The sequence below is a fragment of the Rosa chinensis genome, chromosome 2, assembly GCF_002994745.2.
Source record: "Rosa chinensis cultivar Old Blush chromosome 2, RchiOBHm-V2, whole genome shotgun sequence".
Taxonomy (NCBI): Eukaryota; Viridiplantae; Streptophyta; class Magnoliopsida; order Rosales; family Rosaceae; genus Rosa; species Rosa chinensis.
The window spans coordinates 86762888-86887737 of NC_037089.1; the positions used below are offsets into that span (position 1 = coordinate 86762888).

The following is a 124850-nucleotide window of genomic DNA, read 5'->3' on the forward strand; positions in this document are numbered from 1 at the left end:
GGTTACATAGTATAGTCCGAAACTGTTAAATTCTACTGCATCATCCAGGTGCTTTCAACTGTTTAATTCAAAGCAATCAAATATCCAAACTGGCGACAATTAAAACTACGAAGGATCATGGGATTCAAACTCATCAGTCCGAGACTACTATTGGGTCACATAATAGTCACACACATAACAATTAAAAATTTGAAGGATCAAGATATTCAAACTCATCAGTCCGAACATTGAAGGCTTGGGTGGTATGCTGCAGGTACCGGGAGGAGAGAGAGAACGCGCCTCACGCGCTTAGGTAAAAAGGAAAAAACCCGAGGAGTGTGTTCCTCTCCCGGCCGAACACGGCAGGCGATCCCGCCGCTGCGTTCCGGTCCGGGAGAGGATTGATGGTTCAGAGGTGGGGTGGGCTCTCGGGGCAGCGGTGTGGTCCAGGGAGGGTGGAGGCTTCTCCGACTTCGGGCAGCACAGATCTTTCTCAATCTGTCCTCCTCGGATCCGGGATGGAGGAAGTGTTGCAGCATCGATGTTCTTCGGTTTTCCGGTGGTGGTTTCAGGCGGCATCGATCCTACATGGGTTCGGGTTGTGGCGATTCAGATCGGATCTGTCTCCGATTTGGTCTGGGTTCGTCTGGTGGTTGGTTGTCTGGTGTAGGGGCTGGCTATGGAGTGACAGGGCGGTGCTGCGAAGGCTGACTTCGGCGCGGTGGCTTGTTGCTGTGTGGCGGCGGTTTGATGGCGATGGGACTCGTCGGCAACGGATGTGGCTGTTTGTAGCGCTTGGCCGTTGTGGGGGAGATTGGGTTTTGGACCGGGCCAATGTTCTTGGGCCTAGTTGGTGTATTTTGGTTTTTTTTTTCAAGTTGGTTTGCTGTTATGTGTTTTCTGTTGTTTCTCAGTTGAGAATAAGTCCCCCCTCTGTTGAGCGGGGGTTTGGGTGTTTTCAGGTTGCGTCGATGCCATTGTTTTGGTATCTTGGTTGTACTGTAGCGCCATCTCTATGGCTCGGTCTGATGGCCGTGCCGACTGTATTACCCTCGCACGTGGTCTGGTGGTTTTGGGACACGGTGCTTGAGAGGGTGGTGCGATTCATCATCATTTTGGTGGTTGGGTTGTATCTTTACACTAGAGTTTGGCTGCTACCCATGGTAGCCCGCGGGTATGGGCGAATTAGGTGGTTGGATGTTGGGCTTGTTTGGCTCACAGAGGCCGGTCTTTTTGGCAGTTCCGCCACTATGGTTCTCTAGGTTGGAAGGGGTGTTGTGGTTTTGATACCACATATGGTTCTCATGTTCAATGTAATATGTTTGATTATTAATGAATTTTCTTATTCTCAAAAAAAAAAAAAAAAAAACTCATCAGTCCGAGACCTACTATTGGGTCACATAATACTCACACACATAACAACTAAAAATTTGAAGGATCAAGAGATTCAAACTCATCAGTCCAACACCTACTATCGGGTTACATAACAGTCCAAAACTATTAATTCTAGCCCCGTCATTTAACTGTTAAAAGTCCACGCAAAATCAAAATTCAAAGCTGGCAACAATTAAAACTTCAAAGGATCAAGCCGACACCCATTCAAAGCTGATTCTCCCTGTATCCAAACCAAACTTCCAGCTCTTCATCAGTCATATCAATAACATCCGAAATCCAATCCGGCGTCGAATCCTCCAAATCTTCCCACTCTTCCTCTTCCCCAGAGGCCGACAATTCAAAGCCAGTGGCCAATTGATTCACCACCTCAGATGCTGCAAAATATTAAACAATACCACAAATTAAAGTCCAAAATTCCCACCAATTTTCCCTTACTCTATTGAATAAGCATAACCAAACCTGATACACAGTACCAACATGATAGGGTAGCTAAAAAGATAAGCAACCAAACTGACTAGACCCTACATTATCTCTTATACGGGATGGAGGGGGGGGGGGGGTACAAAAAGCTGACGACTCCAATCAACAGAAAATCATAGTTATACGACACCAAGCCGTACATTGGTATCACTCCTTTCTTTCTGTCTTCAAATGGGACCAATTTGAAAACAAACTTCTAAGTTGAAGACTCCAATTAACAGAAAATCATAGTTATACGACACCAAGCCGTACGTTGGTATCACTCTTTTCTTTCTGTCTAATAACCGTAACTTAGACTACACATAATTAATTCAAATTAATTCAAGGTTTAGAAAGGTAGGGGAGAGGTCAGAGCAAAGATTGTTTACAATAAAAAAGCAATAGCAAATAATCAATCAGGTCTTCCAAAGGCAGGTTGGGAGACTCATATGCCTCACAAAGATAAAAACAAAACATACTCAAATCCCCAGAAAAAAAGTACGAACGATAAGAGAAAAATTAACTGCAGATATAAAAAAAAAAACGAATAAAACACACATATACCATACCACGAGCAACAGCATCCCTCTCAAGACTGGAAGGAAGATCACTGGAAGAAATCTTACGCTTGTCCTATATTAAAAAAGATAACATGTCAGAACGCAATACAAACTAACCCAAAATTACCCCATATCAGATTAAAGAAATTCTGTTCACTAACCCAATACTCCTGCAAGTCAGTGCCAGTTAAGAGGCCATGAGAACCTTCCAAAACAGCAGCACGGGGAGCGAGATAAAACTCAGTACGCAGGATATCATCCATCATCTCCCAGTGTTCAGATGTGAAGAGCAAAGCAGTTTCACACTAGAATCAATTAAAAAAAAAAACCAAAATCAAATACTGATTTTACAATCATATTTTCTCCAGGAAGTATGGACAAGTGATAGATATGCTACAATATGTCAACAGGGAAGATGCTTGGTTGGTGATTTGCCAAATGAGAAACACAAACTGATAGTGATAAGCCATACATGCATTTTCTAATAACCAAAAAAAAAAAATTAACATAGGGATAGAAAGCTACTATTACTGTGTTGAAAAACCACTATAAAAACTATATAAAGCTACTGACTTGAAATCAATCAAAATGCAAAATAAAAAAAATACTAACATTAGTTTGAAAATATATTAATATAGGAATAGAAAGCTACTATCACTGTGTTGAAATGTCACTATAATAGTTAGAGAGAGTTACTCACTTAAAATCAATAAAATGAAAACATCAAAAACCAATTCATTGGTGACTGATAGGAGCATTTTAATGTGATATTTTAATAGTTAATTCCTCACATTTTGCTTAGTTAATTCCTTAACGAATCGATTTTTAACTCAATTTCTATTTTCTTAGGTACATTGGAGTAAATGATGGTGAAATGAGCATTAGGTCTACACTTACCTATAAATGGTGGAGAAAAATGGAAATGTACTAAAATGTCAATTTTACACATTTTTCTACTCCGGCTAGGAGAAACCAAGCCAAGCAAGGAAGAAGGAGCGGCCGCCTGACCAAATGAACTTCAAATGAGCTGAAACTTTCCAGATTCATTCTAGAAAGCCCAAGGATCATTTCTTATGAAGAGTGCCAGAGCAAACTATGAGTGGAAGGCCTTCAAACAATCAGCCCAATTTTCTACATAAGCAAAACTGGAAAACTGGACCTGTAAGAGGTCCAGCAGCATTTCCGGCCCAACCACATGGCAATACATTCTGAAATTTTACCACAGTAATCTACATTCATGGGGGAATATTTGTTATGAAGAAGTCTTGGGCAGAATCTAAACTTTCGGTGGAGATAAAATTGAAGTAAATGAGTAGGAAATCCACCATCATCATCACCCAAAAACATTCCATGTTTTAGGGTGTAATCATCATGTTTTCTCCATCATTTCTCACACTAATCCACCATCATCATCACCCAAAAACATTCCATGTTTTAGGGTGTAATCATCATTTCTCTTTCTTTTCCATATTCTACAAATCACTTTCATACTCCACTTTCATTATTTTTCTTCCACTCATCATTTCACTCTTCTTTTTCTTCCCTATATAAACACCTTCTCCTCTCATTCTAAAACATCTTCCTTCATCCATTCCATCTTCTTTGTCTCTCCATTTCCTTTCCATTTTCCTATACACATCTTCCTTCATCCATTCCATCTTCTTTGTCTCTCCATTTCCTTTCCATTTTCCCACAAATTCCTTCATCCATCTCATCTTCTTTGTCTCTCCATTTCCTTTCCATTTTTCCACCAATTCCTTCATCCATCTCATCTTCTTTGTCTCTCCATTTCCTTTCCATTTTTCCACCAATTCCTTCATCCATCTCATCTTCTTTGTCTCTCCATTTCCTTTCCATTTTTCCTTAGTCACCATTTCCCACCAATTCCTTCATCCATTTCATCTTCTTTGTCTCTCCATTTCCTTTCCATTTTCCTTTTCCATTCTCTAGTTGCAAAGTTCTGCGTTTTCAAGCAAGGAGAGGAAGAAGAAGAAGGAGCCGTGAAGATCATATCCTCCATCATCCACCTTGAAGGCTTGCTTCCAAGATTCAAGATCCAACCATCTAGCTCTCCATCTCCATCTCCCCTCACGGTGTAATTCATTCTTTTTCCTTGTAATTATCTTTTGTTTTCCTTGTTTGAATTCATATGAACTTGTTTCTAGTTAACAATAATGTTTAGGGCAAAGTTTAAGCCCAATTTCTATGTTTAAATAAAGTTTTCGAATTCTATAATTGTGATTCTAAGTTGCTTATGTGAGTTTGTTCGATTAAATTTGCTTTACAGAAAACTTTTATATGTTTATCTTATTTGGGTCGACACTTATAGGATTTGCATGTAATTGGTGCTAGGTTTAAGAACATGAAATCGACTTTTCGTTTTGTGTAACTTGAATCAAAAGTAGTAAAGGTTCTGGACAAGAATCGAATTTAATTGAAGAGGATTGCAATTAGGTGGACTTTTCCATAACTAAGTTGTACACTTGAGTTGATAGCCTTTCTCTATGTCTAATGCGTTGAACATGTCATGATTGACTAGCTTTCTAGGGCTTGATTGCATGTTTGATAGAATTAATCTAGGTGCTTTCGCTTAGGTTAATTAGCATTGAAAAGTAAAATATGGGAAATCATTTGTTTTCGAATGTTTCACATGATCAACTCCTCTCTCATGACATTTAAAATCAACTATATGAATTGTAATTGGATTTCTTGCATATGGATGTGGTTTTGATCCACCCTTGTATATATGTTTTTACATTTTCTTTATTTTATTTATCTTAATTTTCAATTCTATAATTCTTAAACCCCCCTCCCCTTATTTTTGTTCACTTGTATATATTTATTCTTTATTTTATTTTTGTAAATAATACTTTGTTATTTTAATTCTTTATTTGTTTATACAATTGTATATATTTTTATTCTTTATTTTATTTTTGTAAATAATACTTTTCTTTATTTGTTACACAATTACAGGTGTACCCTCAATCCCCGGAATAGAACGATCCCTATTTGCTTATACTACTAACGATATTTCAGGGTTAAATTATGCGCTTGCTAACAGCGCATCAGTGACACAGCAGAGAAAGAGTAATTAATTAACAACACATAAATTGAATTTGTATTTGACACTACAAACTCCAAGCTACTAAACTAAGGTAACCTTAAACATGCAAACTACATATAGAAAATCACTAGTAATCACGAATAAGTTCTCTGGTACTGATATCAAGAACTATTCTTCTCTTTTTGTTTTTGGTGTGGGTTGTGTTCTTAGCTCATTTTAAAAATAAATAGATAAAGCAGTGAAACTTGATATATTAATGAATCTAAAGCATTGCTTTGAAAGTATTTATAATCTCTAGGAGCTCAATGCATACGTTTTGGTTTGACTAACCTCTGCAATTAAAAAACAAAAAAAACATCTGCAAATAAATCATAGTGTCATTCAAACTCACAAATTGAAAACGAGGTCTGGGCATGCCTTTATAATTTCAATTTGCCTACAATTTCTTGCTAGAAACTTTAAATCAGAAGTTGGAAAAAAAATTATGCAATCTCAAATAAAACACCTAGTATTGATCAATCCACAAGTAATAAACAGGAAGAAATGAATTGAATCAACAAAACCCTTACATAGATATATGAAACCAGTGCAACTAATGTTGAGGTAGGATGTGCCTCTGTATGCTCGATCATTAATCTTTTCATGGTACTATTTTAGGGTTTAGGGTTTTTAGGGTTTAGGAGTGGGTGCTTCTTCATCGAAGGTTTCCATCATTCGGAGCTGGTGGGTGCTTCATCAGAAAAAATAGTACCATGAAAAGATTAATGATCGAGCATACGGAGACGCATCCTACCTCAGCATTGGTTGCACTGGTTCCATATATCTATGTAAGGGTTTTGTTGATTCACGCTGCCGTTCCAGATCCAAGACAAAAGGTTTTGTTGATTCACGCTGTCGGAGGACGAAGGAGTAAACGTTTCCATTCACGCTGCCGTTCCAGATCCAAGACGAAGACCGTTCGGTATCTAGAAATTAGCTTTCCAAGCAGCACCACCTTGTTCACCTTTTCCTTTCCCATGGTTAATGGTTAGGTTTGGGTTAGGTTTTGGAGAGCTGCGGAGAAGAACTCGCCTAGGGTTTGGGGGGGGGGGGACATTAAATAGGTGGTGGCTTTCTGTGTTCGGGGCGAACTTGGGCTTGGACTACCAATGACAGTAGCGAACACATGGGGCTTGGGCTTCATGGTCAGTTAGTTTCTGGGCTTGGATGGGATTTCGAGTCGAGTAGTTTCTGGGCTTGGATGGGATTTCTGGACAGGTAATTTTATTTTTGGGATTTCTGGACAGGTAGTTTCTGGGCTTGGTTGGGATTTTTGGACAGGCAGTTTGGGAGAAAATCAATGTATATTCTCATTGATAATAGGGGCCTCTTTATATAGAGGATTACATTGCATAGAATCCGAATCATATAAGGAAAGGTAATCATACATTGAATAGGAATATCTAGATCCTTTTAATTAACCATATTACCACTAGGTTCAGTAACCTAGCGTTTGGGCCAGACACATAAACAAGGAAATACTTAAACAGTATTGATGTATTTAAAAAAGAAAACTAAAAAGAATTGTACATTTTAGGAGGAGTCTTTAAATTTCTCATATTTTTGAACCCAAAAGTAATATGTACATATATACGATTTTTACTTTTTTTTTTCTTCCGTATTTTACACATATAATGTAACAAAAATGAATATAAATAGATATTTTTAAATTATTAATTAAAATTACTCTGTCGAATTTTTTGACGAACTATTACATGAAATGTTCGAATAACACGCAAACGTATTTTTCTCATTTTATACACCTGTCTTATATTTTACTAGCCAAGATAAGCACAAAAACTAAATAAGTCTCACTCATTGTCCAAATAACTTAGCATTTTATCCCAAAAATATTAATTCTCGTCACATGAACGATTAAGTATAATACGAATTTCTAAAGAAGAGCCCGTTCCTAGGGTTTCTGAGTAGGGCATGGTGGCGGAGTCTTCCCGAGCGTTGTAGTACCAACAAGGCACCTTGTCGAGGGTCGTGGGCGTCTGATTTTCAGTGTCGAGTGGTGGAGGTCTCAGGACCGAGTGTGAGTGTGGGTGCCAATTTAACTTGGATAATGATTCCGGTGAAATTGGTACTTATCTTGAATTATACTGGAGAAAACGGCTTATGGATGATGATTTGGCTCCTATTAGTTTGCTGAGAAGTAGCATTATGCTTCGTACCACAATCACGTGTCGGCAGATGGAATGCTAGCTAGTTGATGATTTTGCCCTAGAAGACAGGGAGTTAGTCTTTGTGTATAGGCTCACTTTAAAAAGTGAGCTCAATTTGTCTTGTAATGAGTTGCAGTGCTTAAATAGGAATTATAATTTTTCTTTTTTCAATCTCAAGTATTTGCCCATTTTATGGTTGGTCATCTAATGATATGATGAACATTCTATTCAAGAACTAAAAACAACAACAAAACCGAAAGCTAAAAAGACCCAAGCAGTCCAAAATACCTAAACCGTAATCAAAACCTCTCAAAGTCACACTAAGCCATCACTAGATCGAGCAAACCAGATTCCCATCGTGTTCTTCCAAAGTCCGACTGACCTCATCCAGTCCACCCCGTCTGCGGAGTCTCCCGACTACGACCTCATATCATATAGACTGAAATCTCATATTTGTACGAAAGGGTATAACATATTGATTTGATTTAAAAAAGAGTTATTTCTTACTAGATGGATGCATGTTTATGTTTGTAAATATTGTCTTGGAAATGCCACAATTTTGCTAGAAAGTTTATTTAGTTTATCCAGCTCTTAAGATATGCTCCTGGTACGTTAAGCCTTTCCGTGATGGTGAGACACTATTTCTGCATTAGATGGTTCTTAGAGCTGCAAAACCTGATTGGAAATGTACCAGTATAGCAACGCCATGTATATGATTCAGGTTCAATTATCAGTCGCTAGCACCTATATATTGAGATAACTAAACAACATCTCACAAATGAAGGTCAGGGTGGTGTATAGGAAAGTGCGGGATTACATTCGTTATGATCTGAAAGAGATCACATTTCCATCATCACTGCCGGACCCTCCTTATATCACCTGGCATGACCGCTTCTTGCTACGCCATTCTTTCATTATCATTATATAAATTGTTCATCTCCATACCCATTTGATTTAAATATCTATAAATTGGGCACTTCATATGTCCCTTTGATTTCATTTTATTTGATTTAATTTTGGAATGTACTGTTATTATAAGTTTGTATGTTCTAGGCTTTATGCTGCCATCTGAGTACGTGATATTGATCGTGAACTGCAACCTAATGATTATAAGAAGGATGAAGAGAGTGAGAATGAACCTAGTGGAGCAAGAAGCACAACTAAAGACATGGAACCCTTAACGTTAGAGGATCTTGGAAAGTGATATCACCATTATGGTGCCACATCAAACAATGTCATAAGATTGTCATTGTCACTCATTGACTTCAATTGATAAGGTATCATCTAATTTGTTAACACCTATGTTCTACTTGGTTTAGTTTTCTCTGATCTACTTGTTTTATATCATGCCTGCATAGATAGGACTATTGATGCCTAAGATATCTTATTGGCCTTCTCTGTTATTGATTTGAGTCAAATGATTGTCATGGCGCCATATAGTGACTCATGTTAACACAAAGGGAAATTTTTAAGAACAATACATGAACTGAATGCCACTCCGAATTAAGGTGGCCAACGTTTATATAACCCAAAATAAGTACATGAACTTTTAATCCCGACCCAGTTTTCATACATGCCGTCACTAACACCGTTAACACCTATGCCTTATTAATATGCCACGTGGCATAGATGTTAATGGTGTTAGTGACGGCATGTATGAAAATTGGGTCGGGATTAAAAATTCATGTACTTATTGTGGGTTATATAAACGTTGGCCACCTTAATTCGGAGTGGCTTTAAGTTCATGTACTGTTCTTAAAATTCTCTCTAACACAAATATAATCATTCAGCGCTTCTTCTTAATGAATCTAACCTGTCAAATATTAGTTGTGCCAATTCTGCTTCCAAGTACTTGAGCACTATAGATTAGAAAGGTACTATTGATGCTTAGAGCAGTCGGTGTGAATTGTATATCCAAACGACTTCAAATCATTTCTATTTATGTTGCCTTACCCTGATTGTATGAGAGTTAGGTTAGAGACTGGAGGATGAAGTAAACTAGTATGAGCAACAGATATGGCAAGAATGATCACATAAAGGAGGGTGCTTATGTTGCAATCCAGTTCTATCTGGCTGGAACTTTTTGTACATGGACTTGCTTTAATGTCTATTGCCTGTATCTGTAAAATTTTTATTAGAAATCATATTTCGAGGTTATGTGCTGCAAAGTTAAAAACTTATTGGATTTTCTGATTTCATCTTGTTAACGAGGTATATGTTTAAAAATTAACAGCTGTGGCTGCTGGAGGAGGAATGTAGACGTTAAAGCCTGCTCTGCAAAGGATCTACATGACAAGAGCTTCTGCATATAGGGATGCTCTTAGAAGTTTTATCCATGGGTACCAAGAAGGCATTCAGCAAGTAGTGGAGAAAAAGGAAGAGGCTAAATCCGAACAGGAAAGTGATACCAATTCATCCACCATTGTGTGAATCCAGGATTACTGGACGCCTGGACGAGTTTAGACTCTTTCTTCAGCTTGTGGATTTCGTGTATCTCTTAGGTCGCAAGACAGCATCCACCTCATTGAGCCAATCCTGAGGGCAATGTCATGATATGTATATATCTTGCTATAACCTATTGAGTGGGATGGATAAAGTTGAGGATAATGATGGTATACATTCCAAACAGCACACTAAACCAGCTTCTTTGGACAACGCCTAACTACTGAGAGTCTCAAACTTTGAGATGAGAGAGTTAGCTAAAAATTTGGAAAGTAGTTCGATGTAACGTTCTTGTTACATGGCTCGTCCAACTTATCATATACCCCGTTTAGAAAATTGGAATCTAACTTTAATTTTAAGATTATGAAATAATCGATTGTATTGCGTCCAACGAAAACAAAGAAATAAAATGTTGTGTTTCTTGTGTCTGGTGAGTTATATGTGTCATGTGACATGATCTAGCCTTCTCACTTAATCATTTTCCAAGAATAAGATCACAACAAAATTTTCTTTTTAATTTCTTAACAAAATGGAGTAGAGGAAAGAGTCCGAAAATACTCTTTGCAAGAATTCTGGATTCATAATTGGTAATGCTAATTGCTAATAACGATCACTTCCGAATCCCACAATTACCGCTACCAAGCACCAACTTATGGTCTCACCCAAATGACAATTTCATAAGTCACATATTAACTCTCTCATCTGAAATCTGGTGACAGAAATTTGTTGATTTGATGACCAAGGCATACGTGGGATCGCCCAATCTACCTCATGGGATCGGATTATCCACACGCCAATGGTTCACCAAAATGAATGAAATGACAAATATGCAAAGTATTTAACTGAATGAATATGGAATTGGAAATGACCTCAATTCGTACCCTCCAGATCATGGTGTTTGGGAATAGCCTAGTCATACAGCACAAGAAGATAGGCCAGTATTTATGAGGAAGTGAATGAACCTGCTCTAGGAAATCGCCCTTATTTCATTCACAAAACATACCCTTAAACCCTGCAACTCAATCTCTAATGCGAAGTGCTTAGCTAGATTTTTCCGGGGAGTTGCAAAAATGCTACCTTTTAATTATTTACTTCAAAAAGATGCAGTTACAGTAGAGGCCAAAACATGTCAGAGAAGACCAACAATCACTTGCAACATTATTTGAATGATTCATAAACCACAACCGGAAAAGGGTCAGTTACACCAAAGCTTATATAATATATAGTGAGAGGAAAAGGATCGGTTATACGAAAGCTTATATAATATATAGTGAGAGCTAGAAGAAAAGCACTCACCTCTCCTCCAAGAAGGTGTATATTTCACAGACTGATCAGAGAATCAGAGATATGACGTCGTGGAATTCAACTCCGATGGAAGTGACATACGAAGTTCTGGGATGGATAGCTTTCGTGTCTTGGTCCATCAGCTTCTACCCTCAAGTCATTTCGAATTTCCGGAGGAAAAGGTAGCTTGTTTATTTCAAAATGGTGTATCGGATATACAAAATAACTTTTGGTTATAGCTTGCTACTAGTTTTAATTTTAACGCAATTTTTTTTGTTCTGTTTGGTGGTATTAGTGTTGTGGGGTTGAACTTCGATTTCGTGGTACTGAATTTGACAAAGCATTCTTCATATCTGATCTACAATGCGACTCTCTACTTTAGCTCTGCAGTTCAGAAGCAGTACTTCCACAAGTATGGCTCCAAACAGGTATGTTTTGCAGCCCCATATTCTAGCTATATAAATTTAGAATTTTTTTTTCCCAAATACATAATGTTATATGATCTTTTTCATTCCTAAGTCAGGTCGTGTTCTTTGTTAACAAGGTATAATGTTGGAGATTGTAGAGTCTCACATCATAAAATATAAGGATCAATTGCATGCTGACATTAATTTTAGATCTCTTCACCTATTGCCAATTGATTTAGGATCTGATGAGTTGAAAATGAAAGGGGGGACTATAGTTTATTATCAAGCTAGATAGCTGATCGACATTTTTTCAATGTGTTATGTATATATGCAGATGATACCTGTGGCAGCGAATGATGTTGCATTCTCTACTCATGCTGTTTTATTGACCGCGCTGACCCTGATTCAAATTGCAGTCTATGAAGTAATTCTCTACTTTAGTTTTGATCCATCTGATTATTATTTTCCAAGTTTATGATTAGTGTTTCATATAATTTGACATATACATGCAGCGTGGAAATCAGAAGCTGTCGAAAATTTCCATTGGAATCGTTGTTGCTGTGTGGCTAGGTGGGGCGGTTTGCTTTTTCATAGCTTTGTCAAACCATTCTTGGCTTTGGCTCATTTCCGTTTTCAAGTAATTAAGATACATTATATAATATTTTTGAACAATATACTTGATCGATCCTTAACTTTGTGTTTAATACATTGTGATCAACCCTTCATTTTCGCTTGCTAATCATTGATGGCTTTCCTTCATTGCATGTGAAATATTGCAGCCTAATTCAAGTATGTATGACAGTCATCAAATACATTCCCCAGGTCAGTATTGACTTGGAACTCTCTAACTGCTCATATTATGGGGACTAATGCATTAGAATTGATAATGACCGTTTCGATCAAAATGATATCATATATAGGCAATCATGAACTTCATGCGGAAGAGCACAGATGGGTTCAGCATTGGCAATATTTTACTTGACTTTACCGGAGGCCTCACAAGTTATGCACAAATGGCTGTGCAGTCTATAGATCAACGTATGTTCATCCACCAATCGTCATCTATTCCTTGGCTAAATGATAGCAACTTCATCATACAATATTCATATCCTTCATTTTAAATTTGTTAATAATATAGTTTTGTGGCCCTTCTTCAGATTCTTGGGTGAACTTCTACGGAAATATAGGGAAGACACTTCTCTCTTTGGTATAGACATTTTGTTTCTATAATCATTTTCTCAAATTTTGTTCTACCTTTTCTTCTCTGAAATTGAATTGGTTATCATCAAATTGATGGTACATTTGCCTCGTATGTTTTCAGGTCTCGATATTCTTCGACCTTCTATTCATGTGTCAACATTTCCTGCTGTATCCTGCCAAGAAAGCACAGCAGATACCCCCCAACAGCAGTACCAGTGAGGAAAGAACCTGGCCTATTGGCAAATCTCCTGATCATCATTACCCAGCACCTCCGGGGAATGTATGAACCTTTGCTTGCTTGGTTCACCAACAAAGTGGTCGATTACTAATTAGTTTGTACGACTACTTTTATGAACTCCCAATTGATTTTACAGAACTTTGCTCATCTGATCAAACTGCTCATAACTTAATATTGTGCCGGAGTTGTGAGTTTGTGACTGCATTGATGTAGTAGTCTTTTTTCTTTCCTGGTTCTCCTGGGCTTATCTAGAGACCCTTGACTATTATAAAAGATATAAAAGAGGGTTAAGACTTGAATGATTCTTAGAGGCTAATACAGGGATATGGTTGATATATAATGGAGAATGCATGTGAAATTGCATATCGCAAGATAGATAAGGTTGGAGAAAACTCGAGTTGTGTTCTTTGTCATCCTCCATACATAGTATATGAAATGTTGCAGCCCGGCCAGTTTAATATGAACACATGAATTTAAATTTTAGAATCTCATTTTCGCAATCCTTAAAGTCAATTTCAAACACATAAATGCTCGTCGACAAAGAGTGGTGTGTAATACCTCCTAGTTTTCTTGCCAAATGAGGAGATGCCAGATCCTATATCCAAATGGCAAGCTTCCACATTATTGCTGGCTTCCACAACTAATACAAGTCCTAGACTGACAAAAACTATTAGTACAGGAAACTAAGAGATTTTACAGCGTAAAATTTATGTCTACAATACACTTCATACCACAAGCAAGAATATGCTCAAAATCATTATGCATCCTTGGTCTGGCAAATCCATTTTAGTATGAGGTGCCATCAGCCCTATCTCTAAAGTTGCTTAAGCTCAGGAGGACTGAATATTTGGAGATGTGTTCTCATGAACAGTCTTTAAGGCTCGTGTAATGAGAGAACAAGTTGGGGTTTCCTTATTCCTTCCTTGGATCTGTGCATGCTTGGAGCCACTACTCTTGATTGAAGGCTCATTAGGAGGTACAGAGATTGCGCCTCTTGGACTATGCTTTTTCCCTACTGTCTGTGAATTAGTCACCGGAACCTGTAGGAAGAAAGCATTTGATAAGATGCTTTCTGGTATTGTTCTCTACTACGTTGTTATTTCTAATATATGACTGATCTATAATGAGACCTGGAACTTGGTAAACATGGAACTGGAAGAGTATAGTTGTCACAGTCCACAATGTAGCATGAATAACTAACATACCTTCTTTACGTCATTGGGTGGTGCTTTTCTTTCTTTATAAAAATTGGGCAGTGGCCTGGCTTTGAAGCAAAGGCTTTGACGGAACTTTCGAATTTCTATTTCTGCTTTCTCCTGCTTAAAGGATGGAGATTAGTGTATCGACAAGTTGTAGTGAACAAACAAAAGATGACAAGGATTTAAAGATGTTTAGTGATGATTTAAGTCCTTTTACCTGCACTTGTTGTGCCTCATCAGCATTGAACTTTTCTTCGAGCTTCTGAAAGCAATGAAGTATTGACATCCATAAGTACTTTACACATATACAGTAGCTCGTACATAATAGATTTGATTATAGTTCGGGAACATATATCTAGAAAAGAACAAAAGCAAAGGCTTGCCTTCTTTCTACTTGCAGCTCGTTCTTCAGTTCTTAAGTTGAAAGAGGCAGATGAAAATGGGGATTGCGCTTTGTTTCTGCAGGCACTCAAAATTTTTGAGCAACTGGCCAAATTGGGAGACAAAAAATCATAAGAACTTAAAAGTCTCTTAACTCCACTCTAAAGGTTGAACCCATATAACCATTAAGTGAACTTACTTCCAGAATGTTTGAAATATAAATGAGTTGGCTTAAATACTAAGTTGGATCTATTTATGCTATAACTACATACAGTTTCAAAACAACATCCATGCAGAACTCAGCAATTTCATCTTTTGTGTACAAAAATGCATTATGACTAGTAAAATGTGCAATGGTTTCTATCTGATTTCATTATCAGTAATGGTTTAACTATGTAGTGGATATAAATGGGAAAATTTTATGAGAATACAGACAGGAAATGTATCCAAAAGAAAGTACACTTACTCTGTACGGATTGAGCGCCATTTGGGCCCAAACATTTTGGCTCCAGTGACTGATGACGGATAGCCTGGCGTTTTTGCCCTGTGATTCACAAAACAACAGAATCATCATAGTTAGTTTATCTTTTCAACATTGAAGAGATTGCCTGTTTGTTCCGTACATATTAGACAACTACCTTCTCTTTTCTGAACAAGGAGTTATTGAAGGATGCTTGTGCACCTCATTCTTAGATACCTGCAGCACCAAAGATAAAATTTCTTAGCATGCTTCACATTATTTGACAACATCTCAAAGTTTCAGAGATCATCTTGTAAATACACAAAGACATAAGGGAATCACCGTGGTTGGAGTTTTTGGAAGAGTTAGGCAATCTTTAGGTGTCTTGAAAGAACTTGTACCAACTCTTGAGTTCTCAATCTTTCTCATGACTGTTGAAGTAAACCTAGAGAGCTCTCTGATGGGTGTAAAACTGACCGACTTTTGAAGAGATTTTGGTGTAGATCTTTTCTTCTCCTCAGAAGCTGATGACAGCTTTTTATGTAATGGAGTGGCATTACCTTCCCTTCTTGGAAAACAAGAAGCTGTGGGTTTGGCTGGAGATGTTGGGGGTTTGGGTGCTTTGAGTAATGGAGTGGCATTACTTTCCCTCCTCGGAAAACAAGAAGCTGTGGGTTTGGATGGGGATGTTGGGGCCTTGGGTGCTTTTTGCAATGGAGTGGCATTACCTTCCCTTCTCGGAAAGCAAGAAGCTGTGGGTTTGGATGGAGAAGTTGGGGGCTTAGGTGCTTTGTGATACATTGATGATGACTTTGACGAAAAAAGAATTTTCTTCTTTTTTGCTGGTAATGAAGCTTCTTGATTAGAGCTGCGACTCTCCTGAAACAACAACAAAAATTCAGTTTCAGCAAATTTCTGTGGTAAAATGTTGCAAACCATGGTCAGAAACCAATGTTTTTTGTTACCTTTAACAGAGGCTTTTCCATCTGAAGTGTACCACTGTGTTCGAGCTCCATGACATTTTCCACCTTGTCGGTATCAGCATCTTGCATCGGGGTTGAAAGTTCAGCCACTGCAGAGTTCTCCTCCCAAACTGGGTATTCAGTAATAGGATGCACTCTTTCACAGTTCTCCATTTCAATGCTTGAGTTATACCCACTGGTATCCACAAGTACAGCTTCTTCTTCTCTCTGTGCGTCTTCAGCATTCTCTTCAGCTACTTTCACCATTTCAATGCTTTCGAATTTGTCCATTCCAACTTTCGAACGAAATCCATTTCGCTCCTTCACCTTCTCCCTTAGCTCCTGCTCACAGATCATGTACTTTGGGGGATCCGGGACCTCGGCTTGGGGTTTAGGTGGAGCAGCATTGTTGGATTTCGCAGCCGCATTTGCTTGTTCAAGCAAGGCCGCAGCTCGCTGAGCAGCAACCTTCTTGTAATGTGCCTCAAAGAAAGCCTTCTTCTGTGCAACTGAGCCGGGTTGAGCATACCTCTCAGCCTCTTCGACATATCGATTGTGAGAGAATGATGACCATTTCTCCCAAGCTAATGAATCTGTCATAAACCTCCCAAATGAAACCGAATGCCCAAGAGCATGAATTGGATTCCCCTGTAAACAATTCAAGTCACTCAAGTCATAAACAAACCAATCCCAAAACCCAAAAGTTAACTCAAAAACTGCAAAGCATACAATTTTAGGCCTCAATGCAACAAAAAATGGGTTCCCCTCTAAGCAATTCAAGTTTCCCTAGTGACCCAAAAGAGAAATCCCCAAATTCAAACTACCCACTAACTAAAAAACTGAAAAGCAATAATCTTTAAGCCCCAATTCGACATAAACTTAAGCAATTCAAGTTACCCCAGTTACCCAAAAGAGAAATCCCCAAATTCAAACTAACCCAGTAACTAAAACCCTAAAAAGCAATGATCTTTAGGCCCCGTGGAATCATAATTGAAATTAGGGTTTTTGGAATTACGAACCTCGATTGACTCATTGGGGATTCCTGAAGCGTAAGAGAAGGGCTGCATGAGACAGGTAGAGTCTCCCATAATTGAATTTCCTAATTGAGAGAAAAAGATCCAAACTTGGAAACCCTAAATTGCTAATAAATTATGAAACTAGACTTGCAATGCAATGTGGTCGTTTACATTTCGAATTTGAAATTCAAAACGAAAAAGTGGTTTTAGGGTAAAGTTTAGGCCTGCCCCTCAGGCCTTGGGGATTTTAGAGAGAGAAAGCTGAGAGAGAGAGAGAGAGAAGGACGAGAGTTCGGAGTCTGCAAAAATCAAAGTGGACAGGTGGGGTTTGCTTATAGGACCCACGTGTCCCAAAAGCCAAAGGAATCCTTCAACGGCTAAATTTAGCACAATTTGAAATTTGAAGTTGAACTAGTTTAGGTTCTGCACTCTCTCACTCTAGTCCTTACCTAGTACTTTTTTATAGCACAAGTTTGCTCCCCAAGTTGTTGGGAATGGAAGCAAAGATTGAATCTTGGGGGGCTTTTGATTAGGTGGTGGGTGGGTTAAGTGAGATTTTGTTTTTACTTAAGTTGAAGTATTGGATTGTTTTACAACATCTACCATGACAATTTTGGAGTATAGTATGCAATTGAGATCAGTGTGGGTAGAGAGATGTGAAGGTTTGAACAACTAGCAGTTACAACATTACTATTTGCCAACCTTAATACCTAATTGAAATACTAGACTTGTTTTGAATGGTTTGGTAAAGTTTCTAATTGGACCCACACATACTTTTTTCCCTATCAATTATTTTGATTTTGGTCAATTGGATGTGTTCCATTTCGGATGAAAAAGTCTTTGTTAGAAGAACAGATCACATGCACTGCCTATTTGATATCAAAAAAGTAAGTTATAATACTACATGTCACAAATTCACAAAAGGAATCTTAGTCTCAAAAAAAAAAAAAAATCACAGAAGGAATCGAGAAAATTTGAATATTATGTGCTAACTAATTTACTAAGGAAGCCATGGGATAGTTGTATTAAACTTATGACGCATTTCTGAAAAAACATGTATTATAGCAAGTCATTTTTGACACCGATTGGATCAAATTTGGATCCCCGGCAGAACCCATTTTTATCGAAAAATAGGGTCCCAAGACTCTTGGGTTGGATATTTAAGAATCATATAGAGCACAAATTAGAAAGTTGGGGAGAAAGCCTCCCACACCACATCAGAAGCCAGAGTGCAACTTGTAAGCATGTATATAACTTGATTATGAAACAAAGCAAATACAAATTGATATCGAAATGACTGGCTACACAGCCTCCTCTTCCTCTCCATGACACCCTATTTAACATTTTGTAATATTGTTAAAATAACTATTCTGATTGTCCTTTGGGAATGAAACTTGGTCTGGCCTAGTAACGTTCATGGTAAAGACAAACTTGGTCTCCTCTTAGCTTTAAAATAAGTACTGGCTACTGACCAGTTACCTCACAAAAATAATGTCATAATGGTACTTGTGAATGCCTATCACGTCCATTAATATCCATGAATCCTGAACCCGAATTTCGTCTCTTAACTCTATAACTTTTACCTCTTTTGCCTTTCCCTTTCCGACCAGAAAACAACACTGATGCGACTGTCAAGAAGCCCAAGCCACAGAATGCCCAGAAAGCAATAACCCAGAACCTGACAGAACTAAACATCCCATCTGTCTCGGTAGGTTCTGAAAGTTCCCGAGACTGATTCTTTTGCTCATGGTTGTCTTCTAGAACAGAAGTTACATTCATCTTGCCAAATTTCCTCGATATGACAACTTCGTCTGCTGCATCTGAGTTTGAGTTGGACAGGGAATTAGGATCAGGACACTTCCGCCTCACATGATGCAGCCGTAATGCTTCATTTAGTGTCTTGATGCATTCTATGCTAAGAAGATCCCTCTGCAGTATGTTATTGTCTGTCTGGTCAAGTGTTGAAGGGTCTGGTGGGTCTGGAAACTGAGCCCAGCACCTATTGACCACGTCAGTATTCCTCCAATTTGCCTTGTCAAAACTCCAGTTTCCAACTTTGTATTCCAAACCGTAGTGGAAAACTCTATATTTTATACCGGGTGAAGGAGTATATCCTGGGTATATCAGTATCTCACTGCTTATGCGATGCCTTAGTTTCAACTGCATAAAAGAAGATGGAACAGAATCACTATCAGTAGCAAGGAAACCCTTCTTTCTTTGATACATACCCACAAAGCATGGTCTCTTATGCCAGATCTAATGGGAACCTAAGGCACACAGAGTTGCAAGAAAAATACAGACATTCTTCTATATAGAGTATAAACAATTTACCTCTGCCGCACCAAATGAGTAACCATACATCTCACTTATCCAACCAGATGAATATATATCTCCAGTAATATTTGTGGCATAATGAGCTCTGTCTGCCCGGACTTCCTCGGTTTTATGCAACCATAGTAAAGCAAATTGACGAAGATCATCTATATGCATGATGATTACACCCCCAACCTTGTCACAGGCTTCCGGATGGCTCGTATGAAGCTTTGCGAGTACATTGTCACAGCCAATAAGATAGCTAGCATATGCAGAGATTATGAACATAAGTCCTTGTATTGATTATGATCTAGAAATGTTCACTCCAGAACACATAAAAAGACATGCACAAAATTAGAGAAAGAACTGCATCCAAACGCAGAATTACATGTGACTTAGAAATAGGAAACATCAGCCTTACTCATAGGGAGTTGAAACTGGTTGGCCACGTGCTGCTTTGAATTCCCATGGTGTAATTGGGCCTCTCATAATCATATCAGCATCAAGAATCACTATGTACTCTGCGTCAGTATCTACATGATTCAGCCAATGAAGGACTGCAGCTGGTTTGTTAATTGCCGGATACCTGATAGAAAGAACAAATAATCAGCTTTACCTCTGTCATGGGTTGGAATACGTATTGGAGTTATCAATTTATGTTAACTCCCCAGAAATATTTTGATAGATTAATCAAGAATCCTCCCCAAGCCCCCCTCCCAAAATAAAAATAAATAAATAAATCAGATACATGGGATTTTCCTGGAAGGGATACTTCAAGAAAGTCCTGGCTGAATATGTGACAGACATCAAACAGTTTCAAAGCATTTAACAGAAGATACTTCAAAAAATGTCTTGGAAAGAATCGGATGGTAGAGCTAAATTGATCAAATGATAACTAACACTAAGTAGCCAGGCAAGTAAGGTAAAGGATGAATTTTCAAGTAAATCATTTGTTGAACCCACATCCTGGGAGAAGGAAAGAGGATATTAGAAGAATAGAATTACCAATCGCCTGTTAATGGATGTCGGCTCATGGAAGGAACATAATGTGTTGGGGCCAGATCATGGCCAGTATATTGCTTCAGGTCTTCATCAGTACAGCTGAGTAATCGCGTGATATTTCCAGGCTGTCCACTGAGGTGAAAACTGTGGACAAGTCCAACAGTTTGCCAATCGAAGTAAGGGGTGCATTCTGTGGAAAATAAAGTGTGGATTTTTGGATATGGCTTCACAGGTTCATCTACAACCTGCTGCTGTACAGCCTGTACCTTCTCCTCAATTCCTAAAGTGGCAGCAGTCAGCTGTTTTGGTCGAGTCAGCTCAGCAAAAGTTTTGCTTTTCAGAAAGCTCATGTATTTTGACCACTTTGGCTTAGGGCAACCATTTGCTGCATGTTGAAGTAAAAGTCCCTCATTCAAAGTGTTAATGCACTCTAGATTCAAAAAGAGACCTCGCCTTTTATGTGCATCTGGCTCCATCAGTTTAACCTGGAAAAAAGAAATAATGTTCTATTTTACCCACATACCAATATGTAGACCTTGAACATGATTCTCTATGTGCATGATTTTGAAATTTCTTAAATCAAAACCTCAGGATGTTTGGTTCAGCCTCAATTCACATGTATACCATATACAAATATCAAAATGGACTCTTCATACTACTAATTATGCCTATCTAAAGGGAGCCAATGATGAAATCTTAGCACAGGGATTGACGGATGCAAACATACCTCATTAAAGAAATCTGCAGGCTTCTCTTTAATGAAACGGAGTTTCCAATAATAAAGTGAATAATTATTTGTCTATTGGATTCAGAACGCATACCTCTTTTGGATAAGGAGGTTCAGGAAAGAGACGGCCGCAGTCATAAACAATACCATCTTCATGGTTATCTAATTTACTAAAGGACCAATTTCCCACGCTAAATGGCAAGCCATAGTGAAGAAGAATAGGCACAACACCCTCTTGTGGAATATATCCTGGATAGATCATCAAGTTATCATTTATTTTGTGCCGAAGACCAACCTAGAAAAACAAATAACATTACCAATTAAAAAAAAGCACCAAGAAAAGAAACTCCATGATTATCAGTGTGAGGTGGCCTTGTGAATTTGTGATAGATCCTATGGTTATCAGGAAACAAAAGAAAATGCTTAGAAGAGATTAAACAAAGTAAATTACCTCTGCTGCACCAAAAGAGTATCCATACATCTCACTGATCCATCCGCTTGAATAAATGTCACCAGTTATATTAGTTCCCCAGTGAGCTCTATCTTCTCGCACTTCTTCTGTTTTCGAAAGCCACATAGGTGCCAATGCTCGAAGATCATCTATATGCATTGCTAAAAGCCCACCAACTTTATCACAAAATTCTGGGTGCTTTGTATGCAATTGAGCCAGAATATTATTGCATCCAATCAAATACCTGAAGGAGAAATTAATTAAATGAATATACACTGATAGCCACAATTCCTACAGGCAGAAAGAATAATATGAAGTGCAAAATATATTTACAGCTTATAAAAGACTTGGGACAAAAGGTTCACAAAACATAATTTAATTGCCAGAAAAGAAATCTCTCCACTCATAAATTTTGACAAGGATTTGTAGAGTTCATGTGAGTGATTGACCAAGAAAAAGCTCAGTATGCTCGAGGCATTGGCTACATCGATAATTTCCAAGGCATACATAAATCATAATTGTCTTTTATGTCGAAACTTGGTTGCTCAGCTTTAGTGTTGTATGTTTTAGAGGAAAGGAAAAAGTAAGTAAATACCCATAATATGCTGCCACAGCATAGCCTTTCTCGGCACCAAGTTCCCAAGGAACAATCGGCCCCCGTATGATCATGTCTGCATCCAGTATCACAACCCAATCAACATTCTTAGCTTCTTTACTATGCTTAAGCCAGTGCACAACTCCAGCAGGTTTGTTAATGGCAGGATACCTGCAAAGTGAAGCAATAACATTTAGTTACTTTTTTCCCTTTTCCGCATCAAGGAAAAACAGAGTTCATGACAACTATCTACGGTGTAATTAACCCATAGCTGAACGAAAGCACTCTCGGATACCAACACAATATCACTTCTTACACCACAATATTTCTTCTGTACGTGATTACTCATAGTAACATAATACCTTCTTAAACCACTTTACCTACTTAATAACTTAAAATTTGCTTTATTATGGCTACACTAATCTCCAATGTAACAAACCAACCACGCTAGAAAATCATCGTCATGTTAATCACAGCAACCACATCAGGCTCTAAACATTGGTAACCTCAACTTAAAAAGCAAGGAACAGCACTCGACTTTGTACACTCATTCTCTATCTGATTCTTCATAGTAATACAACATCTTCTTTCTTACACCACCTACACTAATCTTCAATGTCACAGCTAAAAAGTTTCCGACTTTACAAACCCACAAACACAAAAGTTCAGTTCTTTGCAATAACACTACACAATTGAACTCACAAAATAACCCATCAACACATGAAGCAACAATCAAACCACAGACCCAGAATTCAAAACCCAAAATCAAACAGAATTGCAATGCAAGACTAACCAGTCACCAGTCTTTGGGTGCCTACTCATAGAAGGCACCTCAAAAGTTGGAGCCAAATGCATCCCTCTGTACTTCTTCTTCTCCTCGTCGGTGCAGCTGAGCAGTCGGGTAATCGGGCCGGGTTGCCGGGCCTTCCTGAAGCTGTGCATCAGGCCCACAGTCTGCCAGTCGAAGTAGTCCTGACACTCCACGGAGAACAGAGTATGGACCCTCCGACCCGGTGGCATACCCGGCTCGCCATTAACACACAAACCCAGAAGCACCAGAAGCACCAATGATAACAAGCCACCCATCATTGTAGAGATGAATTTCAAGCCCAGAATGGAAAAGGGTGTTGCCTCAGAGATCTCAATCTCATGGCTGTGAAGTCAAGATCAGAGCTTTTTTTGTTGTGTAATGGAATTGTCAACGTCGGGAGAACATGGAATTGTTTTTGGGATTTTTACAAATGGGGGATAATATAATAATATTGAATATATCCAAAAAAAAGATAATATAATAATATTGAAGGGAGATTAAATTAGGTAGTAGTGTAGTACCAGTTGGTAGCATGGTTTAATGGACTTGTTCCTTGATGAACACAAAGGACACGAGTTGTTGCTGGAAGAAGATCCACTATTGCAGCTGAACTGCCATTTTGTTTCTACCATGTTTCTATGTTTTTGGTAAATTACTAGAAAGTGAAAAATACTAGCGATCTTGTTAACCAACCTTCCTAAGTTAAAGAGTTTATTTCACGACCCAACTTGTAGAAAATCTCATCGTTTAGAAGTCAATAAGAGTGGAGATCATTTGGTAATTGGAAGACATGAAATAAATGAACATCTTGACATAAAATGAACTTGTTATCAAGGCGGTTAATTTGGTTGATACTTTTTTATAGTAAGTCAGTAACAAAAAGTAGGAACACTTATAAAAGAAAAATAAGGTAAGAACAAAAGATTAGTGAGAAACATTTTTTTTATTATAATGAGAAGTTGTTTATAATACTTTGGAATAATGAAACTTTAGAGCCATAATGGTTAAATTAGCTCGTTAAATGAGTTATTTTTCAATCTAACTATTTTTTACTTTAAAATTTTAATATTTCAAAATTGAACATGTGGTATACCATGACTCTGTTTTTAGATGCTACTTTTGGACAAACATCATCTCATCATATACACATCACGAAGATAGTAGCCTCTAATTGTACATAGTAAACACGAAAATTAAACAAAAATACCAAATTAGCGTTGGAATTTGGTAACAAAAAGTAGGAGCAAACTCTTAGTGAGAAAGATTGCTAACACTCTTTTTATTGAAATAAATTGTTATTTATAATACTTTGGAGTATTAAAATTTTAGAACCAGAGCAGTTGAAATAGCTCGTTGGATGAGTCATACTAGAAAACAATTTCAATCTAATGGTTCCTGTTTTAAAATTTCAATACTTTAGAATATCATTAAATTTTTTATTAAAAGTAAAACTTGTATTATTGATTCGCTACTTGAAAAGTGAAACAGTGACATTTCAGTTTTGTGAATATTCAAAATTGAACATGTGATGTAGCATGACTCCTTTTTTAGATGCTTTTTCTAGACAGCAGCCTAATTCCCCTCTAAGATAGTAGCTGCCTAATCTTCTTCTCAGAAAAATTAATGTTATATTTTACCCAGTTGAACGGAATCCTCTATGTGCACGATTTTGAGATATCTTAGATCAAAACCTCAGGATGTATGGTTCAGCCTCAATTCACGTGTATATTATAAAATGACTTACAAAAAGTAGAGAGTAGCCTAATTCCCCTCTAATCTAGTAGCTGCCTAATCTTCTTCTCAAAAAGAAGAAGATATAGAGAGTAGCCTAATTCCCCTCTAATCTAGTAGCTGCCTAATCTTCTTCTTTTATCTTCTTCTCAAAAAGAAGAAGATAGTAGCGCCTAATCATACATAGTAATGACGAAAATAAAAGAGATTCCGGGCCGGGGAGGTTGTTTGAAAAAGTTGGGCCAGGGGACACCCAAATCCCAAGCAAAGGCTGACCCGAAGTAATTCGGGTGCTCTACGTGGCATGTGTTGATTGGCTGCTGGGGGGTGGAGGCGGCAGCGTGGTCTTCTTTGACACAGAGACACAAGACCTCCACAGCTAGTGGAGATGTAGAACGGAGACCCCAGAGCCTGTTTTAGTTCTTTATTGATCATATAGTTTTCAGACTTGGTTGCTTCTCTGTTTTTCTCTCACAGAATTTTGAGGAATTTGCAACCACAAGGTAGGAAATTTACAATGTTAAAAAAATAATGTGCGAATTTTTGCATATGGCTTTCGCAGGTTCATCCATAGCCTGCTGCATGCTGTACAGCCTGTACCTTCTCCTCAATAGGTCAGCTGTTTTGATTGAGTCAGCTCAGCAAAAATTTTGCTTTCCATAAAGCCCATGTATTTTAAGCACCTTGGCTTAGGGCAACGATTTGCTGCATGTTGAAGTAAAAGTCCCTCATTCAAAGTGTTAATGCACTCTACATTCAAAAAAATACCCGACCTTTTATGTGCATCTGGTTCCATCAGTCTAATCTGGAAAAAAAATTAATTAATGTTATATTTTACCCAGTTGAACGGAATCCTCTATGTGCATGATTTTGAGATATCTTAGATCAAAACCTCAGGATGTATGGTTCAGCCTCAATTCACGTGTATATTATAAAATGACTTGTAGTGCATAAAAATACTAGAATGGACTTTCCATAGTCTATACTACTAATTAGCTAGGGGCTATCTAAACTAAAGGGTGCCTGTCTAAACTAAAGGGTGCCTGTGATGACATATTAGCACAGGGATTGACTAATGCAAACACAGTTCATGAAAGAAACGTGCAGGCTTCTCCTTAATCAAAGAGAGTTTCCAATACTAAAGAGAATACTTATTTGTCTATTGGACTCGGAACACATACCTCTTTTGGATAAGAAGGCCAGTTCAGGAAAGCGACGGCCACAGTCATAAACAATACCATCTTGACGGTGATCGAATTTACTAAAGGACCAATTTCCGACGCTAAATGGCAAGCCATAGTGAAGAAGAATAGGCACAACACCCTCTTGTGGAATATATCCTGGATAGATCATCATTTTGTGCCGAAGAGTCGAAGACCAACCTAAGAAAACAGATAACCATACCAATTAAAAAAGAAAAAGCACCAAGCTTTAAAAAAAAAAAAAAAAAGCGCACCAAGAAAAGAAGCTCTATGATTAAGGTGGCGTTGTGAATTTATGATCAATCCTATGGTTACCAGGAAACAAAAGAACATAGTTAGAAGAGATTAAACAAAGAAAATGACCTCTGCTGCACCAAAAGAGTATCCATACATCTCACTGATCCATCCGCGCGCTTCCATAAATGTCACCATGCCCAGTTATATATATTAGTTCCCCAGTGAGCTCTATCTTCTCGCACGTACTTCTTCTGTTTTCGAAAGCCACATAGGTGCCAATGCTCGAACATACATCATCTATATGCATTGCTAAGAGCCCACCAAATCTATCACAAAGTTCTGGATGCTTTGTATGCAATTGATCAGGCAGAATGTTATTGCATTCAACCAAATACCTGAAGGAGAAATTAATTAAATGATTATACACTGACACCCACAATTCCATATAATATGGTTCTGTGGGTATTCATTGATAGTGACCATCCTTGGGCCGCACATGGTGCCATAGGCACGTTGCCAATCATTAACCCCAAGTAGGACATGCATCAGCTGGTCCCAGGACTTTCTCTCTCAGCATCAGCATCAGCCATCAGCATCAGTTAATGGACTTGTTCGTCTTTCCTTCTTCCGGGGGAATTCATTATAGACCTAATTCCTATAAAATTTAATGAAAAAAACCCATCAATTTTTTTTTTTCAATCTACACCCAATTATGTCAATTATGATAAAATATTGTCTTTCTTGTTTTTTTTCTTCTGAAAATTACACATATTGCCACTATTTAAATCTGATAAACATAAGTCAACTAGCAAGTAGTAAGATTAACGTTCTCTTTAAATACCTTAATTGTAGATTTTTTTTTTATTAGTTCCATTAATCCAACAATTTTCCTATACTCATCATCATGGCTAGAATTATGGAGTTTTTCTTTGCACATTTTTAAATTCAATTGTTTTATAGATTTAAATGAATTTAGAATGGGAGATTCTATTCATATCTCTAAAATTGGTATTTGTACCTCTCTCTTTTTCTAAATTATAGTTGACTTTGTTAACTCATGTCAAATTACCAATAACGACACAAAAGAGGAATATTTTTTTTTAACCCCACCCCACCCCTCCCATCCCATGATGTCGGTGAGGTCTGAAACTGTAACATCCACAATATCGGTTATCCTCGATAACCAATAGGTCACAACTCATAGACAAAAAAAAAGAAAAAAAAGTCTCTTCTTACCTTTACAAACAGTATGTTTCGATGAGGCAATTCACAAAATCTAAGCTGTGCATTGCCTATTATATTGCTGCTTGTGCTTTTTTTCCAACTCGAAGCAATTAGTAAATATGTGTTTCTCTCCAAGCTAAGGAGCATTATGTTGGACCGGCTTTGGAACACCATGACCACTTTTAGTACGAGCATCTATACCGACTGTACGTAAATCATAATTAAGTGATGAAAACTTTGTATCCAAAAACTCAGTTCAATTAAAAATTTTGAGAATTGGGAGTAATATCTAAACATCTTAGATAGCAGTATACCAATGTGCTTCTATATTCAATTGATTTAATGAAAAATACTGTATTGACTACCAGCTAGAGATTTTTTATTTATTTAATTATTTTTTGTGTGCAGCTTACTTGTATGAAGGGTAAAACAGGAATTGTGAAATTTTCAAAAATTGAATGAGGTTCGACTACTGATTTTGGAGGTATGAACATAACGTAAAAGAATAAGTTTTTATTGATTCGTTGTGGGAAAGTTAGAGAGGTCTAGATAGCAAATTGGTCTATAAAAGTAAGTTGGAGGTCTATTAAGTTGAGATGTCCAAATGCCAACTTTGGAGGTATGAATAAAAGCTCTCATTTGGAATTTACTTTTTGGCAATTTAAACTTTCTATTTTAAAGGTAGATTTTGTGTTCTAAAACTAAACAAATTAGTATTAGTTGTTCTTATTTGTTGTGTTTTGCAACACAACTCTAGATTTATGTTTTTCATCCATGCATTTACTTGCAACTTGACTTAAAGGTAGAGGCTTAAGTTTTTAACCTATCTAATACAATTTTTTTTCCTAATTACAACCTAAAGATTAAACGCGTATGTTTAACTAACCTCAATTATAGGAATTTTCATATCAACCTATGATTCATTTTTCACATCAACCTCTTTCTTAGGTATTCTATATATTTCTCAAAAAAAAAAAAAAAAAAAGGTATTCTATATATCATTGCGATTTGACCATATTTTTTAGGTTGAATCTCTAACTTATCCTTATATGCATACACCTATCTATTAGGTAACAATTGGGAATGAACAACCATCAAATTAATATGATAATATACAAAATGAAAAGTTCAAACTTAGAACAAGATACTTTACCACAAGATACAAGGCAGAATGATGAAAAAAGAAAAGATTTGAAAAAACTAAATCTAATGAAGAACATACCTTATTAGTAGGTACCACACTTTTGAAAGCCAAAAATTAGAAAGAGAATATGATCACGAATGTATAGGTGATGCACAAGTTTGCAACAATAATTTGAAATTTTTTCTTACTTCTTTCTTCTAGTCTTACGGAACATGAACTAGTATCTCTATAGTTTGAAATCATGGTGCTATATATAAAAGTTTTGGAAAAAAAAATTGAAATCAAAGCATGCACGAATTAAGCCATATGATTAACTCTTTCCATATGACCTTCTACAAACTATTAAAGGGTATAATGGGAACACAAAAGTGGCTGAAGATTGTATTAATTGAACAATCTACTCAGTAAGGAATGTTTCATGATGTACGTGGATTGGGTGTAGATTGAAAAGAAAAAGTGATTGGGTTTTGACCTAATAAATCATTGTAAAATTGGGTTAACGTTTAAAACTAATTTTCTCTTTTTTGGTTACAGTGGACTTGTACTTTTTCATGAACACAAAGGACATGAATAGCTACTGGAAGAAGATCCACTATTGTAGTTGAACTGGCATTGAGTTTTTGGTAAATTACTAAAAGCTAAAATACTAGCAATCTTGTTCACCAACTTTCCCAAGTTATTGTTTGGCTCCAGTTTTGTTGCAGCTGGTCAACAATCTCTTTTCTGCTCGAGCGTGCCAGCACCGTTCTAGTGAGTTTGTCGGGGGTGTCCCTTGACCTGACTTCTTTTGAGCGATTGTCAACGAAGAGAGCACCAACCTCGTCGCGGGATTCTTTGTGCCTCGTGGTGAGGATGTTTGCTAAGATTCTTCAAAATCACACAATCGATACTCGACGTCGTAAATCGAGCAGAGTGAAAATCACTGGGAAGTGGGGAGAACTTGCTAAAGCGTGACTTTAGCTTGGCTAGTTTACGAGGGCGTTACCCTTGCTTGGCTGGTTCCGTAACCGTTGTGGTCGCGGTACTATAGTCGGCTCCTGAGGAGACTAGGACCGAAGCACGTTGACAGAGGGTTTGGTGGCACTGATAGTTGACTCCTGAGGATTCTGGGACTGGAGTGTGGTCACTGGTAAGAGAAAGAGAGGGGTTGCTCTAGAGAGGCTTGGATAATCGTAGAGATTAGTTGATGAATTGTGTCTTGTTACTTCGTCGTAGCCTCTATATATAGGCTACCAAGCCATAGTGGTTGGCTTTAAACAAATCATGATGGGTTAAGCACTTAAGCACTAATGGAATTGTTAGGTTTAAGCACTTTAACACTAACTGAATTGTTAGGTTTAAGCACTTAAACACTAATGAAATTGTTAGGTGTAAGCACTTAAACACTAATGGAAGTGTGATAGGTTTTCCAATTAAGCCACCATAAAATGTAGTTGAATGCTTCCCCACGTAAATGTCATATTCTTTAATTGAATGGAGTATGAATATTTGCATCCTTGCAGCTTGCATAATCTTCCATAATTCTGCATGTAGACTTTATTTAGCCTCCTAATAAGATATTTCGAACTTGTCGACAATATATAGCTTGAGTCACTGACATTGGCTCAATTTCTCCAATACACGCCTTGTCAGGTCAAAATGCTTATTTTGGGTTCAAACAGTTATATTTCAAATCACAGTGTTATTTTATTTCACGAATTAATTTATTTCTATCTTATCGTTTAAAGATTATATCCGCAAAAAATCCACCAGAGTGGAGATTATTTGGTAATTAAAACATATGAAATAAATGAACATGTTATCAAAGTGATCGATTTGCTTGATACTTTCTTTTTTTTTGAGAAATAATTTGCTTGATACTTTCTAATAGCAACAAAAGAAGGAACACTTAAAAAAAAAAAAAACTTAGAGAGAAAGATTGCTAATACTCTTTTTACTATAATGAAGTGATGTTTATAGTATTTTCGAGTATTAAAATTTCTAAATCAAAACAATTAAATTATCTCGTTGAATGAGTTATATTACTAACAAATTAACAATTTTCAGTCTAACGAATCCTGACTTCAAAATATTATAAATATTAAATTGAATATGTAATGAACCACGACTCTTTTTTCATATGCTACTTTTAGACGGTCATCACTTCGATGCGAACTGCTATAACAAAAATACCAAAAATTCCGACGCCAATTCCAGTCCAAGAGATTCCGGGTCGGGGTGGTTGTTTGAAAAAGTTGGGCCAGGGGAGGCCCAAATCCCCAGCAAAGGGTGACCCGAAGTATGCCTGGTGCTCTACGTGGCAGGTGTTGATTGGCGGTTGGGGCGTGTAGGCGGCAGCCTGGGTCTTCTTTGACACAAAGACAAGAGTCCAGAGCTAGTGGAGATGTAGAACGGAGTTTAGTTTAGTTTGTTGATGCGAACTTAGAAGATGAAGAAGGAATGGTGTAAACCCAAATGGGTTTCTCTTCTGTTCCTCTGTTTCTCACTATCTCTGCAATTTACTACTGTTTCTCCTCTGTCTCTGCCAACAGATCAGGTAACCTTCATCAGCTACTTTTGCTTTGTGTCGTTTAGTTGAACTAGAATTCACCGAACAAACCCATGCAATCAAAACTTATTAAGAACACAATGACCGTTTTAGTTCTTTGTTGATCATATAGTTTTCAAACTTGGTTGCTTCTGTGATTCAATATGACCCTCGTTCTCTGTTTTTCTCTTACAGAACTATGAGGAATTTGCAACCACAAGGTAGGAAATTTACAATGTTGAACATTTATATGCATTCAGATAGTTTTTTTTTTTGTTTTTTTTTTTTTGAGTTGGGTCATAAAATGTTGAAATTCTAAACCTTTATCTATAATTCTGTAACTGATACTCCAAATGGATGTATAGGACTTTTAGGGGGAGGCATCGGATATGCCCGAGGTACATTGTTCGAGAGAAAGGAGTAAGGCAGCATGGAAAGTAATTGAGGAGGTATTCGAAGGAGATCATGCATATATCCTTTTCTGATTACTGCCATTAAACTAGCGTTTTCACTGATATCTGTTTTGGGATTGCAGTATTTAATGCCCTATGTAGAGAAAGAGCGGTATCAGATTCCGAGAACGTGTAGGCTGCACCCTGATAATGATCTGTACAGAGATCAGGAACAGCACAAAATCCGAATAGATATATATGAATGGCAGTGTGGATACTGTAAGAAGAGATTTTACGAGGAGAAGTTTCTTGACAAGCATTTTGACAACAGGCATCACAATTTGCTGAATGTGGTAGGTTCCATCTGGTCTTATGCTTTCATGTTTGTTCCTTTCCTCCGTTTTTTTTCTCTCCTGGCGGTGATAATGATGACTAGGTCTTGTATCAATAACTAATTCTTATTTCATGGTATCAAGTATCAACTAAACTAACTTGCATTACATAATGGAGCTTAGCTTGGGAATATAAGGGAAAGAGAGCACGACTCTATGCTGTTATACATGAACTTGGTATGCATGATTTACGAATGTAGGTTAGGTTCATCAACCTCAGATTTTGTGACCTTGTGTTCCACCTTAATATCTTGTGATGAAAATGCTGTTTCATAGGTTTGCTTCATCCCCAGAATTAAATCATTTGTGAAAGTCTAAAAAAAAATTCCTTTAATTTCAGCCGATGCTTTCTCACTGTATACTTAAGCTCCTTTCCTAGCTTATTGCATTAAACTATTTGTTTATAATTGAATTCCTCATTGAGAATGCAACCCTTTTGTAGCCTAAATGGTCCATTGCTAATGAACACATGTTATCTCTTGCTCAATCAGAGTCATAGTAGGTGCTTAGCAGATGTCTGTGGTGCGTTGCACTGTGATGTTGCAATGGGTGCTGCCCCACACAAGACCAAGTGCAATCCTGCTGCTGCTGCACGGAATAAACATCTGTGTGAGGTTGCATCTTAATGAGGTCTTATGCATTTAGATTTCAGCATTCATTGTATTCATGAATTCTCCATCATACACAGGGTCTAGCGGATAGTTGTTTTCCAGTCAATCAGGGTCCTTCAGCAAACCGTTTACATGGTACTTCATATCTTTCTCTATGATAATTACAAAAGCTGTAACAAGTTATTTATCTTTTCTTATGAACTTTTCTTGATTTTTTTTTTGTTTAATGCCAGAATTCTTTTTACGCCAATTCTGTGATGCCCTCACTTGCACTGGACGCCAGAAACCATTCTCTCAAGGACGCAAGAAGGTGTAGTTTCACTATGACCTGTTATCGAGTGTTCTGTATATTTATTTGCATGCTTACATTATAGTTTTTAGTGGATCGATGCTTTACTGATGGAAGTCATGTTAGGGGCATGGTATGCTTTGTTGTAAAGCATCTTTTTTTAATTATTTAGAAAAATTACGCAAATTAGTCATTAGACATGTGTTTATTGATGGTCTTCTGAGGGAGGCATTTTAGGCAAACCATGGTCCATTACAAAATGAATCGTGCGCCTACTGTGTTCAAGACTTGATACTCTAGGTCCTTATTGATTGTATCCCTTGTTTGTCAAATGTGCAGAGGAGGATGAGTATATCTTACATTGTTATTTCTGTTCTGACTTTGATGCTGCTCCTCCTTTACTATACTTATCTTTACATCTACAGAAGGTATATCTATATTTAAACTTCCTTGTCTGTTCCAGTTATATCTTCTTTTCTATAAGTTTCACAAATGGTTTTTCTGTGACAGTGGAATTAAAAGGGGAACTCAAGACCTGAAACGAGTCTCACTTACGCAGAGTGGAAGGAAGAAAAAGCCCTCTTAGTTGTTACAGTTCTTCATTAAAAGGAGTCTGCATTCTATCGCAGTGACCAGCAAATGCCGTGTTGTTCCATAATTTTTTTGTATTTTGAGCATTCACTGTTAATTCATTGTAGATTTAGAGGAAGCACAAATTTGTTAATGAGAATGACTGAAAGTTGTTAGTTGATCAGAGAACCTCTTTGTAAAATTAAAGCATTCAGACATGCAATTGATGATACCATACCGCCCCTTCATCACCTGACTATCATTGTCTAGGGTTTTTGGCATAAATTATGAATGGGTTATTTATTTTGAGCAACTAAAGCAAAGTCGAAAATCATATGAGGACAATGCATCGTCGGTCAACTTGTTTACAAGTACATTGCAGTAGCATAGTAGTTTGTAAGGCAAGCAAAATATCAATGTTGATATCAGTATTGTCTCCCTACTCTATACTCGGATTTCAAATCTTCACTATATTACGTGTAGAGTGTGTTGTCTTGTGTTACACCTGTGTTGGTAACATTAGTGTCAAAGGCAAAGCGCATTTCAACTCTCAAAATAAAATTTTAGATTTTGAATTAGTACTTGTTCAAAAATATATGATCACAAGGACTATGGTACGCTGCCGAGACACCATCGATGCTGCTGTGTGGGCAATTGATTTAGTGATTTGAGTATGCTGCTGTGTGGAAAATTGACTTGGGGATTTGATTAGGGGATTATGATATGTTGTAATCATGTTTCAGGATAGTTTCATCAAAATCAGGGATTTGTTGAACCAATGATGAATGATATGCAACTTTAGCCAGAGTATGTTTCTCTAGTTGAAGGTTTTCCTTTTGTTTCTGATATATTTTCCTCGAAATCATTAGTTTCAAAAATAAACTAGTATTTTGATTTCATATTCCCTAATCGCTACTTCACCTTCTGTACATCTTTAATTTTGTAATCAAAATTATAAAGGGTACTCAAGAACTGAAATAGGCTCACTAATACAAAACTGCAGGAAGAAAAAGCCCTTCTAATAAAAGAAACAGTGAGAGAAAACCTGCATTATATGAGTGTTAACACCTAACAACTAAAGCAAAGCCTAAAATAAAACTCCATTGGCTTCTCAAATAAGAACTCTGTATAGCACCCCAACTGGTTAACATGAACATGCAGTGACATAATAGTTCATAACCGACATTGATATTGAATTACTCCCTACTCTTTAGCTCTAAGGCTCTAAGCAATGACTTCGAAACTAAAACAAGCTGCATCATTCTCCACCAATGCTGCTTCAACTATAGATAAAAGGCTGAGAAAGTAGATTCATTGTAAAGCAGGAGAGCCTAAATCATTTCCTTCTAGGCGGATCTCGGCGGAGTCCATACTTGTTGAGAGTCTTGATATAACTTCTCATGAGGCTAAACTTGTTACTCCCCAAATGATACAAGTAATCCCACGAATAGATGCCAGTCTTATGCAAGTCATCGAAAAGAATCCTGAAACACATCCATTCCACAGTCCACAGTCCACAGTCACAAAACTAAACTCTTTCGTATATACAAACTACTCATGACCTCAATCATCATTCAATTCATAGTTCAAAACTACCTCACCCCATAGTTTCCTACAGGTTCTGCAGACATGATCCCCACCAGACGCCGCCCCGATATCACCTATCAATCAGACACACAAGTTCAAAACAAGCTAAGATCTTTAAACATCTCACAGCAGCAATCTTATGAAAACCTAACCATCTGAAGATAACCACAACAAATTATTACCCTACTGGGAATATAAGAATTTCGACAAAGTTATCAAATTACTTCTCTTTTTCACTTTCCCCTCCTATTTTCAATGTTAAGATAGCAACAATGATATCATAAAAGAAGGAAAAATGATCAAAGAAGTCACCTTTTCACCAGCAATGGACCTAATCTTGGCGTCAACAGCTGGACTGTGAACTCTTAAGAACTCAGCTGACAAGTTGAACACACTGCCATTGCCAAACTCCACCTCTACCTGAATTGAAACGAACCCACATTCAGAAAAATTAACACCAACAGGAATTTGAAGCCTGAAAGTTCAAAACTTGAAACCCAGTTACAAGATTGAATAGATATGGGTTGAAAGGTTTACATATTTAGGCGCGTGGAGGGCGAATCTGATGAGCGGCGGAGCATCGGCGGTAGCGTGGAACCGCCGGACCGCTCTGTGGAGGGCGAGCATTCTTCGTTGTTGGTTTATTCTGGAGTTTCTGTAATGCCCGATTGCTTTTGCAGTGTGTGAATTCCGACCCGAGTCCGACCCATATCCTTTACAGTCTCGTGTTTATTAACACGTGTTCAACAGCGTGGTAAAAGGATTTTTTATTTTTCCCTTTGGGTCCAAATCACCAATTGTGGTAGAATTTTTCGTTTACTAGAGCAAGTTCGCATATTGGGTCACTAGCATTCACTGCTTTTAGTGTTATTTTCACCCTTTAGGTCATGAGTACGGTGTATTTCGTGCCCTGGATCACGGGCATAGTGTATTTCGTGACTTAGAGAATGAAAATATATACTAAAAAGCAGTGAATAGTAGGTGACACGGTGACCCAACGGGTGAACTTGCTCCTAGAATTGGAGATACACCACCTCATCCTTTTTTTTTTGGCTGAATAGAGGGTTAAGAAAGGCAGTGAACCTCCTAAACGCCTCAAAATTTATTTAAAGAAGTTAAAAGAGATACAAGGAGAGGGGGATTAAGCCAAAACCTCTCTAGTAAATATCAAATACACAATAAACAAACTAGCGAATACGAAACTGTGGAAGACCTAAACGGTCACTATTACATGATGATAGTATGAATGGAGGAGTCAAATCCCACCAAACCAAGGCTGTGGAAGTAGTACCATAGTTTACCAACAAGTCTGCAACTTTATTACCTTCCCGAAAAATGTGAGGTGAGAGAAAATGCATCATCGAAATACGGTGCAAACAATTCTGCCACTGAACCCTTAATTGCCACGGAACCAACTGGGGAGAGCGTATGAAATCAAGGACAAGAGAAGAATCTACCTCATCCTTGACGGAACGAAAAAAACTTACTTTTTTTTAAGGCAAAACTTGCTTAAATTTTGATTCCCTTGTGTTGGTGAACGTATAGAAGCTGTGAATTCAAATTATTATCTTTATTTTGATAATTATTTCGTGTTAATAAACATGTCATTAGTGATTTGAAAATAAAGCAAATGATATAAACATGTACTATTTCGTATAAGTAAACATGTCATTATCTATATTATCCATACTATTATTAAGAACAGAGATTTTACTAGTCAAAACTGAAAAAAAATGTACCAAATATAGTTAAATTACAAAAGAAATAGCAAAAAAGAAAAAAGAAAAAAGGTGCGAAACAAATAAGTACGTGGGAAAAACTACATACCCCATGAGAAACTTTCCACTGAATCTATTTTCTCTGCTATCCGCATATAACTTTCTTTTTTTATATATTTTGTTCAAATAACTTTTACGAAAAATTACAATAGAATTTTTTTTTTATAACACATACAGAGCATATGGTTGCAAATGGGTATCGAAGAAAGTAAGCCCTTATTGTATTACTATTATCCAAATTTTACACCACATTGTCAACTTTAGGAGCAAATGAAAAGTTGTGCATTTTAGATTAATCAAGTTAAAGGGATCCAAACAAGGATGTCATTCCTAATTGTCACCATCTTTATAGTTCTACAATTGACTTTTTATTTTTTTCTTAATATGAATTAGCATAACTATAACTTGGGACTCTGGGAGAACAATAGTGCAACAAACTCAGTGTCATGCTAGGTGCATGAGATGTATATAGGGCAACTACCAAAGAACATCGTTTTCTTAATCTGCTATACATAATTTAGTCTTGGTTTCATGTTGGAGCAAAAGGAGCACTGATAGGATAGGATCATAGTATAGTTTAGGTTAGCCTACTTCCTTGTTATACCATACATATCAAATGGACTATAGCTTCTCTAACTATCTATTTTAAATCTAAAAAGAAGTAATTGACCTTTTTTATATATTAAGACAATGAGAAACATGAGAGATTCTAAATCGCTTATATATAAGAATCCAGGATTATGCTAATTTCTTAATTAGTTAGTTACATAGAAAATGTATATTCTGAGATGCAAACAACATATGCATCTTAAAAACTAGAGTTCTAACACCTAACTTAGTTGATGACTTGATGCTAATTTTCTAATTAGTAATGCATTAATATACTTAGGTTACATTTCGAAACAAAGAAAAAAAATACTTATGATAAATAGTTATTACTTGCTTGTTATATTAATTACTATACTCTCCAAATGCTTGATTGATTAATAGTCTCGATCTAATATTACTTGCTTGTAATTTTACTGATTAATAGTTACTCTCAAGTTCGAATTTCCCTCCCTCCGAAGATTGAAAAGAGAAGAATTGAAGTTCACTTCTTAGGATTAATACCAAGTGTCCGTACGTAATGCTAGGAGATGATGCATAATTCTGAGAGCCTGAGAGACACAGTGATAGTGGTGCTTAGCACGACCTGCATCCATTTACACAGCTTGCTATACAAATTCATCAATATAGAAATGTTCATGTTGTCCAAGTTAAATTGACCCATATTATTAAACGATATGATTGCATAGTTCATCATGACCCGGCCCTGTACTTGGTTTGCCAAAAATTCACAAAGTCAATCTTAAAATGGACACTAAACCAAGTAGTACTAAAACCTGGAGAGACATCATAATGATATATGTATGATCCACCATTGAGGGATTTATAGTTACTTAAGGGACAAAAAAAAGTAGCACCTCGATCATCATCAGCATTGCAACACTAGAGGGGTCATGGAAATCAAAGTTTTTATTCTTTTAAGCTTCTCTGGTCGGATATATGTTATGCATTACTCAATCTAGCTCCATGATAGTGAAAGAGCAAAGACTTCGAAATCATCAGCACACGCGCATTGAAATTAAGATACATTTCCGGAGATTAATGCATTACTCAATCTCCATGATAGTGAAAGAACAAGAACTTCGAAATCATCAGCACACGCGCATTGAAATTAACATACATGCATTTCCGGATATTCAACACACAAATTAATACAAGAATTAGTAGTGATCGAAAGAGAAGAACTGATCATGATGGAAAGAAGAGGATCAAGCTCAATCAAAATCACAGTCTCATTAACTGTTTCAACAGCTTTTTAACTTATGATCAGTGATCATGAAACTAAAATAGGGCACTTAGAAGAAAAGGTATGAAATATGTTCTATGGCTACTTTGGTTCAAAAGAAGAAAAGGTCTTGTTCCAGATTGTTGAAGCCATCCCACGAGAGCATGGAATCCACACTCTCAACCCATTGTTGTAGACAGTTCTGTTGCAGTAGCGATCGATCACCTATAGAAATCGAAGGGTTGTAATTAGACTCTTCCACAGAAATTGAAGAATTAGTAGTAGTAGTGGTAGCACTAGTGTTGTTGGAACTAATGGTGCTGCTGTTGCTAACTCCTTGGTTCAACATGAATGTTCCCAAATCCAAGCTCCCACAAAACATTTCGTAGTTTTCCAAAACATCAGCGGTCTCATCAAAGGCACTTAACTCAACCTCATTGGAAAGTTCTTCAAATCCCTTATTCCCATTATCATCATCCTGGAGCAATTTCGGCTCCAAGCCATTGTCTTGTCCTAGTTCTGTTGAAATATCAGTAACTATCTCTTTGTTGTCTTCCATGCTTTCTTTTGGATCAATGGCTTTGTTGCTCACAGAGTCTACTCCGAGGAGCTTTAACCTCTTCTTGATCCTTGTATTCCAGTGGTTCTTGATTTCATTATCCGTCCTACCCGGAAAATGTGAAGCAATCTTAGACCACCTGCAGATCAATCAGTTTACTATTAGGCCTTGGTAACAAAATCTGTTTACCCTATTACTTTTTGTGCAAGGACTAAAAGAAAGCGCGAGAATAATACAATACCTGTTACCAAGACATGAATGGAGTTGAATGATCTGATCCTCTTCCGTTTCTGTAAAAGCACCTCTCTTGAGGTCTGGCCTTAGATAATTGATCCATCTGAGTCTGCAGCTTTTCCCACATCTAAGCAATCCTACACCACCATACAAATGTTCACCAAGTCAAACCATGGTCTCAAACAAAGGCTAATTCGAAGAGAGGAAGATATCGTAAACATGTGTAGACAAATCTACCTGCAAGCTTAGGAACCACTCTCCAGCAATGGATCCCATTGTTGAGGATAAAATTCATGAGCTTGTGATCCTCCTCAATTGTCCATGGACCTCTTTTCAACCCAACTTTGTCACAACAAGGCTGCCTTCCCATTTTTCGCAGGCTCAACAGATTGAGCAAATTTGCTAAGTGGACAATAAAGTGGGGAAGGCTAGCCTTAAAAGGAGCCTACAATTCCAAACAAAGATGCTGCCAGTTCATTCAGGCACATAAACAAATCAAAGCTGTTGTTTGAAGGGGAGAAAAATGATTGAATGGAAAGAAAAGAAAAGCATTTGAGGTTTTGATATAGGTATAGAAAAGCTAGCTAGCATGAAACTTTGTCATTATAAAATGGCACCACTCCCTCTATAGAGCCAATTGAATCAGTCCTGTTTTGTTACAGCAAAGAAAAACCAGACGTGGGTCGCCTTCAATTCATTGATGAAAAAACTTTGAATTATTATTTTAGCAACCTAAGTCCTCTCTCATTTGCTGTAATGTAGGTAATAAGCCAAGAAAATAAACAATGAGCTTGATTGGGATTCCTTTGTTCCTCTGAAGGCTGCCCACTTTTGTCGTTGGAAGCAACTCTTTAGGCTTTGGGGAGAGAGATGCCTTCACTAGCAAATGAGACTATCCTAAAATTCCAAAAATGGCGGATTCACTTGGGACTCGGATGAATCAACTAAGTTGGTCTACAGCCTACATCACAGAGTTTAAGTCCTCAGTCAATGTGTCTTAGTTAATTAGCCGAAAAGTACAGAAGTGAAAAAGAGACAAACAGAGCTTCTTAGAATCCTGACCTAATAATTAAAAGATTTGATTCTTGCTCACTTACTAAATAACATCTATACTTCCACCTATTTCATCTTTATTCAATTTTGAGAGAAAATTAATTGATTGAAATACATTGTTAGTTCATTTCTTGCACGCGTGGGAAATTGTTATACGTTTCTTTAGATGCTTTTAAGAGAAGGAACTTTGAGATCATCATTTGAGTTAACTTGTGAATAAGTACATGCATAAATTAAGTAGCATATATATTTGAGCAAGCAAAATCATGCAAAGCTGCAACCAGGCGATAGAAAAAGGCATTGAGAAAAGAGGAAAAACCCAAAATGGGGTTACCAGCAATCTCTAAAATGCCTAAATGGGGAGACAGAAGGGGTCGCTCATGTACGATGACTCGAGTACAGAGCCTACCAGTATGATGTTCTGTGGTCAATAGATATTTTCTTCTCTTCTTTTGGGTTTTGTTTCTGTTTTTATTTTTTTTATGGCTTTCTAAACAATCTTTTACAACTTGCACAATGTTATAATCGTTGGACAACCAGAAAAGTGAAGATTTCTTGCATACAAATACTCTAATACCATGTTAGATGACCATTCATTGGACCCTAAAATTTAATTTGTCGAAAAATAAGTCAACAATGTATGTCAAACTAAACATAATATGATTTAGAAGAGAGTTTGAAGGGGAAACACCGATATACTTGGTTGAACTGAGAAGATGTCTCTGTACATTGAAAAGTATGAACTTCAATAATGCTGTTGAATAAATTAAAATATGGGAAAATGATTCCACTATTGGTTGACATACTTACCTCTTAGGGCAATATGCAAAATAGTTTATATTACCAAATGGAACAATGATTTGCAGACTTTAGTTTGGTTCATGCACACGAATATTCTCCATGATCTTTTTTGGAGATGCAGAGTCATCAGAAACACAAACATTTGGGGCCATAGTCTGCTGTGTGGAAAACATTATCTTCATGTTCCTGAAGCTAGCTCACCATTCTTGATTAATTATCAAAATTTAATCACATTTCTTCTAATTAAATTCTCGAATAATATCGGCTGCACAACATGGAATCATGGATGTCATGTTTTTTCGAAGGCTACATACATGCAATGCAAATTGACCTCCCGAAATGGTGCCTGGCTTTTGACATTTTCGAACGATTATTTCGACTACTAGAGTTGCAAAATTTGAATTGTATTACTATAACCCTAACCCTAACCCTAATATTATATATGTTTGCAGTTATGCTTAGAAATTAAAACAAATATCCCTGACATCATTGTTGGCCGGTGAAAGAGGTCAAGAACAAAGATCTAGTAGCTGGTGACAAAACTGACGTCCAGTTGGAAAAGCATCTAATAGCTAGTAGTAGCAAGCTGCCAGAGTACATAGCTCTGCCTAAGCAAACAAGCTAGCTAGTTCACAAGCAAGTGCTACTGGATAATCTTAGCAGAATGTACCGATAATTTGTCGATACCACACATTATCAGCCGCAGATCTACGGATGTCAATGAAGGACATCACCGCAACTCAAATTTTTGTTTTAGCTATTGAAATGGTCAACATGGTCATTTGTTTTTCTTTTTCTCAAGGGTGTGGGAGCAATGCGTTTGAATATGACTGAAAAGGTAAGCAAAACAAGCTAGTGTGTGCACTAGTAGATCAAAGGGAATGCCAATGAAGGCAACCGTCTACATTACTCAACATGTTCTTAAAGAACGAGGAGCAATATGTTCGATGATTACTTTAAAGAAGTTGAGGCAATAATAATTCAGCAATTAAAGCAAGCTAGCGTGTACGCTCTTACATCTCGTCTTGAGGAAGAAAATTTCTTAGATTATCTCTTGTCACTAGCGATTGCTAATTACTAATCAAAACGGCTAACATAGGACATGAGAGATGCTTTTACAGATTCGATGGGGCCAAAACAGTCAAAAAACGACTTATTCTTAATCAGCAGTATGAAAACTAGGCCTAAAACAAACAATGGTCCAGTCGGTGGTGATGGAATTAATGTTGGGAAGGGTATCTAGGTTGAAGAAGAAGAATGAGGAATAATTGTCGTGTATACAAGGATGAGTTTGAATGGCCATTCCCATTGGCCATTCCCATTGGTGTCCTTCATATTTAGCATCTTTAGGTACAAGAGTACAACTACTATACTACAATTCCCATACTCAAGTCGCTTTCACGGTTTCACCTCTCCGGTCTGGTCCTAGGTTTGATTTCATCCCAAGTCCTACAAAGCCCAAACTCCTGGCCGGGCTAGAGAAAAAGTTGGTGGTTGGGCTTTTCAGTTGTGTAAGGTTTTATAATGTGTCAAAGCATCTCAATTATTATTTCTCAAAAAAAAAAAAAAGAATCTCAATTATTATTTTTATATTATATAACACAATCAAGTCATGACTCATGAATCTCATATTATTGGTGGCAGGAAAAACATACACTCGGGTGACATAAAACCAACATAGATGTTTTATTTTAAATATTTGGTCCTGATTTTTCACAATTTAAAAAAAAGATTGCAACGAAGCATATACAGTTTAGAAGTTGTGGATTTGAAAGTCTATACTCTATCCACTAGTCTTTAGCCATACTCGAAGCATGATTTCCCTAAAAAATTATGTTATTTTGACAGACGGAGATACAAATTAGATGAAGTTCTTTTTGTTAGCATGTTGTATTACAGAGGTTCCAAACTAGGTGTGGTGATGCCATTCCACTCCCTTGTTAGATTCACTGAATTGTATTTATGCTATTATGAAGAACCAAATGCTTGTTTATAAAGAGGTTTATTGATTTTTAGTTTTGTCCCTTTATATTTTTGACACTGATGCCATCATCTAACACTCTTTTGACAGTGATGAACCTATAGATGAGACGCAAAATTTAAGTATGTAATACGCTGCATTGATAAAGCAACCAACCATGAAGAGTCCACCTTCTTCTTTCTTCGTCTTCTCATTTTGACCTAAACCTCTTCTTCTCATGTTGCCATGAGGAGTATAATGTACTGCAGTTGGTTGTGCATATAAAAGCCCCCCATGACATGCTCTCACAGCCGCGAATAAACCAACTCTATCTTAACGGTTGCACACTTTCTCTCCGACTTCCACTCTCTCTCTCTCTTTTCTTCTCCTCCTCCCACTTTTCATTTCAATCTCTCTTTGACTCCAGAACAAAAACAATGCACCAAATCCATGCAAAAATCACTAACCCTATGAATAAAAAGAGACAACTACAGATCTCGTTCCTGTTGCGTTTTTTATGAAAGGATCGAAACCACGTAACAACAATAGGAAGAGACCACCGCGCAACGATACCAATTCCTGGAGTAGGATCTTCTGGTGCACCATCTTCATCTTCTTCAACCTCCTCCTCCTCTCCGGCTTCACCTTCTCCACTTTCCGGCTCCTCTTCGGAAGTAAACAATCATTACTTCGAGTTTTTTATTAGTTTATTCAAGTGTTATGGATATCTATTGCATCGAACTAGTCTAAATCGTAGATGTGAATTAATGTTATTGCAGAAATTTCGACCAGAACTATTGCTTAGATGGCCAACTGTAACAAAAACCGCCGTAACCGCCGACTCTCCAGTCACCATTTCCGTCCGAGAAGTAGTTACCTGCCGGACCAGTCACTGGTTTTACTAAACTACCCTCGAACCGGTCGCTTATTTACAAAGGAGGAAATCGACTGCATTTACTTCTCAGCTAATGACCTCTCCGCCCCGCCTCTCTTCAAGCAACCGCCGCTCGACATGGATGGCGAGGATCCCTACAACCAGATCATACGGTGCCCGCTGCAGTCCGGAGATGGCTTTAGGGTTTCAGTTGGTTTTAAAAAGTAAAACGGCGACGTAACGTCTGTGCCGACGTACACGTGGGACTCACTGGCGTACGATGCTGTCATTGACCACGACAACAACACCGTCGTTTTAGTGAAAGGCCTCAACTTAAGGCCAGATAGGGTTTCAAATGCCTCGAGATACGAGCGCTTGTACGGCTGGGATTTCAGCACGTCCAACCATTTGTTGCAGTCCAACGTCGTTTCTTTGGCGCAGGAGTTCGTACGGTGTATCGTTGAGTGTGTTGATCAGGAGCAAACGTGGGGTGAATGATGCGGACGTGAAGGTCTCAGTTAGGTTTAAAGGAAGAAGTGGAGAACAACAATAGTGGACACTATAGCCCGGCAGGGGCTCCGGCCCGGACTCGTCGAACCGCCCCGGAATAAAGAGCACGGAATGTGTATATGCTCCATATGGTGAGGAACCAGGGTCGGTTCTTGAAGGAATATTGGGTCATATACCATGCTGAAATGGGAGTGCAACGTTGGTTTATTTACGACAACAATAGTGATGATGAAACTGATGTCGTTATTGAGCTTCTACAGAGTGGGAACTACAACATTACCCGGCACCTCTGGCCTTGGATCAAGACCCAGGAGGCCGGGTTCGTGCATTGCGCGTTACGGCCGCGCAAGACGTGCCAGTGGGTTGATGTGGACGAGTTTTTTCACATGCCTTCGGGGTTATTATTACATGACGTGCTGCCCAACCAGTCCAAGTATGGTTATGGTGAGGTTCAGGCTTGGTGCTATATTTTTGGGCAGTCGGGCCTCAAGAGTGTCCCGATTCAGGGCGTGACGGTAGGGTACACTTGTTGCGTGGCGGCCCGGATAGGCACAAGAGCATTGTGAAGCCGGAGGCGTTGGATTCGACATTGATGAATGTGGTGCACCATTTCAAACTTAGAAATGGTTACGAGGCAGTGAAAGCTAGCGGATAGGGGAGTGTTGGTTATCAATCACTACAAGTACCTAGTGTGGGAGGTTTTTAAGGAGAAGTTCTATAGGAGAGTGGCGACCTATGTGGCGGACTGGCCGGAGGAGCAGAATGTGGGTTCCAAGGATCGAGCCCCGGAATTGGGGACGAAGGAGGTGGAGCCACCGGATTGGCCGGAGAGGTTTTGCGAGGTTAATGACACTGGACTTAGGAACCGGGTGTTGAAGAACTTGGCTGATCCGTATACAAGGCTTTTGCCGTGGCAGGAGGGTTATCAAAAACATGAGAAGAGAAGGGTGAGAAGGAGAAAGAGAAAGAGACGAAAGCATAGAGGGTATTTAATTATGACTCTTGTGTTGTAGGGGTGGATTAGTTTGTTCACTATTTTTTGTAGATAGAGAAGTGTTAAGCTGTTAATGAAACGATTAGAAATGAGGATAGTGTGTGCAATGTGGTGTATGTATAATATGCAATACCTCAATCAATGGCTATTAGTTTGAAGGCATGTAAATTGATGGAGGCTAGGGTTACCTATATAGGGTCAACTTTCAATTTATGTTGCATATGGTTATCTTAGTTTTAATTATTTTCATGTTTATTGTCATGGAGCAATTCTAAGTTCGAACTTCTCAATGCACTATTAAAGATTCATATGACTGTATACATATGACTGTATACTAATATATATATATATATAATAGTTTTTTTTTGGTTGAGAATATCATTACTTTAATTTATATCATTTTAGTTCCAACAGTGAGATTTGAATTTGAGATCTTATGGGTATGAACTTAATTTCAGACATTAAAATTTAGTTGATTACACAAATCTTAGTCGTATTGACAAAATATTCGTTAGCAAGATCTTTCATTATAAAAGAATCCAACAAACAAAAGCCTAATCGTTTTAGCTAACTGATATGATTTCCATACAGGCATATTAACAATGCAAGATGTAGGGTGATAGATGAAGGAAGACGTAATATTAGCCGTCTACACACCTCTCTTTTGGAATCTAGACAAAACCCCGGATTCATAGCCGTTGCAATTGCCTAAAACACCATACGATTCAAAATAAAACTCAACCGTTATAAAACCCTACCATTCCCCACTCTGCCTTTTTCTTCTCTTCACAACACAAACCCTTCACTTTGTCCGATCCAAAACACCCATCAACAATGGTGAGAGAAGAAGAACCGAAACAGAGCCCAAAAACTCAACCAAGAGAATCGAACCCAGTTGAGATCGGAAGTGGCCCGAGTGGGAACAGCTTGATGTTCAGTCCCAGATTCAAATCGGCGGCGGCCATGGCCGGTTGGGACGAAGAGTCTCTCCTGATAGCAAGCCTTGTCGTTGACGACACGCCGGAGCAAGATATTAAGCAGAAGAAACGATCTGTTTTCCGGTCCAAGACTCCACCCACCAATTCATCAAGAAGGTATTCATTGTGGGAATGATCTAATTGGAAAAATTGAATTTATATTCTTTCTTGTTTTTGACTCAAGATTTTGTGGGTGTTTCAGAAAGCGGAGAGTTCAGCGAAAGAGCCCGGTTTCGATCCCAGTGGCTGTTCTTGACCTTGATAGTGAAGAAACTACAAAAGAGGGTACAAACCAGTTTGGGTTTTCTTGATTTCTTCCCTGTTTTGAAATTCAAATGCTCAATTCTTTTTCTTTCTTTCTGAAATGTGAGTATTTTGATGGGCAGAGAGTGTGAAAGAGAAGGTAGAGCCTGAAATTGTTGTTGTGAATGAAGAAAAGAAAACAGGAGAATATGAGAAGATGGGTGAGAGCTCTGGTGCTTCGTGCTCAAGCTCGAATCTTCCTTGCATGGATAAGCTCAGGGATGAGCTTTCTTGTGCTGTAAGAACCTTCAATCTGATGAAACAGAATTAAACAAATGGGTTTGGTTTAGTGCTTATAGTGTTTTGATGTTCTTGGGCAGATCTGCTTGGAGATTTGCTTTGAACCCAGTACAACTCCTTGTGGACACAGGTGAGCTTTACATCAACTAAGCATAAGCTAAATTTCACAATTGTGGATCTTAATGAAATTTGTTGAACTTATGAGGGTTTGGATCATAAAGCCCTCCAAGTGATTGATACTTTTGCTGAGTAGTGCGGTTTGATTTGTAGCTTCTGTAAGAAATGCTTGCGATCGGCTGCTGATAAATGTGGGAAGAGGTGCCCCAAATGCAGGCAGCTAATGAGGTATGGTATTTCAGCTATAATTTCAGGTTGATCAAATTGGGGCTTGGCATTACTGTAATGCAATTGTGGGTTTTGTCCGTCATCATTTGCAGCAATGGAAGATCTTGCACCGTGAACACAGTTCTATGGAACACGATTCAGCTTCTGTTTCCTCAAGAAGTTGAAGCAAGGAAAGCAGCTGGAGCCTTGAACAGTCGTGAAGAAGGTGAGCGGGAAATCCCTGATAAGGCCTTTAGTAGTAGCAACTCGAGGAATCAAAGCAGAAGAGTATCTGGCAGAGATGTGGCTGTAAGGAGAAGAAGGGTAGTGTTGAGCCAAGATGATGATGAGGACGATCCTGCACCACTAGCTATAAGGTTACAAATGAGAGAAGCAGAGAATCAAAATCGAGGACTAGGCAGCTTGGCTCGACCAGTAAGGATATCATCAGGCAGAGAAATTAGGCCTATAATATCAAGCAGAGATGCAAATCCGACGAGTAGTAGAAGGGTGCCAAACCAACATGAGGATGCTGCATTAGCTCTGAGATTACAGAGGGAGGAGTTTATGGAGGCTTTTAGGGGAACCAGCAGTGATCAATCAAGTGCCTCTCTTTCGTTGGCTAGAGCAAACCTGAGAGCCATGGCATCTAGAGCCACTAACCGTGGTGCTGCAACCCGATTTATGTAGTCTAGTTTTCCGTTCAATTGGTGTACTGCTTTTCTTATGACTCTTCTACTAGCATTGCTCAATCCTAGTGGTTACTAAATTTGTTGCATTACTTTGTTCATGTACTCCCAACATTTACAAAGAACTGGCAACACAGCTTTTCCCTGCTTAAACAAAGTTGGTTTACACCAGGAAACTCCTTTTCTTGGAAGGGTTTCTAGATGAGGTCTTTTATGAAGATTTGAATCCTGTGTACTGTATCTTGGACTATCTTGACCAAATACACAATGCTTTAAACATATTTGATTACTTAGCTGCACACCCAGGTGGTGTTTGTTACATGGGATTGGATTTTTTTATTTATTAGAATAAGAGTTATCCCATGTTTGGCTGAAACAAGGACTCACTTAAATGAGACTATGCAGTCCCCGAATCTGCCTCCGCACCTTCTTACATAGTCTCCCCAAATTTCACCGGACTGTGGAAGCGGGTCTTATTCAACGCTGAAGTCTCATTCTTCGCTTCAGCCTCATCGTTCTCACTCACTCATTTCCTTCGCTTCAGTCTTCTCCGGCTGCTCTTTTTCAGGTTCGATTCTCTCATTTCTCATGCTCTCTGTCTTGTGTTGATTATTGTTCACTCTCCCCTTCAACCCTCTCAACCTTCTTCTTTCTTTGTCTACTGTAATTTGTCTCTCAACCTTCTTCTTTCTTTGTCTACTGTAATTTGTTTTATTAAAGATTATGGAATGATTATCTACTGTAATTTGTTTATGGGTAGTGATTATTTTACGGATTGATTGAGGATTTGGTGTATGAGTAGCTTGATTTGTTGAGAATTTGATCAATTGTTGTTTAGGAAGGAAACTACTCGGTATCCAACAACGCAAGAGACTAGGCGGTTAAAAATGGTAACCAGAATAAGAATTGACAGGAAGTATGAAATGGTAACCTTGCAAATTAAACACACGAATCAGACACTCAAACTTGTAGAGGTACCCGTTGGTTACAATCACTGTTTTTATCTATGGACATGCTACAATACAACAAGTCAATCCCCAGCAGGATAACCTACTCTTCATTAGATCGCCAAACAAAACCCTCATAAAACTCTCAATGGTATCAGGAAACAAACTAGAAAACACAGAAGACCATCCCTGCGACCTGGAAAAGGGGTCATGGCACAACAAAAATTTTCGTTTCAGTCACTTCACCAAACAGTTCACTAGCTTGTCTGTGAGAATTCTGATTGCAGAACTGTGGTTAATAGAAGCAAGTCCACAAACAAATCCTACCCTCGGAAGGACTAACCATGTTCTTGTAACCTATATCTGTACAAGGGGCCTTACTGGAGATTTGGCCATCGAGTAAAATCTGTGTATTTCTGGGGAAGTCAGTGCCTGTGAGAGTGCTTTCGGTTAACAAAATGGGCATCTCCCTTCTCCTTGTTCCATCTCTGTAAGAGGGTCAGACCAATTGAAGTATAGCCTACAGCAGCCATGACATAAAATTCTCTATATGGAGCCAAGGCCAGGGAAGAGAGATAGGAATAGTATCCAGCAAACAGGTACAGTAAATGCATCCTCACTTCTAGGTTTCGGATTGGAGGGAAAGAAACCAGGAAGGAATTGAACTGAGGGTTTGAAGTGAAGATACCATGAAGGATCACACCCGTGGAAAGAGCTGAATCCAAGACCCATGGAAAGCTATGATCCGTCCCAATTCTCTGCAACACAAAAAAACTAGTTTACATAAGAGAAAAATGGATAAAATCTTGAATAGCTTAAACATCACACAAATGGTCGTTACAACAAGGTATGAAATCCTAATTGTATTTGCATGTAATCCATATGGCTTGGTCAGGGGTAAAGACATGCATACACCATTCCTCGACACATGTGCATTACTCTTAACATATGCAGCACGATTGGAAACTCTTTTGCATGGATCTTGATGAATGTTGAAAACTTGGCAGTTCTAGAGAGTTAATGCCAGGAAACATTTGGTTCAGAAATTTGCTAGCATACTATGGTGCCCATAGATATGAAATCATCAGATTCCTAGAGAGATGAGAAAGATAATTGACAGAATGATCGTACCTCCAACCAAGTCACAAATGATGGGCCAAACATGAGCGTTGCAACAAGATGCAAAATAAACAACCCATGCCGATGATGGAATATCTCTAATTGAGTTTCACCAAAACTTTTTGGAGAGTCTGGGCTATTGGAGCACGTATCTTCAGAAGAAAAATTCTGGTTTGATATACCATCACGTTTGAATGTAAGTTTGTCAGGCCCACCATTTCCGTCTTTCTTATAATCAAATAATTCATGTCTTCGTGCATGGCTGCGAAATGAAGCTGTCAAAAAACTGTTACAAAGACATAAAACAACTTTTAGGATCATTTTTTTTTCAGATACTGTAGGAAATGCCTCATGAAGTTTACAATTTTATGCATCAACAAGAAACAATAATAAAAACTTATATGAAATAAGAATACAATAAATGCACAGAAAATATATGTATAACTCGTCCAAGTCCATGGCAATCGAAGTTGGGACATACCTGCAAAGAGCAGTATGACAGCACAAAGCATGAGAGAGCAAGAGAACAAGTAGACCCAAACCCGGATGAACCAAGCATGCCAAACTAATTGCAGCAAGTGCTGTAACCATTAGTGGATTAGCTCTTATAACCCTTACCACCTGTTCATAAAAGAGTCATGTCAAAGTTCATGAGTCGGCATTTCAACCTTTTTCAAGAACTGAAGGAAACAAAAAGGGGAAGTAATAGTCAAGGGGGGTTATAATCTTTTAAAATTGGAAGTGCACAAAATCACCAAACACAGCGATATAAAGACATTCAAACACACAGTTTCTAACAGCTACATGTGCAAGACACCAGTTCATAAAAATGCTTGAGGTTCATAAAAATGCTTGAGCTGGTAATAATGATGTTGTACTACAAGATAAAGTTTACCTTCCATGAACAGAAACCAGAGGATATATTCACAAACCATTGAGAAGTTTTCCCCCCCAATTGAAACCTGCAAAAAAATAATTCCCATCATTCCATTATTGGCACTAGTAAACACGTAATCTTTTATCCAATTTTGTATAAAGAGCAATAAAGCAAGCTTACTGACCTTTTCTTGATGAAAATATGTAGCAGAGCAGCCCCATAAAAGGTGAACTGGGATGTCAAAATCAGAATGGCTATGAAGCCATTAGCAAGGAAATAGCAGACAACTGATACAATGGTGAAGCTAGCAAATGAAGGAGATGGTTGAGAAATCCAAAAACCAACGAGTAAAGAAAGACCAATTGGTGCAATAGCAAGGTAGATAAATGGAATTGGGAATCTCAAATTAGACTCCAGAGCCTTCAACATCGAGGGTATGGGTAGGTTACGATCCCATGCACATGCTTGCCGCATCAGTGCAAAAAAGATAACAACAATGGAGAAACCAATAATCTGCAAGACAACAGCCCTATAACATGATCAATAGATAAGTTGAAGCATACTTCTTTTTCTAATTTAAAAAAAAAAAAAAACTTTATAGATCATGAGAAAGAATATGGGAACTTTTTTCACCAACATTCTAACCCGGCTGATCTGACCTGCCCATCAAACTTAGTGCAATTTTCTCTCACAATTTAGATTGAATGGGTTCAATGTCCAACCAACTGCCAGAATTAAATGGTTCATGAGGGACTATTAAGACTCGAACCCAGCCCTGACCATTATGATATGTGCCCATTGTTCCAATTCAACATGAATTATTTTCATTCAGTATTCGCATGATTTTGCATGTTTTGGTCGAACGAATGGAAACTGTCACTAGATCATGTAATTGGGAGATGGGACAGGTCACAGAAGTGAACCGCATTTGGAAATAATCAAATGCCTGTTGTCCTCTCATCTTTATGTATATGACAGTTCGCATTAAATAACTCCAGATACTATACAGCAATAGCTTAGCTCAAAGGTTTAATATACATAGCCATTTCTGGGTACAAGTGCACTTGCAATCAGATTTTGGCAGCAAAACATGACAAGCAACTAAATATAAACAACATGAACCCTTTCAGTCAAATCTCTATAATTTCCTACTCCCCTCCAACCCTCACGGTATCATTTTATAAGCATAAAGAGCAAAAGAAACTGAAGAAACACAGCTGAAAAATTCAGAAATATCTCGAAGTGGGTGGGCTGTTGGAAGTCATTACCTGTGAAGTATACACAAGCAAAAACCTACTGGCAGCTGCAGTTACGGAAACAGTCATCGCACTGCTATATGAACAATGTGGATCTACCTGAAGAGAAGCAGTGTATGAAATGTAAAAACCTTTTCCTTTCAACAATAGTAGGAAGAAATCATCAAAATTTGCTGTTCTTGCTTCAATAGAACTTATAATTCACTAATGTCTTGTGTCAATATCATATGATACAATAACTGAAAGTATAGGTGAAATCTTACCACCAACATAACAGAGGTTTTCTCAGAACTTCTGGGTGAACTCCAAAGCGATGGTGATGAATCAACAACAATTTTGTCACTATACAAATCTGTGAATACGTGGAGACCTGCTGTTTCATCCCAAGCAAATGCAACTGGTGGGAAACAGCGAAGCTTACAGAGCTCTGTAATATGAAGAAAGAAATAGCTTAGTCATACAAGAGAAACCATTTACGTCAACATTCTTTAATCCATGGCGATATATGAACCAAAGATATAGAACATAAAAGGGGTACAAGTTATAAAACTATTAAGATCAGCTCTTACTGCTATTATCGATATCTCCAGCCTGTTCATCTGGAAGTCCAGAACTCTTTATTCCACAACCTGCGGTCTTCAAAGAGAACTCTACAGGCAGAAGGCCTAAACTACTTGTGAATGATAGATTCAAAGCAAGGGGATGATCTTCCTTCCAAGATAAATCCTACATAGCAACCCAAGTCATGACCGGTCAAACAAATAATCAGATAAGTGACAGCTTAAGTTCCTACGTTTTTGAAATTCCAGAATCACTCAGAGTCATCAAAATATTAACCTTGTGAGAATAACCAGACAGTGGAGGTGACCAAGGAGAGATCTCTATCTCCCCTGCTGCTGGATTAAAAAACTGACCAACTGCCATGGAAACTGCTGGTGGAGGTCTGCCTGAAATACTCTGATTACAAGATTGTCAACCGTCATGTACAAAACTCAATACAGTTGAAATATCCCATTTAACAAGACACAGGAGAAAAGGGTTGAGAAACTGAGGATAAGAAACACAGGCAGACTTCAGACAAGACTAACAACTAAAGGCATAACAGAAAGACTAAACTCACTTAAACTGTAGTATGGAGAGATTACATTTCAGCTTTTACTATGAAAATGACAATATGACATAGTTGAGAATTTACAATCACCCTTTGCTATATTAGACACCAAAAGAACTTCATTGTGCAGTTATTGTTTTGAAGAAGTGAATTTTCAACTTTCAAGGAAACCAAGGAAACCAAGAACTAGATAATCATACAGTTTACCGATCTGTGACAATATACTCAATTACTCACTGCATGTATTTCAGATGTATGCTTACAGAAAACATGCCAAAACATATTTTAAAGTGTTGAAAAAGAAAAAGAAATAAAATAAAGATTTCAAACAAAAAAAGAAAAAGAACTCTTTGGAAAAACGAAACATAGTTATCAAACAAATGAAAACAAAAAACAGAACAAAAGTAAGGAGACAATAAGCAGTCTAGCACATAACAAGGAAAACAACAAATCAAAACTCAATCTAATCAGACTCTTTGTGAAGCATAAAAGTTCAGGGGAAACAATACCGGCCGTGGTGCAACTGAGATGGTCAGGAATCTGAAACCACGCATATCCTTGGGTCCTAAGCGGAGTATAGCTGAAGGGGGAGCTTGCTCTGTTTGGCTTCCTGGTTCAATCTAATAGAGCATATCCAAAAATCAAGGCAAGCAGATGAAATTAGCACATAAATGTGGCAGGGAAACCAGTCTGAGTAGCAACCTAATTTTTTTTATTTTTGAAAAGCTGAGTAGCAACTTAATTAGACATGACTGTCATAGAGTATAACAAAATTCACTTGAAACAAGTTAAGAAAAAATCCACTTCAAATTTAGAACACTCATATTTAAATACCATGAAAAACAATCTATTCATAAATAAAATCAGTCAATAACTCATGAAAACTGTAAGGAAGCAACATTCAGTACCTGTCTTGGTGCTGGTCCTGATGGAATGAGCACCATCTTCGATGTCACCTCATGGATCCTTATACATGCAGGCAAGTCTGAAGTTGAGTTTCTTTTGTCAGGCCACAGATGCAGTCTAACCCCAGAACATGGAGCAAGGTTGGTCACAAACATGAAGTGACTTCTTCCATTGGATCCCTGCACGAATAGATTAAAGTCGCACTATCAGGGATACAAAATGCAAAATACGAAGCTAATTAACAAAAGCTATCAGTGATACGAACTGAATAGGGAAAAAAGAACATTTAAAGGTAAATACTCATTCATCAAGCTTCAAAAGCATTGCAAGGCCAATAGATCAAAATTAACCCTTTAACTCATAAACAACAAATTAATTGCACAGACCGCTTTTATTTCAAACAAAGCCGTGCATGCACGATATAAAGAAACTATTCCCAGAAACCTTTCATAAGGACAACCATGAATGAAAGAGGGCTGGGGAAGGAGAGAATTAATATGAATTTAAAGAATCATGAATGAAAATAACTTCAGAACAGTTCCCATATCACTATCTAGATGGTAGATGGAAAGATTACTGATGCTAACCAGTTTTTGAATGTCCAACCACCGTCTTCGACCATCCATGGCTAAAACAGTGACGGTGGTTGTCTGAATATACAAGTCCCTCTCAAGGCCATCATCACTCCAATGAACATTGCTTGGACAAGCAGCAGGGATGTATAGTGATTCTGCAATTGTAGAGTATATAAAATGAAGACATTAACATTTTCAGGAAACTTGTGCATCCTTTTTTGCACTACTGCTATAAAATGAATACATTAACATTAATATCCCAAGGGTTTTAGCAAACCATAAAGAACCATATGATGGAGTTTCCACAACAATACAAAATGCTATCATATATTACCAGTTCTGTCTTTCACGTCTCTAGTTGGAGTATGCATTGACTGTTGAGACAATTGCAATTGCTTCCTCCAATTGAAACTTTGTGGTATTGCACTACGAAGCATTCTCGAGAATATTGCAAGTCTTATTCGTGTGTCAGAGAAAGGCTGGCCTGTTCTGGAATCTGCCAAACTAAGGAGAGTGTGTGATACCTGGACAAGAGCATATGTATTATTATATTCCGCCTGCATATAATTGAATCCGGCTTCCAAACGTGACTTTCACTTACTTGGATAACTAATTGATTGCACCATAAGATAACTTGATGTTCCATGGATAACCAAACATTTTTCATGCCGGTACTACTGATCATAAAACCATGGGTAGGCGGCACAATGCCATCAAGGGATTCATACTTGGTCCTTACCTAAAGACAAAAACAAGCCACAAAGTAAGGGTACATAGCAAGAATAGTTATACACATACAGAGATTTGATGTAAAAAAAAATAAAATAAAAAGACTGCATACGCCCATACTAACACTAACACAGTTACAAACAACTGCAGTAAATTATGATTATGCAACATTTAGTCCAGCTCTTCAATTATAGTATTCAAGACATGTGTCAACATACTTACCTGGTAATCATTATAACCACCAGAAATAGATATGACAACAACATTAGAGAGAGCAGGACCAGACAAGTAATGTCCTGCTGCAGTTGTCTGGACCTCATATCCCTTTCTCCATTCTCGATTAACATGTCTAAAGTAGTGACCGTAGGAAGGCTGCAGTGCCACCGGAGGTTGTCTGAATGAAAGAGGTAAAAATCATCAAAATAATTTATGCCATCACTTTGAGAACACAAGACATTGTATGAGCCACAATACTCACTGGTGTGGGCTGGAAAGTGTAATAATTGTTTCAACTGCTGACTTTCTCAAAAGAGGGTCGACCACTGCAGCTCTAGCAACGAAACCACCCATAGAGTGACCAACCAATATAACACTTTTTGGCAAAGTCGCAGAGGTTGCAGCTCCTTCCTTTTCTCTAGCCTTGAAAGACTCCTCGTACTGATCCAAAATCTGCATGCGTAGTTGTAGCCTTGTAGGTTAAATATACTGACAATTAGAAATGTGTGAAAACAAATCTTTTTTCTAAACACTCAATAAACCACAAGCCAGTGCAAACAAAAAAGATGTTGCAGCCCCAAAAAGGAAGTATTGACAGTGTAAAAATCCAACATTGAGAAATGCATGTCATATTTTTGACAAAACTGCAAGAAAGAAAAGTTCGCCTACACATTTAAGTGCTGTAAACTCTACGACTCTTTCTCATGATGCAATTTCAAGAAAATAGTATGAACTCAAGGATCAAGCATTGAGAGATTTCAATTCCACATTCAATCTTAGGAAAATAGTTTGTGTATGAGTGAGTAAGAGAGAGAGAGAGATCAACCCTGTGAATGCAGTGGACAACATATTGTGTGTGTTGTTCAAGTACAGCACTATCCATAGCAGAGTGTTCTCCTTCAAGATCCACAGCGAACCAGTCCAACCTCGAATCGTATTGGTTCTTCAACTCAAAGCCAGCTGCATCCATATCCTCCTCCCCTCCCTCTTCCGGAGTTAACCGAGCTTCTTCATAAAACGTACGCTCAAGTGGACCTACTTTATACGCCCTATCAGACTCCGCAGCCAATGACCTCACCTGTAAATCACAAAATCCACAAACCTTAAGCTTTCCATCATGTAAAACACTCCATCACTACATCAAAACCTGACCTTACCTGCTTATAGCTCCCGCCATTCCCCGGAATAAAAAGCACCGGAATGCCGCTTAGCTTCTGTACATGCTCCTTAAAATCAATCGTCTTCCAGCCTTCGTGGTACAAATACAGCCCATACTTCGCCGCCGGTGCAGCACCGGAGTTAGTCATCTGTATCGGAATATACGTCGGATACATATACGTCATGTTACAGCCGTTCGAAACCGGCTTCAACAAGCCATACAGCGCCACGAAGCCAAAGCTCAGCACGAGAACAACGAGCACTGCTATTTTCGACTTCGCTTTGAACCCTAGCACCTCCATCGTGACCGCTCAATTTCTCCTCCGCATTCAAATTAAGCTTCAGGAAGAAAATTCGAAAATTCCATAAGGAAGAAAAAAGTTAGAGCAGTGATTGAGCTAGTAGAGCAGCATTAAATTCTACGCGAATTTCCTTATACAGAAGAATAAGATCGGTTATGGAAGTAAATGAATGAGAGAGAGAGAGAGAGAGAGAGTATGAGAGTGAAGAAGCATGAAGGTGAAGAGGAAATGCTTACGGATGAGATGAGGCGGTAGTAGATCTGAGACGGAGGAAACGACGTCGTGTGAGGCAATCGGAGATTTGGTGTTGGTGACAGGTTTGGAAGTGAATCAGAGAGTAGCAGATGGTGAGTTGTCGATTACTCTCATGGCGAATCGCAGTAGTCCAAAAGGGTCCAAAATTAGAAACGAAGTTGTACAGGCAGCACCGGTTTTGTGTGTCGGATCGGGTTGCAGATCGGGTTGGGTTAAGTTCCGGTGTTACCGGGAGTGAATAAGTATTAACTACTAAGTAATCGTTATTTCCTTTTCTTTTTTCTTTTTTTTTTGAAAGAAAAAGCAGTAAAATCATGAGTGACAGTTATTGTTCACCAACTAAAAGAAATTTTGAATTGACAATGATTACAACTAACTTTTTGTCTTTTAAAATAAAATAAAAACTTTTTTTTTTATGTCTAATTATTTATTGGTAAGGCTAAATTGAATTACTAAAAGTAAATACTTCAAATGATTTTATAATATTGTTTGTAATTAAATTCCTGAGCATGTAAAACTCTACAGACTGATTTATTCAAAAAAAAAAAATTAGCAAATTGTGACTTTTATTTTTATTAAATATCTACAAATTGAGACTAGAAAAACAAATGTTTTGCAAGAATGGCCATTACGAAAATGACATTTCTTGAGATGCACTTCAATCAACGTAAGCATGTGACGCTTATTCTTTAGTTGGAATGATATCACTCGTCTGATTTCAATACTTCAATCGGTAACCGTGAGGGCATTTCTATTAATCATCCCAAGCATATAGGTATTTTGAGAATATTGATTAATGGATGAAAAATGAACTTACTTTTTACCTCAGCAAAAGTAAATTCTCTTTAAATTCCAATGGAGGTGTACTAAACTGAAATAAATGAAGAATTTAATGGAAACACTAGTCTGAAAAGGGAATGCTCAAAATGTTTAATTATAAATTTATAGCACAGAAATCAATTCAATCATTTTCAGCTGAGCAATCCCAACATCCCTTTGTTTTCGTCCAAAAACATCATGATGAGCACTAATTACTAAGAAACGCACCCAATTGCATCGGGATTATTCTTCATAAAGGAGCAAGAAGGAGAGTGAGAGATTAATTTAATTCAACTCTATTCATAAGAAAATGTATCATAATTCACAGGAAAAAAATGTCACAAGAATGTCCGAACGCGGTGTGGCTCCTCACCAGAAAATGAGATACATCTCACAGGCTCATCTAAATCCTACTCTCAGCCAACTTATCTATCTTACAAAAACACAGAGCATCACAAGGTCACATTGTGTAATTACTGAATCGCATCCCGAGGGCTACCGAGGCAGAGGCCACCTGAATGATTTAGCAGTATAAGTTCCAGGTAACGGCAGCAGGCCGCTTTTCTCTCTGCTTAGCTTCTAGCAGAATCCACAGGCAGGTGATTGTGTTGTGGAGCAATATCACGGTTTTGTCTCCTAATTAATATGAGAACTCGTGACCTCGAAGTGAGATGTATTTCTTTACCCAGATGGCAATGTCCTCTGCACAGGCCTGTGCCTGAGGGGTCTTGAGAAGCATATCAAGGGTTGCAAATTCATGAACAGCATCTTTATACTCCATTACGGGTGCATCAACATTTACCTTCCGAAGCTCCTCTGAGTAAGCAATGGCACGGTCTCTCATCCAATCATGTTCTGCCACAACTGTAAGGGTTGGAGGCATGAGCTTTAAAGGCGGTTGCCTGTCTGGAATGAGAGGATTGGCAGCTGGATGGTCCAAGCTAAACTCTTCCTCGGGTAAGAATAATTTCCAAGCTAGCATGCACATTGCCTTGTCATAGAAATACGAATTTGCCAATTTTATTTCAGAATGTGTGGGAACACTGCCAACGAAGAACGGATACATAAGGACCTGTGCAACCACCTTTACAGGCTCCAGAAGCTTGCCTGCCTCTACAGCTTTCCGAGCCACATAGTCTGCAATGTTTGCACCACAGCTCACCCCAAGGAGAACACATCTGTTTGTTAAATCAAAACAAAGTTAGCAATTTGGCAATCCAGCCTTCTTCTGGAGTAGATTCCAGAAAGGAGGAGAAGACAAAATGGAAAATATTATATTTCCAGAACAGGAAAATGCAGAGAACTAAAACGTATATAGTGCTGCTACTATACATGGCACTCTAAAACTAATCAACACACACTTTCAAGTTTCAAGAAAAGTGCAAGGGGAACAGCCTGACAATGAACACCAAAAACGCACAATTTTACCTTAAAGAACTTCATATAATCAAAACCATTAAGACAATAGTTTTATACACTCAAACCCACTATACAAATACTTAGAGGTGTGACAACAAGTCAATGCCATATGTTTTCTTTAAATTAGTTCAATTCATGGCACGCATGGGTATATAAATATTAAGACCTAACCTAGCTGTAAATCAGTCATTTGGGCTGATATGCTAATAGCATATTCAAGAAAGCCACACATTAAATAATCATTTGTGCCATTTCTGGTTGACACAAGGTAGAGAGCAGCTTCAAGAAAGCAAGGATTATCTTACATCAACATATGCAAATCCCACTTCAGCTCTTACTTCTTACTTAAACTACTAACTCTTATCATCAAGAACTCTAAAGATTTGCTACAAATTGAGGAAGAAAATAACAAATACTTCTCCCTCAATCTACATCTACATGAATCCAACAATCCAACATGTACAGTAATCCTATAGAATAAGTTCTTATATGAACATATACGTTGCCACTTTTTTTTTTCACAAATTTTAAATATGGATTGAGTTTAACTTATATATAGTGTTGGAGCTACAGAATAAGAAAGTTAAATCAATTTTCCCCCTTCTAGATCTGGATAAACCTTGTTAAGCCTTCATACAGCTAGTGGCCAAATTAGTCAACTAGCAGAACCAATGCAACCCTTAAATTGAAAAACAATAGTTCTCAGTTGACATTAATCAAAGTCCAGCTGAGATGGAAATGAGCTCTGAAGATAAAGCATTGCCAGCAGCAACCAGCCTCGACATTCATTTTAGTTGGGAAAACTGCTCCAAGACTGAACTTGCAACATTCCCATCATAATCTCCAATTGCAAATTTGTGAATGAAAAGAAATCAAATCAAACTCCGAAATCAACTCACGGATCTAATCAACTCTAAAACGTCCACCGCAAGCAATGGAAACCACATTACAGCAACATCAGCAAACTGAACTAAAAATTCGAAACACTCATATATGCATTTCCTCTTCTTAGCAGATTAGAATCAGTACATATTCAGCAATAACTAATTAGAAATCGAAGTCGGAATCTTAGCTTCAATAACAGTACTACAGCAATGATTACCTTGATGGATCTCCATGGGCAGCCAACCACGGCTCAACCATTGACGCCCCGAAAGTGTCCACAATATGCCGATTATCGGTCTTCTTCAACTCGGTGGCGCCGCCCATCGACAAATTGGCCAAATTGGCCTGCTTCCCCAACCAATTCAACACCTTCAAACCGTCTTCAAACGCCGCCGGGTACTTATTCTCCGGCGCAAGCCTGTACCCGACGGCCAATACGATGACGTCGCACAACTTCGCAATCCGGCGACAGAAACAGTCGTTGGCCACCGAGTCATTGCTCCCACTGACCCAACCACCGCCGTGAAACTGCAAAATCACCGGCAATTTCCGACTCTTCTTGGCCGAATTCGCCGGCGAGTACCCTCTGTACACTCCGGAGCCGACTCCGGCCATCAAATTCAACCCCTCGACGTCGTTGCTGAAGCCGTAGCTGTTCCTCCTGGGCTCCGCCCTCAAGGTATTCGCCACCGCCGCGTTGCCGTAGCTGCTGCGGCGGGAAGGATGGAACGGCGAGCCGTTCGGACTCGGCCGGGCGGAATCGGCCGTAGAAATGAGATCGGGCCGCCTAGCCCTAGATTTACCGGAGGGCTCAGGCGCGTTGAGAGCGGACTCGGGGAGGAAGATTCGAATAGATAGAGAAGTAAAAGGATCGATGTGGATGTCCTTGGTGGCGACGCCGTCGTCGAATAAGGGATTGGCGGCGGCGATGGTTTCTTCGGGTCGGGAGGTGACGCCGAAGGGGTCGAACTCGTCGGGTCGGGTTTGGATCCGGTTCTGGAGACGGTGCTTCAAGAGGAACTTGAAGAAGACGCTGTAGAGCTTCACAGCTACGCTCGGCATTTCTCTCTCTCTATCTATCTATCTCTACAAAATCCCTCCGGTGGTGAATTTGCAGAGAACGGAAATGAGGAAGAAGCGACGTCGTTTTGGTTTTGTATCAAGTGCGGATTTCGATTGAGGTTATATCACATGGGATTTTAGGGTTTTTGGGGCGGGCCAAAATCTGAGATTGCTTGAATCTAAAATGGCTTCAATGGCGTGAGAGAGAGACAAAGGCGTCAGGGGATCGTGATTGCCAAACACATGAAGGTGATGAAGCTATTTGCTGTCGTTTTCAAACTTGTTGTGTGTGTGTGTGTTTTTTTTTTTTCAGATTTTTTTTTTTCTGTACTCTTTCTTTGTTGGCAATTATTTTTTTGACGGCGTCAAAGTCACGGAAAATGACCTTTCATACGTATCAATATATCATTGGCGTATGTACGATGTAAATGGTATTTGTCATGCGGGGGTTTTAAAATTTTTAAATTTTAATACGTGATGTAAAAGTTCTTTTCATTTAATTGTGGCTTTGCTACTATTGATGGAGATGAGGATATGATTTCGCATGTGATATGTTGTGTTTTGTTGGACTGAATATTATTAATCCTCAAAGTGTCTTTCAAGATGAGATAAATGACGTGTTTATAGATTGAGCACGTGAAGTATTAAAAGAAGTAACGACGACGCATGTTGCTATCGCGCTGACAAAATTTATAGATTATTATTAAGAGAAGAGATTTTGTTAGTCAAAACAAAAAATTTTGACATATTTAACCCTGAAAAATTAAAAAACTTTAAAAATAAATTAAATCACAAGGTAAATATGATAATTACAAAATGAATTTTTATTGAAAAAATTAAAAAGAAATTATCACAAATGGAGGTTGTTTCTCTCCCACTATTTTCTCTATGTAATAAATTTATTTTTTATTAAAAAAAATTATTACACATGCAGAGCATGTATGAAGAAGGTCAGTATCTTCAATGGCATGAGAAAGAAAAAGAGAGAGATTAAGGGGGAGAGAGACAAAAGAGTGTAATTAGCAAACATGAAACTATTCACTGTTCCTTGGCGATTAAATTTTTTTTATTGTTTTTACTTCTTTTTTTTCTAATTTTGTTTTTATGCTCAGATTTGAGTACTCCATTACCTAGCTGTTTCCTCCGTGAAATATTTCCTATTCACTCTAGAGAATTTCTTGTTTTATTGGTTTTTGCTGGAAAAAAGATTCTTGATTTCCCTATGCTTTTGGCCATCTTTATCAAATCCTAAATCCTAGGTATCATGGGTTTAGAGAAAGTTCGTTGAGCAATTCATTATCCTGCACAAGTAGATCCTTGGAAATAATGTTATTCTAAAGTTCGACCTGTGTTTTGCAGTTACTTCTTGGTTAATATAGTGGTGTCTATGGCGGCGGAGTTACTTTAGTCTATGACAAAGTTTGTTTTGTTGTTTTTTTTTTTCTCGGCTGTTAGCCGCCACTGTAATAAAAAAACACTTGTCTGAGTAGTTCAATTTATAAGTTTAGCGGAAAATAAAATTATTATGTGTACTAGCACGTGAATCACAAGATTTCTTAGTTAATTTCTATGAAGGAGGAACTCCGTCGTTTTTATATTTTCTTGGTGAGGCGTTTAAATCATCTAAAGAGCACTAAAGCTCGAAAATTCAGCAAGCAACAAATTTGGGGCAAAAGATCTATATGAACCTAACTCAATTTAAGAAGCATCCAATAAGATGCTCAACTCTTCAGGTCTCTTCACAAATTACACAAGTAATAAAGATCCTTCAAATTGTCATAAATTATTTATGGAATCTTAAATACCTAGTTTGGTTGCAATAACCATAAACTATTCATTACAAACACCTAGTGCCTTTGCAATACGATCAACCAGCTTCTCCTTTGAATCCCAGGAGCTATTTTTCAATCGCAGCTTAACAGCTAAATGTCTAAGGTCATCAACCTTCATTTTCATCAACAGCGGCTTTGAATAGACCTTCCCCTGTTCAATGTTAAAATCCAATCAAGTCCCAGATACGAAAACGCAAATCGATCATCAGAAACACTGAAATCCACGAAATCTAATCACAACAAATTTCTACCAACACAGCTCAAAGGAAGGAACAAGACCACAGATCCATAGGTAATGTAGACCAAAGACAGCAGAAAAAAAAAAAGTTGGCAACCCAACATGACTTACAGCCTTCTCCTTCTCGTCATCTTCATCGTCATCACTTAAAACAATAACATCCTCCTTATGTTTATTCTCCTTTCTTTGCTCACCCTCCTCCTGATTCATTTCCTGCAACAATAACTTTGAGTTTAAAATTTGGCTAACTACAGAGTAGAGCTGTGTCTGGATAGAGCCAAAAATGTAACAAAAGTGAAAAAGTGTGGAAAAGTGACGCAGCAATCTACAATATATATATATATATATATATATATATATATATATATATATATATATATATAGGAGTGGCTGGGTGGTTCACTACTATAGTAGCATTGATATCTCTTGCTATATGCACCCAAATAGGTAGGTCTGGATGGTTTCATCCTAGATGGTTTCATGTGTCAATTATATCTGATAATAGAAGCCATGCAACAACTTAATTGAAATGTTCATTTACATGTTGATTGCCAACATCCTTTTCCTCGTTGTCATCGTCGTCGTCCTCATCATATCCAGCAACCTCCTTTTGTAACTTCTGTTCATGGAACAGAGGGACATAATTTTTCAGTGGAGTACTCTAAAACTTCCAAAGCAACATGCCAACATATATACACTTGGGTTAGTAGGACAACTTTTTGTGCAATGCAACTCACTTTTTTCAAAAGGCTCATAGTACGACCGAGCACTGGCACTAACATGACCGCTGTAGCTGCACTCACCTACAAGACATTATTGAATTCAGGAATAATACAAATAAACCAATACATTATGTCCATACTTGGAGGGAAAAGAATCTATGTAGAATATTTGTGAGTAAGTTAGGGCTTCGAATTTTACAATAAAATCTTTTAGGGTAACTTACTGAATCAAGGTCAGCTGGAAGTCGAACACCCACAACCTGATCGTCAGGGAGCTGTAGAAGATTAGTGTGATCTTCCAACTTTGGGATTATTAGTGTCCAAGGGGGGATATTAATTTCATCAGCCTTAGAACTTGGGCGTGACTCTTCATCACCACCACCACATCTGCTTTCCTGCAAGACATTTTTCATACCATCAATACATGCACGTTCTTCATCCAAATTAAAGCATACTTCCACTCATACATTCACATCTTGACGAAATTCACTTTCCCTGACTTCATTCACAACTTGTTCGTTTCTACCTTTCCATTCCTCATCTACTGAATTCAAGTTTTCTTATTGTTTTTACCTTTTCTCTTTCTACCCTCAAGCAACAGTTACCTTTACCCTATGATCATGATTCATGCCAGATATGTATCTGAAGCGTCTTGTCTTGCTGTTTTTAACACACTTACGTTACTAGAAGCATACAACCTAAGCATATTAGAGATAATTGAGGATCCACAAACTAACCATGTGAACAGAATTTCCAACCGTTTTTTTTTCTCTCCTTAAAACCCAATTAAGTCCCAGATAAAACAACCACAACAAGCAAATCATAGTGTTTCTGGAAATCCACAAAATTTAATAACAACAAATTTCTACCAACACTAGCTAGCTTGTTCACAATTTATATCAGGAAAATCAACCAGGACAGTTCAAGGAAGAAAGACATTTTCTTTAACCAACACATATTTTCAATTAATTCTTATAAAAATGTGTTTTTTTCTAACTAAATAATACCCTTACAAAACTAAATAAAAATTTCAAATTTTGCAAGGAAGCAATAAAAGCAGTGAAAAAGGCATAAGCAACCTCCGCCGCAGCCGCTGCAGGAACACCGTCCGCCGCCGCCTCCGGAGCACCAATACCCATAAGAACATGTGCCGCCTTCAATTCATCCATCATATCCGCCTGAAAACGAGGACAATTCAAGGAAGAAAATCTTTGAACACAGTAAAAAAAATTTAGATGCAAAACTAGTTTCCAAGAGTTCAATTTTGGCAGCATTAAGTAGATATTCAAATTATGCAAGGAAGCATTAAAAGCAGTGAAGAAGGCTAAACTCACCTGGTAAGTAATCTTCGGGATTTCAGAGACTTCGGTCTTCACCATCCTCGGAATTGCAGAAACAAATCTGGTGAAAGAAGATACAGATGTAGACCAAAGACAGCAGAAAAAAGTTGAACAATGATTCTAAGCAAGATGAAGAACAAAGAAGACGCTAGCATACCTTGAAATGGAGTTTGATTGGTGTGGGAAGGATGAGTATTTAGAGTAGGGGAGAGTGTTGTAGAGCGAGTTTGTGTTGCAGGGACCAGTTGGGAGAAGTTGGATGTATTCAACTTTTGGGTATGATGACATCAAGTCCTATTGATTCCAAGCAATGAAGATGGTATGCAAATATAGAAAGGGCCTGCAACTGTAAAAGCCTGCACCCTCTAGCTCTGTTTCTATCACATGGTGAACAGGTGAAGTACGTAGATGCTGGTTTGACCGGCTCCACGGATGGTTTGACCGGCTCCACGGAGCTAATATGCTCTGTAACTCTCTTCTCTCTATCACGTGGTGAAGTACGTAGAAACTACTTTGACCGGCTCCATGGAGCTATGGAGAATGGCTCGGCTTCTTGGCCGAGAAGAGGTAGAGAGTTTATAACCAACACAATTCTCAAGGGGAATTATTGTTTTTACTTTTTATTTTTTACTTCACTTATATAGTTGTTATTTTTTACTTCACTTATATAGTTGTTATACACATGTTCGTGTTTTGGTCGACCGAAACATGAATCAGAATGACCCAAATTCGTTAATTTTGAATGATTGATTAAATTGGAGAGTACGAGATGCCTCTGAGACCCCTCAAGTTCTAGAATTCGAAGGAGGTTCTCAGAATTCAAAACTACGAAGTCACTTTCTCTGTCCCCCAGGTTCCAAAAGAAAGCGCGAGCACATATAATTAACTGGAAGTGTAGTTTATTAGAAAAGTAGAATGCTTTGTAGGAGGAGTTTGTGTTGTAGCCTTTTTCATAATCCAATATTCGCAATCCATACAAGGAAATATACTAGTGCAACAGCTCACAATTCAGTTCACTTCCTTCTCAGGCTAACAGACAGGCCAGCTCCGGTCAGTCAGTGTTGTCACGGCGATCAAATTGTAGAAAAAGGGAGAGCCTCGGCAAGTATGCATTCCTATCACATCATGAGTCTGATTTTTTTTCTTTCACGCTCTTCTTTTGCATCTAGAGGAAACTTGAGTTTGACATTTGATCTCGAATCCAACATTTGCTGAAACATTAAACGGAATAAATAAACTAAGTTCCAAAAAGACAATGAATTCGCACCTTAATGTGACTGATCCCGGCGATGTTGTAACCAATAATATCTTTTCTTTCCTGGAAATATCCAAACCTCATCATGTCAACAGAAATTCCAAGTTTCTTTATGTTTTACATAGAAACTACATGCATTCGAAGGAGAATCATCTTGAAAGGAACTATTAAACTTCTGATTTTGTGTCCTAAAATGAATGCTGAATGGTACCGTTACCTTTAATCCGGGATAAAGAGTCTCTTTCAGAGAATTTAATATAGGTTTAATTGCTGGCGTAGAAACCAACTGGTGGAAATGCATCTGGAATAGGAATGTAACCACCCTGCTCGCAAGTTCAACCTGAATTTTTTTTTTTTCTTCTCATAGGAAAAAAGGAAATATCGATAAACTGCAGCAGTTGTAAACCTTAAATACTAAACTGGAAAGTTCCATTCCTTCAAAAAAGGGGCAATTTATAAATGAGTGATTTTTTTCTAAGAACCATGATGCAATCAAAGCATGCTGTATTACAACTTTACAAGGACAAGAGGGTATAAGAGGCATAAGCCACTACAGAAAACTGTGCGAAAGAATAGATAGAGTTTATAAACCACCGCAGACCAAAGTCCATTGAAAAAAATGAACAGACGCCAACCTGGTCAGGATATGAAGCAAGGTCCTCCAAGTAAGGCAAAAGCCTCAAAGCATCTGTGAACGGTAAGCACTGCAATTCCGATGTTAGTAATCTTAAATTACAATGAAGATATATATTGACCATGCATAACGTACCTTATAAATAAAAATAAATAGTAAATCCCAAAAATAAAAGTTCAACCGGCTTAAGGCAATAAGGTGCAGTAGATATTTCTATTCAGTAGTTCCTTCGAAGCAGATAATTACACCAGCTTTGATTCAGTTAGTTCCTAAACCCTAAATATACGTATAAAAGTAAGCTAGTCTAGCTCCTTATGGCATGGCATTGCACCAACAAATAAAGTGTGAAAGTTAAGACAAGAAAAAGATGCAATTTTAACAAAGATTTGAGAAGGACAACACAAATATTGTACTGATTCCACACAACTAGACCAACCCCAACCCTGCATTCGAACAATCATTTATGAGGCAAACAAAAAAAGAGCTCTAAAACTTTTTAGCATCCCATTTTGGGAATCGGGAAAAACATAAGCATACCAGTAGCACCAACTCCAGATCACTCTTAATCTTTGAAAGTGCATACAGAACATGATCAGATCTGGACTTTTTTTCCCTGAAATGACATGGTGAAACAATTCAATTGAGATACAACTAAGACTATATTTACAGAATTAGAGCTATATTTAGTAGTAAGTTTCCGTTTGATTGGTGGTTAGTGAAGTCAAGAACCAAAAGGTCATGAGAGGCGGTAAAATGGTTCACCAATTTCCAAAAGCAAAATTCATTGTCTTTAATATTCAGAGAAAAACAGGTTCCAATACTTAAGATTTGGAGCCCTCATCTTCCGGTGTTTCTTTTTTCCTTATTTCCAAGCACAATCACCATCTGGCATAGTGCTTTCCAGATAAATTTGTGATTTTGTAATTCAAAATCAGTACAAGTTACAATTCAAAAATCATAACAGAGGAAAGTTGAAACATTCAATATATTGAGTTTGATTAAATAACGCATGGTGCATATAAATGAAGAAACAAGCATTGCCAAATGTGGTCTTTAGTTTCTGATGATCCACTCATCATACATGTTGTAATACATTACATTCATAATGAACATGCATCTGTCATTCAGGAATTTTATTATTCTTGAAGCTTAAAATTCAGGCGCTTTTGTAACTTGGAGGAGGCAATCAGATTATCATATTTGAATTACATTCGAAGAGTGTGTCTGCTGAGATGTCTCCCCTTTCAACATATTCTTTACTTCTCAAAAGAAAATTTTTAAATTAATATATGCTGAGACGTATGGTGCACATATAATGTTATCTCACTTTCAAGAATCATTGATCAAGTGAGAACCTAATCTTTGACCATAAAGAAAAAGTTCAAATGTAATCACTTTCAGAAACAAATTTACCTCATATTTGGCAGCTACATCTAGTGCATTAATAAGTTCATCTGTCAGATCAATTGTTTTTTCCTTTCCCAATAAGGCCACAGCTCCCTTCTCAGGAATTTCTTCTTCCGCTGCATGCTTGAGCTCAGACTCATAACATTCTAACAACCTTTTCTGATTCTCTTCCTGAAATTTCAAACTAAGCTTGTTAATAGGGCAAGAACATGTCTTTTTAAGAAGTACATATTCAACCTAAAGCATCAGTACCAGTGCCACCAGAAAGACAGAAACCAAATTTTAGTTATTAGTACAAATTTCAGGTGGAAAAAAGGCGTTCTTCCTTAAGAAGAAGCAAGTAACTCCAAAAAAATGGCTTGTCAGTACGATCCCAGCAACATATGGATCGATCAACAGATCCCGTAACAAAAAAATCACCAAGGTTGCTAATAGCGAGGCAACAAACACCCTCATGGTGTCCCTCAATAGTTAAAAGTAACTCAAATTTATCAGCATCCCAGTAGTTCACTTGCTTATCTTTACCAACACTAACCACGTAATGGGTATTTGACACAAATTTAACTTGCTTAACACTGCTCCTATGAAAGAACATTGATTTGTGGCAGTCGCCAAAATCTAAACCCCAAATCTTTAAATTTTTGTCTTGAGATCCAGTCACTATCAGATCTCCATCAGATGATGCATCCATACATAGCACAGGCAGCTTATGACCAAATAAGGTAAGGAAAGGATTGAGCTTGTCCATATAGTATACCTAAAAATAGAATGCCCAAGTTAAGAACAGACGCTTAGTAATGCAGATATTATTAGTTGAAATTACAAACGCAGGATGAAAACAGTAATATTATGGAAAGAAGCAACATAGAAAAATAAAATAAAAAATTCGGATACAGAATCTGTATCCGAGCCTTATAATACTTCATCCAAGCTCATATTAGGCATTTCACTATATAACACTCTAGCTCTACATGAATAATCAAGGTAGTAAATTTCGTGATGCATGTTTATAGATATAACTATGTGTTGAAAAATAATTTCAGATGAATAAAGGAGGAACTAAAAAATGATGCCTACTCAAATTTACCACGTTTTCCAGAGTCGAAAGCCTAAATATGTCTGGGTTTATAACATGGTAGTTAAATGAAACAATGCAATGGATGATTATGTCAATTTGACCTTTACTCTGGAGTCCAAGGCAACCAAAATATATCTGGCATCGGGGCTAACAGCAACCACACGAACGTCAGTATCTATTTTCATGGTTCTTACATTTGTCACCATTAGGTGCTTAGAATCCTGTTACAAACAGAGTGCATGCAGTCAAGCTTAACCAGATTAATATGGAGATGACGAACTGATACACATCTGAGAAGAGAGAAAAAAAAATGGAAGGCAACATCAAGAATGGCATTTTATCACAGAAGAAACGTATCATAAATAAGTAATTCACCCAAAGATGTCTTTATAAAAAAGAAAGATAAACATTCTTCTAATTACCTTAGCACGTGCACAGATATGTATGTAAGTAACTATCTAAGCACACATACCTATAAATGTATCTATATAGAGGCTCTGAGATCAAAACTAGGGATGTATATATTCTCCTGATTGTTGAAATGACTATGATCAATATGTATTAAAAGTGGTTGGTTCCAATTTGCATATCATCAATGCTTTTATGAACTTCAGAAAACAGGACACAAAGGCTGATCTACTTTTAAAATATGAACTAAGACAGCACCAGAGTTAAGTCCTATAGTTAATACAGGAGAAGTTAAACTATAACTATAGGATTAGAACTTCAAATAGGAAAAGTTAGAGAATACATACTTGGGGAGACTTTTGTTTGACTTCATATTCCCAGAACTTAACATAACCATCCAAACTTCCTGTGACAAAACCATTTTCATTGGGAAGTCTTACAATAGATTGAACAGAACCACCATGAGCTTCCACTACTTCAGTGACAGTGGCATTCCCGGTGTCAATAATCTCCATATTTCCACCCTTAGATCCAACAAGTGCATATTTGTTATTGTGAAGGATAAAACCACTCACTAGATTTGGAATGTCAATAGTATGAAGGCAGTTACCGGTACTAGGATTCCAAAGCTTGACTTCAGTATCACTAGTTGACATCACAAAGCTGTTGTCTGAGCTCAGTGTCAAACTTCTAATAGAAGATCGGTGACCCTGGAGCTCTATAGTATGTGTTTTTTTTGTCACTGCACCTTCAACAGAATAAAACTCCAACAAATTATTGTTCAGCGACAGAGCTAATGTAGCGGATTTGGAGAGAAAGAGATGGAACATATCTTTTTGGCAGCTCGAATAGTTTGGAGATGTTCAAAGACATCAGAGACAGTAACCACATGATTATTTCCTTCTTCTCCAGCTTCATGATTTGTGTCTCCATCTTCCATCACCTCAGGCTCCCCTTTTGCATTTTTCTTCTCTTTCTTCCGGCGAAGCCTGCGCTTTGCTTTACGCTTTGATTCAGCCTCATTCAACACATTGGATATTTCTACTGTCTTTCCTGCCTCTTGACAAGCCAGCAAGTTTCCAGACTTGTTGAACCTTACAGTTGCAACTCTATACTTGCTTTGCCGCTTATTATATTCACCAAACAGCTTCAAAACTTCCCATTTGTTATCTTCAAAGCTCACAATCTCAGTTCCATTCCCATTAGAAATGGATTGGCCACCTTCCAAGTTATGCTTAATTGTGTAAAATCTTAGTTCTCGGTCTGCAGACCCTGAGACTAAATACTTTTCATCTGGATCCCTATCTATGGACCAAATTTCACTATGATCTGCATGCAATACGGGGTTTGATTCAAGTTTCCAAGATCCCACACTTTCAACAATTTAACTTTTGAGGAACTAACGAGTTTGCTACTAGAATCCAAGAAAACAAGATCAGTGACCTACGATACATGAAATATACACAAATAAGTCATAAAACCACAGCCTGAAATTGGATTATCAAGAGTTATAAGAAAACATGCATATAAGTTTCATTTGAAGAACTAGAATAAAACCTGATCGGCGTGCCTGCGGAGACGATATCTGCCCTCGCCCATCTCCACATCCCATAATACAATGTCCTTGTCTTGGCCTCCAGATGCAACCATATCCCCACGCTCATTGTACCGTAAGGCAGTAACAGCCCCATTATGCCAATTGAAAATGTTGTCGCAGGTTTCAGTGTCAGAATCCCAAATTCTTATACTACCATCTCCATACCCACAGGCTATCTGCATTTATCAATCAAAACTAGTGACATATACATTGCCTCAAATTGCATAAAACTGAATATAAGAAATACATTCGCAAGGTAGCATCATAATGCTCACAACTACAGAACTTTTGGAGTTAGTGAGTGAGTGAAGAAGGCTCAAAAGGGTAAGTTAGGTGAGGCCGCAATGCAGGTGACCAAAGTAGGATGTTCCAGAGAAGGAGTTAGGGTTTTGGAGCAAATGCCTTGACGCGCGTGCCACACGTGCAGCGTTTCCAGGGCCATAGCAACAAGGTGCTTGCCGGAGCCGTCGTACGTGATGTTTGAACCGCCGAACACTATGACGCCGAAGGCGGCCCCCTGCTCGTATCTGAGGTACGACTTCACCATGGTAGGCTTATTTTTGCTTTGTGTAAGAACTAGGGTTTAAGCACAAACAAAACTTGATGGTCACGGCTAGGGTTTTACGTCTGGCCAGCTGAGCTCTTACATGTATATGTGTAAAAATATAATGAAATTGTAATTTCACCGTGACGTACTTGGGACGTCTTGGAAAGGCCCATATAAGGATGCAGGGCAGGAAGTTCTTAAACTGGCAGGTCCTGGTTTCTTTGGTTGTTAAAGCGAAGAGGACTGACAGAATAACTAGGGTAAAGAAGGCAGTGGGAACCAATGATTTCTACTCCTCTGCATCTAATTTTAGCGGTAGGTTTTCATTCTCTTTGGATTAGTAATTTTTTTTTGTTTTGTTTTTTTATTGTTGCTAGAATGGCGGTTCTTGAACAAGGATGATTGTTTCAGTGATGTTATAATTTCTCCCTATCTGTCGAACAAAAAAATTTTTAAAAAAGTGAATGGTCTAAAACTCTAAATTCAAAATCAGGGATAAACATGCACAAATCTATATTTAAAGTTTAAAATTTCGAGGCCATAGGCACAAGGCCTGCCTCACATTCTGTTAGGATAGTTAGATTGTTATATTGTGACTACTCAGTATTCAAAGCCAAGTATATTCAGCATTCAACAACAGGTAGACCATTTGTAAATGATGGGGATACGAATTATTGCTTAGAGTATGTGTGCAAATGCAAACAAGTTGGCCAACCCATCTCACAGCTCATCCATAATAGATGCGTCTTCCACGCTAAGCATAAACTTGTTGAGGAAACTCAAACACACTGCCAGGAGCTAGCAAATGTGATGAATAAATGAATGACCGAAACATCAAAGTCGGCTTGACGACTCGAAACTATACAAGGTATATGAAAGGATCCATTCACAAAAGCAGAAGCAACATAGTTTGATGATACATACATGATACAATACATGTAACTAAAGATCGATGATGATAGGAATGATATCTCTATTAAACCAAATCCAAAAGTAGGTCAATTTCAAGCCCTTTTGTTAACTTAAAAACCCTGATGACAAAAGGAGTAACTTACTAGCCAATTCTCCAATTTGACCATGATGTCTGTGGCAGCAGCACACCCTTTTGTTCTTCTTCTACACCCAATCAAATATATACAGCCCACACCCCACATGGTAAACCAAAAGGGGGCTAATTGTATTCCAGATTGAGCCATTCATGCTCTGTGACTTGATCACCTGACATTCCCAATTTTGGAAGTTAAGGCACCGGAGGAACCAACAACAAGAAGATCGATATCTCAGAACTTATATAGCAATGTCAGTCTATGGTCTGCGTAATAATTTGAATATGAAAACCACTGTGATCACATTATGAGGTTTTCTAACTTGCTAGCCAGAAGGCTTGCCCATGGCTTTTCTTGGGGACACAAGCACCGCTTCATTACTTGCAGAAGCTTTCTTTGCAGCAATCTCTTCCAAACGTTTCCAAGTCAATTCACGTTTCAAACTCATTTCCTTCTCTTGTGCTTCATCTTCCTGGAATTTGAGCAAGCATTCCTCAAAAAGCTCAGGGTCAATATCAGAGAATATCTTGCGGACATTTAGTGTTAGGCTCTGAACTGCCTGGTTCCAGTGATTTCTTGCATTTCTCTCCAACGAAGGGAATATGATGGGCAGTAAAACATGGCGATTCTGTTTGATTAAGTTTGAAATGTGATCATTATTCCATAAGAACAGAGCTCTTTCCGCCACCTGCAATTAAAGGACCAATAGGAGTACATATACGCGTCAGCGAGATAGAGAGAGCATAAACTGAAAATCAGACAAATAGGGTATATATATGTGTGACTGTGTGAGTGAGATAGAGAGAGCATAACTGTAAATTTACTGTACAGAAATGCTAACTGACCCTCTTATTGAAAAAGAATAATAATTTTTTATAGCACTAAAGTAAAGAAGTAAATTGAGGAAACTTTGTATATCTATTACCATACATTTTGTCTCAGTTTGTCCTTCTATGTACTATCCATGACACGGTATTTAACTAGGTATAACCAGAAATTTTCTTTCAAAGTAGGACAGGTAACTAACCAAGAACTGTTCTCATATCAACCTAAATGTAGGATTGCATTAAATGATTCAAACAAGCATCTTAAGATCCAAGGTTGCAAATTCGAAACACCTAAGGTGCACCTTTATCAGTTTACGATATAAATCAGAACATCATTATCTCCATTTTATTCTTGACCCCTAGATGGCAGTAAAATTAATCACTAACATATATTTAAGATGCTGGAGGGAGAAATACAAACTACATGAACAAACATTCTAGAGCTCAGTATTTCACCACCCACAAACTAGTTCACACAGCTTAAACCAGTGATATACTGTATTCCTATCACCACCTCTACTATTACAAAGATTACTACAGGACACCCATACAAGATAAACTGCCAAATAGGAAACAGACGAAAGAGGTGACCCACCAACCTGAAAATGCGAACTGCTCAAGCAACGGCCAACTTGGCGAAACAATGGTACCATACAGCGCTGGAACTCTCCAGGCTGAGTAGCTTCTAAAACTTCTTCCAGCTCACCTAAGAACATGACCTCTTTCGAACTATTTGTAATAGGCCAATATTTTAGTAACCCACGGATTATTGTATCAGCAAGTTTACAGTCTTTCTCCACAAATTGGGTAATGCAATAAGATAGCTGCTGATGGTACAAGGATACGCATTTTGGCTTGTGAAGTGGAATAAGCACTCGAACCAGAAAGAGTTTGTGCTCTTCTTTCAATGGCAGAGCAAAACCGTTGATTATACTTCCCAAAATCTCTAACAGCTCAGCAATCCCATTATGCTTTTCAGTTTCAAAAATAAAATGGTAGAAGATGTGGTTGATTGCTTTCCTGATGAAGGGGCGGTGCACCATAAATTTCCCATAGATTCGGTGCAGAACAGTTTTCAAGTAGTCTCTCTCTCTGTGGTCATCCGAATCAAAAAGACCTAATAACTTGAGAACGAACGAGTGATCCACGTACCTCTTAGCCAACTTTGCATCTGTCTCAGGTGATGCCACAAACCTCAAGAACAATTCATACACAACTTGCAAGTGCGGCCATGCGGGGTCCATTGAGGGCTCGTCCTCTTCTAAGTCAAAGGCCTCTAGAGCTTTATTTTCATGGGGTGGAGAACTGAATGTTCTAAATAAGTTTATGGACACCATCTTTACAAGTTCTTGAATGACACTTTCTGAGAACTTCCCATTGGCAGAAGCAATGTAATCCACAAGCTCTACCAACGTCTGTCGCTTGATGTCCTTTTCCTTGAGGTTTTTTGTTGGGTCAGTGAAGTCAAACACATAACAACACAAGTTCAACTTTTTTATGCACAAGTTCTGCTTCTCCGAATTCGGAACATCTTTGAAGCTAGGCAATGCCTCCAATGAAGCAAATGAATTCCCATTAACCTTTGCATTCACATCCTGGTTAAGCTTGCTTCCATGATTTACTCCATAGTTAGGAGTAGAATTAGGGCCTGAAAGAGACGTAGTACCCGAGTTTGCAAATTTACTACTCGTTGAACCGCTTCTTGAACTGGTTGAAGCATTTGAAGAAGTGTTCGAGGCTCCTCCTTCACGATGTTCAGCTGACTTGGGCTTCCTAGGAAGTCTATTAAGTATCTGTTTGATCATAACTTAACTGGTAAAACAATATCTCTTCTTCTTGCACTTTCAAACCAAACTCTGCATCACTGATGGAGGAAACACACACACAACTTCAATGAGCCGAGAAAAACCCCGAAAACATTAACCCGAAATTCGCCCCAATGAAGCAAGAATCACACTGTAAGCTGCTTATATTCTCTCCTTGATGAACACACAGATCTTCCTCAACTAAAAAAGAAATGTTCCAATCCAATTGAGGAAATCTGGAGCACAGATATCAAAAGCTGCATAATTCCAATGAAACAAAACAATGCAAAATCAGCAGCTTACTTAGTTCATGATCTCTGATCCATATCAATCAAACCCAACAACCCAAACTTTGCTCAAGTAATACTAAACTTTGACCTTTCACAACTAACAATCTAACATCCCAACCTACATAGACGAAAACCCAGATGCATAAAACCATCAAATTTTGCATTCAAAAGCTAAAGACTTTGACTTGAGCTGAAAACATCAAAAACTTGAAAACCCATTACTGAATCTCTGACCCTCTTCCCAAAAATTAACACCCAATTCAGCTGGATCAGAAAGAAACAAGATCTGGGTATGATCTAAAAAACCCATTTTGGTTTCTTCAACAACTTTAAAACCCAAATTTTTCAAGCCCAGGTAGCTTGAGAGATGCAAAGATGGAAATAAAGGAGCAATCTTTGGAGAAATTAATGAATGTTCTTAGATGCTTACAGAGAAAGTTGAGCTGCTTCTGCTTTAGCTTCAGCGCTTCTGCTTCTTGTTTGTTTAAGAGAGAGAAAGGGAAGGAGAAAATATAAATTTTTCAGTAAAATAAAAAGGAAAGAAAGAAAGAAAAAGGTGGGTGGGTGTTGAAGAACAGCAATCTTTGGCGGCTGTAAGGCTGTTGTTATTGGATGATTTCTTTTTCTTTTTTTGATCAAAGTATTGATTTCGTTTTTTTTTTTTTTTTTTTTGTTAGATGAAAGTTTCTAATTATTGTAAATTTGATAAAAACCGGTTTATCTTTTTCTCCACTCAAAAGTATAATAATGTTTTTGGTTGTTGAAAAAAGCATAAACAGATTGATTTTTCTTTTTTTTTTCTTTTTACCCTCCTTGGTTTATTTTAACTTAAAGAAATTTCTTGACTCATACTCGGACACTGTTCCCAGTTTGGATTTTTTTATTCACTCTAGACTTCTAGAGGATGGGAGGCCAGCTATCCCATTTGACCAAACTAACCTTTCACTCAGATGGGGACCAAATCTTTTGAGAGGTGTCAATAAGGGTCGGTTCAGTTGATGTAGGTTCGTTTGTGGTTGAGTCTCAACTTAAGTTTAACGACCGCTGTCAGCAGTCATTTGTTAGTTTGTTAGTGGATAATCGAGTTAAAGCGTACGACCGTATCCATCGAATTCCGTAAGTCCACTAATGCGTGTGCTGCAGTTGAGCAAAAAAAATTGGAGGTTACTAAGATAAGTGTAATGGTAGTCCCCAAAGTGGCGTTGTGTCTGTGATCTACAACTCCCACTCATCTGTTGTGCTACATGTATTCCCTGATGTGGAAGTCGGTTTACTGGTGACGATTCAACGAAGCCCTGATAGGAGATTAGTTTTCCCAAGCTCTTCTCTTACCCACACTTTTTTAGCCAGAAAAAAGAAAAAGAAAAAAACTTTTAAAAGGAATGAGAAAGGCTGAAATGGTAATTCCGCTCATAACTTTAGCACTTGGTACAGGGCAAGCACAGTGAGATGTGACAACTGGCAGTGACCGAGGGCTGAGGTCTTTTATTTCGAATCCGCCGGGATCTGAGCGAAACATGTCGTTTCACAGCTTCTTGTTTTATTATGGAGCCAAGTTGCCTGTTCCTATTGCAACAAGTCTAACATCTTACAATTGGAAAAGACGAATATTATCACAGAGATTAATTTGAATATTCATCTTTTTCTACTCAAACAAGTAAAATTTACTCATAATTCCAGCAATGGAGAAGAAAAATTACTGTACAAAAACACAGAAGAACCAACAACAATTTCTCATTTCTATCGTTCGAGGCTCTGAGCAACATACATCTGTGTCCAAATTAATCAGATACACATAAACCGGACCAACAATCAATCTTGGCAGTCGACTTAAACATCATGATACTCGGAGAAACAAGTATCGCAGCACACTGTAGGGCTAAGAATTGCAAGAGCAAGATACACTTCTTCTTTAACTTACAGATCCATCAGTCGGATGTCGTAGTAGTTCTTCCTAGGTAACATCTGTGGACAAAAACACTCCAAGAAACTGTCTTCCCCAAAAATTTGCTTGGAGCTGTAGATTTCTCTCGCTTCTAAGCTCCAGGTAGAGGTTTCAACATGATACAATTATCTCAGTTCCTAGCAGTCAAGCATGTACAGCAGCACTGCTAGTTGGTTCACAATTCCCTCCAACAAACTAACTGTGCTGAGCTGGAGGGTGAAAATGTACAGAACATCAAAGAAATCATGCAACAATTATTAGGAAAGTGGAAAGTGTCCCGAGATATGGCAACCAAAACCATCACAGTAACCAAATTGTTCCTCAACCAATTTCAGTGCTCCATTAATGCTGCTTCAGTTTCTGAAAGCGGTGCTGCAAAAGGGTCAACAAACTTGTCTATGAATGGGAAGAAATTATGAGTAAGAGCAAAGTAAAGACATCACGGTTTAACTAAGCTAGTTCTAGACCAAAATATCGAACACTAGACATGGTCAACCAGAGTGCATGCATTCATTATTTCAGACAAGGAAAGAAAGAGGGGGCGTGGAGTTCATAAGATGTTTTCACATTTTAACGTCTCTCATCATATAACAAATGGAGCTGAGCTACGATGGAGATCTATTCTAACTAGAACATAATTGAATAAGGATGTGGATATTTTCAGGGATGCTTCAAAGAAAATAAGTAATTGTATGATTGTTCTGTGACATATTTTATAAGCTATATAACAGAAAGTTGCCTGAACCAGCAGAGAACCGTATACTCAATTTGAAGCACTTTATTACTAAAATGTAGCCAGTCAACAATCTGTGCATATAAAAAAACTAAATAAAAAAGAAGCCTACTAACTAGAATAGTCAGTGCCTTAAGCAACATACCCAGTAAGTCTTCATAAGCATCTTCTATTAGCAAAGGAGGAGAGAAGACCTGCTCCCGAGCTTCCTCAAAGTCATAAAACGATCTTTGTGCATCAGAAGCAGCACTGTTTGAACCCGTAACTGAAAGAAACCCATTTACTTGGTCATAATCATGATGCGAACTAGTTATCAAACCCCCTTTAGATTCTGGACCCAGACGAGAAAACCCAGATGATGAAAGAGGCATAAAGAAATGCTCTGAGCTTTCATCAGAATGACTGCCTTGTGATGATTTGGAATGGAAGGACTTCCGTGACAAAGCAGCTTCTCTAACAGATCTCTTTAAATTCTGGACATAATTACTATCACTATCTGCATACATGAAAATAAATATCAAAATCCTGCATGATAAAGCTGTTCCACAACTAATTGTGAATCCATGCACAAAATGAAAGGCATTCCACAAGCCAACACTTATACATGCAATCAAAAATGAACAGCAAGGACACACAGCAGACCTTGTGGCAGATTATCTATGTGATTATTAGATAGAGGCTGCTCCAAAGGTTTCCTTTCAGAAAAATTCTCTGTTTGACTTATTTGAGTAGCTGAAGCAAGGCGCTTATGAGAATTAGGCGTCAAGCTAAATAACTGGGGGAGCTTTAGAGCAGGCGCACTGGCTGAAACCTTTTCGAGCTGAAAGGTGGACAACTTCGAAGTGACTTCAGCCACATCATCAGTGCTCTCCTGAAATATTCCAAATAAAAAAAATATGAGTAAATCATACTGCAATCATTCAATATTGGACATATTTTAGTAGGTACTAGTTTTGAATGAAATAGATAAGTGTATTACCAATGTCCTTCCACTGCTCTGTGCTTGACTAGGTGAGGTTGAGCGGCCAGGATGCTTAGTCATTGGAGGCAGATTAGAGGAAATGCTATCTACTTTATCTGTACATTCTGATATTGACTTTTGTATTGCTGGAGCAACTTCCTTCAGTTGATTAATGAGAACCTATACAAGTTACAATTGGAAAATCTCAGCATGGCATCAGATGATTATACAAGGACATTCAAGAAAAATGAATTTTGCATCGCGGGAATTCCAGAAGGCGTATCCACCACTTGTGTCTCAATTTCATAATTGCCTGCCTTACGATGTCTATTCAGTTCTAGGAGTCCAAGCATACTAGGATTCACTATCCCACATTCCCTCATACCAACAAAAATAACTCAAATTGAAATACTTAATTCAATGTCATATATGAAGATTCAAATGAATAACAACTTCATTACAAGTTTATGTTAGATGTCTACCATGTTAGACAAGAATTGGTTCTAACTTCTACATAAGTCCAAACTGAGAAGCTGGAAGCACTTTAGCCATAACCAGTTCAGTTAAAGCATAAGCTTACCTGAAAGCTAACCAAGTGCTGCTGATGTTCAGCTAGTGTTGCAGCTAATGACTCGGCATGACCACTTGAACTGCCTTCATGCGCACTTCTTAGAATTTCTGGACCCTCTCCCTCATTAGCTTTTGCCTACAAATTACCATTTGCACAATACAGATTCAATTACTGAGAGGTTATAGACCCAAGTCAGCATATAAGCACGACTAAAAGAATGCAATCTTTCAAATCATTTTCCCAACAAAATCAAAAACATAATTCCAAGTGCTTACCATATGAAGTGACTGTTTATGAATACGCTGTAAAGCATGTGTCCAACGCCTGATAATTTCTGCCACGTCAACAGTTGGGTGGACTCTTCCACTTCTCTCATCTGCTCGATGAAGAGTTTCATCATTTACTTGTGAATGGGATGAATCTAAATTATTCTTCATCTTTTCTCTGTTAATATTGACATATGAACCATCACTCTGCTCTTTATCATCTACATGTGTAGGAGTAAAATCACCAGACTGGACAGATAAGACATCTGCATAAGGAACCTGAGAGCTCTGATCCATAGCTGCAAGCAAAGAAGATCCAGAAATGCGGTACCTATAAAGGAAAATTATGCATGCAAAGGTAAATTGCTGATTGACCTCTAGTGAATTCAAATGATATTTGACAGTATATTACCTATGCTCCCGATGAGCGATTAAATCCTCGATAGGGCCCGAAGCAAGAACTTCATGTTGACCTACAAGTGATGGAGATTGAGTTGAATTATCAAACTGATTAACTGAGTATGAATCTAACCAGAAATTAAAGAACTAAATAAATGAATACATAATTGTGTGACACAATTTGATAATACTACAACAAGGATGATGATTGGACTTACTTTTACGGGCTAATATCGACTCCCACAAACGAGTAGCCTTGGATACTAAATGAGAATTCTGACTCGAACTAGATACAAGGTCATCCCAATGTTCCCCTTCCAACTTGACTTTGTTCCTAAGATCATGTAATTTTTCCAGCTCTTGCTGCAAATAAGCCTGGGATTCATGTTTTACGAAGAGACACATCAGAACACAAAAGATAAACTTGGATATGAATTGCAAACTTCTAGAATTTTCCATTAAGTCCGGTAAAAATAAGTTGTTCAGTGTTACTCCTATACCTCTTCAGCACACAGACCACGAAACTCTGCTGTCATTTCATGAGCCAAATTTGACCACATGGCCTGTCTCTGTACTGCTGTTTCCGCATTCTTAAGAAACTTCCTTCTTTCAAGTGCTATTCTAGCCTGTTTAAAATAATAAGCTCAAATCTTTGCTACTGAAGGTCAAGTAAACAGTTTGGAACCGACATAAGAGAATATGCAAACAGAGGAAAGGAAGCCAAGGAAGACAAAATTATAGCAGTCTAAGCCTCTTCTAAAATGCTTTCCACAATTAAAGCATTATACAACATTATAATCTAGAGAAAACCTTAAACCTGAAGACTCAGTCAAGAGTTTGTAAGTACGTGCAACTTTTCCATGGCATATATGAATGTATGATGCAAAACCAATATAAGTATGAACACACTCGATCACAACTTCAAAACGCTATTGGTAGCAAACATCATGCATGCTTTAAGTTTTACGTGCGTGGTCAACACTACCTTTGTAACAGGAAGTAAAGTGGCTGCATGTGAAAAGGCCACATCCGTCAATGACGCAGGAAGAGGGTTAGAAGCTACATCAGCTGCAAATGTCCGCCTATGAACCTCTCGCAACGCATGTAAAGAAAGTTGCCACAGAAGTTCTACAAACCTGCAGTCCATTAAGCAAATGAACCATAAATACCATCACAAGGACCCAAATGCATCGCCATCATTAAATTGAGAACTATGAGTATGCACAACTAATATATCATCATTTCACTAGGCAGACACGTCAACACTCATAAAGCACCGAACTTTCAATTCTAATGCCATAAATTGGTTGATTGAGAAGAAAACAAATTCTGTTCTTACACATAGCTACATTTCCCTGCATTAGTTTAGCAGTCATTTCTGGATTAAACAAAACTACAACCTCACTTTATCGGTAGATTTCAGACTTTCTACTCATAAACAAGCTCCATTCCACTCAAAAACCGAATGAACTAACTACGAAAACAGTAAAAGAAAAAAAAAAAAAACAATAACAGGAGAAATAAATCATCAACCAACCTCGGTCCACAACATGTAGCAAGTGATGAAACCCTCGAATTGCTCCTGGGAAGCGCCCCTTGCGATTCGAGCTCGCTAATAATCCCTTGCACAACCTTCACAACCAAAAATCACACCAAAATTTCAAACACCAACACAATGCCTAATTCAACAAGCACCAAAACCAAAGCATCAAAAAAGAAAAAAAAAGAAAAAAGGAATCAATCTTCAAGCTTTTTTCACCTTACGAAAATCGCGAGATTGCGTAGAATCGAAGATTGGCCAGACCTTATCGAAATCCTGCAAGATCATCAAAAACGAGGTGTCGCGTAAAACGACGACGTAGAGAGCGACATCAAAATCGGGGGATTGGAATTCGGTGTGTTATTATTACCTTGGCGGATTGAATTGGGCCACGGAGGGAAGAGAGGATGAAGTAGAGGAGCTGCTCGCCGAGTTTGGGGTTGGAGTGGCGGAAGAACCCGACCCGGGGAGTGGAGTTGGAGGCTCCGAGTCCGATAATGGCCGGATCCAAACCTAACAGCAAACAGTTAGTGTACATTGCACTCTCCAGCTCTATCTCTCTCTCCTTCTCTCTGTCCATAGTCATCACCCTCAAATCCTAACCCTAACCCTAACCTCCTCTCTCTCTCTCTCTCTCTCTCTCTCTCTCTCTCTTCTCTCTCTGGTTTTTCGCTTTTGGCCTAATCGGAAATGGAGGTCTGAAAGGTTTGGTTTTTTTGTTTTTTTTTTCAGATCGTGAATTTGAATAAACTGGGGTGGTTTTTTAAATATGGGAAAGTGCCGGGACCTGGTTTTAAATTTTTTTGATTTTTTTTCTTTCCTTTTTTTTCAATTTGGAGGTTTGTTATGGGCGTTGGTGGGCCCCGGTTTGTGACGTGCGCCAGTGAAACTGTTGCCGGCCACCTGTGGATTCGTTTATGTGTCGTCGTCTAGTGTGGTTTGGTGAGAAGGATACCTTGCTCCGCCGCACCACTGTATGATAGTTCCTATTTTTGTTTATTGAGGGGGCTTTTTTTAGTAGGGCAGTCGGAGAAAGACAGGCCGGATATGACTCGATTTTAAGATTGTCCGACCGTCCAATCATGTCTCGTCACGTATGTTGTATATGATTTGAAAATAAATTAAGACATTTTAAAGTTTTTTGAATGTGAATGAGAAATGTGTTTTGAGTATGTTTTTTTTTTTATAGTTTTGTATTGTGGTTAATGCAGTAGATACGCAAAATCATCACTGAAAACTTTCTCCTTTATATCATGAGAATGTCTATAATGGAGCAGCGGTGACACATTTGAACAAAGCAAATAATGTATACTTTGTTCACCACGGTTAACGATAAGATGTCAACTTTCTAGATGTCCAACTTTATATTTCAATCAGCTAATAGCCAAATACAAAATTGATTAAGTTATACCATATAGATTACTATAAAGATGTATTTCAATGGTATATACTTGTAACTATAAGATGTAAACTTTCTTTGTTCTCCCGTGGAGAATTAAGTTAACTATCTCACCAAAAAGCTATATTTATCAACAAGAAATAAAAATTAAATGCTCTCTCTTACAAGGAAATCAGCTCTTACATTGTATTACGCTGGCTATATATGTAGTAAATTCATTATCAAGGCTTAGATTACGTATATTGTTATACTATCTTCATTCGATGAAATTATAAGTTGATTCTTTCACTTGGTTAGGAAAAACAGTATATACATTTCTTTTTTCCATTAATGAATAATGACTAAAGTTTACATCACAAAGGACCAAAACCCTAACGAACAATGATAATCGGAGACTACAATCCACCTAAACCATTTTGGGGTCGACCTCACCTAAATTGCTTTGCTAGTTATCATTCCATGAAATGTCGATTAGTAAAGAGATAAGTAAACAAAAGAGCCCTAGCTAGCTAGGTACATTACCATATGACATATGAAACGTGATGATATACAAATAGTAGTGACCTCATTGCATTTTTGCTTAGCTTGGATGCCAACTTTTATCACTAGATTAGACATGGCTTCATTGTAAACAAAGGAATGAGTAAACCCAAAGGCTCATGCAATAAAAAGAAAAGTTTGGTGGGAGCTTTTCATCTCCAATACTTTCCCCCAGATAATTAACACAATCCCCAAAAAGAAAACAACTTCACAAATTTGGGCTCATTCAACAGCCCACATTCAAAAAAAAGCCCAGCCCACTATTCCCTGTACATAAAGGTAAGCATCTTTCTAGTCCAAAGAGGAAACTCTTGAACCGACCCAGTTGAAGTTGAACCCATAAAACCAGTATCAAATTCCCTTCTGGGTTCTATAGGCGTGTTCTCTATGATCCTTGATTCTTCTTCTAAAAGAAGGAGGGTCACCAACATTAATAGCATGGAGGCCGAAGAAGCCAAGGTTTGAAAACCCAACTGCTTTTAATATCCATGCCATATTTTCTTGATTCTTTTGTATTGGTTTTGGCTACTGGGTTCGATCTGGGTTTTGTGTATGATGGGTTTTAGGTGTTGATTAGTGGTTTTTGACTGTTTTTAAGTTGTGGGTATGGTGCAAAATGTGTTAATCTTTAGGTTTGAGGTAGTTTGCTGCTAAAGAAACGAACTTTGTTTTGGTTCTGTTAATGGGTTACTTAGTTTGTATATAAATTTTGGTGCTTTTGGTGATTGGTGGAGGTAGATATTAAGGAATGAATCTTGTGCAGCTAAAATATGGTGAAATTTGGTACTTTTGGAGTGTGAGTACAGTTTTTACTGCAGTGATTTTTTCTGTATCAATTGTGTGTTATTGCTTTGTGTGTTTGTTCTATTTCAAGTCTTCAATGAAGTCGGTGCTTGCAAATCAGTGCTGGTTTTATCATATTAATGCGTTGTGTTAAGAAACGAAGTAACAATTTTGGGATTGAGACCATTATAGTTTTAATGTTAGATGGTTCTTGATATATCTGTTGTTGGGATATGACATTTACGTTTGGATTTTTGTTCTGTGGGGGGTGATTTCAGGCCAAGCTCACAGCAGCAAAAGAAAAGTTTGGCAGAGAAATTCGTGTTTTTGAAACGGCAGCATCTTCTTCTTCGCAAAATGTAGAGTCCAATACTGGTACGAAGAATTTCAACTTCTATCCTCCTCCTACAACATTCAGATGAGACTTTTGCATGCTTTAGAATATCTGTCAATGCAAGCTCATTGAGATTGCCTAATAGAATTTTTTTTCTTTTCTGTTGTGTTTTCTCTGGCAGAGGAGCCAGATGACCTTTATGAGTTCACTGCAGAGGATTATTATCGGATAATGAATACCAAGAAGGAAGGTGAGTTTGATAGAAACCGCATGATAAAGATTCAGGGAGAAAAGTAGACGCTTTTTCTTACGTATTTTACTAGCAATTATATGTGGAATGGGAAACACATTCTTCTTCTTCTTTGAAGTTTATTATTTACAAAAAGCAAATAACATTGAAAGAAATTTGATAATTGTTAGGTTTTTAGTTTTTACTTATTTGCACATTCATAGGACTACATTGATACACTAGTTACTTTTGCAAATGATACTTAAACCTACTAATGAACAGATAAGTTCCTGAAAACACGAAAGATTAGAGAGGCAGAACAGGCAGCTCGCAGGTCAAGGATAACAAAGGTGGTTTTTAGACCCTTAAGCATTTCTTTGCTGCTTGATGTAGTGATGGTTTCTAGATATTCTTGTTGGTAGATGATCAACTCTTTTGCTGCTTGATGCATAACCTATTCCGATTCTTGACTAGTTTCATATCTGCAGGCTGTGATCAGGGTTCGCTTTCCTGATAATACAACATTAGAGGCCACTTTTCATCCATCAGAAACAATTCAGAGCTTGGTTGATCTCCTTATGAAAGTGGTTGCTCGACCAGAATTATCATTCCACATATGTATGTAGATTATGAGTTGAAATATTGACCTTTTCATATAGGAATAACTGATTATGCAGTAGAGTCTAACATTTACATATGCAGATACTACTCCTCCTAAGAAGCTGATAAAAGACATGACACAGGACTTTTACTCTGCTGGCTTTGCTCCTGGTGCGATTGTATATTTTTCATATGATATTCCAAAAGGTTAGAGCTCGCGTTTCAGTGCCATAGTAACTGTCCACTGAACTTTGTGATTTTGCCTTATCTATGCTTTTTCTGATTTTCTCTTTCTCTACTATGATGTATTTGTCTTAAATGACTGTTGAGGAATCAAAAATTTTACCTCAAACTTGTTTTAGATTATGTGACACTAATTATATAGATTCATACACATTTAATATGGAATTTCTACACAAGTGAGGATGCTGCCAATCTTTGTAACTCTGTTGGGGAAGTGGATAGGTTGGGGGAAGAAGAGGGGTGCACCATCTCTCTTTCACTGATGTGCCTATATTTTGACCATGATTGTGAATAACAATGGCTACATCCAAATGCTTAACCATCTGTGTGACATGTCCAGGTGATGATACTACAGATGTCAAGTCAGGTCCTTTCCTTCACGACGAGATCATGTCTTTGAAAGGTCAGGAACTTGTGAAAGAGCATGCAGAGCCTGTTCAGACTGCACCAGAACCTATACACGAGGCACCACCCCCTGTTGTCCAAGAGAAGAAGCCTGCCGAGAAAAAATCTGTTAAGCCAAAGTGGCTGAAAATGTGATATGGATCAAATCACCAACTTCTGGAGGTGTAATCGCTATTCATCATCTGATGCTCTGTGGAATGGTGGGCGCAAGTCCCTTTCTGTAACATTTTGCTGGTTAAGACAGTTATTTGATGGCTGCAACTAGGCCTCAGATGTTTATAAGGAGGTATTTTTTTAAAAAAAATTTTAGCAAATATTTATTAGGAGTTCAAAGAGATGACTTTTACATTTGCCAAATCTGTGCTTTGTTAAGGTTGTTTATATTTTCTCCAACAATGTAATAATGTACAACTTTTATGTAGAATGCCGCAGTAGGTGGTGTGCTTATTCTTTAGCCTTTTCCTTTTATATTAAAGTTTAGTAGAAGAATTTAGGTTTGGGATGGGTGATTCTCAATTTCTCATGGTCCAATTTATTCCCACTTTTTAATACAAAAATAATGATGATTTAGAGAAATACATTTCATATTTTTCTCATCTTTTTAAATCCTAAAGATCAACAGAAAGCAGCATGTTTAGTTATTAACCTGCATTACTACATAAGCCGCTTGAATTTGAATCTAATTGATCTGGCATTTCCTTCTCGTGAATACAAATGTACAATATTACAAAGCAGACCGACAAAATTAAGTTCTGCTAGCAGAAAACAATTTAAATACAAGAAAAAGCCATTGCATTTTACAAGAATTACAACCCTCATAGGAGCTCAAGCTTTCTCAAAACCGCCTGCGCTCAGGAGAAGGCACCTCAATTTTCTGGGTTTAGACACACTCTTCGAATGAGGTGAGGTTAAAACCCGTTCCGAAAGTGACATAATTGAATACTTACAATACACTCAAGTAAAAAGCATCTTTAGTTCTTCTATGCGAGCCGAACGAACTTCTTGGTCAGTCAAGGCGCCAGAAATTAACCGCTGTTTACGAGCTTGCACTGCTTCCATTCTTTCCTCGACTGTTCCCTGCCATTCAACAAAATTCAGATACCGTCAGACAATCAGAATTGTCTATGTTCCATTCATTGGTTATGTCCTTCGTAAGTCCAAACACTAGGCTGACATAAAGACTTTAGAAAGAACAAAATTGTAAGCTTTCATCACGCAAAACAGAGATATATAACTTGGTGGCAGAAAAGAAACAGGACCTTCACGATAAATCGTTTGATCATCACACTTTTTGTTTGTCCGATGCGATGAATACGCATGACCGCTTGTTCCTCTACAGCTGGATTCCACCATGGATCCTGCAAAAATGGACAGTGACCCATTATTGATACCAATTAATGTTGGCATTCCTCAAACAGCAGATCCACAATACAGTGGTTATTTCAGTCAGTCGCATGCAGATGAGTACAAAAACAATAACTATCATTATGGCTGTGGCAAACACTATACCACATACGTATCACCACAGTGAAAATGCTCAGTAACACACTTGTGCAGATGGCTAATAAGATGAGAAATGTCACTAAATCTAATGCATACCAAGACAAAGGCATTGGATGCTGCTGTCAAATTTATTCCAACTCCTCCGGCCTTCAGTGACATTAGCAACACCTGACATACAATAACAGAGTCAACAACTATGCTTCCACTTGTATTTCCAAACTGTTTTCACTATTACAAAATATAATAAAGTCAGAAGTCACTACCAGAATGTCACTGTCTTCTGAAAACTGTTTTAACACTTTTTCGCGCTGCTGTTGATTCAGAGTCCCATCCAGGCGCAAAAATGGAATGTTACTCCTGTAAAAGATGAATACGATTAATCGCAACTCTCACATAAGACATTTTCCAACCTCAATCACCAGCAGCATATAACAAAAAGAGGTATTATAATTCTTTATTCATTAGCATCACTGGTACTTTTGTGGCAAATCATGTCAAGATTAAAACACACCAAGCAAAAAGATGAAAACAGATAGAGAAGGATATACCACTTGTTGATACATACACTTTATACCTCCTTGATCATCCATAATGCCAAAACTTATCAATTATAGAGTAACTTCACAGATATCATAATTCATGTCAGGACCATTCAGCTTTTGAAGTTTAATAAATAACGAGGTTATTGGTTCCTTCATATGATGAAACTAGGGTACATACAAGGCCTGCATGTGTTCCAAGATAGTTTTCTTGTACAAAGAGCATACATTGACTTTAATTTCTAAAAAGTGATTGGTTAATCTTCAGCATTTTCATGCACTCACAAACCAATGTATATCTCGAAAAGCTTAATATGTGGTCATTATTACCGAGAAAGAGGTATCTGCAGGAGGTCCAGAAAGGCCGTCCACTGGCTGAAGACAATGCTCTTTGAGCCTGACGAACGAAGACATTCAAGTTCACGCAAAAGAATAACTATTTTGGATGATTCCACCCAGTTTTTCTCAATATCAACATGGAACCGACTGTCAGTTGGTGCTGTAATAAGATCTTGCTTACTTAGACTCTTCCTAAAATGAGAAAACTGTTACATTTCAAGCCTATGATAGTAAAATTGACTATAAGAAAGGCAAACAAAGAAAATTAAAATAAATTTCCTTGTTTACCAGAAGGCATTATTTTGATATACCTGCAAACTGGACATAAGCCAGAAGTTGAATTCCGCCAACTTGCCAAGAGACATTCTCGGCATAAGCGATGAGCACAAGTTGTCAATACTGCATCTTCAAATGCTTCAAGACATATGGGACACTCTCCCTGTTCCCCCTTGCGCATTTCTTCAACAACTTCCTGAACATAAGCCCGTGAAGGCACATCTTTGGCTTCCCCTTCCACAGAATTCTGGCTGCCTTTTAGAAAATGTCTTGCAAGCTTATTCAGATCTGAAAATTCTTGTGTATCACCTCGACTGAACAAATCAAAGAAACCTAAATATTAGTTTTAAGAACTTCAAGGGAAATTTTCACCTCTACATCTACTTTTCATTGGAATTCATTTAACATTGATCTGTTCATGTATTAAAAAAATTGCAATAAAAACATATCAATCAAAAGTAAAGAATAAAATACAAGGCAAAGAAAGAATTTTGGCCAATTCAAACCACAAGGCTAGGGGAAGGATTGATATAGAACTAAGCTGCTCAGGTTAACTTCAGTCCATTGGATAAAGGATTAAAGCACACCTCATCACAAGAAATGGGTGATCACAACATTGGCGAAGGCGTAAAAGTAATTCCAATATGGATGCATAATTATGAAGAACCCGTCCTTGCTCAACAAATTGATCAAATTTCACCTGAAAAGTTGAAATACTTGTTAACTATAAATGCAAGATACAGTAAATCAAAGCAAATACAAAAGGTCCAGTCAAGGGGATGAAAGAATACCTTTGATCTTTTAAACAAGGCCTCATAAAAGTCTTTTTCAGCTTCTGTGAGTTCACAGTAAACCACCTGAATATCAGCAGGAGGAAGGACTAAAATAGGCCTGAAACAAACAGTAAACCTTAGGATCCCAAAAGGAAAAGAATAAAAATATATGAAAGAATTGAATTGAGTGGGCATATCCTGAACGAACATCTCACCTGCCTTCACGATCAGTGCTAAACTTGGTTCTCCTTAACATTATCGTCTTTAAGATAGATTGAACCAGCCTTAACCCTCTCTCATCACCCTCCTCAAAGGGTTTCTGGATGAGTTTATTCCACCTACGTTTAATGAAAATCAAATAAACCACACTGTAGTTTGAGACTGCTCAACTTACGGGGAAAGTCAAACATAATGTAAAATTTTCTCCATAAATAATTTTGAATTTCTATAAGTCCCAGTTTACACTGGTTTTTATATTTAAAAAAAAATTTAAAATAAAAGAGGAAATAGTCTCCTTCCAAACAATATGATGCATTTTTTGTAAATTCTGATAGGTCATGATTCCTGCTCAACATCAAGGATTAAGGTTTGAATTACATAACTTCTACAAGTAAGATCATTTCAGCAGCAAATGATATCGCATCCTATCGTAGACTAACGAGATTTATACAGTAAAGCAAAATTTACAAAATATAATATATAAATAAACATGTAGAGAATCCTCTAGATTATACAACATATTTATGTTCCATGTGGAAAAGGAAAACAGAGCTTACCAAGCCCAATTCGCCCAAGGTTCTACCCTCAAAAACCGGAGTAGACTATAAATGTCCTCCAGATTGTTCTAATAACAACAAAGTTAATGTCAGGAGATGTGGCACAGATTTAACCTCCAAATACTAACAAAAATTTCAATCTCAAATACTCTTATAAATCTCAAAAAAATACTTTACCTGTATAGGGGTGCCAGTAAGACACCATCGGCGACCAGCAACTAAAGCAGCAGCAGCAATAGAGATTTGGCTTTTAGAGGATTTTATGGTGTGCGCTTCATCAAGAACCACTCTAAACCAACTAACTGAGTAAAGTCCCCCATTGTCCTTAGAATTCTAGACGCAGAGAAGCAAGGAGAAAGGAAATGATGTACAAACTCAGCTTCTATACACAAGTGCAGAACTCATAAACAATTACAAATAGGATTTGTTTACATTACCTCTGTAGAAAATTCTGATGCTAAAACGCCATATGTAGTGATCACAACATCGCTTTGGGCTAAAAGAGTCGCATCCCTTGGTCTACTTTGTCCATAATGAACATATACTGATACAGATCCAGGTTGCACATGAGATTCAATCTCTGCCTGAAAAGTGAAAACACACTCAAATTGTTCAAAGTAACTCTCAAATGGAGAAAAATCTTATCAGAGTGCACATGACATTCTGATATTAACAGAACTACCACCCAATAGAAAGTGTGCAGACTACAAAAAATATTCAGGCAATGGATTTAATTACCTTCCACTGGCCAAGAAGGGTCATAGGACATACAATCAAACTGCCCCCATATGCAAGCGTTTTTTTTTGCTTCATCAACTTATGAAATCCTGAAAACTTTGTGACCGCCTTTGGGAGTTTTGATGAATATTCTGACATGTCACTGGCTTCAATATCTTCACTGGAGGACCGGCTCACAGGTTGACTACCTGATGATCCATGTCCTGAATGAGCAACAAGGAGTGCTATTGTCATAATCGTCTTTCCCAGGCCCATAGCATCAGCTAGGATCTTCAAATGCATGAGAAAGACAGTATATTTAACAAAATGTATAAGAATGTATGGAAAAAAAAAATATATATATATATATATAATATAATATCAAGGGTAAGCAAACTTGAGACATACTCCTCCTCTGGCCATTTGAAGTGCGCTTGGAAATTCTGTTGTTGCGTCACCAGAAAATGCGTTCAAATATATAATACGGTCCCTCCTATATTAAAACACCTTCAATTAATAGTTGAATACTAAATCATAAACTAGCATTGGAAATAAGGTTGATAGCCCAACATACTTGTCTGCAAGATGATATGCCTCCCAACAAGGGTGAAGAGTCATTGCTGCCTCATCCATGCATTTTCCCTTTTCAAGTTGAATCATCCAATGAAGAGCCTGCTTTTGATACGGACGAAGTTCACACAGAAGTGCAGCAGGAGGATCCATTTCCTGAAATACAATTCTACTTGGTTATTTGTCTAAGCAAGACCAACCTCCATAAATGTGTACAAGATGCTATATACATGACAGTACCTCTAACTCAGAGCTATCTCCAACCCCAACAATGTTATCAACCTCAGCATCTGAAATACATTCCTCATTTTCAACTTCATCTTCATTTCTAGAAGGATTTTTAGAAATATTTGCATGTATAATTGAGGCACAAAGCCCAGAACTGTCCTGTTCAGAAAAAAAAAATTAAAAAATTACGCACTGAAATCCACTGAAAACATAACTGGGGAATATAAGAGTACTGTTTCAATACCTTTTGGTCTAAAGGGCGCTTTCTCGTGTACAAGTCACCAGGAGTAAATTCCGCCTATCCAAAAGATCAATAAAGGAATAAGAACATCACCACCTCTGAACCAAAACAACAAGTTTATTTCCCAAAGATGTTCATAATTTCCAACAACAAAAAAAATAACATTCAAATGTCATATCAGAATTAATCACCTTCTGGAAAGGAGTTAGGCCTAGCAACTGAAACAATGTCGGGAGAGGATGAACCACTGTTTCCTCTGTGGAATTACTGGCCGTCTTAAGTGAGGTCTGCTTTTGCTTAAGGAACATAGAACTATTGATATGCACACTGCACCAAACAAACAAACCCAAATTTATCTACCACACAATCATCCTATGACTAATATAGTTATATGCTTCGGAACTGTCATTTGTTACTATAAACCATTGAAAATTGTAGCGAACCTTATAGACAAGAGAATGGTGTCCATAATGCTCAAGACATCAGGAGCAGATTTACAATGCCCCTCGATTTTAACCTTCTTATCTCTCACAAGTGGCAACAGACACCGAGCCCATTCCTTGGGTATTCGTCCAATCTGCGAAAACCCCATCAATCCAAACACATTATTCATCAAACACTAAACTTGTAGCATACAAAAATCTAGGTTCTTGACAATCAATCAATTAAATAAAACACTCCCACATGCTTAAACAAATGACTACCTCTCCGGAATCCGTCGTGGAGAACCTCACAATCTCCGAACACGCCGCCGGCGGCCGTCCCCTCCCGAAAACCTTGCCGGGAGACGGCGAAATCTTCAAAGGAAATGTGAAATCCACTTCGTCTCGGGGCTTGATCCTCCTCCCTCTACACGTCGATAACCCCGCCACCTCGCCGCAACCCACCAACCACCACTCGCTGCCGGCCGAACTCTCCACGTCACCTACTACATCATCGCCCGAACTGGCGGGGCAATCGCCGCCGTTCGGCTTCGAATTCGCGACTTCAGGACTCGAGATTTTGGGACTGCTCGCGAAATCTGACCTTTCTTTAGATTTGGGTGTGGGGGTGTCGAAGATGATGTTGATCGCGGCGGTGACGTCGTTGTTGGCCATGTGTAGGGCTCGGATTATGTCCATGTCGGAGTAGCCGGAATCGACGATTGAACGAACGGTGGATAATAGTTCGTCGGTGATTTTGTTGCCCATTGCTGAAGTTTGAGGAAAACCCTAATCCCAATTGCAGTGTTGGACTGAAACCAAAAGAGAAAAAGGGCGCGAGGGAGTGAGGAGCTAGTGGAGAAATGGCGGGGGCGGTAACACGTACGAAACTGGAGCACGTGTGAATTCTCCCCCTCGCAGTCTCGCACAGTTCGCACGTGAGTACTCATTGGCCACCTTATCTTTACTATTAATAAATAGAGGCCCTCTTTTGATGTCAAGGGTTTCACTAAATTTTAAAGTACCTATAATACCCTTCAATAACATAATTATCAAATTAAGTTAATAAAATATAAATAGATAAAAGTGTAATTAGCCAAACTATCATTATTTTATGTCCAAAAAATAAATAACAACTATTCTTTTTAGTCAATCTATTTTCCATTAACATCACAATATCACCCGCGAGAAACGCGAGCACATTGCTAGTATGTGATTATATAAGGAGAATTGTCAAGCATTGGTAACCAAAGCATGAGCAACTACATTGACACGTACTAACAGCTCACTAGAGTGGTTAACAGTATTCCCATATAAATCCAACCTAGCACAATAGATAAGTTTATGTTATGGCAGATAATTATAGAATGTGACTCAAACACATTACAATGGAAGATACATATGCCAACCGATGTGGTAATAACAACAAAAGTTTAGTTGTTGAAAGCCATCGAGAATAGGAAGTTGTGTGAACCAAAGTTCACCGTGTGCTAGAAGACGATGTGAGTCGCAACCAAAAATTCAAGCCCATGACTACTTCAAATGTAGGGAGAAAGAGATGAGCATTTCATAATCCAGCCATAAATGTAAAAATTGGATGATGATACTATATATTTATGTTAGTTATTTAGAGCTAAATTTTGAAAGAGTTATATTTTAGAGACCTAGGGTATTCTTGTATTTAACAACAACAAAAAGACATATATGCGTGTATATTAAAACAATATATTTTTTACTTATTTTTAATTGATAGAGAGCAATTTATGCATGGTTCTTAACCCTAGAATTGGTCTACCTTACATTAGGAAGTTTTCAATTGAAGCTTGAACACGATAATTTGGTGACTCAGCTAAATACAGGTCAAAAAATTATTTATAATGACGTTATTAAAGCAATTGAAGAAAAGACATGTAATACATTCTTTGTTCATGGTTATGGAGGAACTGGTAAGACATTTTTATGGCATACAATAGCAGATAAATTAAGAACTGAATGCAAAATTGTTTTAGCTATTGCTTCATCTGAAATTACTTCATTATTACTTCCAAAGAGTAGAACTGCTCATTCAAGGTTTAAAATTCCTCTAACCATTAATAATTTATCATATTGTCCAATAAAAAAAGACACTCATCTTGCCAAATTAATTGATAGAACAGATTTAATTTTTTGGGACGAGGCTCCAATAGCTAACAAATATTGTTTTGAGGCATTAGACAAATGTTTACGTGATATTTTATCTAATTCAAATAATACAGCAATTAAAGCTTTCCGGCCTTCTTCAACAGGATTTTTTTGGTTGTTGTTGGTTACTGCGAATACTTAAATAACAGCACATTTAATTGGATTTCTGTTTTTAATCTCCTTTTAATGTTTTTTTTTTAGTTCACAAAATACTGTTGGTTTCTTTGTGAATGTGAAGATACTATAGGCTAATTGTATTACAGAATACTAAAGGTTGTAGCTAACTGACGTCTTTTGTGCAAGTTTAAAACAGAACAGTAGCTTCAGTGTCGGGCTCCAAAGTTTGAAGTGAAGGGTGAGACATTTTGTTTTATATTTCTTTCTTGCACCTTTTGTTCTTTTTGTGTTGATGCTTTAGAAAGGGAAACGATAGATTAGGACAAGTTTTAGCTATATGGTTTTTGGGGTCACTGGTATATGGTTTTCGGTTTGCGAGTGAGTGAATTGATGCTTTGGAAAGGAACATGAAATCAAGGAAGAAATGAAGGAAAAGCTGTTTTTGTTTGTTTTTTGAGCTTCATCTTTTTGTTCGTCTTTTAATTGCTGCATGTATTTGTTTTGTTTTGTTTTTCTATCTTCATTTTAGGGTTTAGGGTAGTTATGGCTCCAAAGATGAGGTGGACAAGAAGTAAGAGATTGTTAGAGGAGTATGAAGATGAAAATCATAAAGCTGAAAGGGAGGTCCAAGAAATATCTAATGACCAGAATGTAATTGGTGGTATATCAGAAATTGGAACCGCAGTTTTTGGTAGGGATGAAGACCATCAAATTCATCCAAGATCAAGGCGTGGTGAGCATCCATTATCAAATTTAAACTATTTATCTCCTTTTTGTTTACAAGTTCAAAATAAGTAATAATATTTGTTTCTAGCAAAGGTTGCCCACGCGTTGCTGCAGCAGCTATGATTGTTTGTGAATTGTTTAAAAAAGTTGGTGACTGTATGCATAAGGATATGACTGATTTTTTTATTAGAATGACTGTGATAAAGAGGACTGAACTTTGAAGGTACTGTTGTAGTAAATAGGTAAATGTCTATATCATGGAGTATACACTTAGGAAAGTGGAGAATGTGTGGTTTGTATGGAATGCACATTGAGAGGTACAGAAATTGTGTAGCAAATATACTAATGTATGTAGGGCAATTTACACTACTTTGTAACCCTATATAAACCCCCTCAATATGAGAGGAAGACTCACCAATTCACTCTTCAGTTTCTCTGAAACACGTTATCAGCACGAAATTGCTCTAGAATTAGAATCGAAATCGATAAGAGTAGAGAAAGTTCATGATCCGAACAAGGTCATTTTACCAACCTTACAAGAAACCCCCAAATCCTATCACATATCAAAGCCCTTGATCCCAGAAGCTCAAAACCGGTTTCAGAACCCCCAGAACCGGCCGGAAACCTGCCGAACCGGCTGCCGGAAGTTCTGAACCGCTGTCCGAGTGCTGCCGAGCCCCTGCCGAGTGCTGCCGAGCCCCTGCCGAAGTGCTGCCGACAGCCCCTGCCTACCCCCTGCACAGCAGCTGCCGAGTGCTGCCGAGCCCCTGCCGAAGTGCTGCCGACAGCCCCTGCCTACCCCTGCGCAGCAGCTGCCGAGCACCTGCCGAGCCATCTGCCGAGCAGCCTGCCTAGCACCTGCGCAGCAGCTGCCGAGCAGCTGTCGACACATCTGTCGAGCGACTTTCCGACAACTTTTCCGGCGACTTTCGGACACTTTTCCGGCGACTTTTCGGACACTTTTCCGGCGACTTTCGGACACTTTTCCGGCGACTTTCGGACACTTTTCCGGCGACTTTTCGGACACTTTTCCGGCGACTTTCGGACACTTTTCCGGCGACTTTCGGACACTTTTCCGGCGACTTTCCAGACACTTTTCCGGCGACTTTCCGGACACTTTTCCGACGACTTTCGGACACTTTTCCGGCGACTTTCCGGACACTTTTTCCGGTCAATTCTTAAGGTAAACTTTTCTAAAAGTTCCCGTTTTTAAAGTTTTTATTACTTTTCTCTTCTTTTCACGGGGACTTCCAACATCCCTTATTCTACCCCCCTTTCTTCTTCATAGGGGAGACCAAAATGCCGAACTGTGGGGGTTCGTGCTCACTCCAAGCTTGGAGCTTGTAGAGTCCTCCAAACTTAGAATTTGTTGAGAAGAAAACAATCGACCACATACATCATTGTTTCGATTTAATCCAAAACCCCTCTTGGAATCAAGATTTTCTTGGAAGCGACTACGCTCAGAAAATCCCTAATTTCTTGAAAGCGATTACACTAAGAAAGTTTATAGTTTTTCGTGGTAGCCTTTTTCGCTCCGAAACTAACCCTATTTTCTTGTTGTTCTTCAGGATGAGTAACCTGAACAAGTTGAGCTTCAACCCACTAGGGACAACAGGCGCAGGATACCACAGGTGGATCCGTGATATGCGCCAGCATCTTAAGGCTGATGGGATCCTGAGTACGATCCAAGAGCCAAGTCAGGACGTGCTTACTCCTCAACAAGCTCTTGCTTTTGAAGCAAATAGAGCAAAGAGAGAGGCTAATGAAGCAAAAGCCATCATTCTCATGACAAGGCACATGAATGACGCGCTCCAAAATGAGTACCTCAATGAGGAAGACCCAAGAAAGCTATGGGTAGAACTCGAGCAGCGTTTTGGCAACGTCCGTGATTCCCTGCTTCCCGACTTAGAAGAGAGATGGCAAAGCCTCCGCTTCTGTGATTTCAAGACAGTTCTTGACTACAATTCGGAAGCACTTCGTATCAAGTCTATGATGGAATTCTGTGGACATCAAATCACTGATACGATGTTGATCGAGAAAACTCTCTCTACCTTCCCTGTCTCTGCATTAATGATAGCTAAAAACTATCGAATTGATATCAATGCTAGACGCATCACAAGATTTCATGAGCTAATTGGTGTCATGAACGTAGCTGAAAAGCACGACAACATACTTGTGAAGAACTATAACTCTAGACCCGTGGGAACCAAGTCAATTCCGGAGTCTAATTATAGTCGCACCTCCAAGAGAGGACGCAAGGAGCGAAACCCTAAAAGTAGGGATAACTATGGACGTTCTGGTCCATATTTTCGCCCTAAAGAGGAAGGAAACCGCCAAGATAGGCGTGCACGGAACCGTGGTGGTAAACGTGTGAAGAGAGAGCGAGGCCAAGCCTCCGGTTATGGTGGTAACACCACCAATGGAAACAACCGTTTTCAAAGTGCTCCTAAAGCACCTCGATCAAGGGAACCTGACCATAATGATGCTTGTCTCCGATGTGGACTACCTGGACATTGGGCAAGGGCATGTAAAGCATCCCAGAATGTTGCAAACGCGTACAAAATGTATCGTGAAGCAAGGGAGGCAAATTACATGGAACAAGAAGATCAAGATGGCAATCTCGATCTAAGGGTGGAAGACGACAAAAATCAAAACCCAGAAACTGGCGATTTTGATTAAGTCTTTTCATTTTCCAAGAGATGTAGGCAATCGCCACATTATCCTATAGTAGATGCCAATGGGATTAATCTTTCTTCAAAAGTAGGCGTACTCAATGTAATTGTGATGTCTAGGAAGGTTTTGAGATAATTGGTACTTAAGCGAGCCTTTGCTCCACCAACATCTCTCTACTCACCTGGTCACCTTTGCATTGGAATTACCGAAAGAAGTTAGACAACTACCATTGCTTTGCATTAACTAAGTTTATTGGATTACGCTTTCTTTGATGAAATAAATGATGATGTAATTCCGTTTGGCTTATTAATAAAAGTTGAGTTCTTTCATTTATGACTCCTTTTTAATTACGAGCTTTTCTCTTAAGGAATGGATGAACTACAATGTCTCGCAGATAGTGCGACTACGCACACCATTCTACGACATAGGCAATTATTCTTGGAGATGTTGCCTACATATTCCACTGTGACTACGATGGCTGGGCCATCAGGTTTAGTTCAAGGACATGGAATGGCACAATTCCTATTGCCAAATGGCACCTTGATTAAAGTCACTGAAGCTCTCTATGCTCCTAAGGCAAATCGAACCTTATTGAGTTTTAAAGATTTAAGAGCCAACGGATTCCATGCGGAAACGCATACTGAGAATGGAAAAGAGTTCCTTTGCATTACCTCTAATGATTGCGGACGAAAGCGCATCTTAGAGAAACTTATGTGTCAATCTAGTGGACTTTATGTCACTACAATTCGACCAATTGAATCCAATAATGTCATAAGAGAAGATCTCTTGGATTCTGACACATATTGGCTTTGGCATGACCGACTAGGGCACCCTGGTCGTGATATGATGCTCCGTATACTAAAGACTTCACACGGACATCCATTCTTCAGAGTGAGAAGAAGCAAGAATCGAGAATTGATTCCTGGACTTAACAAGACCGCAACAATTGCAGCATCTGGTGCTGCAGCCGTCTTGGGGCGCCATAAGGCTGCCCAAGTCCTATGTGATGACACCAACCATGAGCATAACGCCATGATTATACCTCCAAATGGCTACAATGCCATAGAAGGAGATGTAGTCACACATTTTGCTTCTAATAGCGCTACAGACGCTCAGGCCCAACCAAAATCCTCATTGGTTGCTTCTAAGGCCCCTCGCTCATTTTGCAAAGCCTGTTCCTTCGGGAAATTAGGACCGAGACCATCCTACGCAAAGGATCCTAAAATACTCATTCCGTTCTTACAGAGAATCCAAGGGGATATCTGTGGACCAATTCAACCATCATGCGGACCTTTCAAATACTTTATGGTATTGGTTGATGCGTCGACACGCTGGTCACATGTCGCGCTGTTGTCCACTCGAAATGCTGCTTATGCTAAACTCCTCGCCCAGATTATCCGTCTACGGGCTCACTACCCTGACCATCCAATTAAGTCAATTCGACTTGATAATGCTGGGGAGTTTACATCGAAAACATTCGATGACTATTGCATGTCACTGGGGATTGATGTAGAACATCCAGTTCCCCATGTTCATACCCAAAATGGTCTCGCAGAAGCTGCTATCAAACGACTACAAATGATAGCACGGACATTGGTAATGCACACTAATCTTCCTGTTTCTGCTTGGGGATATGCAATATTACATGCAGCGACGCTAATTCGTCTACGACCCACTGCAACCCAATCTTACTCTGCGTTACAGCTAGTGACTGGGTACGAGCCTGATATCTCGCACTTACGCATTTTTGGGTGTACTATTTATGTGCCTATTACGCCGCCACAGCGTACTAAGATGGGTCCACAACGACGAATGAGCATTTATCACTACTACACCAAGTGAATCAGACAACAGTCAAAAGCCTGTTGTCTGAATGAAAATGGAGATGTTGTAAACTGGCATGACGTCTGATCTCCCCCATCAGACAACATTCTTTTTTAATTGTCTCTCTGATCATTCACACAACATGTGTACCTAAATATATGTTGTCTAAATTTACCAAATTTTGATCCATGGCGGTAGTCTGTTGTCGGGTGTGAAATCAGACAACAGCTTATTGGTTAGGTGTTGAGTGAAATTCATCAAGCACAACAATCTTTCCAAGGCTGTGTTGTCTGTTAAAAATCTCCAACAACAATAATGTAAGAAATATGATGTGTGAAGTAAAACTCAAACAAGCATTTTTGATTACCTGATGTTGTGTCAAGTGCTGTTCAAATATCAACTTGTTCGAAGATGGTGTTGTCTTGCATGAACCCAAGACTACACTTCTAGTTTCCTTATGTTGTCTAAATTTCATTTAAGATAACAGTTATCTAGATTTCAGTGTTGTCTGAAATGCAAGTCATATGACAATATTTCGGATCCATGTGTTGTCTTGGATAAATTTCAAACCACACATTGTTTTTTCTTGTCGTCTGAATTTAATGTTATATAATATTTTTGAGGATGTTAATGTTGTCTGAATATTATTTAAGATAACATTGACTTTGATGCATTTGTTGCCTTGAATGAATCTCATACCACACTTATTTTTCCTTCTTGTTGTCCGAATATCTTTAATATGACAAGTTGCTAGATAAAAATGTTGTCTGAATTTTCCTCAGACAATATGTGTAATGCCTTTTTGAACTTTTGTGTTGTGTGATAGTTTGCACCACAACAGCAGTTACTAATCCAATAAATGTTGTTGGAATTGAATCTGCACAATTGATATGGTAATAGGCAGATATGAAATTTGAAGTTCCAATGTCATTTACTGCATTCTCATACATCATTCTCACAAATCTTACATTATCAATTCAAAGTACTAGCACCAACTCATGTCTAACCAAATCTAAAGAACAAATTAAGTCTCAACCGATACATATATATATATATGTCCAGCACAATGCTTACATATATGTCTTGACCATAAATTGCCCACTCCCACATCCATATCTTCCTGGGATATGCTGCCTTCCTCTTCTCTCCCACTAAAACAAAATGGTTTGCACTTAATAATGGACAAAATTGCAGAAAATAATCTATAGTTGTCATTGTACATTATGTATTCTGGACAACCTTGACAAAAATTTGTAATTTGAGCATTACATAGATGCCACTTAGTAATTGACAACCAAAATTTCAATAAGCATAATCCAAGCAACCAACAGCAACCAAAATTAGATATATGACATTCACCAAAATACATGCAAAACAATAGCAACCAAAATTTCAAGCAACCATGTCATCAAATAAATAAAAGTTTCAAGCAACCAAAATTTCAAGCATTTTGGACTTTCCTGACATAATCCAGCGCTATGGTCAGAATAAACACAATCCATTCAAATAGTTGTTGCCAGAGCAGCTTCAGCAAGCGCATAACAAGCTAGCTGAAATCAGAAACAGAAAGTATTTGTAGTTAAGCACTGTTCTGGGATCAATGTACTTTTCCAAACACAAATGTGTAGGCCATATATACCTGGACATCTCCATGTTGTCGAAGCTGATTCCTTACAAAAGAAACTGCATCTGAACTGTAATTGACAGCAACAAAAATTTAAGGTGACTAGTCTTCTTGTGAATAGATTGAAGAGATAATATGACAATTGGCTGACATTTTTACTGAGCAATCAAGAGTGTCACGTTACCTGTTTATGTAATCCCATAAACCATCAGATGCTAACACTAGAAATTCTGAGTCTGCCCCTAGACTTGCTTGATAAATGTCTGGAGATGCAGTAACAAACTCGAATAAGCTGGATAGTCCCAAACCCAATGGATCAGTATATGTGGAACAGACAGCCAGCTAGCTACTTGAACAACATGACCTGCCGCCGATCACCCTACAAACTTACTCACAAGAAACTGCATAAATTGTTGTAGTAAGTAACCCCTTAACCTCCTCAATCATGCTCATCGAAACGTAAGTACTAATCTTCATCCATTAAATATTGGATAATAGCTTGAGCAACTCACAACCTCAATAGATATTGCTAGAACCATTAGTATCCATGCAGGCACAGATTATGATAGATACCTAAAGTATCAGTGTCTGTAATGTGGAGCAGACCAAAATATTGTAAGCACCAATTCATATTGTTCCAGCACCAAAAAGTTCAATGAAAACACAAAAGCTAAATCAATTCCTTGGGCACCTGATACAACTCAGAAAGAAAGGTCAAAAGAGGATCTGCCTTCTATTCAACTACTTTAGGTGATGATCTTGAATATGAAGTCAAAACTGAATACCATTCACATTAAACTATCTCGAATCCATAGTAACAAGTGCAGTAGCTGATGAACCTGTTTCTAATGTTCTCAGCTCCAACATTAATGAGGATAACTATGTTCTTTAGCAAGTTATATGATTACAGAATATGATACTAAACCATAAGCACCAAGTCTTGTTATCAAGGCAGCAACAAAATGATAGTGTTGTGGTATAGAAAATAGTCTCATCAAATTATATTGGCAAGAGTAACAAGTAGCAAAACTCTTGTCCACTCTTACGTCCTAAACCAAATGTTAAAATTACCAGAGAACTGAAAAATAGAAACAAAACAGGTATGTTTTTCAAAATGGAATATGGAACCTTTAGCTTTCTAGATACAAGATGCTTGTGAAAAGCTAGACCTTTTCATGGTTTTGATAGGATGGTAATGTTACCATAAGCTCCAATCTTGGTTGTAAAGTTTTCAGTGCAGATTCATAGAAAGTAGACCAGGATGTGGTAAACCAATAAAGCTGCATTAAACAAGATAACAAACTCAGAAACTTCAGGGTGAGGAACTGCAGACGCTAAGACAATTAACAATGAATCACTGAATCACCAATAAATTTTGGTAGAACTACAAAGTAGTGTCATTATCAACATGAGAAATTCATAAAGGGTGAAAAATCTAGCTGATTAAATGACCGTTTATACATCTCTCTAGCATGTGGAACGAGCTTTTTTTAAGGACTAAAAAGTCCATGTTTACTGCTAGTCTGGCACCAGATATCTAATGGTATATGAGAAATCCAACTGACTTGCCAAAATAAAGTTTTCGATGTACAAAGAATTTGAGGATCTACAGGAAGGAGATACTTTTAATGTTGTGAACAACATGATGCTAGATCAGCTTTTTGCTCGTAGTTAACCTCGGAAGGAAAAATTGAAATGTATAGATATCATACCATTAGCCACTCTCTGCTTCTGAAATGGCTTAGTATTCAACTATTCATGTACATCTTTTAGAAGTTCAAACATGGATAGCAGCTCAGGTTTACCCAGATAATTGGAGTCCCTAGTAATATTTCTGATTTCTACTGAAAGCCTTGGAATAGCCATAACTGTGTTAGGTGTCCAATGGTTTGGTCTGTCTATAATGATTCTCGTCTATTTAGGTATACCAATGGCATATCTCGCACACCTAACTATCGAAAATGCCATACGCTTTTATCTTGCTGGTGCAGAGAAGCAGTGGCATTTCCACAAGGCTCCAACAAAATGGAATGCAGGAGAGCCAGCAATACAACTTTCCTGCCCATATGTATATATATTGGGGCAGGACACAAGTTTAATTCCTTCCTAGCAACTCTTTGCAACTGTATACAGGGCTTTATAGGGAATCCAACTCTTCCAACTGAGTTTGAGAAATAGAACAAGAGTCAGATTTCACCTCTACCGCTCTGTGACCATGATCAGAGGCAAGTCTAAGGCCGTGGAACAAATTCCAAACATCAGCCTCCACACAAGTACCAATGCAAGATCTGATTGCATCCCCCCACATCAACTTCCATGTTGTCGAAGCTGTAGACATCTCCATGATGATTTACTAACGTCCTATAGACGTCTAATCCCAGCCCCAGCTTAAAAATCATCAATGTAAAGCTTTAACTTTGTGCATGTTCACGATTTTTAGCATCAAAATAAGAGAAACAAGATAGTGCTTCTAAACTACGGCTTATCTCCAGGCAAGTTGTATTAAACTCAAAACTATACTGGATGAAGGAAAGCTTTATCTACCTGTAGACTAATTTAATAGTCAAAACTTGAAACTAATAAGAAGATGTTGTATTTATTATTGACTGATAATCTAATAACAAGAGAAGTACTATGTCATTCAATTGAAATGTGTAAAACTTACCTAAATTCCCTTACAGTCAAATGGGGGAAAAGGAAAATGAATGAATATTACCTTACATTATAGGCAGAATCAGAGCACATATCTTACTGATTTGAATTGATCAGTAAAACAGTTCACTTCAGAGTCAACTTGTCAGACTAAAAGAAACATCTTTACTTCAACCACTGGAATTGTTATCCCTTTCTACCCAAATAGAGATCACAATTATATGGTCATGTAACCCTTCAAAAATTGCACAAATTAGGATGATTCGTAAAGTTTAAAGGAAGACAAAAATGCACTAAGAATAAAAAATATAACTAAAGAAGAAGCATTTCCTCATGTCTGTCCTGTCAAAAAGCAGATAATTCCATGTGGCTAAGCAGGAAAGAATAAGAATGAAGAACACCACAAAGAAAGAAAGAGAAACTAAAGGAATTAGCTGCAAAGACTACTTGTTTACTTCAATGTCAACCTTCACACTACTCCATTGTCACATTCACAAGGATAAAGAACAGCCCAAAATCCCCCATTAATTGAAACTCAATACTACATGATTTGCTACTCTTACTGGCTGCCCCATATCTGGAACATCATAATCCTAAAGCTGCTGGAACAATATTGATGAAGCAATGCATCAGCCCTTCAACTTGGAAAGAACAATGTTCATGACCCTTCTTATTACTGGTGTTGGCCTTAACTTTAGAACCTCCATCATAGCCTTTGCGTTTGGCACAAACCCCTTACCCATCATCTCAAAATCTCAAAGTCGAATAAAACCCAAACCCAATCATACCCAACAAACCCAAATTGAAAATTTCCAAACCCTAATCAAACAAAGGCCCTATTAAAGAGGGATATAGTACCTGTAGACTAATCCATTATCCAGCTCGACTGGAGTTGATGCGGTCTTAAGTTTCGGTGACTTCGAGCAGAGGCGGCGGAGAGAGTAAACCACAGGACCAGGTAGCGACTTCGAGCTGGGGCGGCGGAGAGAGAGTGAGAGTGAGAGCCAGAGAGAGAGTGAGGCAAGAGCGAGAGAGAGTGAGAGCAAGAATGTATCGATTTCACTCTCGATAGGCTGGTGAGATGGTGAGAGAGAAAGGGAGGGAGAATGACCCAAATTTTTCAATCAAGGGAGGGAAGTCTTTGGTTTTGATATGACGGGAGGAAATTGATCTAGATAGGGATTTGTGTTTTGGCTACAAAAATAAATGTAAAATAATTTTTGTTTGTTTTTTCTGATTTCTCAGACAACACATGTCCCAATAACTGTTGTCTTAAAGTTGTCAATTTCACCAAATTTCAATTGATTATAATGTGTTGGCTGAGTTTGAGAACAGACAATAGATATAACTAATATGTCGTCTGACAAACTCAGACGACACCAAAATGTTGTATGTCGTCTGTTACATGTCGTGTGATTTACTTTTTCTTGTAGTGTATGTTGGATATGAATCTCCAACTATCGTCCGCTATCTTGAACCCTTGACAGGCGATCTCTTTACCGCTAGATTTGCGGATTGTCACTTTGATGAGACAGTCTTCCCATCATTAGGGGGAGATAAGAACACAAATGTTCAACAGGAACGACAGGAATTGTCGTGGTCTGTCCCCACTATGTCTCATCTCGATCCCCATACCGCACAGTCCGAACTTGAAGTGCGAAGAATAATCGAGCTCCAGAACGTAGCAGACACTCTGCCTGATGCGTTTTCTGATGTTGCTAAAGTGACGAGATCACACATACCTGCTGCAAACGTGCCTGCAAGGATTGATGTCCCGAATAATGGACATAACGCCACTCCTATAACGCCAAGAGATGGCACCATTGCTCAACATGGCAATAATGTGGCATCTATGGCTGCAGGTCCCGCAAGGAAGCGCGGTAGACCGATTGGTTCGAAGGATACTCGCCCTAGAAAAAGAGCGAATGAGGCACAAATAAATCCTTTGATCATCGATACTCAAAATCCATCCCATGAGAATGTTCCGGATTATGGTTATGTCCAAGAGACATCATTGGGGGACGCCTCAGTGTCAGAACCTATCCATGAGAACATAGAGATCTCTGTAAATTACACTAGTGTACATGGGACGTGGGAAAGAAACTCCATCATCATTGATGATGTATTCGCGTATTCAGTGGCGCGTGAGATTATTGAGACCGATGACATCGAACCACGCTCCGTTGATGAATGTCAACGTAGAGCTGATTGGCCAAAATGGAAAGATGCGATCCAGGCAGAACTTGATTCTCTAACGAAAAGAAAGGTATTTGGCAAAATTGTACCAATACCACCCAACACCAAACCAGTTGGTCACAAATGGGTATTCGTTAGAAAGCGTAATGAGAAAAACGAGATTGTAAGATACAAAGCTCGTCTCGTGGCGCAAGGCTTCTCACAACGCCCTGGAATCGACTACGAGGAGACCTACTCTCCCGTAATGGACGTTATTACGTTCCGCTACCTTGTCAGTTTGGTAGTTTCCGAAAAACTGAACATGCAGCTTATGGATGTGGTTACTGCATATCTATATGGGGATCTAGATACGGAGATATACATGAATATTCCAGATGGAATTCAACTACCCAAATCAAGTGGCTCTAATCCACGGAGCGCGTTTGCAATTAGATTGAAACGCTCACTATATGGATTAAAACAATCCGGACGGATGTGGTATAACCGTCTAAGTGACTACTTGATTGGTAAGGGATATGTCAATAACGAACTATGCCCATGTGTGTTCATAAAAAGGACAAGTTCCGGATTTTCAATAGTAGCGGTTTATGTCGATGACATGAACATAATTGGCACCCTTGAAGAGTTAAGGGAAACCGCTGAACACTTGAAATCCGAGTTTGAGATGAAAGATCTTGGGAAAACACGGTTTTGTCTCGGTTTAGAACTTGAGCACCGTAGAGATGGTATCCTGATTCATCAATCAGCTTATACCCAAAAGATGCTTAGGCGCTTCAACACTGACAAAATTAAGCCTTCAAGCACCCCAATGGTCGTCCGTAGTCTTGATCCAAAGAAGGATCCATTTCGTCCAAAAGATGACGATGAAGAAGTGCTAGAGGCAGAAGTGCCCTACCTAAGTGCAATAGGTGCATTATTATACTTAGCACAATGCACGAGACCAGACATCTCATTCGCTGTGAACTTGCTAGCTAGATATAGCTCTGCGCCAACACGACGCCATTGGACTGGTGTTAAAGATATCTTTCGATACCTAAGTAGTACGATCGATATGGGCTTGTTCTATCCCTACAGAAAGAAGATGGATTCGGACCCATCAAGTGTCAGGAACGCCACACATGGTGGATTGCGTTCCCTCTCCCCATCCCAAAACGATATAAGTGTTTTGGAAGGTTTTGCTGATGCTGGGTACCTCTCTGACCCACACAAAGGTCGCTCCCAAACTGGTTATGTTTTCACCATGGGAAAAACCGCGATATCTTGGAGGTCTACAAAGCAGACCCTAGTCGCTACCTCTTCAAATCATGCAGAGATTATTGCTCTTCACGAAGCAGTTCGTGAATGTATATGGCTTCGATCCATAGTTACGCATGTTCGAAGCAATTGTGGTTTGAGGTCTACCACAGATGAGCCAACAAGCATTTATGAAGATAATGCTGCTTGCATTGAACAAATGAAGCAAGGTTACATCAAAGGCGACAACACCAAACACATATCGCCCAAATTCTTCTACAATCAGCAACAACAGAAGCTCCTCAAGATCAAAGTGAACCAGGTTCGATCTGAGGACAATGTAGCAGACTTATTCACTAAGTCATTGCCCAAATCCACGTTCGAGAAACATGTGGCAAGAATTGGCTTGCGGAAATTATCTGAACTCCCATGATCGTTGTCATCAGGGGGAGGCACAGACATCAGGGGGAGATGTCTACATGTTCGTCTCAAAAGCGTGAAGGGTGTGTTGTGCTCTTTTTCCCTTTCGACCGAGGTTATTTTTATCCCACTGGGTTTTTGTTACTCGGCAAGGTTTTTAATGAGGCAACAAGAGAAGCACCATATTATCCAGAAACAAACTCCACACTCAACGCGCGTTGTGCTCTTTTTCTCCTTCGACCAAGGTTGTTTTTCCCACAGGGTTTTATTACTTGGCAAGGTTTTTAACGAGGCAAACTTAGAAGCGCACCTCCAAGACAATACTACTGACATGAAATATCCAAGGGGAGTGTTGTAGTAAATAGGTAAATGTCTATATCATGGAGTATACACTTAGGAAAGTGGAGAATGTGTGGTTTGTATGGAATGCACATTGAGAGGTAGAGAAATTGTGTAGCAAATATACTAATGTATGTAGGGCAATTTACACTACTTTGTAACCCTATATAAACCCCCTCAATATGAGAGGAAGACTCACCAATTCACTCTTCAGTTTCTCTGAAACAGGTACATAGATTTTCAAATTGCAAAAGCGTATGGAAGGGCAAACAGTCCTTATAGGTGAATTTCCAATTCATAAATAAATACTCTTTTTATCTACAAATTATAGTGGAAACTAACACTTTATAGACTAACAATGTTTTCTTATTTCATACAAGACCTTTATGGCTGCATCAAAGCAGTTGTACCACATCATGATGTGTTCGTTAGAAGCAAAAACAAAATGGAAACAAAATGTGAAATCACTTTGGAAAATATGAGGTACAGTATTTTTAAAGTTTCTTATATCTTAAAATATGCTATTTTCCCTAATAAAAATAACCAATAAACTTTTCAATGCAGTAGAGAAGATGTGAAGATAACTCTTTGGGGGATACTACAAGAGAGTTCGATCTGGATGCAATTTACAATTTGCCTCCACCAGTACTAGCAGTATTTACTAGCTTGAGGATTGCTCTATTTCAACGTAACTATAAATTTGAAACATTTAATAAAATTGTTACAATTACTATCTATTTTATAATCATTTTCTATTCCAATTTATAGAACAACCAACTCCATCGAGCACAAATCACAGCTGCATAATCATTGATCCAGACATTGGCCAAAGAGAAGACTACGAGGAAGAGTAAGTGTTTTTATCATCACAAAATCATAGTCTATTAATATTAATAATTTCACAATCCATTAAACTCAATTGCTTCATGTGTAAATATGTACACTGATAAAATGAAAAACATTGCAGATTCTCAAAAGCAGGGGATAAGCGGAAGTTGCTACCAACTCCATCCAAGCAACCACTCCACCAAGAAGCCAAAGATCATGCAAAAAAAACAGCGTCACGGCTCAATACCGTTAATCTGCATGAATACCAGGTACAAACAAGATTTGTTTTTCCTCCAACTTTATTGTTTTGCTTCAACATGCTTTATAAATGCAGCTATATTTTAAGACTGTACACATTGCAACAACAAGCGCTTTACTGCAATGCATGGATTTGTAGATTTCCTACATACAACAGTTGTTGGTGGTACAAAGGTTGCCTGACCTGCCGCAAGGAACTCAAGCAAAAAGAAGATACTAATCAGCTCAGCTGTAGTCGTCATAACGTACAAACGCCTCTCCCATGGTAAAGACTTTGCTTAGCGAAAATAGCTTTTAACAAAAATTATTCTACATTTGAAAACAGGTAATCTGTCATCTACATTTCATTGTAACGGTTCATTCTTTTATGTACAGTTACAGAGTATACATGACAATTGAGAATGATACAAACCAAGCAACAGTTGTGCTCATGAGAAGACAGGCTGAACAGTTATTTGGCAGCAAATGTCAGGACTTGGTCAACAACAGCATGTATTCAACCAAACAAACAGTTCCAAAGGAAATTCAGAGAACAATTGGTGAAAACTACCTGACCCAGAAGAAGTGATTGTCAGTAACATTTTTCCAGCTACACAAGTTTCCCTGCCATAAACAGAAGAACCAGGAACTGCAACACCAGATCGTCCCCTCACTAAAGAAAAAAAAGATCAATTGAGGCAAGCAAAAGGACATTATTCATTTCTGACCCAGAGAAGAAAATCAGGAGGTAAATATATATTACATTACCACGCAAGTTTCTATATAAAAGCATACATTTCTTATTGACATGCTACTTTTAATTACATAATACTTCTGTTTAAACTGATAGGGAACCAGAACAAGGAAGCGCCACTTCATCATCACTGGCAAAAGAAGAACATAACAAGGAAAACGAGCAGTAAACATGCATCACTCTTTTGTACATATGTAACTAACAAGTAGAAAATGCATTGACTACAAATTTTGGTATAACTGTAGTCAACTAATCAACTGAAGCATTTTGTACACTGGAATAACCAATTTTTGAAACAGCTTCCAGTATAACCTTTTGTAAACAAACTTCAGTTGATTCAACAGCTATAACTAAACCAATCTTATGTTTTGAAGATACAATGCAGCTGCTGTTTTTGAAGTTGCAATGCAGCTGCTGTGCTTAACAGTATCTATTAGTTACTCCTGCTAGGTTAATGAATGACAAATTTGTAAAACTAGCATTTTTGTATTAGGTATGATTCAATGTAAACAATGTAAAACTAAATATATAACAATAATATGTTATAATCTTTCTTTTCATTCCAATTTACGTCATACATTTTTTTTTTGGCCTGCTCTCTTGCTTTTTATCTCTTTTTTTTATGTTGATTATGATAGTATGCTCTTGCACAAACGAACTGGTTTTTGCTATGCCTATGTTTTCCACCAATCGATCACGAACAATCGACACCCCATCAATAATCACTTACCTTTCTAAATAATATATGAACAACTGTAACCCCCGCAGCAACTCGCGGGCAACATTTGCTAGTATATATAGGCAAACAAAGAATAGAGGCCTATTCAAACCACAAGGCTGAAGGAAGAAATAGAAAAAGAAAAAGAAAAAGAAACAATGCTGATGTTTAATTTAAATATGTGACAAAGCTGATTTATTTACTGTGATACTGCGTTTCAATATTTTTGAGTCTCTGTATCCACAAAGTTGTTGGCCGGTCATGGATTAACTCAGTCTTCCATGGAAGCGGGACGATCTGGAGACTCATAAGCAGGTTTTGGAGGATTCTGGAGACTTGCTAACCCAACAACATTCAAATTAGATCTGGGTTCGAAGTAATTGCCGATAATTTTTTATCTTCGTCTCAACAAATATCTTGACCGTAAAAAATTAACAGAGCGTATAATTCACGTGCTGTTAAAAGAAGAAGAAGCTCCGTTGTTTAGGGTTTAGGCTCCTATTGTTGATACCCAATATCAAAAACAAGATAAGCTCATAGGCAAGTGTAACTCAATGACACCCATGCAAGTGTAACTCAGTGACACCCAATATCAAAAATCGGATAATCAATATATTTACAAATTGTATAAGCACAAAATGATTCAAAGCCTCGCTCTTTATGATCAAATATTAAACATAAATGTTTAAATTAAAACCCTAGCATACACAAGGAAACTAAAATCCCACTACCTTCCATATATATATGTGGAGTGTCCGAACCATTTTAAGCATCATCAGCTCATCAGCTCTCTCGAGCTCTTCAGTAAAGAAATTATCTCTCTCTATCTCTCTGCCCCTTTCTTTCTCCCTCCATTTCTCTCTATGTCTCTCTCTCTTTCTCTGTGTATCTCTGTAAGATTTATTTGTTGATGTTAGATCTGAGTTAGATCTGATAAAGTTTTCATCTTTCCCATCTTTCTCTTTTCTTTTCAGGGTGTTGTGCTTGGATTTCTTTTCATGGTGTTGTGCTTTGATTTCTTTTCAAATCTATAAGAGGTCTGTGCAATTTTATTATTACTCAAACATCTTCTTTTTTGCAGAAATGGCTTCTTTTTCCTTTTTGGTTGTTTGGTGTGTGTTTGATGCTTCGATCCAAGGTTGGGAACTAGAAAGATTTAGAACTTTCTGTCTAGGTAGGAACTGGAAAACTAATTGAGCACCTACTAGAGATCAAGCTTCTCTCTCTTGTCTCTTAAGGACTTTGGAGTTCTTGGGTTTCCAACCCGAAGTTGACTAGGGATTGATAAACACATGTAGATCTTGATGATTATGAGTTAATTATTTGGATTCCTAATTTAATTTGGTCTGGTGTTTTGATAATTTGATAGACCACTCCGGTTATTGATGTAAATTAAGAATCATTTAAATTTGTTGGTGTGTGTTCTTCATTTCTTACCTATTGTTGATACTTGATACTTGGTATTCCGAAACGATGGCCTCCCTTGCCCCCATGATGAGGAGATATGAACTGCAGTTTATTCTAGCAATTCTTCATTTTGTGTTTTCTTTCAGTTTGTTTCAACTCTTCTATTGCACTTGTCTGGAGTGTAGTTGAGTTTCCTTTTCTTTCCTGTAAGGTTATTGTTGGGCTTATTTCAGGCTCTTTGGGGCTTTGCCACTTTTAATGGAAGTGTTTCATTATCTAAAAAAAAAAAAGATAATACAATTTGGATATCGAAACACTTGTAATGTCTAAATGGTGTGTAAATAGTAAAGACTAAAGAGAGTATCACTCATATATATATATATATATATATATATATTGCCTAATTCCCTGCTTGTACTTGAATTGGAATGAGTGAAAGCCGTTTGTTGTTGATACTTGATAATACAATGGAGCACCTACTGCAATATATATATATTGCATAAAATATATATAATAAAGACTAAAGAGAGTATCACTCATATATATATATTGCCTAATTCCCCTGTACTTGAATTGGAATGAGTGAAAGCCGTTTGTTGTTGATAGTTGACAATACAATGGAGCACCTACTGGAGATCAAGCTTATTTATTTTATTTTATTGTTTTTATGTGTTTGAGGTAGCTTAAAAGTTCTCGAAATATATGTAATTTTTAGATCAAAATAAATATTAGGATTTCGATTATCTCTTTGTTTATTTATTTTTTTATGTGTTTGAGCTAGCTTGAAAGATCTCGAAAGATCTAGAAATATATGTACTTTTTAGATCAAAATATATTTTAGGAGTTCGATTCCCTCTCTTTTTATTTTTATTTTTTTTATGTGTTTGAGGTAGCTTGAAAGATCTCGAAAGATATATATATGTACTTTCTACTTTTCTAGATCAAAATAAATAGTAAAGACTAAAGAGAGTATCACTCATATATATATAGTAAAAACTAAAGAGAGTATCACTCATATATAGTAACCACTAAAGAGAGTATCACTCATATATATATATATATTGCCTAATTCCCCTGTACTTGAATTGGAATGAGTGAAAGCCGTTTGTTGTTGATACTTGATAATACAATGGAGCACCTACTGCAATATATATATATATATATATTGCATAAAATATATATAGTAACGACTAAATAGAGTATCACTCATATATATATATATATATATATATATATATTGCCTAATTCTCCTGTACTTGAATTGGAATGAGTGAAAGCCGTTTGTTGTTGATAGTTGATAATACAATGGAGCACCTACCGTACCGGAGATCAAGCTTATTTTTTTTATTTTATTGTTTTTATGTGTTTGAGGTAGCTTAAAAGTTCTCGAAATATATGTAATTTTTAGATCAAAATAAATATTAGGATTTCGATTATCTCTTTATTTATTTATTTATTTATGTGTTTGAGCTAGCTTGAAAGATCTCGAAAGATCTAGAAATATATGTACTTTTTAGATCAAAATATATTTTAGGAGTTCGATTCCCTCTCTTTTTATTTTTTTATTTTTTATGTGTTTGAGGTAGCTTGAAAGATCTTGAAAGATATATATATGTACTTTCTACTTTTCTAGATCAAAATAAATAGTAAAGACTAAAGAGAGTATCACTCATATATATATAGTAAAAACTAAAGAGAGTATCACTCATATATAGTAACGACTAAAGAGAGTATCACTCATATATATATATATATATATTGCCTAATTCCCCTGTACTTGAATTGGAATGAGTGAAAGCCGTTTGTTGTTGATACTTGATAATACAATGGAGCACCTACTGGAGATCAAGCTTATTTATTTTATTTTATTGTTTTTATGTGTTTGAGGTAGCTTAAAAGTGGTACATCATACTCTCCAGTGTCTCAGAGCACTTATATTCTGATGGTACATGCTATTAAGGATCCATGACAACTCTTAAAGTAAGCTATATGAATGAGAAAGTTGATTGTGGAACCAAAACACAAATTCAGCATTACAGCAACAAACAATAAATTATCCATTTTGGTTAACAAAGCTGGATAACTAATTTGAAGCTATATGCAGAGCAATATCTGAGTTGACATTCTAAACAGCAAAACACCTTCAAACGTTATAATAATTAACCACAAATTGGTATATAAAAACAATAACTACAAACATATTGGTATAAAAAACAAATTGGCTGAAACCCAGCTCCAAACTTCTGAACTTGCAAACCAGCAAAGAAACAATTGCTTATGATTCTTAACAACGAAACCTCTTCTCTTTGTCTGCACTCCAAATCCCCACCCCTTCAATACGTACAACCTCTAGACTCACTGAACACTGCAAAATAAAGAAACCAAACTGAACATATGAACAATTCAATAAAAAACATTTCAAGTTTGCAAACCAAAAGCACAACCCAAATTTTCACCCTTAATGTCAATCATTGTGATAAAAACCAAATCCAAATTCAAATTCAAAAAACAAACCTAAACCCAAACCTTCCTCCACAGGTCGACCACAATTCTGGATCTCTCCTCTTCTCTTTCGTACCCCAGCAACCTACAATCACAATGGAAAATGCTACAACAAATCAATAATTCAAAAGCTTTGAGAACGAAACCCTTCCCATTTGCTTTCAGCCCAACCTTTATGTCTCAAATTTAAGAGACCCAGAACAGAAGTTCAGAGTTATCAGATTTTTCAGAAAAGCCCAAGAAGGTAAAAGCTGAAGAAGACGATCAGAGTTGTCTGGAATTGGATTTTCTTTCTATCTTTTGGATAGCGAAAACAGAGTTGGAGCCGATCTGACTTTTTTTATTCTTCTGAATTTGAGACAGTGGAGGAAGGCGAAAGATGGAAAAAAAAAAAAAAAAAAAAAGCGAGCCCGACACGAATGGCGATGCTGTGAAAACAGGGACAAAACCGTCTTTTTCGGCCTTTAGTATATTGTATAATAATTAAACTACTTATTAAACCCCTAGCTAGTAGACAAAAACAGCAACTAGCTAAAACCCTCTCCTCCCTGTATATATATATCTGAGTGTCCGAACCTTCCATCACCTCGTCATCTCTCTCAAGCTCCCTCTCCCTGGTAAAGAACTCTCTGCCCCTCTCGTTCTCCCTCCAGTTCTCTCTATGTCTCTCTCTCTTTCTCCCTCCATTTCTCTCTATGTGTCTCTCTAAGCTAGATTTATTTGTTTGTTAATGTTAGATCTAAGTTAGATCTCATAAAATTTTCATCTTCCCTATCTTTCTCTTTTCTTTTCAGGGTGTTGTACTGTTGTGCTTGGATTTCTTTTCAGATCTGCAAGAGGTCTGGCTTCTTTTTCCTTTTTGGTTGTTTGGTGTGTGTTCTTAGTTTCTTACCTATTATTGATACTTGATACTTGGTATTCCGAAACGATAGCCTCTCTTGCCCCCATGATGAGGAGATATGAACTGCAGTTTATTCTAGGAGTTCTTCATTTTGTGTTTTCTTTCCTTTTGTTTCGACTCTTCTACTGCACTTGTCTGGAGTGTAGTTGAGTTTCCTTTTCTTTCCTGTAAGGTTATTGTTGGGCTTATTTCGGGTTCTTTGGGGCTTTGCCTCTTTTAATGGAAGTGTTTCATTATCTAAAAAAAAAAAGGATAATACAATTTGGATATCAAAACAAGTCTAAATGGTGTTTTATATATATATATATATATATATATATATATTGCCTAATTCCCTGCTTGTACTTGAATTGGAATGAGTGAAAGCCGTTTGTTGTTGATACTTGATAATACAATGGAGCACCTGGAGATCAAGCTTATTATTCTTTTATTTTTATTTTTTATTTTTATGTGTTTCAGGTAGCTTAAAAGTTCTCGAAATATATGTAATTTTTAGATCAAAATAAATATTAGGATTTCGATTATCTCTTTATTTTATTTTTTTTATGTGTTTGAGCTAGCTTGAAAGATCTAGAAATATATGTACTTTTTAGATCAAAATATATTTTAGGAGTTTGATTCCCTCTCTTTTTATTTTTATTTTTTTTATGTGTTTGAGGTAGCTTGAAAGATCTCGAAAGATATATATATGTACTTTCTAGATCAAAATAAATAGTAAAGACTAAAGAGAGTATCACTCATATATATATAGTAAAAACTAAAGAGAGTATCACTCATATATAGTAAAGACTAAAGAGAGTATCACTCATATATATATAGTAAAGACTAAAGAGAGTATCACTCATATATAGTAAAGACTAAAGAGAGTATCAACCTCAGCATCCGAAATACATTCCTTGTTTTCAACTTCATCTTCATTTCTAGTAGGATTTTTATGCTTATTTGCATGTACAATTGAGGCACAAAGCCCAGAACTGTCCTGTTCGGAAAAGAAAAAAAATTACGCACTGCAATTGACTGAGAACATAACTGGGGAATATAAGAGTACTGTTTCAATACCTTTTGGTCTAAAGGGCTCTTTCTCGTGTACAAGTCACCAGGCGTAAATTCTGCCTATCAAAAAGATCAATAAAGGAATTACGACGTCACCACCTCTGAACCAAAACAACAAGTTTATTGTCCGAAGATGTTCATAATTTCCAAAAAAAAAAAATGCATTCAAATGTCATATCAGAATTGATCACCTTCTGGAAAGGAGTTGGGCCAAGCAACTGGAACAATGTCGGGAACTGGAACAATGTCGGGATAGGATGAACCACTGTTTCCTCTGTGGAATTACTGGCTGCCTTAAGCGAGGTCTGCTTTTGCTTAAGGAACATAGAACTGTTGATATACACACTGCACCAAACAAACAAACTAAAATTCATCAACCACTTAGTCATCCTACAAATGACTGATATAGTTATATGCTTCGAAACTTTCATTTGTTTCTTCAATGAGCAGCTATAAATCATCGAAAAAAGGAAGCTAACCTTATAGACAAGAGAATGGTGTCCATAACGCTCAAGACATATTCCGGAGCAGATTTACAATGCCCCTTGATTTAACCTTGTTAATTATCTCTCACAAGTGGCAACAGACATCGAGCCCATTCCTTAGGCATTAGTCCAATCTATGAAAACCCCATATCAATCCAAACACGTACATTATTCATCAAACACTAAACTTGTAGCATACAAAAATCAATCAATTAAACAAAACAGTCCCAAATCCATAAACAAAGGACTACCTCTCCGGAATCGGTAGTGGAGAACCTCACAATCTCCGAACACGCCGGCCGTCCCTTCCCGAAAACCCTGCCGGGAGACGGCCAAATCTTCAAAGGAAATGTGAAATCCACTTGGTCTCCCTCCGGCCTTGATCCTCCTCCCTCTACACGACTTCCTCGCCCGAACTGGCTGGGCAATCACTGCCATTCGGCTTCGAATTCGCGACTTCAGGGCTCGCAACATCCGATCTTTCTTTAGATTTGGGTGTGGGAGTGTCGAAGGGCGGTGACGTCGTTGTTGGCCATGTGCAGGGCTCGGATGTGTTGGACTGAAACCAAAGAGAAAAAGGGCGCGCGAGGGATTGAAGAAATATATGAATTCTCCGACTCGCACGTGACACTACATTGGCTTCGTCATAACTCGATCATAACTACTGTTTTTGTTTTAGAGGCTGATCATAACTTTACTAATTAACCGAGATACAAGATTGGATATTAATTAATAGAATGTTAAGCATTCATTTGACAAAATATACTGAAATTTTATTGGGATTTTTGAGCATGATTACAATTTTAAGTAAGCGGATTCAAGAGAATAGCTGGAGTATGAGCAAACCGGTCTAAATTTACGTATATAATTCTAAAACGAGAAGCTAGTCAAATCTATGAACAACAACATTAGAAGACCTAGCTGCATACGAGTAAAAATCATACTTGGGCCATTGGTCGATCCAACCTAATTAAATATCATCCAGAACATTACCTAAGCAAAGATAAATCCGGAGAAGCATCACTAATTGCTTGCACGGCAGGCCGGCTACATTCTCTAACTACAAAGCCTTAATGAAATCCATACAAGCTCCAATGCCGTTAAGCATTGAAATGTTCACGTCCGAATTTAGAACATTAGATAACTCAGGGAGGTCTATCTTTAAACCAAACTCAAAATGCAGGGGAAAAAATAACGATTTATCTTTTAACCATCCGAATTTATATATGTCGTTATTTCTACATTGAGATTATGCTTGCGTTGCTCGGTATTTATGTCCAACAATTTATTTTAATTGTGCAGTTCAAATGATTGTTTGTGGGTTCCGACTTTCAATCACAAATAGACAAGAGTGTAATATTTCAGGTTTTTGCATGAAGATTTAAAAGATAAATAAAATAAAATAAAAATACCCAAATCAAAATATTATCTCAGATTTAATCTTAAGTAAACATAATTAGTTTAGAAGTGGCGTAAAAAGAAAATTGAAGAAACCCCCTCTTTTTTTTCCTTTTTTTTTTGGTGAACCGAAGCTCTCTTCCGCTTTTTAGTTACTATTTTGTCATTTTCTTTTTCTTTTTCTTTTCTTTGAGCCTAACACTTGCGTTACTCTTCTCCTAGGTCTCTTCCTCTCAAGCGGGAAAAAAAGAAAGAAGATCCATTAGCAAGAAGGTAACAGTAGGATTCTTTGCTCCTATATTTTCTGCTCATTACTAGCTACTGCTCCTTTATTTTCTGATCTTTGTTTCGAGTCTCACTTTGACGTACTCAGTCCGTATGTAGGCTAGCTTTTACTTTGCTTTCGTTTTCAATTTCGGCTCTTCGATTTTTCTATTGGAGAAATTGGCTTGTAGATTAGGTTGATTTTGTGTTTTTGAGAGAGTTGAGAGTCACATTTACAGTTTTTATATATAGTCTATGTTGGCAACATGTTTGGTTAAATGTCCAATGAAGTATGGGTCAAGGAAATTGGATGAAGCTCAAGCTTGTAAGGCCATGGTTTGGTGCTATTGGCTTGGTGGTAAAGGGAGGCATGTCTTAACCAGCACTGAATATGTGGGTTGTTGCTAGCTAGTTGATTAATTTGTACAGAGATAGAGGCTTTGATTTCAGCATTGATGTCTATGGAGTGGTCAGAATATGTAGGTTATTGCTAGCTAGTTGATTAATTTGTATAGAGATACAGGCTTTGATTTTAGCATTGATGTAATTTGTATGGAGTTGTCAGCATTGATGTAATTGGATATATTTACTGCCTTTGATTTCACATGTGTATGCTTCGTTGTGTGGCAATGTATTCTCAGGTGTGGAACATGGCAAACGGGAAGAAGAAGGGGAAGAGGAAGAAGAAAATGTCAAAGGGGAAGGCGAAACAATTCTGGGTTGCTTTTAACTATCACATGACCCGTGTTGTTTTGCTTTGCAAAGTGTTGTTGCTCAATTGATAATATATAGATGAGAATTACCATCATCTGTTGAATTCAAGTTGATTTGCTTTGGAAAGTATTGCTGCTCAATTGATAATATATAGATGAGAATTACATCATCTGTTGAATTCAAGTTGATTTGCGTTGGAAAGTATTGCTGCTCAATTGATAATATATAGATGAGCGTCACATCTCTTAAATTGTTTCCTCAGTGCAGTGATTGCAATGTGTTTTTCAAGCGTGAGAAGCAGTTGCTACAACACATCGCCTCTCACAAGGACAAGGATGATGACGAGGCCAGTGTGAAAATGATAATTGGTATATTGATGATCATTACAATTTAGAATATTACAAGATATATAGGAAATCAACCTACGTTCTATGGTATGGAATAATCTAGATTCTAAGTATTATCACAAAAATAAATTACAACGATTGACAAAATGTGAAGGGAAACAATTAGCATTTACACCTAAATCTTCCATATCATGAGAGATTCTCAACACTCCCCCTCAAGTTGGAGAGTGAATGTCATGAAGTCCTAACTTGGAAACTAAAGATTCAAAACTATCTCTTCCTAGTGCCTTTGTGAAAATGTCTGCGATTTGTAGAGAAGAAGGAACATAACTAGTAGAAATCAATTCGGCTTGTAGCTTCTCTCGCACCACATGACAATCAATCTCTATATGTTTGGTTCTTTCATGAAAAACCGGGTTGGTAGCAATATGTAATGCAGCTTGGTTGTCACAATACAAAGAAGTAGGTTTATCATGAATGATCGGAAAATCTTGTAAAATGTACCTCAACCAAGTTAATTCTCGACAAGTCATAGCCATAGCACGGTACTCGGCTTCTGCTGATGAACACGCCACATTACTTTGTTTCTTAGATTTCCAAGAAATCAATGAATTATCAAGGAAAACAGAATATCCAGTTGTTGACTTTCTTGTTGTTGGACAACTTGCCCAATCTGAGTCACAATAAGCTTTTAAAGCCAAATCATTTTCTGATGGAAAGAAGATGCATCTCCCCGGATTTCCCTTAATAAAATGCAATACTCTCATGACAGCTTCCATATGAGGTTTCCTTGGCTGATTCATGAATTGGCTAAGAATCCGAATAGAATACACAATATTTGGTCTTGTCACAGTGAGATAAATGAGTTTCCCAATCAATCTCCGATAACGTGTGGGATCTTTAAGAATTTCCCCATTTGTAGGTGTAAGCTTTAAATTTTGTTCCATAGGAAAATGACATGGACGTGCTCCTGTAAGACCTGCATCAAGTAGAATATCTAATGCATATTTTCGTTGAGAAATAAAAATTCCTTTCTTAGACCGTGAGACTTCAATGCCCAAGAAATATTTAAGATTGCCAAGATCCTTTATGAGAAATTCCTTATGAAGAAATGCCTTTAATAATTCAATGGCTTTGGGATCATTTCCAGTGAGCATAATATCGTCAACATAAATGAGCACAGCAGTGAAAGAATTACCAACCACACGTGTAAATAATGAATAATCAGCCTTGGATTGCCTGTAACTAGCCTTTTGAATGGCATTGGAAAATTTGGAGAACCAATTTGGAGAAGCTTGTTTGAGACCTTACAATGACTTATTTAGTCGACATACCAAATTCTCCCCCTGTCGATTGAATCCAGGTGGAGAAAGCATATAAACCTCTTCATGAAGGTCACCGTGAAGGAATGCATCTTGTACGTGCATTTGATGAAGACTCCAATTTCGTGAGGCAGCAATAGCGAGGAGACACTAAATGTGGTGAGCTTGGCAGTGTGTGAGAAAGTCTCACAATAATCCACCCCTTCAACTTGGGTGTAACCCTTGGCAACGAGGCGGACCTTGTAATATTTAATGGTGCCATCTGAATTATACTTGATCTTGTACACCCATTTGCAGCCAATGGGTTCCTTGTCGGGAGGAAGGGGAGTAAGGCTCCAGGTGTTGTTAGCTTCCAAAGCTTGAATTTCATATGTCATTGCTTCTTTCCATTGAGAATTTTTTATGGCCTCTACAAAACTATTAGGTTCCACATTTCGAGTAATATTGACAATAAAGGAACGGTGAGATGAAGAAAAACTGTGATAGGAAATGTAATTAGAAAGTGGATAACGCGTACCTTTATTAGGAAATGGCCACAAATATGATGAATCTTCTTGGGTAGGCAACACAACATGAGAACAAACATAATCTTTTAGTTTGACGTTTGGTTTTCTAACGCATTCTGAGTGGCAAAGTGCAGGGACAATATCCTCATTAGATACTAGAGGAGAAGAAGGAGGTGAAGATGGTGATGAAGGTGAAGAGTTATCAAGTAGAGGAGATGAATGATATAGAGATGGTGATGAAGGTGTCTAATTATTGGGATGAGTCTTATGGTCAGACAAGACATTTGGAGATAAAGAATTGTCAACTTGAGGAATAGTGTCTTCAATGGGAGAAACCCTAGATGCAGACAAGGGTTCTTGAGGGATATCATTTTCAGGAATCACATTAGGAAGCACTGCATCATGAGGCTGCAAAGAAACATTAGGAGAATCTTGCTTATAAGGAAAGATATCCCCATGAAAAACAACATCCCTGCTAGTGAAAACAAAAAAATTGGTAGTTAGATTATAAAGTTTATATGCCTTTTGACCGAAATGATATCCAACAAATATGCATTTATAAGCACGAGGATCAAATATGTGTTTGGGGTGAACATTAGTGGCATATGCAAGACAACCAAAAACATGAATATGAGAATAATGGGGAACACGTTGAAATATTTTTTTCAAATGGAGATTTACCGAACAAAAGTGGTGTAGGTAGACTGTTGATAAGATAAATTGCTGTGAGAACACATTCCCCCAAAACTCTAATGGAAGATTAGCTTGAAAAAGTAAAGCACGGGCAATCGTGATTATATGGTGATGTTTTCGTTCCACAACTCTATTTTGTTGGGGTGTGTAAACGCAAGAGTGCTGATGAATGATGCCATTAGCTTGGAAAAATGCACGCATAGATAAAAACTCACTTTCATTATTAGAACGAATGTGTTGTACCTTTTGATTGAATTGTGTCTCAGTAAAGGCAAGAAAATATTTTAGAAGATTTTGAGTTTCAGATATGGCATGCATAAGATACAACCAGGTAGATCTGCTAAAGTTATCCACTATTGTCAAGAAATACCTTGCACCGAAATGAGATGCAATTTTGTGAGAACCCCAAATATCACAATGAATGAGAGCAAATGGTTTTGTTGTAGAAATAGTACTCAAATTGAATGAGAGACGTGTTTGCTTAGCTAATGGACATACATCACATACTTTATCTACCGTACAAGAAGCACCAGGAATTGTTTTGGCTAGCAATTGCA

At 37.9% G+C, this 124850-nt stretch overlaps 15 protein-coding genes, 3 long non-coding RNA genes and 1 pseudogene across 33 annotated transcripts; 5 read left to right on the forward strand and 14 right to left on the reverse strand.

The window, feature by feature from the left end:
* Window positions 1-11060: 11060 nt before the first annotated feature.
* LOC112189951 (cystinosin homolog) lies at window positions 11061-13451 on the forward strand. The gene is made up of 8 exons (XM_024329351.2): window positions 11061-11572; window positions 11686-11818; window positions 12132-12221; window positions 12310-12434; window positions 12577-12619; window positions 12718-12835; window positions 12955-13004; window positions 13119-13451. Exons 1-8 carry the CDS (start codon window positions 11454-11456, stop codon window positions 13281-13283), a joined length of 843 nt encoding a protein of 280 aa, XP_024185119.1. The 5' UTR covers window positions 11061-11453; the 3' UTR covers window positions 13284-13451.
* Window positions 13452-13707: 256 nt separating this feature from the next.
* Window positions 13708-17559, reverse strand: LOC112189950 (protein WVD2-like 7). 2 transcript variants are annotated; one of them, XM_024329350.2, is made up of 9 exons: window positions 17257-17559; window positions 16241-16885; window positions 15618-16154; window positions 15454-15512; window positions 15282-15359; window positions 14818-14893; window positions 14652-14696; window positions 14441-14551; window positions 13708-14275 (listed from the first exon to the last, which is right to left on the reverse strand). In XM_024329350.2, the coding sequence occupies exons 1-9, from the start codon at window positions 17323-17325 to the stop codon at window positions 14066-14068; spliced, it is 1830 nt and encodes a 609-aa protein (XP_024185118.1). In that variant the 5' UTR covers window positions 17326-17559; the 3' UTR covers window positions 13708-14065. The 2 variants fall into 2 exon arrangements, with proteins under 2 accessions (XP_024185118.1, XP_024185117.1); XM_024329349.2 differs by having other exon boundaries at window positions 14818-14920.
* A 914-nt stretch (window positions 17560-18473) lies between these two features.
* On the reverse strand, window positions 18474-23590 carry LOC112187870 (peptidyl serine alpha-galactosyltransferase). Its single transcript, XM_024326826.2, has 8 exons — window positions 23135-23590; window positions 22342-22512; window positions 21747-21990; window positions 21390-21590; window positions 20572-21053; window positions 19988-20152; window positions 19585-19828; window positions 18474-19413 (listed from the first exon to the last, which is right to left on the reverse strand). Exons 1-8 carry the CDS (start codon window positions 23428-23430, stop codon window positions 18748-18750), a joined length of 2469 nt encoding a protein of 822 aa, XP_024182594.1. The 5' UTR covers window positions 23431-23590; the 3' UTR covers window positions 18474-18747.
* A 1035-nt stretch (window positions 23591-24625) lies between these two features.
* Window positions 24626-26994, reverse strand: LOC121051701. Its single transcript, XR_005806525.1, has 3 exons — window positions 26449-26994; window positions 26065-26265; window positions 24626-25688 (listed from the first exon to the last, which is right to left on the reverse strand). It is a non-coding gene; the product is annotated as an uncharacterized LOC121051701 (long non-coding RNA).
* A 3886-nt stretch (window positions 26995-30880) lies between these two features.
* On the forward strand, window positions 30881-33722 carry LOC112190782. Of its 3 annotated transcripts, none has more exons than XM_024330260.2 (9): window positions 30881-31226; window positions 31413-31438; window positions 31591-31666; window positions 31753-31962; window positions 32493-32615; window positions 32690-32747; window positions 32846-32922; window positions 33244-33329; window positions 33412-33722. In XM_024330260.2, the coding sequence occupies exons 1-9, from the start codon at window positions 31119-31121 to the stop codon at window positions 33485-33487; spliced, it is 840 nt and encodes a 279-aa protein (XP_024186028.1). In that variant the 5' UTR covers window positions 30881-31118; the 3' UTR covers window positions 33488-33722. The 3 variants fall into 3 exon arrangements, with proteins under 3 accessions (XP_024186028.1, XP_024186027.1, XP_024186030.1); XM_024330259.2 differs by having other exon boundaries at window positions 30885-31226; window positions 33241-33329; XM_024330262.2 differs by having other exon boundaries at window positions 31111-31226; window positions 31583-31666; window positions 33241-33329.
* Window positions 33723-34493: 771 nt separating this feature from the next.
* On the reverse strand, window positions 34494-35740 carry LOC112190783. The gene is made up of 4 exons (XM_024330263.2): window positions 35596-35740; window positions 35371-35478; window positions 35068-35132; window positions 34494-34955 (listed from the first exon to the last, which is right to left on the reverse strand). The coding sequence occupies exons 1-4, from the start codon at window positions 35683-35685 to the stop codon at window positions 34808-34810; spliced, it is 411 nt and encodes a 136-aa protein (XP_024186031.1). The 5' UTR covers window positions 35686-35740; the 3' UTR covers window positions 34494-34807.
* Window positions 35741-38589: 2849 nt separating this feature from the next.
* On the reverse strand, window positions 38590-39831 carry LOC112189754 (myb-related protein 315). The gene is made up of 3 exons (XM_024329103.2): window positions 39698-39831; window positions 39468-39597; window positions 38590-39365 (listed from the first exon to the last, which is right to left on the reverse strand). Exons 1-3 carry the CDS (start codon window positions 39828-39830, stop codon window positions 38780-38782), a joined length of 849 nt encoding a protein of 282 aa, XP_024184871.1. The 5' UTR covers window position 39831; the 3' UTR covers window positions 38590-38779.
* Window positions 39832-42128: 2297 nt separating this feature from the next.
* LOC112185319 lies at window positions 42129-48795 on the forward strand. Its single transcript, XM_040513650.1, is given in 13 exon segments — window positions 42129-42152; window positions 43799-43948; window positions 44054-44147; window positions 44150-44784; window positions 44787-45195; window positions 45198-45301; window positions 45303-45668; window positions 46403-46746; window positions 46832-46914; window positions 47016-47170; window positions 47253-47302; window positions 47443-47517; window positions 47610-48795. Coding segments are annotated over 13 exon segments (3066 nt in total). The 3' UTR covers window positions 48187-48795.
* A 296-nt stretch (window positions 48796-49091) lies between these two features.
* On the reverse strand, window positions 49092-57787 carry LOC112187528. Of its 3 annotated transcripts, none has more exons than XM_024326370.2 (19): window positions 57618-57786; window positions 57079-57418; window positions 56748-56999; window positions 56184-56374; window positions 55928-56099; window positions 55578-55715; window positions 55311-55500; window positions 54989-55131; window positions 54404-54580; window positions 54005-54115; window positions 53222-53341; window positions 52954-53110; window positions 52648-52811; window positions 52397-52483; window positions 51313-51641; window positions 51147-51213; window positions 50733-50872; window positions 50264-50513; window positions 49092-49890 (listed from the first exon to the last, which is right to left on the reverse strand). In XM_024326370.2, the coding sequence occupies exons 2-19, from the start codon at window positions 57379-57381 to the stop codon at window positions 49558-49560; spliced, it is 3324 nt and encodes a 1107-aa protein (XP_024182138.1). In that variant the 5' UTR covers window positions 57382-57418; window positions 57618-57786; the 3' UTR covers window positions 49092-49557. The 3 variants fall into 3 exon arrangements, with proteins under 3 accessions (XP_024182138.1, XP_024182137.1, XP_024182139.1); XM_024326369.2 differs by having other exon boundaries at window positions 50264-50537; window positions 57618-57785; XM_024326371.2 differs by lacking the exon at window positions 49092-49890 and having other exon boundaries at window positions 50347-50526; window positions 57618-57787.
* Window positions 57788-58728: 941 nt separating this feature from the next.
* Window positions 58729-62075, reverse strand: LOC112188050 (probable carboxylesterase 11). The gene is made up of 2 exons (XM_024327068.1): window positions 60977-62075; window positions 58729-59633 (listed from the first exon to the last, which is right to left on the reverse strand). The coding sequence occupies exons 1-2, from the start codon at window positions 61819-61821 to the stop codon at window positions 59096-59098; spliced, it is 1383 nt and encodes a 460-aa protein (XP_024182836.1). The 5' UTR covers window positions 61822-62075; the 3' UTR covers window positions 58729-59095.
* A 1440-nt stretch (window positions 62076-63515) lies between these two features.
* LOC112186133 (CREB3 regulatory factor) lies at window positions 63516-66380 on the reverse strand. Its single transcript, XM_024324490.2, has 8 exons — window positions 66111-66380; window positions 65948-66014; window positions 65693-65791; window positions 64838-65008; window positions 64629-64694; window positions 64433-64510; window positions 64003-64104; window positions 63516-63804 (listed from the first exon to the last, which is right to left on the reverse strand). Exons 1-8 carry the CDS (start codon window positions 66239-66241, stop codon window positions 63652-63654), a joined length of 867 nt encoding a protein of 288 aa, XP_024180258.1. The 5' UTR covers window positions 66242-66380; the 3' UTR covers window positions 63516-63651.
* A 431-nt stretch (window positions 66381-66811) lies between these two features.
* On the reverse strand, window positions 66812-73598 carry LOC112185320 (annotated as a pseudogene).
* A 150-nt stretch (window positions 73599-73748) lies between these two features.
* Window positions 73749-77438, reverse strand: LOC112186132 (serine/threonine protein phosphatase 2A 57 kDa regulatory subunit B' theta isoform). Its single transcript, XM_024324489.2, has 3 exons — window positions 77278-77438; window positions 75352-76814; window positions 73749-74613 (listed from the first exon to the last, which is right to left on the reverse strand). The coding sequence occupies exons 2-3, from the start codon at window positions 76555-76557 to the stop codon at window positions 74251-74253; spliced, it is 1569 nt and encodes a 522-aa protein (XP_024180257.1). The 5' UTR covers window positions 76558-76814; window positions 77278-77438; the 3' UTR covers window positions 73749-74250.
* A 1121-nt stretch (window positions 77439-78559) lies between these two features.
* Window positions 78560-84009, reverse strand: LOC112188335 (AUGMIN subunit 6). The gene is made up of 13 exons (XM_024327425.2): window positions 83633-84009; window positions 83482-83538; window positions 83260-83354; window positions 82708-82858; window positions 82223-82348; window positions 81941-82097; window positions 81736-81796; window positions 81333-81654; window positions 81067-81192; window positions 80505-80666; window positions 80168-80396; window positions 79671-80021; window positions 78560-79164 (listed from the first exon to the last, which is right to left on the reverse strand). Exons 1-13 carry the CDS (start codon window positions 83846-83848, stop codon window positions 79124-79126), a joined length of 2094 nt encoding a protein of 697 aa, XP_024183193.1. The 5' UTR covers window positions 83849-84009; the 3' UTR covers window positions 78560-79123.
* Window positions 84010-85511: 1502 nt separating this feature from the next.
* Window positions 85512-88263, forward strand: LOC112187678 (plant UBX domain-containing protein 1). Its single transcript, XM_024326566.2, has 7 exons — window positions 85512-85660; window positions 86263-86359; window positions 86500-86568; window positions 86830-86897; window positions 87036-87165; window positions 87250-87354; window positions 87731-88263. The coding sequence occupies exons 1-7, from the start codon at window positions 85589-85591 to the stop codon at window positions 87928-87930; spliced, it is 741 nt and encodes a 246-aa protein (XP_024182334.1). The 5' UTR covers window positions 85512-85588; the 3' UTR covers window positions 87931-88263.
* A 197-nt stretch (window positions 88264-88460) lies between these two features.
* Window positions 88461-95085, reverse strand: LOC112190616 (DNA repair protein RAD5A). 4 transcript variants are annotated; one of them, XM_024330063.2, is made up of 20 exons: window positions 94462-95081; window positions 94201-94334; window positions 93949-94084; window positions 93761-93814; window positions 93529-93675; window positions 93293-93444; window positions 93127-93211; window positions 92740-93009; window positions 92439-92585; window positions 92179-92334; window positions 92002-92069; window positions 91441-91563; window positions 91244-91343; window positions 91040-91152; window positions 90488-90766; window positions 90168-90368; window positions 89562-89655; window positions 89395-89466; window positions 89055-89153; window positions 88461-88872 (listed from the first exon to the last, which is right to left on the reverse strand). In XM_024330063.2, the coding sequence occupies exons 1-20, from the start codon at window positions 94945-94947 to the stop codon at window positions 88750-88752; spliced, it is 3039 nt and encodes a 1012-aa protein (XP_024185831.1). In that variant the 5' UTR covers window positions 94948-95081; the 3' UTR covers window positions 88461-88749. The 4 variants fall into 4 exon arrangements, 2 of the variants coding, with proteins under 2 accessions (XP_024185831.1, XP_024185832.1); XM_024330064.2 differs by lacking the exon at window positions 90168-90368 and having other exon boundaries at window positions 94462-95082; XR_002932474.2 differs by lacking the exons at window positions 88461-88872; window positions 89055-89153 and having other exon boundaries at window positions 89413-89466; window positions 90168-90234; window positions 94462-95084.
* A 1615-nt stretch (window positions 95086-96700) lies between these two features.
* On the forward strand, window positions 96701-112338 carry LOC112190856. 4 transcript variants are annotated; one of them, XR_005806053.1, is made up of 7 exons: window positions 96701-96715; window positions 110545-110647; window positions 110729-110818; window positions 110933-111014; window positions 111132-111515; window positions 111626-111977; window positions 112080-112338. It is a non-coding gene; the product is annotated as an uncharacterized LOC112190856 (long non-coding RNA). The 4 variants fall into 4 exon arrangements; XR_005806051.1 differs by lacking the exon at window positions 96701-96715 and adding an exon at window positions 110391-110446; XR_005806052.1 differs by lacking the exon at window positions 96701-96715 and adding an exon at window positions 110391-110446 and having other exon boundaries at window positions 110729-110809.
* LOC112190858 lies at window positions 102606-107137 on the reverse strand. Of its 5 annotated transcripts, none has more exons than XR_002932631.2 (4): window positions 106835-107137; window positions 103509-104604; window positions 103340-103394; window positions 102606-103250 (listed from the first exon to the last, which is right to left on the reverse strand). It is a non-coding gene; the product is annotated as an uncharacterized LOC112190858 (long non-coding RNA). The 5 variants fall into 5 exon arrangements; XR_005806055.1 differs by having other exon boundaries at window positions 103509-106211; XR_002932629.2 differs by having other exon boundaries at window positions 106041-107137.
* Window positions 112339-118352: 6014 nt separating the features above from the next.
* Window positions 118353-119102, reverse strand: LOC112185829 (DNA repair protein RAD5A-like). Its single transcript, XM_040513651.1, has 4 exons — window positions 119044-119102; window positions 118756-118909; window positions 118571-118624; window positions 118353-118490 (listed from the first exon to the last, which is right to left on the reverse strand). The coding sequence occupies exons 1-4, from the start codon at window positions 119067-119069 to the stop codon at window positions 118353-118355; spliced, it is 372 nt and encodes a 123-aa protein (XP_040369585.1). The 5' UTR covers window positions 119070-119102.
* Window positions 119103-124850: the final 5748 nt, after the last annotated feature.

Coding starts and splice junctions, on each gene's coding strand:
- LOC112189951 (XM_024329351.2), top strand. CDS start 11,454: ATGACGTCGTGGAATTCAACTCCGATGGAAGTGACATACGAAGTTCTG. Junction 11,819..12,131: donor ACAAGTATGGCTCCAAACAG/GTATGTTTTGCA, acceptor GTATATATGCAG/ATGATACCTGTGGCAGCGAA. Junction 13,005..13,118: donor GGAAGACACTTCTCTCTTTG/GTATAGACATTT, acceptor GTATGTTTTCAG/GTCTCGATATTCTTCGACCT.
- LOC112189950 (XM_024329349.2), bottom strand. CDS start 17,325: ATGGGAGACTCTACCTGTCTCATGCAGCCCTTCTCTTACGCTTCAGGA. Junction 16,886..17,256: donor TCCCCAATGAGTCAATCGAG/GTTCGTAATTCC, acceptor AATTGTTTACAG/GGGAATCCAATTCATGCTCT. Junction 14,552..14,651: donor ATGAGGCACAACAAGTGCAG/GTAAAAGGACTT, acceptor TCCTTTAAGCAG/GAGAAAGCAGAAATAGAAAT.
- LOC112187870 (XM_024326826.2), bottom strand. CDS start 23,430: ATGATGGGTGGCTTGTTATCATTGGTGCTTCTGGTGCTTCTGGGTTTG. Junction 20,153..20,571: donor CATCCATTAACAGGCGATTG/GTAATTCTATTC, acceptor TCTTTCTATCAG/GTATCCGGCAATTAACAAAC. Junction 19,414..19,584: donor ACTCATTTGGTGCGGCAGAG/GTAAATTGTTTA, acceptor TCTTTTATGCAG/TTGAAACTAAGGCATCGCAT.
- LOC112190782 (XM_024330259.2), top strand. CDS start 31,119: ATGAAGAAGGAATGGTGTAAACCCAAATGGGTTTCTCTTCTGTTCCTC. Junction 31,963..32,492: donor ATCACAATTTGCTGAATGTG/GTAGGTTCCATC, acceptor TTGCTCAATCAG/AGTCATAGTAGGTGCTTAGC. Junction 32,748..32,845: donor TTCAGCAAACCGTTTACATG/GTACTTCATATC, acceptor GTTTAATGCCAG/AATTCTTTTTACGCCAATTC.
- LOC112190783 (XM_024330263.2), bottom strand. CDS start 35,685: ATGCTCGCCCTCCACAGAGCGGTCCGGCGGTTCCACGCTACCGCCGAT. Junction 35,479..35,595: donor CCCTCCACGCGCCTAAATAT/GTAAACCTTTCA, acceptor GTTTCAATTCAG/GTAGAGGTGGAGTTTGGCAA. Junction 35,133..35,370: donor GGTCCATTGCTGGTGAAAAG/GTGACTTCTTTG, acceptor TCTGATTGATAG/GTGATATCGGGGCGGCGTCT.
- LOC112189754 (XM_024329103.2), bottom strand. CDS start 39,830: ATGGGAAGGCAGCCTTGTTGTGACAAAGTTGGGTTGAAAAGAGGTCCA. Junction 39,598..39,697: donor AGTGGTTCCTAAGCTTGCAG/GTAGATTTGTCT, acceptor ATGGTGGTGTAG/GATTGCTTAGATGTGGGAAA. Junction 39,366..39,467: donor CATTCATGTCTTGGTAACAG/GTATTGTATTAT, acceptor ATTGATCTGCAG/GTGGTCTAAGATTGCTTCAC.
- LOC112187528 (XM_024326369.2), bottom strand. CDS start 57,381: ATGGAGGTGCTAGGGTTCAAAGCGAAGTCGAAAATAGCAGTGCTCGTT. Junction 52,812..52,953: donor TGGAGATATCGATAATAGCA/GTAAGAGCTGAT, acceptor TTCATATTACAG/AGCTCTGTAAGCTTCGCTGT. Junction 50,873..51,146: donor CTGGTTTCTGTTCATGGAAG/GTAAACTTTATC, acceptor TTTTATGAACAG/GTGGTAAGGGTTATAAGAGC.
- LOC112188050 (XM_024327068.1), bottom strand. CDS start 61,821: ATGCCGAGCGTAGCTGTGAAGCTCTACAGCGTCTTCTTCAAGTTCCTC. Junction 59,634..60,976: donor GCCCATGGAGATCCATCAAG/GTAATCATTGCT, acceptor TTTAACAAACAG/ATGTGTTCTCCTTGGGGTGA.
- LOC112186133 (XM_024324490.2), bottom strand. CDS start 66,241: ATGTCATCATACCCAAAAGTTGAATACATCCAACTTCTCCCAACTGGT. Junction 66,015..66,110: donor CAATCAAACTCCATTTCAAG/GTATGCTAGCGT, acceptor TTCTTTCACCAG/ATTTGTTTCTGCAATTCCGA. Junction 65,009..65,692: donor CTGCAGCGGCTGCGGCGGAG/GTTGCTTATGCC, acceptor AATGTCTTGCAG/GAAAGCAGATGTGGTGGTGG.
- LOC112186132 (XM_024324489.2), bottom strand. CDS start 76,557: ATGATCAAACAGATACTTAATAGACTTCCTAGGAAGCCCAAGTCAGCT. Junction 74,614..75,351: donor TGAGCAGTTCGCATTTTCAG/GTTGGTGGGTCA, acceptor CTTTAATTGCAG/GTGGCGGAAAGAGCTCTGTT.
- LOC112188335 (XM_024327425.2), bottom strand. CDS start 83,848: ATGACTATGGACAGAGAGAAGGAGAGAGAGATAGAGCTGGAGAGTGCA. Junction 80,667..81,066: donor AGCACTTGGTTAGCTTTCAG/GTAAGCTTATGC, acceptor TAACTTGTATAG/GTTCTCATTAATCAACTGAA. Junction 80,022..80,167: donor CATAGATAATCTGCCACAAG/GTCTGCTGTGTG, acceptor TCATGTATGCAG/ATAGTGATAGTAATTATGTC.
- LOC112187678 (XM_024326566.2), top strand. CDS start 85,589: ATGATCCTTGATTCTTCTTCTAAAAGAAGGAGGGTCACCAACATTAAT. Junction 85,661..86,262: donor TGGAGGCCGAAGAAGCCAAG/GTTTGAAAACCC, acceptor GGGTGATTTCAG/GCCAAGCTCACAGCAGCAAA. Junction 87,355..87,730: donor TTCATATGATATTCCAAAAG/GTTAGAGCTCGC, acceptor TGACATGTCCAG/GTGATGATACTACAGATGTC.
- LOC112190616 (XM_024330063.2), bottom strand. CDS start 94,947: ATGGGCAACAAAATCACCGACGAACTATTATCCACCGTTCGTTCAATC. Junction 91,564..92,001: donor CCTTGGGCGAATTGGGCTTG/GTAAGCTCTGTT, acceptor CATTAAACGTAG/GTGGAATAAACTCATCCAGA. Junction 89,467..89,561: donor CAGAAGACAGTGACATTCTG/GTAGTGACTTCT, acceptor ATTGTATGTCAG/GTGTTGCTAATGTCACTGAA.
- LOC112185829 (XM_040513651.1), bottom strand. CDS start 119,069: ATGGACACCATTCTCTTGTCTATAAG. Junction 118,910..119,043: donor ACCATTCTCTTGTCTATAAG/GTTAGCTTCCTT, acceptor TGTTTGGTGCAG/TGTGTATATCAACAGTTCTA. Junction 118,491..118,570: donor AGAGCCCTTTAGACCAAAAG/GTATTGAAACAG, acceptor TTTTCCGAACAG/GACAGTTCTGGGCTTTGTGC.